The 127,405-nt window shown below is 37.8% G+C and overlaps 3 protein-coding genes and 1 long non-coding RNA gene across 6 annotated transcripts; 2 read left to right on the top strand and 2 right to left on the bottom strand.

Annotated features, from left to right (window-relative positions):
- Positions 1-5,842: 5,842 nt before the first annotated feature.
- LOC126814843 (uncharacterized) lies at positions 5,843-16,529 on the top strand. The gene is made up of 4 exons (XR_007677775.2): positions 5,843-6,031; positions 11,357-11,465; positions 13,277-13,419; positions 13,852-16,529. It is a non-coding gene; the product is annotated as an uncharacterized LOC126814843 (long non-coding RNA).
- An 8,833-nt stretch (positions 16,530-25,362) lies between these two features.
- LOC126814812 (5-oxoprolinase) lies at positions 25,363-71,021 on the bottom strand. 3 transcript variants are annotated; one of them, XM_050540188.1, is made up of 33 exons: positions 70,797-71,021; positions 66,818-67,009; positions 65,355-65,483; positions 64,234-64,340; positions 62,955-63,070; positions 61,917-61,996; positions 60,284-60,336; positions 59,690-59,802; positions 58,991-59,079; positions 57,772-57,889; positions 57,039-57,181; positions 55,048-55,167; positions 54,307-54,419; positions 53,417-53,505; positions 52,967-53,048; positions 51,554-51,691; positions 50,962-51,100; positions 49,146-49,258; positions 48,512-48,575; positions 47,076-47,213; positions 45,987-46,097; positions 44,974-45,075; positions 42,059-42,233; positions 41,746-41,855; positions 40,100-40,174; positions 38,431-38,577; positions 37,292-37,426; positions 35,643-35,792; positions 31,896-31,970; positions 29,462-29,544; positions 28,159-28,319; positions 27,285-27,382; positions 25,363-26,507 (listed from the first exon to the last, which is right to left on the bottom strand). In XM_050540188.1, the coding sequence occupies exons 1-33, from the start codon at positions 70,962-70,964 to the stop codon at positions 26,352-26,354; spliced, it is 3,882 nt and encodes a 1,293-aa protein (XP_050396145.1). In that variant the 5' UTR covers positions 70,965-71,021; the 3' UTR covers positions 25,363-26,351. The 3 variants fall into 3 exon arrangements, with proteins under 3 accessions (XP_050396145.1, XP_050396146.1, XP_050396147.1); XM_050540189.1 differs by lacking the exons at positions 49,146-49,258; positions 50,962-51,100; XM_050540190.1 differs by lacking the exons at positions 25,363-26,507; positions 27,285-27,382; positions 28,159-28,319; ... (9 more) ...; positions 45,987-46,097; positions 49,146-49,258.
- Positions 71,022-71,149: 128 nt separating this feature from the next.
- LOC126814836 (exosome complex component RRP41) lies at positions 71,150-73,814 on the top strand. The gene is made up of 3 exons (XM_050540233.1): positions 71,150-71,348; positions 72,254-72,460; positions 73,386-73,814. The coding sequence occupies exons 1-3, from the start codon at positions 71,178-71,180 to the stop codon at positions 73,749-73,751; spliced, it is 744 nt and encodes a 247-aa protein (XP_050396190.1). The 5' UTR covers positions 71,150-71,177; the 3' UTR covers positions 73,752-73,814.
- Positions 73,815-93,282: 19,468 nt separating this feature from the next.
- LOC126814828 (tripartite motif-containing protein 2) lies at positions 93,283-98,700 on the bottom strand. The gene is made up of 2 exons (XM_050540212.2): positions 98,454-98,700; positions 93,283-96,369 (listed from the first exon to the last, which is right to left on the bottom strand). The coding sequence occupies exon 2, from the start codon at positions 96,344-96,346 to the stop codon at positions 95,090-95,092; it is 1,257 nt and encodes a 418-aa protein (XP_050396169.1). The 5' UTR covers positions 96,347-96,369; positions 98,454-98,700; the 3' UTR covers positions 93,283-95,089.
- Between the last annotated feature and the right edge of the window lie 28,705 nt (positions 98,701-127,405).

The raw sequence follows: 127,405 nt of genomic DNA, 5'->3' as shown, positions 1-127,405 counted from the left end.
CCGGATGTCGTTGCTCGTATACAGACGATAATATTGTAACAGGCGTGGTTACTGTTTCCGGTCTTTTTTAGTATTTAACTTTTAAATAAATGAAATGCGGTTTAACGTCCTACTGTTCTACTCCGAGTGGGCTAATGAAGACAGGCATACGCCATACAGTGTACTATGAGGGAAATTTTGCCCGGGCAGCGGCACTACGGCACTTATATCGAATTCCAACAGTCAATGGAGTTTTTACGTGCACGCCAATGTGTACACGGGACCTCAATTTTGCCTCTCATCCGAATGACTTGACAGCTATTCTTGTTAGGCCATGTCCTGATGACCTTTCTCGGCCAACACCACAGAAGCTAAACCGCGACCTCCAGCGTCTTACCCACTTAGCCACCGCGACCCCCTATTTAACTTTTAAATGAAATGGGGTTTAACGTTCTACTGTTCTGCTGGGCTTATGGAGACGGGCATACGCCATACACTGTGCTATGAGGGAAATTTGGCCAGGATACCGGCCGTACGGCCTACTCTTATATCGAATTCCAACTGTCAATGGATCTCTTACGTGTACGCCAATGTGTACACGGGACCTCGGTTTTTCGTCTCATCCGAACGACTAGACAGCTGTCCTTGTCAGGCCATGTCTTGCTCCACGCCGGAAAATCCTGATGAACATTATCGGCCAACACCATAGGAGCTATAACCCGCGACCACCGTGGCTTCTATTTAACTTTTAAATTTCAGTAAACGATCGTTGAGAGCTATAAACACATCCTATGTTATTTTACAGAATAGAAATGGAGAGAACTAGACATCGTATTTTGCTTTCATAAATAAAATTTCTTGAAATTGATGTGATAAAATTCCAATGAAATCAAGATTGTGTTAATCTGACATATTTAGAAATTTTCCATTTGTCATATTAGGAAGGCTTTTAAACGATAATTCTATGTTTATATTCAATCTTTTCTAAATAATCAAATACATCCTTCAGATTGCATACCCAGATTACCATGACATTTTAGATTTTTATGTTTCATTTTGAAAAGTGTCGCGACAACCCGGCAGCATGTTGTATACAGAAAGAAACGGGCCTTATTAAATTACGCTTAATCAGATCAAACAGAAAAAAAACAATAAGAAAGAGAGAGAGAGAGAGAGAGAGAGAGAGAGAGAGAGAGAGATGGGGTTTAACGTCCACTCGACACAAACCAGGTCATTTCGGAACTAACATATGGTTTAATTTTATTTCAATAATTCACATGCGCGTAGGGGTCTTTAGCAAGGGGAGGAAACCGGAGGGCCCGGAGAAAACCCACGAGGTTGGACAGGCGACCCTACTCCTTGTCACGTACAACCGGGGATTCGAAACCACATCAGTTGACTTCATGACAGACCTTTTGATACAACACCCATGTTCGCCTGTCCAACCGCGTGGGTTTTCTCCGGGTCCTCCGGATTCCTCCCACTACTAAAGACCCCTACGCACAAGCGAATTATTGAAATAAAAGCGAACCATATGTTAGTCCCGATAGCTTGTGTCGAATGGACGTTAAACCCCTCCTCACTCCATGACAGACCTTATGATACAACGCCCACGTGCTAACCATTCGGTACACAGATCGCCTATCCCAATTTCTTCTTCATATGGTAACTCGGCGAATATTAAGGGCCGGTCACACAGGCTTCCGCGAGTTGATCACGAGTGTATCGCGAGGAAGAACTGTCAAACGCGAAGTAAGCGCGGTCACAAGTGAATGACACGTGAATGAAACGTGGTGGACTCGCGAATAACAAGTGCGCACACGCGCGAAAAATTTTACACGCGCACGGAGTCCGATTTTATTTTTGAGCAGCACAAAAATTAGGCGCAACGGCCACCGCGTGTCGCACACGTGGTGTAAACGCTGTACAAACGCGGGCCAAACGCGATAACACGTGGTACACTCGCGGATCACAAGTGGACGACAAGTGGTCACTCGCGGGCAAACGCAAAATTTCTTCGTGTGACTGCGTGTGTAGCACTTGTCATCCACTTGTGATCCGCGTGTCTACAGCGTTCCTACCACCTGTGATAGCGTGTGCTCCACGTGTAAAAGGCTTCCTCAGGGATTGTGTCACGAGTCATCCGCGGGCCATTCGCGTGTTTTCGCGTTGAATCGCGATTGAACCACGACTGATTCGCGTGTCGTCCACGACCCAATCTCGTTTGTACCACTAGTTATTTCTGCTATAAAAAGATCGCGTGTGGGCCATTTTTCATCAGTTGTGATCAAGAACACCGGACGCGGCGGCTTTTATACACGCGGGCGGCAAGCGGAGCACAAGTGATCGGCACGTGATTCACACGCGGAGCACATGTGGAGCACAAGTGATACACACGCGCTGCGTGTGACCCCATTTTCTGACCACAAGCGCTCACACACGGAGGACTCGTGGTGGACACGCGATGCACACGCGCGCGTGTGGTCCACTTGTCATTCGCGTGTCCAGCATGTCTGAGACAAATTGGTTGATTTTCACCGCGTGTAGAAAAAATTTGCAAAATTTATAGCAAAATTACACGTGATCAACTCGCGGAAGCCTGTGTGACCGGCCCATTAGTAGTCGTGACATTTTACCCGTTCCAATATTATTACCACCTAGCGCGTGCGCGTTGTATTATAAGGTCTGTCATTGAGTTAACAGGCGTGGTTGTTTCCATTTCCCGGTTGTACGTAACAAGGAGTAGAGTCGCCTGTCCAACCGCGTGGGTTTTCTCCGGGTCCTCCGGATTCCTCCGACTGCTAAAGACCCCTACGCGCAAGCGAATTATTGAAATAAAAATCAAACCATATGTTAGTCCCTAAATGACCTAGTTTGTGTCGAGTGGACGTTAAACCCCATCTCTCTCTCTCTCTCTCTCTCTCTCTCTCTCTCTCTCTCTCTCTCTCTCTCTCTCCCTCCTATATTTCTGCACCACCACTTTTCTGGCGCTAAAGGCTACTCATATTTTGAATTCCAAGTGTCAATGGTTCTTTTACGTGCACGCCAATATGTACACGGGACCTTGGTTTTAATTTTAATGAAGACGGGCATAAAACAGTGAACCATCAGGGACATTTCCCCCGGACAGCGGCAGTACGGCCTACTCTTCTTTCGAATTCCAAACATCTAGGATACTCTTACGTCATTTGAAGTAGATATATAAATAAATTCGTCCACTAGAGACAGTTCATTGACTCCATTTATCTCACTACCCTCTTAGAAGGATATTGACCAAGAAGTATGACGACACTACACTACTTATATCCATCTAACAAAACTAACACAGTTATATAGGACAACAATCACTGGTTTATTATACACTAGCACGACGTTTCATTTCGATAAGAGACAGAGAGAGAGAGACAGAGAGAGAAAGAGAGAGAGAGAGTTAATAATTAATGTTTTCAATCGCTAAATGCCACTAAAGGATGGATTATATATCTATTAATATCTAAATGAAATGCCAATAAAGGATTATATATCTATTAGTATCTAAATGAAATGAAATGGGGTTTAACGTCCTAATCTCTCGCTCCCACTGGGCTAATGAAGACGGGCATATACGCCATGCAGTGTGCTATGAGGAAAATTTTGCCCGACATGGGCACTACGGCCTACTCTAAGATAGAATTCCTACTGTCAAGGGATCTTTTAGGTGCACGCCAATGTATACATGGGAGCTCAGTTTTTCGTCACATCCAACACGACTGGACAGCTGTCCTTGTCAGGCCCCCCGTCATGCATCACTGACAATGGGAAACCACGTCGGAAAATCCCGATGAACCAGGGGCGGATCCAGGAATTTTTGCAGGAGGGGGTTTGCCAGGTTCCTGAGACAATGTATCTCCTCCGCTCCCGCATGGTCTCTATCGTCATTTTGGTGTATATACACACACATTGATCTTTTAAAACAGAGAAATTCAACACCTCGTTTGACGTCAATTTTTATTATGAATTAATACAATGACATTGTGATTCAATTTCATGGATGCAAAGCATTAATTGTGATATCACATAAAGTCTATATCATTATCTCGTGCTTTGAGTGCCCATCCTGTCCCACATCTGACGATAAAGGATAAAGCACACGGCCGAGAAACTTTTCTCATAAAAATTGTTGATTTACAAAATAAAATATGTAGCTGTGCAGGCCCCCCCGCCCCCCCCCCCCCCTGGATCCGCCCCCGTGAACCTATACTAGTATTTATTTTTACACGTGTTAATATTTAAATCAACAAGTTTAAAATTTCATGTGGTACCAGGAAGTATTTACATAGTCTTACAGTTGTACTAAGAAGTAGGATAGTACAATGGACCGGGAACCGAGTCTGACGTCATCGCGTCATTCTTGGAATTGTGATATAGCATATCAATGTTGAACTAATCCAATGTTAGGTCTAAATATTAAGGCCAACTGTAGATAGGTCACGGGATGTAAACAGGGCTGGCGCTAACGCTACCGTAGACCAAACACGTACCCTAACCCTAACACGGAGAACGGGCAGGGTCCCAAATATGGCTTTCCGAATCATCTGGATTACGTCTAAAGCAATATCTCGGTTTCTACGGGGCGTGCACCCAAGATTGGGGTTTTTTTGGTTTTATTTGGGGGGGGGGGGGCGCGGAGAAATGGCCTATGGGTCCGGAAACGACTCCCGTTTGAAAAATTTTCAAAAGAAAATTAAATAACTTTGGCATTGGAAAAAAAACTGATCCATATGGTAGTCCCGAAATGACCTAGTTTTTGTCGAGTGGACGTTAAACCCCATTTTCTATATATATATATATATATATATATTCCGTGTCTCACCGTGACAAAGAGAAAATATAGATAGCGTTGCTAACAAAACTCTGTCTCACTAAAGGTAACACTGAGACCGAAAACCCCAATCCACAGTCTCTTTAATAATCACGTGACCTGACCAAGACGAAATCTGCAGTTACCCTTAACATTTAGACCTGATCGTACGTCAATCGATGGTCAATGTCCGAGATCAAACATGTTAAGGTTCGTGTCGCTCGAAGATAATTCCTGGTCCGAAAATATACTCTAACTATCAGGATACCCGGCTTCGCTCGGGCGTCATAACTCCGAACCCGGAAGTGGTAGACTAACGCCACCTGGCATATGTTACTCCCCGGTCGGAGCTACCCCTATACCCCAAATTTCAGACTCGGGGCAGACCTAGTGTAGCCGCCAACCCCGCTTCGCTCGGGGGCCATAACTCCGAAACCGGAAGTGGTAGACTAACGCCACCTGGCCTATGTTACTCCCCGGTCCGAGCTACCCCTATACCCCAAATTTCAGACTCGGGCAGACCTAGTGTAGCCGCCAACCCCGAACAGACAGACAAACAGACAAACGACAGTCACAAATATTAGTATAGATAGATAGATATATAAAGATTGACACATTACGAATTTGAGATTCTACTAGTCATGTTTATTTCCTTTCATTTTGCCGTGAGCTTGCTTTCTAAATTGCATTTTAAGATTGAATTGGGTATTATGTTCGATTTAGGCCTCTTTACGCATCGCCTTTGAATCAGTAGTGAACAAGACAGCGTTTATCTGTGTATATGTATGTTTGGTCTAATGTCATTTTACTTTCATTTTTTAATTGTATGCTGCTCTCCGTGAGCGTTTTTATGCAATAAACTTACTTACTTACAAGATCGGCCTATGTCAAAATATTACATTGCGAAATTAATAGTATCTCTGAGAACAGACCAATCATTTTAATTTTCCGTCAGGAGATGACCTCATCTAATTTCGTAGCCGTATTGCTGGATGTTATTACAAGCGGTAATGAATGACGCACCCTTTAGCTACTGATTTAAAGCCCCGCATAATGTTATTGTTTACATTTAGTACAACATATAGGTCAGAGAAGTCGTTCTGTTTAATTCATGCGTATATTTACAATTTTTATCTAAATTAACGCTAGACATGGATTATTATACATCTGGATGGCCAGTTCTACTGGTTTTATTATTATTACACATTAAAGGTAAGAAATTTTGATTTTGGTTCATTTAATGATTTGTCTTGAATATTACGTATACCGACTCCATTAGTCCAGTCGGAGTAGAGCGTAGGACGTTATCCCCCATTTTATTGCGTTTCATTTCATTTTCATTATAATAAATAAAACGCAGTTGTGTAAAAAAAATGAAAGGATATTTCTCTTCTGAGTAAATTACACGAATTTGTGTGGTGGAATCAAGCCAAAATATTGAGGTCTATTTTTAGAAATAGAATAACGCAGAAATCTGTGGATATTCAAGCATTTGCCTTCAGTCTACATTAATATGAGGATGGTTGGGTGACCGAAGGTTTTAAAGTCTGTCATTGAGTCAACTGGCGTGGTTTCGATTCCCGGGTTGTACGTGACAAGGAGTAGGGTCGCCTGTCCAATCTCGTGGGTTTTCTCATGGTCCTGTACTCCCCCCCCCCATCCCACCACCGCCACTCCATGATAAAACCCTTGCGCATAAGCGAATTGTTGAAATAAAATTGAACCGTGTGTTAGTCCCGAAATAACCTAGTTTGTGTCGAGTGAACGTTAAACCCCATTTCTCTATCTCACATAATAGTATAAATACAATGTACACTAATTAATTTAAATCAAGGATAATTATACGTAATCGTAATGGGTGGAGGGGGTGACCAAATGGTTAGCGCGTGAGCGTTGTATCATAAGGTCTGTCATTGAGTCAACTGGCGTGGTTTCGATTCCCGGGTTGTACGTGACAAGGAGTAGCGTCGCCTGTCCAACCTCGAGGGTTTTCTGCAGGTTCCCCGGTTCCCCTAACTGCTAAAGTCCCCTACGCACAAGCGAATAATTGAAATAAAATCGAACCATATGTTAGTCCCGAAATGACCCCGTTTGTTTCGAGTGGACGTTAAACCCATCTCTCTCTCTCTCTCTCTCTATCTCTCTCTCTATCTCTATTTATCGTAATAAATGTGAATACTCATTATAAATGAAATGGGGTTTAACTTATTACTCGTAGTCGGTATATGAAGAGGGAAATACTCATTAATATTTATTGTACTTATGGATAAATTCTATTTCATTATCTTTAACTAAAACAGAAAGTTCGTTTATTCGCCATGGAAACCAAGCGGTTGAACTTATAAATTTATACAAATTATAGATAAATTCATAATAACGATGTTGTTTTTGTTTTGTACGAAAAGTTTAACGGTGTTATTTTTATTTTATTTTATTTTTTTTAAACCCTTTATTCCCCAGCAAAAAGTATATATATTAGAGAAAATACCAAGGTTTAGCGATGTCCTTTCTTTTGTATTTAATTGAGTATTTAATGGTAAAATTGATAATTGATTATTGCGTCATTTAGGTTGTTAGAAAACAGGATTTTGCACTCGTGCAACATCGCATGACAGCCTAGTGATTTCGTAAAGTTAAACCGAAATAGGTTCATGTACGTGTACATAATGAATTATAAATTAACAACAGATGACCAAGACTTGATAACGATAAGAAACTCAAAAATATAGATACAGGATTTTAAAGGGTGTATAGCTCTATTGAATCTTAAATTTAATAAGAATGTATAAAAAGTGATTCATATTCAATTGTTTTTAAAATATTTATTGTAATTTCTAATTAATTATGTTCGGTGAAATACCTGAACAGTCCAATTTGAACGAAAGTCGTTTACGTCTGCGTAGTCCATTCGACACGGTTTTTTATATTATTATTTTGTTTGTGAATCAGTCATTGTTAATTACATCCGCATTGTCTTCATAGGTAATGTTTTTCTTTGTTGATTACAAATGGCACCAAAACCACAAAGTTTACGACTCGTGTACTGATTTTAAAATGTTCATCGTGTCTTAAATATTGGATATTAGAATGCCATATTTTCACAGTAACATAACAACATCAATATCGTTTGAAATGGATCGATATTGAATTCTAGTTCGTATTTTTAATTTCGAATATCATGGTAACTATTGAGCTAGAGCTATAGCACCGTTAATAAGTAAAGACACATAATTGGATTTTTTTTTCTGTTTTTTTTTTGGGGGGGGGGGGTTGTTGGGGGGGGGGGGGGATTTTTTTAACAAATAAATTCATGAAAAATGCTTAAACGTAATTACAAGAAAACCAAATAAATAAAAATAAATAATGGCAGGGTTTCTTTTATCTACTACATTCCAAATATAATTTGGTATGGAGGGTTATTATTATTATTATTATTACAAACATTTGTTATAGCTTCGCTTTCACATATACGTTTTCAGAGGTGCTTTACAATGGTACAAATATATAATTATTAAACCATAAAATTAAACAACACAATACAGTCAATACTAATGAATCAATAAAAATTTCAATATATATATATACATGTTTATCTAAAAAGTCTGGAGCAATAGATGGGTTTTTAGGGGGGGGGGTTTGGATAGCCAAGTTGTCTAACGCATGCACTTGAGATCCTAAGCTTGTACGAATCAAGGAATAGGGTCGCCTGATCCTTTGATCCCCTCCCACTGCTAAAGGCCCCTTCTTGCAAAGGCTTTATTGCAATCAAAGTGTACCACATGTCAGTCCTGAAATGACTGCGGAGTTGGATGGCCAAATGTTTAGCGCTTGCGCGTTGTATCATAAGGTCTGTCATTGAGTCAACTGGCGTGGTTTCGATTCTGCGGTTGTACGTGACAGGGAATAGGGTCACCTGTCTAAACTTGTGAGTTTTCTCCTGGTCCTCCGATTTCCTCCCACTCCTAAAGATAAAATTGAAATATATGTTAATCCCGAAATGACCTGGTTTGTGTCAAGTGGACGATAAACCCCACCCCTCTCTCTCTCTCTCTCTCTCTCTCTCTCTCTCTCTCTCGCTATAGACTCCTAAGCACAAGCGAATTGTTGAAATAAAATTAAACCATATGTTAGTTCCGAAGTGACCTGGTTTGTGTCGAGTGGACGTTAAACCCAATTCCTCTCGCTCCCCCTCAAAATTGACTGTATACAAGTTTACAGCACATAGTTTGGGATTCTTATATATCATGTAAGGTTACTTGTAGTCGAAATGGTATATAATATCTGTACCTCTCCATTAATACCCGAACCTAAATAAAATCTAAGATAGTTATATATTAGTTCTACTAGACAAATCTAGAAAAAAAATTGATCCCTTTCCCTAAACCCCCCAAAAATTAAAATGTAATTTTGTCTTCCACCTTGACCCGGGTTGGTAGTCCATAGACTTCTTCGTCTCCTGACCTTAAACACTGTGTATAAATTTAAAGTCAATCAGATATTAACTAGCCTCTAAAGTGTGGGCGTATAAAAACAAACAAACGATAGTCACAAATATTATAGATAATGACACAACCTTTGACCAATATGGCTGACCCCGGATCCATACAATTGATTTATGTACGTGTATATTGTTTATTGTTGGTAATGTCCGGGTAATCTATGTATCATGTTCTTGGGTTTGTCTGTTTGTGTGTGACACGATCCTCGCGCACCTGCTATCATTATACAAGGACAAAAATTGTAACTGAATGAAAGTTAAACGATAACCTGGTACACATGTTAGAGGTCATTATCTGTTTTATGAATGAGTCACATAATGTGTCTAGAAAGCACACACCCACCACCCTCCACCCATAGAGTTCAGGGGGACAAGGTTGACATTAAGCGTATAGATATATATTATACGTTAATCTGATAAACGAGCTGTATTATACCGAGATGACGTAATTGGGTGTATCCTGGTTATCCCCTACTTAAAGTATCCAATGACAGCAGGGATGACGTGATAAACAAGAAAGCTATAATATACTGACTCGGCTGAGTAGGTCGCTTTGTTCGAAGGTCAGCCATTGAATCAAGTGGTGTGGAGAGAGAGAGAGAAATAGGGTTTAACGTCCACGCGACTCAAACTAGGTCATTTCGGGACTTACATATGGTTTAATTTTATTTCAATAATTCGCTTGCGCGTAGGGGTCTTTAGCAGTGGGAGGAAACCGAAGGACCCGGAGAAAACCCACGAGGTTGGACAGGCACCCCTACTCCTTGTCACGTACAACCGGGGATTCGAAACCACGCCAGTTGACTCAATGACAGGTCGTATGATACAGCACGCACGTGCTAACCATTCGGCCCCCCCCCCCCCCAAGTGGCATGGTTTCGATTCACCGCTTGTACTTAACAAGAAGTAGGGTCGCTTGTCCAACCTAGTGGGTTTTCGTCGAGTCGTCCGGACAAGCGAATTATTAAAAAGATTTAACCATGGACGTTAAACTCCCCTCTCTCTCATATCTGTCGACGAGTGTCGTGCACATGTACGCACAAATCAGAGGTATCCTTACGCTTTTTGGTTAGCGCGTGCGCGTTGTATTATAAGGTCTGTCATTGAGTCAACTGGGGTGGTTTCGATTCTCCGACTGTACATGACAAGTTGTAGGGTCGCCTGTCCAACCTCGTGGGTTTTCTCCAGGTCCCCCCGTTTTCTCCCACTGCTAAAGATCTTTACTTGCAAGCGAATTATTGAAATAGTATTGAACCATATGTTAGTCCCGATATGACCAGGTTTGTGTCGAATGGTCGTTACCCCCCCCCCCCCTCTCTCTCTCTCTCTCACACACTCTCTCGGGCGAACCTTAATAAAACAGCCCAACAAATCGTCCGGAAGTTCGGACGGATACAACCAGCCGACAAATCATAGGTGATAGATCTATTACGTCTGAATACCGGGGATGGGTTCTTAAAACTAATTAAACTTAATTAAAATATGACCTGGTGCCCCAAGGAATCCGCAAGTGGAAAAGGGTTGGTAGTCGCTCCTCGAAAACCATAAATTAAACATACATTATGCAACAGCTAAATCTGCCTATTGCAGGTCTTTCTTTAGGCCTGATATGTTATGCAAGCTATTTATTAACATGAAAAGACCTTAATCAACTCTGGATGCTATCTTATATGTCGGATTTTCACTGGATTTGAATCCGAGCTGCTGCTCAAAGCTCATTGATGATTAAATCCAAAAACTGATAATCGAGACTATGTTTTTTTTTATATCGTACCGACTTTAGTAATGATGATCGAGGCTAGGCCTAAAATCCAATCGCTAATATCTCTGTTCAGAGTGAAGCGATTTGACTGAAATTTTCAACATATTCCCTTTACATTATCTAGTTTGTAACTATTATAGCGAGACCTGTCACCTCTTTATATATAATCTTTCATTATACCCCTTTAACTATAATATACGTAACATATCAGGGATTTACGTATGAGGAAACCAATTGTGGTCATTATTTGTATTGTTTTATTTTGTGTTTGTTTCAGAGTCTGTTGGAGAATACTGTTACTATAACAACCGACAGTCACGTCAGTACTGTACGTATGGCTGTTGTGATTATGAAGAAGAAAGTGGTTGCTGTCCTGCGACATATCTGTACGTATACATTAAATATACATTATACAAGAGCTAAATATGTCTATTGCAGGTCTTTTTTAGGCCTGACATGTTATCTAAATTATTAATTAGACTTTAATTAACTTATCCAAACCATAATCAACTCCCGGTGGCATCGGATACTCAAGATTTTAACTAGATTTTAACGGTTCGCCATTTAAAAATTTAATTTAAAAATGGGAAAGCGAGGCTAAGTCCCGATTATACCAGTGCCCTGGTTACCACTGTGCACATACATCGTGTCAAAACTACAAACAATGATATCTTGACTGAGAATGAAGTAAATACCAAATTTCTCACGGCTTAATCCATACGCTGTATAATATGTTGTGCTCCGAACTGGGCTAATATTGACCTGGTTACGATTCGTGATACAAATCGTATCGTAGCACCTGAATCGTAATACGTATCGTGTCGTGACTGCAGTGGTAATACCCAGCACTAGTGTCAGATGGTATTCATAATAATGAAAATGGAATAAATGAAATGAAATGGGGTTTAACGTCCTACTGTTCTGCTCCGACTAGGCTAAAAAAAAAACAGGCATACGCCATACAGTGTGCTATGAAGGAAAGTTTGCCCGGGCAGCGCCTCTACGTTGTACTCTTATTTTGAATTCCAACTGACAAGGGATCTTTTACATGCACGTCAATGTGTACACGGAACCTCGGTTTTTCGTCCCATCCGAACGACTAGACAGCTGTCCTTGGCGGACCCTCCGTCCTGCGCCACTGACAAGGGGAAATCCCGATGAACTTTCCCGGCAAATGCAGGGATCGAACTCTCGACCTTTAGGCTAGCGAGCCAGCGTCTTACCTACTTAGCCACAGTGGCTCCCCTGGTATTTAATTAAGAAATCAAACTACCAACAGTAGACAATCCCCCGGCTTGGAATCAATTGGATTTAAACTAGATCCATTATGTTTCTCCGATACGGATAAAAGATTATTTGGTTTTACAAGGCATTCGCACACGGCATTCCTGTAATGACCAGGGGCTTGTTTCACGAAATTTTAACTAAGATAAAATTCAAATTTTAGTAATTTGATTGGATGATATTAGATTGATTTTAGCGCTCAACCAATCAAAATTGAAGTATCTATTAAAATTTGGAGTTTATCTTTAGTTAACATTTCGAGAAATAGGGCCCTGGACACAGGCACTTGAAGTGATTAAAATAAAAACTTCTCACTACTGCTCGACTATATTACAGTATATAGTCAGGCAGTAGTGAGAAGTTTTATTGGGTGATTGGTCAATTTGAATAGGCTAAATCTATTTGTTAAGGCTAGCTCAATTTTCGTCAAGGTCGTTGAGATGTAAATAAGGTTAGGGCACGTGATTGTTGGCGCGATTGTAGGTTAAGATTAGGATAAGCATTGGGGTTAGGTCCAGAGTTAGGGTTAGGGTTGGGATTAGCGCTAGTCCTGTTTACATCTCGTGACCTGTGACGAAAAATTGAGCTGGCCTTATCATTTAGCAATAACCCTGATTTACCCCAAATAATGGTACCAAGGAAGTTGTGAATAAATTTTCAAATTTTCTAGTGATTAATAAACTATAAACATACTTGTGGAAAACAGCTACTGATTTATTTAGGCGACATTTCGGAGAGTATTCTCTCAACGTTTTCAAGCTAATACGTTGAGAGAATACTCTTCACTCTTCGAAACGTCACCTAAATAAATCAGTATCTGTTGTCCATAAGTATATGTATAGTTTATTTATCTGCACAGTTACTAAATGCCACTTAAAGATTATTCTAGTGATTGTCATTTATTTATTTTCAGTGGTGTGAGAATTGCAGTTGGTACGGTATTTGGGTTCCTTATTTTAATGGCTCTAATAATTGTCTATTGTTGTCGACGTAAATGTAAAGATGAATCTAAACGTAATCTTAACAGACCAGCACATAACAATACCATCAGCCCAAGTAAGTTTTATTTATTAAACATACATTATACAAGAGCTTAATATGCCTATTGCAGGTCTTTTTTTAGGCCTGAACTGTTTTCTAAATTATTAATTAGACATTAATTAACTTATCCAGACCATAATTAAGTCTCGATTGATAACCCAATTGATTGATAACTGACTCAGCCAAGTGCAATAGACTGTAACGCGTATGCACGGCGTGGAAATCAAAGCTTTGTGGCAAAAAATATTTATTGCCACGGTCGAAAAAGAATCGCCATACAGGAAAAAATTATCGCCAAAAATTTCGCCAGATTGAATATTTTATCGCCAAAATTATATTTTTATCGCAATTGGCGGAAATGGCGATCGACAGCGTGAGCGCTGATAGTATCCTTGTACTTGTTTTTATTTTTTTTGTTATTTCTGTTAAATGATTTTTTACTTTCAGATACTGTTCAAGCAAACGAAGTTCCGTCTGGTGTGAATAACCCATCAGTGTTCTCACTATCACCGCCATCATTGTTTGGATCACACCCAGCAAATACTTTTGATCCACCGCCATCTTATGAATCGGTTGTAGCACAACAAAACCAGGGCCCAGATATGGTTTAATGCTCATGTAACACAAATTACGTCATTTCAGGCCTAACATGTATGGTATAATAATGTACAATAATTCGCTTGCTCACAGTGGTCTTTGGCAGTAAGAGGAAACCCGAGAAAACCCACGAGGTTAGACAGGCGACCTTACTCCTGCCCACGCACACCGACATCTGAATAGATGATATATATTATGCTCTTAAGTGCAGCGATTTCGGTCATGGCGGTAAAATGTCGGAGAAAAGAATATATCTCAAAAATCACAATATTGTGAAAGTTGAATCTCTAAAAATAAATTAAAAAATAATAAAATAAGACAATTGTTTTTAAATCCAAGATTAGAACAGTTCAACCATACTTTGATTTAAGCTTAAAAAAAAATGGAGGAGCGAGAATTAGCTTCGAACAACCAGTACGGTGGTTGAAATTATTGCACACGTGTTGTCAAACCTTCAAAGGCTAATACCTGCGCTGGCAATAGAGTAATTTGAGTGACATTTTCAAATTATTCATTTTACGTTATCTATTTTCGAACTATTATAGCAAGAATGGCTAGCTCTACTATCTAAATCTTTTTTTTAAAATCTAAGACGGAAGTTTATCTACCGTGGATATTTTGTTTTCTTAAAGTCATTGATCGCCGTTTATGTGATTCTTATCCATTAAAATGTATAACATTGTGAAAGTTGGATTTCTAAAAGGAATAACGTAACTGTTTTTTTAATACTAGCTGAATGTAACTAGTGTTTTAAGCTAGTTTAACATAACTTATGTTTCCAAGCTAGCTTAACGTAACTTATGTTTCTAAGCTAGCTTAACGTAACTAGTATTTTAAGCTAAATTAACGTAACTGGTGTTTTAAGCCAGGTGAATATAACTAGTGTTCTCAACTAGCTAGTATTTTCAGTTAAATTAGCTTAACGTAACTACATGTAGTGTCTTCAGCTAAATTAACGTAACTAGTAGTTTAAGATAGCTTAACGTAACTAGTGGTTTAAGATAGCTTAACGTAACTAGCGTTTTAAGATAGCTTAACGTAACTAGTATTTTCAGCTAAATTAACGTAACTAGTGGTTTAAGATAGGTTAACGTAATTGCTGATTTAAAATAGGTTAATTTAACTAGTGTTTTAAGCTAACTTAGGGTAACTGGTGTGTTAAGCCAGCTTAATGTAACTCGTGCTTTCAGCTAAATTAGCGTAGCCGGTGTTTTAAGATAGCTTAACGTAACTAGTGTTTTAAGCTATCTTAACGTAACTGGTGTTTTCAGCTAGCTTAACGTAACTAGTGTTTTAAAATAGCTTAACGTAACTAGTGTTTTAAGCTAACTTAAGGTAACTGGTGTGTTAAGCCAGCTAAGCGCAACGGGTGTTTTAAGCTAGTTTATCGTAACTGTCGTCTGAACGAGCTATAGCTAAACTACAATAACCAGACCATAACACATCAAACCTACATCATTTTATTATAATATGCGACCTGGGTGTATTCCGATAAAACCAAGCATATTTCATTTATACTTTGTATTTGAACATCGAATTATCATTTGTCGTTTTAAGAGACCAGCCATTTTGTATTAATGCAGTTCTGAGATATTTTCAGACTGAATGTCACCCAATCTGATTAAAACACAGATCCTATTTCTTTTCGTTTTTTTGTTTTTTTAGTTCAAAATTTCGTTTGACTTGTCTTTTAGTGTAGGCTATCGAAAGTATAAAAAACGAATCGAAGTATAGATCTGTATTTTAATTAGATGGGAATATCATCGCTCATATAATATTTTTTGTTTTGTTTTTAATGTAGCTTTGTGAGATATATAATACAAATGTTCTAATCTTTACTGTGATATTTTCTAATACCAAATATTATTTTACTTATATTTTCATTATATTTTATGTAAATAATTTTATTTAACATGGTTAGTTCTAATTATCATAATATAACAAGACTTAAACATACATTATGCAAGAGCTTATTCTGCCTATTACAGGTCTTTCTTTAGGCCTGAAATGTTATCTAATTTATTAATTAGACATTAATTAACTTATCCAGACCATAGTCAACTCTCTGTGTCATCGCTTGCCTGCGATATTTACTGGATTAAAATTCGATTAGCTGCTCAACTTTCATTCATGATTTAATCATGAAATGGATAATCGAGACTATGTTTGTTCATCGTACCGTCTTTAGTAATGATGATCGAAGCTAGGCCCAAAATTCAATCGCTAAATTATCGGTTCAGAGTGGATCAATTTGACTGAAATTTTCAGCAAATTTCCTTTACATTATCTAGTTTCTAACTATTATAGTGAGAACTGCCAGCTCTTTATCTAATCTACCATAATGTACCTTTAATATTACTGTGTACTTTTATGCGTAACATAATATTTAATAAATTTGATTTTAATGTATATTTATTAATTGAAAATGTAAACAATTGTGAATTAAAGTTTTAATAACTTTGATTTCGATGTTGGTATATTAACTGATAAAACATAGATTTACGGTAATAAAAGTTTTTAATAATAAAGATTTTAGTGTGTGTTGAATACTATGCATTCTAAACCATGATCTAAATTGGATATTTGACACCGATGCTACCATCACAAGCTATTTTTTTTGTTGTTGCCCTATAATGAAATATTGACCACAATACACATAATTATGCATTACAACATTGTATTCACTATATGATGAGACATGAGAGTCCCGTCGGGCCTGAATGGGTTATAATACGTAGTTATTAATCGTGGCTGTCATGGGGTGTCAAATATATAGGTATATGATATGATGACTCATATGATATAATAGGTATATAGAACGCTATATACGTTATTTATAACTATAAATAGATATAGGTCTATATTTAGATTTACCCGGATCAGGTATATAGGTCTATATTTAGACCTACATGTATACCCTGATCAAATATACCGTGTTTCATTTCGGTCACGGTTAAAAAATATAATGATTCATATAATGACTCATAAAATGACTCATAAAATGGATTATTGTCATTGCGTCCTTGGTTTTGAAAAGAAATGCTTAAAATCTTTCTAGATTTATTGTCACAAGAAATATACAATTTGTTGCACTATTTAGCTCCCAATACATTACATAAAATAATATTAACCCAGCATATCATTGTCTATACAAAAAACAACTTATAAAATAATAATAATAACACAACGTTATGGATTTACTACTTCTTGGTTTATTACATACAACGTTTCAATACTCTTACAGGTATCTTTATCAAGCACTGGGTCAATTCAAGTCCCGGGTTACGCTTGTGTTAAGATTGTGTTGTGGTGGTGTATAACTCGTGTTTTTTTAGTACCTTAACCTGGGCCTGTCGATTTAGCACCAGTGTTTACACCAGTGTCTAAACTAGTTTACACCAGTGTTGTAATAAATGACTTGAACTGATATTTTTTTCAACTCCCAGGGGTTAGTGTTATTTTTAACAAGATAATAACTTTTATCAAGTTATTATTATCTAACAAGTTTTTATGTAATTAGAAATAATATTGCACAAAGCTCCTTGTCTTTATATTTTTTTCATGTAAATTTTTTTCTTAAATCGGGAAATTGATATTGAGGGACTCAGGTATAAGTTTGTGTTTGGGTAACACATATATTACACTGGTGTTCATGCTGTGTAAATATATCCACATTTAACACAACCTCCGCACCACAGACCTTAACTAGGATCGATTTCAAATATAGAGTGGGCCTGAGGTTGAGTTAGCATAGCGTTACACCAGTGCTACACTGATCTAACTGGTGTTAGACACTACACCACCTTAACCCAGGACTTGAATTGACCCATTGTCAAAAATTAACTGCCCAGTAGATTACCGGACTTTATTTTGATTGGTACAATGTGGTTATGTGTTACATTGGTGCTATCCTTCCTATAATATAAAAGTCCAGCTCAAACATAATAAACGGTCTGCGATATCACCTCGGTGGAAGCGGACGTAAAATAAAGCTATTTTACACACATAATAAACGGTACGGGGGGGGGGGGCTACTGATCTAGAGTGTCACGCTTCGACCTCTAGCTGGCCGGTCACCTCTGGCTTGCGATTGTGGTTTTGATCCCTGGTGTGAGTGTATGTGGCTTGGCGATAGGGGCGCCTTCTCAACCTCGTGGGTTTACTTCGGGTACTCCGGTTTCCTCCCACAGGAAAGACACCTACGCATGCGCTAAGATAATAAAAATGAAGATAAGACAACTTTTCTGCGATATCACCGTCGGTGGAAGCGGACGTTAAACACTGAGAACAACATAATAGACGGTGTAGAGAGAGAGAGAGAGAGAGAGAGAGAGGTGGGGTTTAACGTCCACTCGACACAAACTAAGTCATTTCGGAACTAACGTATTGTTTAATTTTATTTCAATAATTCGCTTGCGCGTAGGGGTCTTTAGCAGTGGGAGGAAACCGGGGGACCCGGAGAAAACCCACGAGGTTGGACAGGCGACCCTAACATTGTCACGAACAGCCGGGGAATCGAAACCACGCCAGTTGACTGAATGACAGACTTTAGACTACAGCGCGCACGCTTACCATTCAGCCCCCCCACCCCCAATAGACGGTGTACCAAATCTTATCGGCGTGTTTTCTTTACGTGGCCCTAATCAGCCACCTTACAAAGTTTACAAGAAGAACGTTGAGTATTATTTATGACGATATTTATATTGCTTTTGCGCAATAATCATACAGTTATTTATTTATTTATCAATAAACATGTTTAAAGTTCCAGTAGAATAATATTTACATATATTCTTACAATAATTATACTGGAAATATATATTTATTAGGTTGGGTTCTTTTTTTTTTTACAAAAATTGTATAATGTAGATATTACGTTTACAAAACTAAACCAGTCTGTTAGGGTTAAGCTTATATCGTAATGGTTCCCTTCCATCAGTGTGACAAGGAGTAGGGTCGCCTGTCCATCCTCATGGGTTTTCTCCGGGTCCTTCAATTTCCTCCCACTGCTAAACCCCCTACGCGCAAGCGAATTATTGAAATAACATTTGAACAATAAGTTAGTACCGAAATGACCTTGTTTTGCTCTCATTTCGTCATTCCGAGACACCTGGAGCAGAGGAGTGGTGGGGGAAGACCAAACTTAGGGCACTTTAGAGGTGGTAAAGCTAGGAAATGTTTGGTGCTGTGACACATGTTATAGTCGATTTGACGTTTATCTGAGCCATGAAATACCACACATTGATACTTGGTTAAGGGATTATGATTAAGTCCTGAAGATCTGAACATAAACATAGTTAGCAACAACCAAGAACTTAACGTAATAAGGGCTTTTTTTCAGAAGGTGGGCACATAACCACACACTCACCCCTATGCATTGGTAAGCAATCTTATCGATTTCGAGCCTTATCAACCATTTCCGGTTTCTTCTGTTTTGCTTTTATGAGGACTGAGCCTACCCCTGTCTACCCGCCCCGCACACCAGGGAGTGTGGTACTAACTCACTTTCTCGGTAGTTGTAAGTTCGATCCAGGAGACTTTACAGTCTGGTTTCCTGGTTTCAGTGTTGCCGTCCAGACAGTCGGGCATGGAAAAGTGTGGTCAAGTCGTTGAGCGGACACCCTGATTTTCAGGTCAATAAAGAGTTCGTAAACATGTCGCTGTCTGGACACGGTTTCCCTCGTAGCACAGTGTCCGTCTTCATTAGCCCAAATGGTATCTGGGCTTACACTGTTGGTCGCCAAAGTCGCAATTTGCGATAAAAATATGAAAGTGGCGATAAAAAAAAAATTTTTTTAGCCATAATTGTGGCAATAACGTGTTGGGGTACTGGCGATTCATTTTGAGAACTGTCGAAAAAAAAACCTTAAAATTTAAAATTCTAGATTGACCATTACATCGAGTGTCGATTACAATCACATGGTGGCATACTACAAACTAATCAACTGGCTCATAATCCGGATCGTATCAATGAGTAATACTGACCAATAGCTACAGAAAAGGAGAGAGAGAGAAAGAGAGAGAGAGAGAGAGAGAAAGAGAGAGAGAGAGAGATGGATTAAACATGCACTAGACATAAATGTAGGTCATTTCGGGACTAACACATGGTTCAATTTTATTTCAATAATTCACTTGCGCGAAGCAGTGGGAGGAAAACGGAGGACCCGGAGAAAACCCACGAGGCTGGACAGGCGACCCTACTGCTTGTCACGTACAACGAGGGATTCGAAACCACGCCAGTTGACTCAATGACAGACCTTTTGATACAGCACGCCCTAATCATTCGGCCACCCAACCCCGCCAGAAAAGTAGAACGCCAAACCTTATTTTGTTTCTAGTATTTTCTAGTACCCACTTTAATAAATTTTACCCTCATTCAGATATTTAACACCGCCCATTATAACTACCGTTTATATCAAACGAGGTTAAACCAGAGGTGAAAGTAGCCATCTTGTTAATTTTAAATGTTTGTGGTAAGGTACGGGAGTTTTGTGTTTATATCAAGGTGAAAAATGAAATCTTATACCCGTAACACAGCTGTGATAATTGTACTACTATGGTTACATTTTAAAGGTAACATGTTTTTTGATTTTTGTTTTTTGTTTATATAAACAATATTCATTTACAAAAACAGGATTTGGGAATAGACAGAAACCCCCTAGACCCCCCTCTCCATTAATATTTTGTTTTATTCACGATAAATGAATTGGATTGGGAACAATGCGTAGTCTATGTAAAACAGATTTTTCTGACGCGATATAATTTTAAAATTCCGTGATTATCTGAGTAAATGAAATAAAATGGGGTTTAACGTCCTACTGTTCTACTCCTAAACTGGGCTAATGAAGACGAGCATACGCCATACAGTGTACTATGAGGGAAATTTTGCGCGGGCAGCGGCACAATGGCCTACTTTCATATCGAATTCCAACTGCCAAGAGATCTTTTACGTGCACGCCGATGTATACACGGGACCTCAGTTTTCGTACTATCCCTGTAAACCACGATTATAATAAAATCGAAATTATTGTATATAGTGATCGACAAATATGTATAATATATTTGGAAAATGATTTTCTGATTGTTGCGGAAGAATGTTTCCGTACCTAATTAATGCGTAATTGGTAATGACGGAACTCAAAGATCGATCAACCTGATTAAAACACAGATCCTATTTCGTTTCGTTTTTTATAGTTCAAAATTTCGTTTTACTTGTCTTGTAGTGGAGGCTATAGAAAGTATAAAAAAATAAAACGAAATATAGATTAAGGCTCGATTTTCTGGTTTGATAAGTATTATGTAAACTTCTACTCAGTGATGGGATTTTGCCCGTATATTCCGGACATGTCCGACGCTATTTTCCAAACGTCGTAAATTGTCCGACCAGGAATATGCCCAATCGGACATCAAGACATTGTAAATAATATTCAAAATTCCAAAATTAATATAGTGTACTGAGTGTATAACTACCACTCAACCCGATTATCGTTGATAAGAGGCTGGATTGATTAGGTAATTAAGTGATCAACGTATTTATCGTTTTATACGGTCTATACTGCTGCTCATTATTACCAAGGGGCTGTGATGACCTAGTGGTTCACCAACCAAATGGCTCGGGTTCGATTCCCGTTTTGGTCGAGAAAGTTCTCTGGTATTGTCCAGCGTAGTTTCCCCTTGTCAGTGATGCAGGACGGATGGCACTACCTGATTAACCACGGGAGAAAGAGTATCGGGTCAAACATTTCGGAAGGACATCAACGTTTTTATTTCATCAGATTCGTTAGGTCTTCAAAACACCTATAAATATACATTGATTTACATATTGAACGAAGATGGGATGCTGAGGTTCAAATTACGGTTTCCGGGGCCAGAAATAGTCTAAAATGGCATCTAAAACAGCAATCAATTTTGCCGAATGTTCTGGTTTTAAACCCCCTCCCCCACCCCACTCTTCGTGTGGTTTTCGCAACTTGGGTTTATTGTCACAGCAACACTTCAATATGGATATCTGAATTTTCTGCCCCACCCCACTCCCGTCACCTAAAAATCCTTGATATATTCCCGGAAGGTTACGTTTTGTTTTCAATTGTTTCGTCCAGATCAAAAATATCTGCCCCCCCCCCTCCCCTCGCTCACCCCACTCAACAACTCCACCACCATCCCAACCTCCTGAAAATCCTTGATCTGCCCAGGCCGTAACTAGCTCAGAGCAAGGATTCTCAGGGGTGCTGTAAAATTGACGGACAATGTATATCTTTGGTTGACAGTTTTTTTTACCGGGGTGGGTGAAACTTAACCCTAGATACAGGGCTGAATTTGCCCATGGGATGTTACGTTTTATTTTGAATTGTTTCAGAATGTATTGGTGGAGAATTTTGTTCCTATAACAATGGACAATCTGGCCAGTATTGTGAACACGGGTGCTGTATGTATACCGATACTATATGCTGCAATGAAACAAATCTGTACGTATACATTAGGCTACAGGGCAACACAGGCTCTGAATTACCTTCAGTTGTATTCCATCGGAGTAAGCTCTGAATTACAGCCATTCAAATTCAGTCTCTGCATTGCTTTAATGTTATTCAAACTGAGTAGGCTCTGAATTACTCCGAGGTACATCAAAATACCTAATAGTTAGAAAATTACAAATGGAGACAAACATTGGAATATTTTCATTATCTGTAAGGACAGCAATTTTTGTATTTTCAGAGCTGAAAGACTTGTATATGGTGTTGTGTCCGCACTAATCGTTATTTTGGTTATAGTTCTTGCCATTTGTTATTGTCGTAGACGTAGAGAAAGACGTAATCGTAACAGACCAATAGATACCAGTAATTCCCGATCTAGTAAGTTTGAGTTATCAAGTATTATAAACCTGTAACGGTAAATCTCTTTGATCTTTAGGGTATATTCTATGCCCGGAATAACTTGCGGTCTGAAAGTCGGGGGCGGCTTTGGATATATACAGGGAAATTTAGGGTTATTCTTCTGAAAGTTTTTCTTTAAACCTGTAACAGGTTATTCTTCCAGGGTAGAGCTTTTTTTCCCTATAAGAAAACATGATCTAAGGTTTTTCTTGCGGGAATTCTGGGACATTCTCATCTTGCGTACATGTAAACATAGACGGTTTATAAGCAAGATAAAGTCCTCGACTTCGGTTATGCTGAGGTTTTTCTTTTTCTCGGGTTATTTTCTTGTCTTTCTTTCCCCAGCATAACCTCAGTCTCGTGCTTTATCCTACACATAATGGTCTCAGCACAATACTTTTTTTGTCCGCACTGACAATTACAGAGTGTGATGATTAACTGGCCATCCCGCTAGAGATAACCCTGACATGGTTCTTCTTCATTCCAGTCTTCGATTCCCCGGTTGTACGTGACAAGGAGTAGGGTCGCCTGTCCAGCCTCGTGTGTGTTTTCTCCGGGTCCTCCGGTTCCCCCCCCCCACTGCTAAAGACCCCTATGCGCAAGCGAATTATTGAAATAAAATTAAACCATATGTTAGTCCCGAAATGATCTAATTTGTGTGGAGTGGACGTTAAACCCCATCGCTCTCTCTCTTGTATTTTCTGACAAGGACAGCTGTCTAGTCCTTTGGATGAGACGAAAAACCGAGGTCCCGTGTATATATTGGAATGCACGTAAAAGATCCCCTGGCAGTTGGAATTCGATATAAGAGTAGGCGATAGTGCCGCTGCCCGGGCAAAATTTCCCTCATAGCACACAGTATGGCGTATGCCCGTCTTCATTAGCCCAGTATAGGAGCAGAACAGTAGGACGTTAAACCCCATTTCATTTCATTTCATTTCTCTTGTATTTTAGTCTAAAAGGTGTTTATCAGGCGGTGCACGGGTAGAGCCCCCCGACGTGTCCTTCGATAAACCGGCAGTAGTATAACTCCAAAACCAAACGTTCGCCCCCCCCCCCCCCCCGAAGACTCGAGGGTTAGATTAGATCTATTGGTCAAAGGTCACGATATGTAAACAGGGCTAACACTAGCCCCAATGCTTACCCTAAGCTACAATCTCGCCAACAATCACGTGCCTTAACCTTATTTACATCTCAGCGACCTTGACGAAAATTGAGCTGGCCTTAACAAATAGACCTAGCCCCGGCTCGAGTTACTCGTACACTCCAAATTTCAACGTTGGGGCAGCCATAAATACGCATATTATATGCCTTCTGCTTCTCGCCACTTTGGGTTTTTTCTGCAAGATGATGTCTTTTATTTTACAGACAGGATTCAGACAGTTAGTGAGCAGTGCGGTGATACATATCCACCGTCTTACTCAACCACACGACCACCAATAACACGCCCACACCTAGGCAGACCATCACCGCCATCGTTAAGTAGTCCACTACACCCAGATAGGCCACCACCACTGTCATTAGGTAGTCCACTACACCCACCAGACAGACCATCCCCGCCATCGTTAACAAGTCCACACCCAGCCGAACCACCGCCAACTTATGAAACCGTTATGGCACAAGAGAGACAGACGTTCGCAAAATCAACATCTCGTAAACATTTAAAGTGACTCGAAAACTTTAGACGTGTTTACCATTCACGAAAACATTCAATTTTCATTTACCAACTAATTAATTAATGATTGAAGTTTCCTCACGTGTGTGAAATATTTAGTCGCGAGTCGAACTTTATAAAGCTAGTTTGGGCGATTTCAAATAATTACGAATTGTCATATGAATATTACGTATAATGCTGAACTCCCAAAGATGCTACATCATAGCTGAACTCTGAAGATGCGGTATCATTTGAATATAAGGTATAATGCTGAACTCGAAGATGCTGCATCATTGATTATTACGCACAGTACTAGCTGAACTCTAAAGATGCTGTATCATTGATTATTACATCTAATGCTGGTCTCCAAGATACTGCACCATTTGATTATTATAGATCTGGGATGCTGCATCTTACATTATAACATGTCAGTGAATACCAAAAAGCTATCTCCAATTTATTACCATGGAGACACGCAATTTCTAATTAACAAAACGATTATAACTACTAATAAGTTGATGTGTGTGAAACTTTCATGAAGAACGGAGTGCATGGCAATATCCCTCCCTTCACTTTATCTGTTGCTATAAAGTAATCCAGATCGAAACACTCTAAATATTCATGCACTCTCTATAATAACAGAGCAAATTAAGATTTTCCATAGAAAAATTGTGATTTCTGGTGAATGCACTCACACAAAATAATGAATTGTCGTAAGTTCTTTTAAAAAAATTGACACAAAAGATTATTTTTATGTATATCTATGTTTTATGATATTTTAGGAAGCTCCTTGCAACATAAATTTTAAGATAACTGGAAATCGAAAATATATAACTAAAATAACAGTTAATTAAAATGTATTTATTTCTGGATATAATTCATATTATAAAATGCAAGTGGACTATCACCATAATATAAAACTTTTATAGAAATAACAGAATCATTATAATCTATATCTGTACTTTAATCAAATTTATCATATACTTTTAGAACTGTATAAATGGACACTTGTAAACTCTTTTGACCCTGGTTGAAATTATAATGGAAAAGAAGGGCGTTCGTTATTGGCCTGCTTTCCATGTACGGTAAATGTAATGGTCAATGAAATGAAATGAAATGGGGTTTAACGTCCTACTGTTCTGAACCGACTGGGCTAATGAAGAACATCAATGTAATGGGACTATTGAAGTTCATTGTTTGTTGCGTCGTACAAGCATGGGTTCTCTTCCACTAAGTTAATCAAATGCTTGCAAATGGCAGATTTTTTGGACATGGTGTTATTATAATAACTAAATAAAAGTGGCAACAGAGAAATCCTCAGCTATGACGTCATTTACGTGGGATTCCCCAAACGTTTCAGCGATTTTCTGTGCATGTGGAAATATAAAACATCGCACGTCACAAACGCCTATTTAAGCGGACCTTTATGAAGAACAACCTGATTAAAACACAGATCCTATTTCGTTTCGTTTTTTAAAGTTCAAAATTTCGTTTTGCTTGTCTTAACGACACTAGGATCTGGAAGAGTTGTTATATTACCGGCGTTTTGGTTTAAGTGAGGGATTAGCCAATGAAACGGTCTGTTACAGAGTTTTCTTGGCCTGCAATCCACGGAACTGTGGTAAACCACTAGAAACGTCAACCCAGATTTATTAATCAATGTCTGACGTCAGGATCAAAAGCCACTTGCAAGACCCCTGATTCGACCTTCCGGTACATCCGGTAAGATCTTTATGTAGTCTAGGCCATCCCATTGAAAGTATAATAAAACGAAACGAAATACAAATGTGTATTTTAATCAGATAGGAAGACGAACTGGATATGGTTTTTTAAGCAGATTCTTGTTTTAGTTTATAAGAATAAACACTCCCTCTCTCAATCTGTTGTTTAGATGATGTTCTACGACGTTTGGCTCTGGGTTCACTCCCCTGTTCATCAACAGGTCCATAACCCCCACCACCAGGCGTCTCCAGGTGAAACACGTCCTACAATTAAAGAGACATTATGGGAGATTAGATAACAGGTTGACTGTCCTCATTATAATAGTTCAAAAATAGATAACGTAAATAGAATATGCTGAAAATGTCGGTCAAATTGCTCTACTCTGAACTGAGATATTAGGTTTTTACTCTTAAGCCTAGCCTCGATCACCATTACTAAAGTCGGTACGATAAAAACATAGTCTCGATTATCCATTTCTTAATTTAATCATCAATGGGCGTTAAACAGTAGATCGGATTCAAATCCAGTGAAAATTCGACACATAAGATGGTATCGGAAGTTGATTATAGTCTAGATAAGTTAAATAATGTCTAATGAATATTTTATATAACATTTCAGGCCTAAAGAAAAGACCTGCAATAGGCAGATTTAACTCAGTGTATGTTATGTTTACAGGACAATGAAGAAACAAATGTTTAAACTTGTCTGTGGTTACCCACCTGGTAGAAGCGGACTCGGTAGAAGCGGGTGTTAACTCCACTAATGCACATAAAAGAAAATGAAATGAACTGGGCTTCAAAGTCTAAGTTTATTGCATCAATTGGGCTATTAAATAGGGCAAACCAGTGGTGGTGAGCTAAGGGGTAGTTTTGTTCTTTTTGTGTATGACAGATGTGAAACTGGGTAGAACACCGTTACAAAATTGTATATTGATTATTAGATATGGTGACCATTCAGTGCAGAGATCTATTCTCAAAGGGGTGAGTTCTCTGTGTGCAGAATGGGTAGTAAGGGATGAATTGTTTGAATAGCATACTTACCCCAGGTTTGACATCAACTGAGTTTTTACCACCAAGATTAACAATACGGCCATCTTTATAATACATGAGATTAACACCACATTTACCTGGCTCTCCTCCTGAAAAACATAATACACAATGGATACCGAACTGACTCATGACCCAAAACTAGTTCAATTCCGTTTAGTATTTCCCTGTATTGTCCAAGAAAGTTCATCAGGATTGGTTTAACCCTGGTCAGTGGTACAGGATGGAGGGTCTGACAAGAACAGCTGTCTAGTTGTTCGGATGGGACAAAAAACGAGGTCCTGTGTATACATTGCCATGCACATAAAAGATTCCTTGACAGTTGGGATTCGATATAAGAGTAGGCCATAGTGCCGCTTCCCGGGCAACATTCCCCTCATAGCACACTGTATGGCGTATGCCCGTCTTCATTAGCCCAGTTGGAGCAGAACAGTAGGACGGTAAATCAAATGTTAAATCACCAATCTGAGTACATTTGGGAGATTTGGATGGCCCAAAGGTTAGCGTGTGTACACTGTATCATAAAGTCTGTCAACTTGTGTGGTTTAGATTCCCCGGTTGTACATGACAATGAGTAGAGTCGCCTGTCCGACCTCGTGGGTTTTCTCCGGGTTCTCTGGTTTCCTCCTGCTAAAGACCAATACGCGCAAGCGAATTATTGAAATAAAATTGAACTATATGTTAGTCCCGAAATTACCTAGTTTGTGTCGAGTGGACGTTAAACCCCATTTCTCTCTCTCTCTCTGAGTACATTTTAGCGTGGATTAAGTCGTGATCAACTTGATATTGTCAGAAATACGCAAATAACAACCAGCGGCTTCAATATATCAAAATCTCAGATTGTTAAAAAATACATTTCAATACATACCATTCATTCCATAAGGTACAAATACTCGTCTTTCTGTTAGAACTGATAGTGTGAAGGGTCTACGGAATAATAATTCTCTAACAACACCATCGCCGCCACAATATAAACCTTGACCTCCGGTACCAGGGTTGAGATGGAAACATTTCACTACCACAGGATATCTATAGACATATAGTGGAAATAAAAACAAGTTCAATAGCTACTTGACACAAACACAGAGCCTCGTTTAACATGGTGACTAGGCGGTGGCGGTGCCGAGCACTGGCCAAACTGTGCCGCCTACTGGGCCCAAAAGTTGAAGACTGGGCGGCAATATACATATCTTATGAAAATCGCTGACAAGGTTTTTCCCATGTGCCAATACTATATCATGGTGCGTAGGTTTACAAAATCTTCTTTCTGATTGTTTTATGGGTATATTTCTGTCTGCGGGTCAGCCGCCGCAGTGTTTTGATCTCGATTTTATAGGGTATTAATTAATCTATGGTTTAACAAGATGCCAAAACTAATAGGGTATCAAATCTCCGAAACTATTTTTAAGTGCTCAGAAATTGAGTCTAAGGGAGTCAATTTTCAAAATTTTCTGGGGGAGGGCCCCACAGACCCCCAGCGCGTGCTCTCACCTGTGGTGCTCGCGGATCGGGCTTCGACCGACATTGCCGCATACGACCACATCCTTAGACGAGGCTCTGCACAAACATGAACAATTCGGGACTAACATATGGTTCAATTTCATTTCAATAATTCACTTGTGCATAGGGGTCTTTAGCAGTGGGAGGAAACCAGAGAACTTGGAGAAAACCCACAAGGTTGGACAGGCGACCTTAATCCTTGTCACGTACAACCGGGGAAACCATGTTTGCGATAATCTTTAAATGACCTTAGTTTATGTCAAATGGACCTTAAGCCCCCATTTCTCTCCCTGTAATAAAAAACCATCTGGCAAGTTGAATGAAATGACAGATTGTAAAACTGAAATCGACATCTACAGATATTTGACATATTATTGATATTAACCCCATCTACATAACAAACATTTTATATATACATTATACTTATACTCAATATAACATTAACATAGCTGATAAAACATGTAGAATAACGAACAGTAGAACAATAACACTAAAAACATCCTGCACAAACATTCTTCCTAAATTAACCCTAATGCTTTCATCATTATGACATTTTCTAATGCAGTTTTCTTCACAGTGCATTACATGTTTTCTGGAATTGTTTTAGAGTTTTTCTAGTTTTTCTCGTATCGGATGACAACTATTCATACCTTCAATAAAAGCGTGTTTACCTTTTTTCGACAATTTCTGGATCTGTAATTCTAGTGTTGGTCATGTGCGTGTGTACGCCACCACGACCATCCCATGTTGGACCCTGAACAAAAGGTTTAGAGATTTGAAAAGATCAGCAATCTAATAGATCTAATATGAAACTATTTTTCACATTTTTTTTCAATCTGATTAAAACACAGATCCTATGTTTCCTTTTTGTGTAGTTCAACATTTCGTTTAACTTGTCTTTACTACACTAGGATCTAGAAGAGTTGTTTTATAACCCGCGTTCTGGTTGATGTGAGGGATTAGCCAATGAAACAGCCTGTGGGTAAACCACCTGAAACATCAACGTTGGCTGATTAATCAATGTCTAATATCATAGGGTCAAAAGCCACTTGTATGACCTTTGACGCAACCTCCCACTACAACCGGTCAGAATTTCATGTAGTATAGAAAAACGAAATGAAATATAGATCTGTATTTTAATCTGCTGATTGATTTTTTTTAGCTACATTTTTGAGGCCCCCCTCAAAAGTTGTAGTTACCAAACCCATTTTTTTTTGTCAGTAATTAAGCTTTAGCAGGAATCAAATGCCAGAGGGGTCCCAGAACTGACTTAAGTCTTGATTTCTTTAAATGTTTAGGTCTTCTCTTCAGCTGGAGCTGGGGTTACTATACTGAGCGCCATGGAAAACGCATCACTTTTTTTTCCCAAATATTTTATTACTAGGTGGTTTTGTATGTATAATATTATGCAATACTATGAACTATTGTTTCACACAATGCTCCCAAACGCAAAAAATATCGGCCCGTGTGCAAAAAAAAAAATGCACGAGATGCACATGAAAACCCCAATATTCACGTACAGAATTGTGTGTGAGCCCTTTAAAAGCATGTTTTCAACTTAATGTGCAGTACATGAACTGTGAAACGTCAATCTGTCGTAATTTTTTGTTGGACGTGTGAAGGAATCGAGCTAGAGATGCCGAGACTTATTGAAAATCAACGGAATGAAGCCATGGGAAGGTCCAGGGCTGGCATGTCTACACGTGCTATTGCCAGACACTTCAATTGTCATCAGTCCACTATTGTAAGGTTGGTGGAACGTGTTCGAGTTACTGGATCAACACGTGACCGTCAACGTCCTGGTCCACAACGCGTTACAACCCAGGCTCAAGACCGCTACATCCGGGTCACTCATCTGCGTGACAGATTCCGCCCAGCGACTCGAACAGGTGCAGCAGTTGTCAGAAGAGAAGGACCAGTAAGTGCCAACACCGTAAGACGTCGTCTAAGAGAAGTAGGACTCCATGCTAGACCACCTTATGTTGGAGCTATCCTCAGGAATCATCACCGTCAGCGGCGTTTGATATGGGCTCAAGGACACCAGACATGGAGAAGAGTAGTCTGGCAAAGTGTGCTCTTCAGTGATGAGAGTCGCTTTCATCTTTATCACGCTGATGGCCGTCAACGTGTGTGGAGACATCTTGGGGAACGTCTTGCAGACTGCTGCGTCTTTTATACGAATCAATGGGGTGGGGGAAGTGTAATGGTGTGGGGAGGCTTCACATTTCATCACCGGACCGCCCTACACATTTGCAGGGATCGCGTTAATGCTGTAGCCTATCGTGATGATGGCCCGTGGAGGACACACGCGCTTCTGACATCTGTGTCATATTTTTGGTTTTGACCCCTCTGACTTTGTACCCTTGATTACAGATTAAACATCCATAAGTGTACAAATGTGTTGTTATTGATGTGTTCCCATTTGAATATTGTTCACAATATGAAGCAAATAAATAAGATATGTTTACAGGATCATTTTGTTAATCGAAAAACTAAGTGATGCGTTTTCCATGGCGCTCAGTATATATAGGCTATAGAAAGAGGAAATTCAAGGTGCACTATAACTCTTATTATAACTGGGTGTCCGGGTAATATCCCAGTTATGATAGGACATTTTAGATTTAAATAGTCATATACTCTATTATAGCTTGGCGACAAGGTAATATCCAAGCTAGAATAGGAAATTTTAGATGTAAATAGCTATATACTGTATTATAACTGGGTGTTATATTAACTTGGTAATATCCGTAGTAGAATAGACTTTGGGGCCATGATAGGCAATTGGAGTCATTACTAGAATGTTCAGAGCTCAAATCTAGACGTAGGCCAAGATGAACCTTGGAATTTTTCGTGCTTGCTTTCAATTTTGCCTCTTTCCTCCCAGCGTTGTACACATGACAACAGAATTAAATGTACATTACCACAACACCTATATATGGTTGGTTCGGTTCCTTAGCCTTTCTACAATTTCTTTATCTGAAATACTTGCAAAACATGTTTCCGACAGTCAACTTTCATAAACTTGTCAGGCTCCTTTGGCATGATTGCTTTGGGGTTGCTCAAAAGAAGCTGTGGGAACCCCTGGCATAAAACAAGACAACTTACAGCTCCTGCCCCACCAGCAACTGTTTCATAATATCCAACATCTTTATCACCAAATGTTATATTATTCATACAACCCTGAAATAATAGAGTTTTATTATTATTCAAATCTCAAACAAACTAGGGGGGTTGGATGGCTGAATGGTTAGCGTTCACGCGCTTTATCATAAAGTCTGTCATTGAGTCGACTGGCGTGGTTTCGAAACACCGGTTGTACGTGACAAGGAGTAGGGTCGCCTGTCCAACCTCGTGGGTTTTCTCCGGGTCCTCCGGTTTCCTCCCACTGCTAAAGACCCCTGTGCGCAAGCGAATTATTGAAATAAAATTAAACCATATGTTAGCCCCGAAATGACCTAGTTTGTGTCTAGTGGATGTTAAATTCTCTCTCTCTCTCTCTCTCTCTCCATCAAAATGTAACAAGAAAACATTGAACACATGCTATAAATTATATTTCTGAAATTACAGATAATTTCAAACATTCTAATTCTATTCAAGCATTTCCTTCACTCTTTTTTTATGATCCTTTTTTATGATATCCACCTCTCTTCCAAAAGCCTTTAATGCTCTGTTCCTGTCTATTTTTTACATGCAAATTGTTGGGGTTTTCTTTTTTTAAAGACAAACTCAGCCTTTATACAGGAGATCGAAAAACATGTATGGTTACCAGATGTTTCCTTCATTTTTTCTTTCTACTGATTTTTTTTTTTCTCGAACAATTAAGGTATTGTAAAATCGTTTAACACGACACTAAACATTATATAATAGGTTACAGAAATTAGTTTCTAACAAATTTGCCTTTCACAAAAGACATTCCAATGACTTAGATCGTGTAGTATTCTGTGGTATTTACGGCTGGCTAACGCGTAGTTAATTGTTTAACTTGATTGTCGTCTATTGTAAATCATTGCAACGTTCTTTTAAAAAGCCGATTTGCACCCAGAACAACAGAGAAAATAAACATCCACCAATATGGAGATCTGTAATACAGATGAGATATAGTAAAAACACACAATACTTGTAGATCAGGTCTAGCACAGCATATCTAACAAACTCTTATCTTGTTTTTAGGAATTGTTTTTGCGACCAACTGCTTGAAGTGTTTTTACTAAAACAATTTATGCTAGCGTTACCAAGTAGGCAATGAATTCATTCTTCGCATGTAGCCTAACAACCGTTAACTAACAATTGCAAATTAATTTCTCTATAAAATACGTTTTTTAGGGTTTTAAATGTTTCTGCAACTGGGATCTGACTGTAAATCAACAAGTAATTCTTCTGTTATATCGTGTTTTCTTGGGGGTTTTTTGTGGGCAATAAAAGCTGTCTGGGATATAAATGTAGTATTTGGTTATAGTGCATAGGCTAACAACCGCTGCAAGGTCTGTTTTTTTGTAATCAATATTACTAAATACAAACAGCTGAATCCTAAATAATGGTAGTAGTAGTGTAATGACTGGTCTTCCTGGAATGTGTTTTTTCCTCACTAAGAGAGAGAGAGAGAGAGAGAGATGGAGAAAGAGAGAGAGAGAGAGAGAGGGTTTAATGTCCACTCGACACAAACTAAGTAATTTTGGGACTAACATATGGTTCAATTTTATTTCTATAATTTGAATGCGCGCAGGGCTCTCTAGCTGTGGAAGGAAACCGCAGGAACCAGAGAAAACCCACGAGATTGGACAACCAACCCTACTCCTTGTCACATCCAAGTGGGGAATCGAAACCACGCAACTTGACTCAGTGAGAGACCTTATGATCAAACACGGACTTGTTGATCATTAAGCTACCCAACCCCCTTTTTCGTCAATGAACACTAAGCAATGATGCAGGGGCCTTTTTTTGCGACTTAATGAACAATCACTAATAATTTTAAAAAAAAATCTGTAAGAGTCTGAATTTGAATTTTAGAAGCACAAGTTTCCTGGAGAAAGACAGACTTGGGTCAAAGGTTATCACCAATCCACAATAAAGTATAAATCTATTTTTTTTAGCTACAGTGATGGGGAAGGGGAGAAAATGGTTGCCCCCCACCCCCACCCTACAATTGGATCTTTCTAGTCACAAGCTTGAGGGCTATCATATGTTTCAGAATGGATTCAGCATATCCTGCCCACACAATATCCTTACTAGTACAGCAGAAAAGTATTAAAGTTATCAAACATAGGTTAACAACCATCGGGTACCAATAAACAGACAAGTATTGAAGCTATCAGGCATATATTAACAATGCTTATGTACCAATACCGCTGATAAGTATTGAAGTTACTAGGCATAGGTAAATAACGGTTGAGTACCAATACAGGAGACAAGTATTGAAGTTATCGGGCATAGATTAACAACCATCGAACACCAATATAGCAGACAAGTATCAAAGTTATCAGACATAGGTTAACAACCGTTAAGTGCCAATAAAATATAAAATTCGTTATAAAGATTTTAGTGCTATAAATCTTACTATAACAGGCAATCTGGTTAAAACACAGATCCTATTTCGTTTTTTTTTTTATAGTTCAAAATTTTGTTTTACTTGTCTTTACTACACTAGGACCTGGAAGAGTTGTTATGTAATCCGTGCTCTAGTTGATGTGAAGATTAGCCAATGAAATGGTCTGTTAAAGCAAAGTTTTGGCGTGAGGTGCATGGAACTGTGGGTAACCCTCTAGATACGTCAACGCTGATAGGTTAATCAAATGCCGAACGTCACGGCGTCAAAAGACGCTCGTATGACCTCTGAGGCGATCTTCCACTACAACCGGTCAGATCTTCATGTAGTAAAGGCCCTTGAAAGTGTAAAAAAACGGAATGAAATATAGAATTACAACCTTTAAGTGACGATAAAATATCAAATTCTTTATAGAGATTTTTAGTGCTATAAGTATTACTATAGCAGGGAGCAAGAGTATAAAACAATACCATTGGTGCTATATGACATTTCTTAATGTCTGTTTTAGTAAGAGTGTTTTTTCATCAATGAAAACTGTTTTATGGTGTGATTTACTGGTGAGGAACACGTTTATTTGATTGTTTTAACAGATGTATTACGAACTCGGTATAAGAAGTGTTTTTTTTATATAAATAGATTATTTATGTTTTATGCCACCAGTTGAGATCTAGAGATAAAGATGTAACTCTCTTCATGATCTGTGTCAACATTAAAATCAGTGATCATCATTTGCATTTTTCCTGAAAATATATCGAAATTTTCACTGATTGATCCCAGCTACAACGTACTCAGATTGATTATTTAAAGATGCATTATGGGAGATTAGATAAAGAGTTGACAGTTTGCGCTATAACAGTTACAAAAAAGATAATGTAAAGAGAATATGCTAAAAATTTCAGTCAAATTGCTCCACTCTGAACCAAGTTATTAGCTTTTGAATTTTAGACCAGTCTGGATCATCACTACTAAAGTTGGTACGATAAAAAAACAAAGTCTTGATTGTCCATTTTGATGTTAAATCATCCATCACAAAATGTATTCAAATTCAGTAAATATCACCCGCTAGCGATGCCATCTAGAGTTGATTATGGTCTGGATAAGTTAATTAATGTCTAATTAATAATTTAGATAACATTTCAGGCCTAAAGAAAGACCTGAAATAGGCAGATTTAGCTCTTGAATAATGTATTTTTAATGTTAAAAAAAAAAAAAAAAAAAATATTGATGGTAAATAATCTTCCGGTTTGGATTCAATCAGATTTGAAATGCATGTACAATCTTCCTAGAACATAATATAATTTACTAATTACCTGTGAGGCAGCACACACACCAAATGCTTTAAAAACAACATCTACAATACGCTGTGATGTTGTCACGTTGCCTCCAACCACAGCAGCATCTTCAGAAGGATCTAGTAAACAACCTTTAGGTATAACAGTTTTTACTGGTTTCAGACAACCCTGTTATTAATAAAAACACATTTCAATATTTAGTAGTTTTATGGTTGTTGATATCTATTTATGGTTGTTGATATCTATTTATGGTTGTTGATATCGATCTATGGTTGTTGATATCATCAATTTAAAGTACAGCGTATATTACCTAAAAATTATGTTAAGGTTCTGCTCTGCTTCCCGATCCAGAAAATTGTACGTGACAAGAGAGAGAGAGAGAGAAATGGGGTTTAATGTCCATTCGCTACAAACTAGGTCACTTCGGGACTAACACATGGTTCTATTTTATTTTAACAGAAATTTCGGAACTAACTTATGGATCAATTATCAACAATTCGCTTGCACGTAGGTTTCTTTATCAGTTGGAGGGAACCGGAGGACACAGAGTTGACTCAATGACAGACCTTATGATACAGCGTGCACACGCTATCCATTCGGCCATCCCCCCACCCCCGACCCCAAGTTGTAGAAAGAGTGAGTATATGTTGTCTTGGCATCCATTGCTACTTACTGCTAAATGACACTGTATATTTGACTAAAAATTCCAGATAAATTAATGGTTGTACAAAGTAGTAGAGATCAGCCCCTGAATCTCCAGTACCGGTGGGAATTATATCACCAAAAAATTATATGCATAAATAAAAACAATATCACAGTAAGTAAAATTAAAAATAAAATAAATCTTTTACGAATATAAATATTTAAATATAAAAATGAAATGATATATACAATTAAACTTTATGCTAAAATCCTGTCTCTTTTAAAAAATGGGGGGTTGGATGGCTGAATGGTTAGCACATGTGCGCTGTATCATAAGGCCTGTCATTGAGTCAACTGGCGTGCTTTCGAATCCCCAGTTGTACATTACAAGGAGTAGGGTCGTCTGTCCAACCTTGTGGGTTTTCTCTGGGTCCTCTGGTTTCCTCCCACTGCTAAAGACCCCTACGTGCAAGTGAATTATTGAAATAAAACTGAACTATATGTTAGTCTCAAAATGACCTAGTTTGTGTTGAGTGGACGTTAAATCTAATTTCTCTATCTCTCTCTCTTTTAAAAAGTCCATACTTGATTAAACATACATTACGTAAGATTTAGATAAAGAACTAGCCATTCTTGCTATAATAGCTCGAAAGTCGATGATGTAAAATGAATAATTTTAAAATTTCATTCAAATTACTCTATTGCAAGCGAAGATATTAGCCTTTGAAGGTTTGACAGACGTATGCAATAATTTCAACCACCGTACTGGTTGATCGAAGCTAAGTCTCGATCCTCCATATTTGATTAAATCAAAGTATCGCTGAACCATTCTAATCTATTTAATATCGGAGAAATCTGATGGCATCGAGAGTTGATTAAGGCCTGGATCAGTTAATTAATGTCTAATTAATACTTTAGAAAACATTTCAGGTCTAAAGAAAGACCTGCAATAGACAGATTTAGCTCTTGCATAATGTATATTTAAAGAACCATGTAGATTGAGTTTATCATTTGTTATAAGATACCTGATTAAGAGGAACATTATGTCCAACCATACATCTTAAACAATAAATCAAACCAGACAGAGTTACAGCCCTTGGTGCATTAGCATTACCATGAACTTCATAACCAGTGGATGAAAAATCAAATATGGCTGTCCCCTGCAGAAAGTGATTTAATACACATTTTATTACAGGTCACCGGAAAATCTTCAATTTTTTAAAAAATAACGTAAGTAATTAAGTCAACATAATTATTTGCATTATTTAAAAAATTTCTGAAGCTTTTCTTCGGTGATAAAATAAAATGAAATGAAATGGGTTTGACGTCCTACTGTTCTGCTCCGATTGTGCCAATGAAGATGGACATACGTCATACAGTAATCTATGAGGGAAATTTTGCCCGGATAGTGGCACTACGGCCTACTCTTATATCGAATTCCAACTGTCAAGAGATCTTTTATGTGCACGCCTATGTGTACATGGGACCTCGTGTTTTTGTATCATTCCCTGCCAGGCCCTCTGTCCCACACCACGGGCAAGGGAGAACCACGCCGGAAAATCCTGATGAACTTTCTTGGCCAATGTAGTGATTAAACCGACAACCTCCAGGGTAGGGTGCCAACTTCCTACTCGCCGAGTCACAGTGGCTCCTTTGAGTTGGTAATAAGTCTGCGCCTTAAGCACTGAGCCACCATGGCTCCTTTGGGTTGGTAATAAGTCAGCGCCTTACGCTCTGAGCCACCGTGGTCCTTTGGGTTGGTAATAAGTCAGCGCCTTATGCACTGAACCACCGTGACTCCTATCCAAGTGCAACATCAAAGAATCGTCATTACAAATCTATTAATGATTTTTGTGGAAAAAACGGCAGGATATTAGAAAGTGATATTATTATAAGAAATTCACATATGCAAACTATTTACTGACTCTAATTTGATTTGCACAAGTAACCCAAAAAACATAACACAACTCCTTACAGATGAATCTGACATTTTCTTGTGATGTTAAAAAAAACAAAAAAATGTATTCTCAATTTTCCCGAATACAATCTATTTAAGATCTTGTTAAGAATTTTAAGTTTTGTAACAGTCTTTAAACACATTTAAACATCTTTAAAACACCGGTGTCGAAATACCATAAATTCATCTCGTAAATTTAATACATACCTTCTGTTCGTCAATTTCAACATCCAGTCCTATTTTACTACCATTATCCATAAAATCTTCTGCATGTAGCTTTGTGTGTCCAGTCCTTTCTTTTGTTTTCTTGGCTATTTCTTTTAGCATATCTCTGACAGCAATCTCTGCATTGCTCTATAAAAATGTAATTACTGATCTAAATTTAAACAATGTATAAATATATAAAACTCGACTGACAGAGATCCATTTTCACAGACCTGACCCGTCGATTTTGAAAACCATTTCAAGTAGTTTAGTCTAACTTATTGTAAATGGTTGGAATGGTGGAAATTACTTCCCAATTGTTGAATATTTGAAGCAGTTTCACATACATGCCGTTTTTTTTTAGGAAATTCCTTGCATTTTTTTTTGACGTTCAATTAAGTAGGAAATACCAAAGAGATCTTAAGTTTAGTAGGATTGTATCTATTTAAATTAAAGGGTCTTGAACAGATCTGGCACACTCAAATCATTTAAAGATACACTATCACTTTTGGCAGAAAAATATATATGTGATTAATTTTAATATTCAAAATTATCTAAGATAGAGAGAGAGAGAGAGAGAGAGAGAGAAATGAAATGGGGTTTAACGTCTTACTGTTCTGCTCCTATGCTGGGCTAATGAAGACGGGCATATGCCATACAGTGTGCTATGAGGGAAATTTTGCCTGGGCAGCGGCACTATCGCCTACTCTTATATCGAATTCCAACTGCCAGGGGATCTTTTACGTGCATTCCAATATATACATGGGACCTCGGTGTTTCATATCATCCGAAGGACTAGACAGCTGTCCTTGTCAGGCCTTCCGTTCTGCACCACTGACAAGGGGAAACCACGTCGGAAAATCTGGATGAACTTTCTCGGACAATGCTGGGATCGAACACCCGACCTCCAGGCTAGCGAGCCAGCAAGAGAGAGAGAGAGTCATTTTGGGACTAACATATGGGTTTAATTTTATTTCAATAATTCGCTTACGTGTGGGGGTCTTTAGCCGTGGGAAACCGGAGGACCCAGAGAAAACCCACGAGTTTGGACAGGCGACCCTACTCCTCGTCACGTAGAACCGGGAAATCGAAAAGACGCCAACTGACTCAACAACAGAACTTACGATACAGCGCACACGCGCAAACCATTCGGCCATCAATGGTCTGGAGATTTGATTATGGAATTGGTATGTGAATTACGTGAATAATGCCTCGGTGAATCGAAACCATGCCATTGACTCCTCCACGCTCCAATTTGCCGCACCCCCCCCCCCCCCCGATCGATAAAAGGAATATCCGTTCAAAATTGGTTCAATTTAGCTCAAGTCAAATTGTTTCATTGGCATTTAGTAACTGAACTGGAATATACAAGTGACAATTTTTATGTCATATTGCATGTTGTTATTAGTTTGGATGGGACGTAAAACTGAGTCCCTGTGTATACATTGGCGTGCTCGTAAAAGATCCCTTGACAGTTGGGATGCGATATAAGTGCACCAGGCTTGTAAATTTTTACACTCGTTATCAAACTTAAACAGTCAGCTTTAAACTGGACACAAATTGGATGATTTGGGGTGATTTTAAAATTTTTACAAATTTTTAAATAAAGATTTGATATTAAATTAAACAAATGGTAGATAGACAATGATACCAGGGTTACAGTGATACTTACTTGTATATAGGCCATGTAAGCATTAACAACCTTTAAACTATATTCATTAATTAATTCCGATACCAACTGAATTCCCTGTAATAAACAGTATGTAATATATTGGATACCAACTGAATTCCCTGTAAAATAGTACATATCGTATTTGACATGAAAGGAATGTAGTTGTGATAAAACTCTCATCCACAAAATACTTCACTCATATGTAGGGTGACCCACCATAAATAAATATCTCCATATATCTCGACAATTACGCCACAATATTTATATATATGCCAAGCCTCAAATCAGTTTCACACAATTATAGTCACTAAATAAACGATCATGTTGTACTTAATAAGCTATGACCATTAATCATGTATAAATAATAGACTGAAAACTGGTTCCAAGAGTCGTCCATAACATCCAGACACTTTTGAGTAAAAGATAGGTTACGTGCCCTTGTTTTGAAATTAGTCTTGCTTAACCAGTCTATCGACCATTCTACGTCTGATTGACAGGTCGGGATAATCAAGACTACTTTTTTACGAAACCTAACAGAAAGCTAGAACAAGAAATTGAATTTAGAAATAAGCACGTTAGGTAGCTCAACAATCGTTTTAAGAAGATTGTAAAAGTAAAATGAAACTACTCTTAGTATCATGTTCCTGTCTAACCCGAGTGATTCAGAGATATTATTTGTACTAAACCAAAAGATGTCGCTCTTAACGGTACAGTTAATGATAAAGCGATTTAAAAAATGAAACGAACATAATTTCTAAATCTGCTGTAATAACAAAGAATCTTAATTTTACTGCTAATCAAAATCGTCAACAATAATTTTTTTACGGCTGTAATAGTTGATAGATTTGTACAGAATTGCACGTGCCATGGCTATTTATAGTATTATACTGTCAGAAAGTTGGTCTCGGCACGGCGAATGTGTACGCTTCAGTGGTAGTCTCGAACTATCAGCGGTGGACTGTATTGCTGTGAGTACATGGGTCACCCTATCATATGGTAAATTTCATTTTATGGATTGTATCTGCAATGCTAGGGGGAGTATTTTGCCCGGACAGCGGCATTACCAACTACTCCTTGAATTCCAACTGCCAAGGGCTCTAATGATGCATACCCGTGTGAGGGCTCTTCTCTGCTCCTGCCTGGATTCGAACACAAGACATTCTAGACAAGTCTTGAGCCTTTGTCACTCAACTGTCACGGCCCCATATTGAAGTGTGAAAAAATATGAAATAATGTCAATCCGATTAGAATACAGATCTATATTTCGTTTCGTGTTTTATACTTTCGATGGCTTACACTAAATGAAGATCTGACCAGTTGTACTGGAAGGTTGTGTCAGGGGTCGTACGAGTGGCTTTTGACATTATGACATCAGCGTTGACATTTCTAGTGGTTTACCTACAGTTCCATGCATCAAATGCCAAGAACTCGCTGTAACAGATCATTTCATTGGCTAATCCCTCACCTCATCCAGAACCCTGGTAATATAACAACTCTTCCAGATTCTAGTGTAGTAAAGACAAGTAAAACAAAATTTTGAACAAAAAACAAAACGAAATAGGATCTGTGTTCTAATCAGATTGAAAATAATGTTGAATAGTGTCTAAGGAGATATAATGTTTAGGTTTGGCATTATTCATATTTACCTTTTGATTAGCTGCTATTTGAGCACGTAAATCACTGAGATTATCATTAATATCTCTGGCACCACTACTTCCTGGATATTTACTAGGTTCATTAAAGGCATCAATTACTTCTAAAATACAGAACCAAAAATAAAACATGACATGCTGTTTGATATTTGATATTGTATCTGACAAGGAGTAGGGGCATCAATTTGCCAAACCAGGTGGATTATCAATGATTTCCAAATCATTGCTAAAAAAACCGATGTGCAAGTGGTTTATTCAAATAAAAATGTACATATCAAAATAAATATATTGTTTATATTCAACCTACCCTTTTCCATAAATACACCTTTGTTTACCAATTTAAATGTTTTAAATACAGCTCCTTCTTCTTGGATCATCTTAGAATGGGGTGGCATAGAACCAGGTGTGATACCACCAATATCAGCATGATGACCTCGACTAGCTACAAAAAATACAGGTTTCTTTTCACCTGCATGAAATACCTAAAAATACACAAATTATCCCCATCCAACATTAAAAATAGTCCTTCATGTTTATAAAATTGTGCGGCAGGCCTGTAACTGGGGGAGGGGGACGAAGGTTGGGCCCCCTGTAAAAAGTTTGAGCAAAACAAAATGTGCGAAGGATCGTTGAATTGGAAGAATAGTAGGAGGTATATGGTACGTAGTATAAAATCATTAAGGAATAACATAATACAGAAGAGCAGGGCCGTAGCAAGGGGGCACCCACCCTGCAAAAATTTTCGCCCCCCCCCCCAGTGAAAAAATTTTCAACCATAAAAACAATAGAAATACATTGTCCATCAATTTTACAGCACCCCCCCCCCCCCCCCCCCGAGAACACTCCCCACCCCCTTTGTTGCCATAAAAAGCTTCTGCCAATTTTAAAAATGAGAAAAAATCTCCTGTAAAAATACTTTTCTTAATTATATTGCAAATTGTATTTATGCTTGAGTCTTGTTTAGAGGGGTTGGATGGCCGAATGGTTAGCACGTGCGTGCTGTATCATAAAGCCTGTCATTGAGTCAACTGGCGTGGTTTTGAATCCACGGTTGTACGTGACAAGGAGTAGGGTCGCCTGTCCAACCTCGTGGGTTTTCCCCAGGTCCTCCGGTTTCCTCCCACTGCCAAAGACCCCTACGCGCAAGTGAATTATTGAAATAAAATCAAACCATATGTTAGTCCCGAAATGACCTAGTTTGTGTCGAGTGGACGTTAAACCCCATTTTTCTCTCTCTCTCTAGTCTTGTTTAATATTTGGTGAATATGTTTGGTGAATATGGTAGCATCAGAGTTATTGTCATGGAAAATAAACTGAAAGTAGTTTATTAATCTCAATATTTAGGAGAGCGATTTAGCTAATTTGCAAGAGGCTTTAATGTGTCACGTGAAGGAAAGTCGAGGTGGATCGAAAGCTCAGCTTTAATGTCAAGGACTGTAAAAGAATAACCTTGCACATATATGGGCCGATTGATATGCATATCAATTTATATGTCTCTCTAAGCATAAACTATAGAATGTTATTGTGGCTTTTTTTGCATTCAGTCCTTTGTCTTGATAATGGTGAGAAGTCGAGATTACTGTTATTCTTCTCGCTCGGTTATAAACAGCTTTATCAAGGAACATGATGAATAGTAGCCAAGAAGCTCATATCCACCCATGGCTGAGGGGTAAGACACCGGTTGGCTTGCCTGGAGGTCGCGTGTTCGATCCCTGCATTGGCCGATGCGGTTTCCCCTTGTCAGTTGTGCAGAACAGAGGGTATGACAAGGACAGCTGTCTAGTCGTTCAGATGGGACGAAAAAACAAGGTCCTTGTATATATTGTTGTGCACATAACAGATCCCTTGCCAGTTGGAATTCGTTATAAGAGTAGGGCATAGTGTCGCTGCCCGGGCAAAATTTCCCTCATAGAACACTTTATGACCTATGCCCATCTTCATTAATTCAGTCGGAGCAGAACAGTAGAATGTTAAACCACATTTCATCTCCTTCCGACAACTGGATGTTTGTTTTTTTTTTAAAAAAGTACCATGGTGGTTCATAGGTCCTTTGAACCTTACACACACAGAATTAACCAGTTTTATTCACAGAAATATATTTGGGATTTAAGTCCACATACAGTAATTTTGGTTTTCTCCAAAGATTTGAATAGCTTTGTGTGCAGTACGGATATGGAAATATACATATTCACTAACTTGATTATAAAGGAATTAAATTTCAGTTTAAAACAGCATACATGAGACAAACAGGGCCTGTTAACATTGAGAAGTTTACACTGTAACCCAGGTATCGTTTATTCTTCTGTATCTAGCATTATTTTCTTTCACATTAGTTTAATATCAAATCTTTGTATTTAATTTCCTGATCACTGTTCAAAAATTAATCATTATACATCATTAATCAATTGGGTTGTTTATTTTTTAACACTGATTGAGAAATTAAACACTTGTAAATTAGACACTCATTATCAAAATTGAATGGTCAGCTTTATACTGGACAGAAGTACAAATTATATGATTTATGGTGATTTTAAACAGTTTTTACAAATTTTTAAACAAAGATTGGATATTAAACGAATGTGAAAGAAATTAGTGCGAGATACACAAGATTAAACTATACCTGGGTTACAGTTTAAACTTGTAATGTATATCAACATAATAACAACATGTTATTACAAATAAATGTGATTTTAGTGCATGGTTTAATATGCTCGCTTCACATTGCAAGGGAGGTAACTGCAAATATCCCCCCACTATTTCACCAAATAATTACATAGAAACAATTTGAGAACTTTACTTCACCTAAACAAAGTAAAGACACAATGACACTTCCTACAGCTATATGATGATGATACACATGGCAGTTATTACCCTGCAAGACCATATCTAATTAAAATGGTGTTGTTCTTTGTGTTTAACGTCTTCTTCCACAGAAGGTGATATAGCATACAAGTCTTATTTTTTTTATTTTTATTATCTTAGCGCACGCACAGGGGTCTTTCCTGAGGGAGGAAACTGGAGTACCCGGAGTAAACCCAACAGGTTGAGAAGCACCCCTATCTCCAAGCCACATACGCTCACACCAGGGATCGAAAACATAGCCACAAGCCAGAGGTGACCAGTTAGGTAGAGGTCGAAGCGCGGCAATCTAGACCACTAGGCCATCCCAACCCCCCTAATTAAAACATGACAGTTCCTCTGTATTAATGTGTTAAAACTTACTGGAGTAATGACTGTTAGATCAGGAAGATGGCTGCCACCAGCTTGAGGATGGTTGCTAAGTATGACATCACCATCATGTAAATCATCCCCCAGAGCTTTTATCTGAAATAATACAACAGTGATCAGGGGAGATAATTAATGTATCATAAAGTCTGTCATTGAGTAGACTGGTGTGGTTTCGTATCCCCGGTTGTACCTGACAAGGAGTAGGGTCACCTGTCAAAGAGAGAAATGGAGTTTAACGTCCACTCAACACAACTAGGGGTCATTTCGGGACTAAAACATGGTTCAATTTTATTTCAATAATTCACTTGTGCATAGGGGTCTTTAGCAGTGGGAGGAAACAAGAGGACCCGGAGGAAACCCGGAAACCCACGAGGTTTGACAGGCGAACCTACTCCTTGTCACATAGAACCGGAGAATCTGAACCACGCCAATTGATTCAACAACAGATCTTACGATACAGCGCACACTCACAAACCATTCAGCCATGCAATCCCCCCCAATGATCTGGAGATTTGATTATGGAATTGGTATGTGAATTATGTGAATAATGCCTCTGTAACATGATGGTTTTTTTAAAAAGGTTGGCTGAGAATTGTATACGTATAGTTAACAATTAAAGGGACAATAACACTCTTGCTGGCTTGACAGCTCCAGAAAGTAAATAATAGTCTTATTCTAAGTATTAGATGTTTAAGTATCCTACCTGTTGTGTAAATTATCCATTAAATCCTATTTTACTTGTCCAGAGGGTTCAAAAATATTTTTAAATCCAAGTCACATTTGAAAAGGTTTACGTTGGGCTTTTCAAATCATTTAGTTGAATTTTTCCCATTTTTTAAATTAGGTGTGTTAAGATGAAATTTGTATCATCAATTAATTGCAATATTGTAAAATAATACAATTTGTTGACCAGAATAAAGATTGGGACATATTATTCAGTTACAACAAGAGTGGTATTGAGCCTTTAAACAGAATACAGAGTGATCAATAAAACAATAGATTATTACCTGATATTGAACTGTTTCTTGCATGGCACCTAGATGAACAGGGATATGAGGTGCATTAGCTACCAGACCACCATCATCACCAAATAAAGCACAGGAAAAATCCAATCGTTCCTATTTATCAATAACAAACACTGATTAGTATTATACATGGTTTTCCCCTTGTCAGTGGTGCAGGACGCAGGGCCTGTACGTGGCATGTACGTAAAAGATCCCTTGGCAGTTGGAATTCGCTATAAGAGTAGACCATAGTGCTGCTGCCCAGGCAAAATTTTTCTCATAGCACACTGAATAGCGTAGGCTCTTCTTCATTAGCCCAGTCGGTGTAGAACAGTAGGACGTTAAACCCCATTTCATTTCACTAAATTAAAGTCTAATCAGTGGTATAGTGCACATCCACTGGAACAAAATTCATATGGGATATTAGTGGGATGGGATCGGCTGTCACCATAATAATTTAAAATGGGGTTCCAGGGGAACATATTTGCAAATTATTCCCTCCATTTTCTTATAGGCTGGTTGCCGCTGCCCACACATAGATGTTTTCCTTCATGTGATCGACCATCTTATAGTAAGTGCAGGGGGACTGCACCACACACAATTCCACAAAAACAAATTTACGGATAAGCCACAATACGTAGAAATCACAAACAAAAGTTAAGTGAATGGATCTGGGGGCTAGTTGTAAGCATCCACTGCGCTATACAGTCCCGGGCCTGTATTGATACAGACTTCACTCAAAAAATGAAAACTAACAATAAGAAAAACATTGTGTAATACTAGTACGAGTCATGATCTGCTATAAGCCACATAAAATATGAATGTAAGCATATTGAAGTAAATAAAAATACCTAAACAAGTAACCATATAGGTGAAATGTATAAAAAAGTCAGGTATGCTATTTCTGAATGCCTGAATCAGTGTAAAGCCGACAATTTAAACAAAGAAGGCAGCCATATCTTGAGAGTATATGGTTTGCTCACACCTCGCTGTTCTTGAATACAAATCAATGGGTAGCTTTAAGTTTAGCACCTTAAATACAAATCTGGGGTAGCTTTAATTTCAACAAGGTTCACCTGTGTGTATTCTTACCTTGATATTAGTAGATATAGAGGTTCTTTGTAAAACTCTACCCATTTGTTCAGCTATACTCATAAATCTATGTGAGAATATAGATAATTGTATTGTATCTAATTCTATACCAACTGTTTTTATTATACCACTTCCTATCTGTAATACAAATATTTACCATATTTCATTGAGAGAGAAAGAGAGAGAGAGAGAGAGAGAGAGAGAGAGTGAGAGAGAGAGAGAGAGAGAAATGGGGTTTAACGACCACTCGATACAAACTAGCTCATTTCGGGACTAACATATGGTTTAATTTTTTTTACATAATTTGCTTGCGCGTAGGGGTCTTTAGCAGTGGGAGGAAACCGGAGGACCCGGAGAAAACCCACGAGGTTCGACAGGCGACCCTACTCCTTGCCACGTACAACCGGGGATTCAAAACCACGCCAGTCGACTCAATGACAGACTTTATGATACAGCGCGCGCACGCTAATCATTCAGCCATCCAAGCCCCCAGAGAGAGAGAGAGAGAGAGAGAGGGCTCAAACATGGTTTCCCCGGTTGTATGTGACAAGGATTAAGGTCTGACAAGGATTAAGGTCGCCTGTCTAAACTTGTGGGTTTTCTCCAGGTTCTCTGGTTTCCTCCCATTGCTAAAGACCCTTATGCACAAGTGAATTATTGAAATGAAATTGAACCATATGTTAGTCCAGAAATTTTCAAGTTTGTGTCGAGTGAACGTTTAGAATCCCCAGTTGTACATGACAAGGAGTAGAGTGGCCTGTCCAACCTCGTGGGTTTTTCTCCGGGTCCTTCAGTTTCCTCCCACTGCTAAAGCCCCCATCGCGCAAGCGAATTATTAAAATTTTCTAACCATATCTTAATCCCTAAATGACCTAGTTTGTGTCGAGTGGAGGTTAAAATCTCTCTCTCTCTCATTCAAGAGATGGGGTTGAAGTACACGCAACACAAACCAAGTCATTTCGGGACTAACATATGGTTCAATTTTTTTCAGATTGAAGTATTGAATTGGTTGGATGTGACATTTTATATTAAAATGTTATGGGTCCAATTTTGATATGATTGAAGTTTTGTTTCGAAAGATTAAAGTGGCATTAGGTCAGATTAGAGAAAGAGTTGACGGTTCTCACTATAATAGTTCAAAAATAGATAATGAAAAAAGAATATACTGAAAACATTATCAATTTCTATAAAGAGTATATTTGTGACATTCATTCTCTCAAAGGCTTCCGGATGGGACGAAAAACCAAGGACCTGTGTATACATTGGTGTGCACGTAAAATTCGATATAAGAGTAGGCCATAGTGTCACTGTCTGGGTAAAATTTCCCTCATAGCACACTGTATGGCGTATGCCCGTCTTCATTAGCCCAGTAGGTCGTTAAACCCCATTTCATATCATTTTTCTAAATGGTTTCAAAAGAGTTATTATTAACTTACGACTATATGTATATCACCCGTTGTTGTTATAGTACCCGTACAAGATGGTTCTATCAAAACAGTGCTAAAATAAAAAAAAAGATATAAATATGTAGGTTCTAAGATCATTTTACACAATCTGAACATTATATATGTTCAGGGGGTTGGATGGACTGTATCATATAAGGTCTGTCATTGAGTCCACTGCCGTGGTTTCGATTCCCCTGTTGCACGTGACCAGGAGTAGGGTCGCCTGTCCAACCTCGTGGGTTTTCTCCGGGTCCTCCGGTTTCCTCCCACTGCTAAAGAATCCTACAAGCAAGCAAATTATTGAAATAAAATTGAACCATATGTTAGTCCCGAAATGACCTAGTTTGTGTCAAATGGACTTTAAACCCAATCAATCTCTCTTTCTCTCTCTCTCTTATTTCAAATATTTTATGTTCATTAATTATTTGGTTTATTTTAAAACAACTGTAATATATATACCTGGGCCCTGTTTCACGAAATCTTAACTAAAGATAAAATCCAAATTTTAGTAGATACTTCAATTTTGATTGGCTAAGCACCAAAATCAATCTTATATTATCCAATCAAATTACTAAAATTTGGATTTTATCTTAGTTACCTGTAAGATACATATATGTAACCTCACCTGTTTTTATCAATGATTATAGCTGGTCCTTGTATTGCATGACCACTGTGTAATTTATCAAGTAGAAAGACACTAGTATCAAGATTACCACTATCAAAATAACATTTCACAACCTGATAAAAACAAAATAACATTTCACAACCTCACAAAAACAAAATAACATTTCACAAACTAGTAAAAAAAAACCAAAGTAACATTTCACAACTTGGTAAAAACAAAACAACTATGTCACAACCTGGTAAAACAAAACATTTCACAACCTGGTAAAATAAAATAACTTTTCACAACCTGGTAAATACAAAACAACCATGTCACAACCTGGTAAAAAAAAAATAACATTTGTGACCAGTGACAGCCAAATGAGTCACTTGGGGTAAAATATAATATTTGGGTTATGCATATATTCAGAAAGTGTATGTTATAAGCTTTTCAATGAAATATAAAATGTTAAGATTGGGTGATAATTAAAAAAGTTATGCACCAACAAAAATGGCTAATTTTTACGAAAATTCTTTTGTTTTTAGCATTGATTTTAATGACACTACTTACAAAACACCCAATTTAAACACTAAATTAATTAAATATTTAAATATGTCTGGATTACTCCAATAATAGACAAGTAAAGCATCCGATTTCGCAAAAAAAAATTTTTTTTAAATTAAGCTCAAGTAGCTATTTTACATCGTAGCGTTAAATGAGCATGGCCGACTTCTGACTCATTTGGCTGTCACCGATCACATTTCACAACCTGGTAAAAACAAAATATTTCACAACCTGGTAAAAACAAAACAGCCATGTCACAACCTGGTAAAAATAAGATAACATTTCACAACCTAATTACAGCTAATTATAACTGGAAAAACAAAGATTTATACAATACAGTGGAATATGGGAATTACCAATTTATATGATGACCACAGTGATTAGTTAACGTTTGGTTGCTATCTCTGTGGGCCATTAGCGGCATTATCTATCTTGACAGACCGTTTTTTTAGTTGTATTTTGTAAAAGTGTCCCTTTAATAACAGGGGCCTGTTTCACAAAATTTTAACTACGATAAAATTCAAATTTTAGTAATTTTATTGGATAATATTAGATTGATTTGAGTCCTTAGCCAATCAAAATTGAAGTATCCACTAAAATTGGATTTTATCGTTAGTTAAGATTTCGAGAAACAGGGCCCTGGCCACACTCAATATCTCATTAACAAGAACCTAATTGTTAGTCACGAATTGCGAATGTGCCAGAAAAGAACAAATGGTGCTTTTGTGTGGGATGTTTCACTGTAACCCAGGTATCATTTAATCTTGTATATCTAGCACTAATTTCCTCACATTCGTTTAATATCCAATCTTTGTTTAAAAATTCATAAAAAATCAGTTAAAATCACCCCAAATCATCCAATTTGTACTTGTGTCCAGTTTAAATCAGACTGATTAATTTTACTAATAAGTGATAACAGTGATCGAGAAATTAAACACTTGTATATTAGACACTGATTATCATTATCACCTTTTCAACAGGGTGATTTTAAATGATTTTTATGAATCTTTAAACAAAGGTAGCAGATTCAAAAGATTAAATGATACCCGGTTTACAGTGTTAGGTGCTGAAATATATAGTGCCGATGTCTGGCGCTGTTGTGTGAGATGTTTGGTGCCGATGTGTGGGATTTTTAGTGCTGATGCATGGGATTTTTAGTGCTGATGCATAGGATGTTTGGTGCCAATGTGTGGGATGTTTAGTGCTGTCAGGTGGGATGTTTGGTGCCGATGCATGGGATATTTCGTGCTAATACGTTGGACGTTTCTGATACCTTTTCAACAGTAGGTGGAGCTGTATAAGATGGAATATTTTGGTTGGATGCTGCTGTTGATTTACCTACACCTCGAACACGTACGTCATCAACCATGATACATCTATTCACTAATACAAACCCAAACTCTGTCTGATATCTTCCAGAAAAACATGAAGTAAAAATTAAGATTTTTATTAATAATGTATAACAGAGAGAGAGAGAAATGGTAATTAAAGTCCACTTGACACAAAGTAGGTCATTTCGGGACTAACCAGGGCTTCTACTTCAAAATTTTCTGCAGCCGGTCATTTTTCACACGGTGAAAGTGGTGCCACAAAACAAGATGCTATGAATTTGATTCCCTGTTTGTATGTGACAAAGAAGAAGGATCGTCTGTCCAACCTCGTGGGTTTCCTCCAGATCCTCCGTTTCCTCCCACTGCTAAAGACCCCTACGAGCAAGCAAATTATTGAAATAAAAAATGAAATAAAATTGAACCATATGTTAGTCCCAAAATGACAAACTTGTGTCAAGTGGACATTAAACCCTCTCTCTCTCTCCCTCTTTAGATATTTTTTCATAATCCATGGTATATAAAATAAACACCAACCTCTGAATGAATGCAGATCTAAAATCGCCATATTTACTGGAATCTGAGGTTGCTGGATAACTATCGGCATTGACCATCAGTGCACAATCAGTTCTATCGTATCGTAGATGTAGGAAGACTTGAGTTTCTATATTAACCCTTTTAACAGTAATAAAATATAAATTAGTAGTGCTAGTAGTGATCAATGACACTTCACAATAATAAAATATAAATTAGTTGTACTAGTCGTAATCCGTTACCCTTAACAGTAATAAAATATAAATTATTAGTGCTAGTCACGATCAATGACACTTCACAGTAACATAATATAGATTAGTAGTATTTGTCAAGATCAATGACACTTCACAATAATAAAATATAAATTAGTTGTACTAGTCATAATCAATAACACTTTACAGTAATAAAATATAAATTAGTAGTACTAGTCATAATATAATCCATAACACTTAACAGTAATAAAATAAAAATTAGTTGTACTAGTAGTGATTGATAACACTTAACAGTAATAAAATAAAAATTAGTTGTACTAGTAGTGATTGATAACACTTAACAGTAATAAAATAAAAATTAGTTGTACAAGTAGTGATTGATAACACTTAACAGTAATAAAATAAAAATTAGTTGTACTAGTAGTGATTGATAACACTTAACAGTAATAAAATAAAAATTAGTTGTACTAGTAGTGATTGATAACACTTAACAGTAATAAAATAAAAATAAGTTGTACTAGTAGTGATTGATAACACTTAACAGTAATAAAATAAAAATTAGTTGTACTAGTAGTGATTGATAACACTTTACAGAAATAAAATATAACTTAGTAGTACTAGTTGTAATCATTGACACTTTACGGTAATAAAATATACATTAGTAGTACTAGTTGTGATCGAACGATCCTTTCATTGTCCGAGAAAGCTCATCCAGATTTTCCGGCGTGGTTTCCCCTTGTCAGTGATGCAGGACGGAGGGCCTGACAAGGACAGCAGTCTAGTCACTCTGATGAGACAAAAAACGAGGTCCCGTGTACGAATTGGTGTGCACGTAAAAGATCCCTTGACAGTTGGAATTCGATATAAGAGTATAGGCCGTAGTGCCGCAAAATTTCCCTCATAGCACACTGTATGGCGTATGCCTGTCTTCATTAGCCCAGTTTAGGAGCAAAACAGTAGGACGTTAAAGTCCATTTCATTTCATTTATGATCAAACGTCTGACTTGGGCCGATCAAAAAAAGATAGCATGACCAAATTCAACTGCTCAATCCACTCTAGCAGGCTGTTAAACCCCATTTCATTTCAATCCAGCCTAAAATATTCATTTTATTAGCTATAGGCCTAAATTATAAATATAAGCTATATGAATTTTGTACTCAATTCTGTTCTACTTTTTTAAATAATATATAAAAATAAGCTTACAAATCAAATCCTTGTCTTTGTAATTCAGTAATACATGTTTCTTTCAACGCCTCTATTCTTTCATCCAAATAACTAAACGATACTGAAAAATAGAGAGAGATGGGGTTTAATGTCCACTCGACACAAACTAGGAAATTTCGGGACTAACATATGGTTCAATTTTAATTCAATAGCTGGTTTGTGCGTAGGGGTCTTTAGCAGTGGCAGGAAACTGGAGGATCCAGAGAAAACCCACGAGGATGGACAGGCGACACTACTCCTTGTCACGTACGTCCGGGGAATTGAAACCCCATCAGTTGACTCAATGGCAGACCTTGTGATACAACGCGCACACGCTAACCATTCGGCGATCTAAGCCTGCTTCTGGAGAAATAAATGTAAATGAACTAAATTCAACAAACTGGAAAGAAAAAATATAAAATGTTTCATTGTCGTCCTCGAACTCGCTACCTTTTACATATTCTTTCGAACAGGGTTCTTGAGTTTCATGAACGACGTCTGCTAGTGCCATACCGTAAGCTGACAGAATACCAGCGTATCTGAAATATAAATAACTTTAATTTAAATCTAAGCTTGAAATTTGTGTCTGATTCGATGTTAATTAAATTTTGGGGATAAGTTCAATATCGGAGCTTTTCTGAGCCCCCCCTCCCCCCTCATCACTCACATAAACATGATCTTCATACACTTGAAACTTTGGGATGGAGGGGGGATCAAATTCCTGAAGCAATGGTCCGAGAAATTCCTCTCTGGCCATTGCCGGATTGGCTTCTGATACTTGAGCTTTTGAGGGAGTGTGTATATTCTTCCCGTTCAATCAAATCTATCCCAAGTACAGCAACAAGATAGCCCTTCGTTTAATCTGGGATCTTCCCTAAAACTTTGGACAGTGATTTAAGGTATTAAAAACGGTGAAAGTATTCTTCGTCTCCATATAGTATTGTTTACATTGTATCCGTGTTGATAGCCTCGTTTGTCACACAATTAGTTCTTCTGCAATATTCTGCTAGGCACTGGTTAATTGGGCATAATAAAATTGTGAGTCATGACTAAACTTTATGTAAACATATTTGGTCCAATTTGGAGCATTGTTTAAATGTAACGACATTGTTACGCAGTTAGCTATTGGTTGTTTATCAGACTATTGACCAGTCATAATTTGGAACAGAAATTTTCTTACATTACAGCAGTGTTAAAAGGGATTAGGTATAATCAAACGAAACACTGCAAGGAGTATGGGAGGGTGATTTTAAAATGTCTGAAATATTTCCGACTATCAAGTCAAATTAAACCCTGATGACGGCATGATATTTAATGTGTGGTTGAAAATCGAAACCTACCTGTGAACAAATACCTGAGACATTCCAAGCGATCTGGCTATTGCACATGCATGTTGACCCCCAGCACCACCAAAACATGCTAAAGTATGCCTCGATGTGTCATGTCCTTTAGCCTGTAAAATACATATCTTCGTAACCATAGCAAAGAACTACATCAATAAATAGTCTAAACCTTAATCTAAGGGCAGAGTTAGACAACTTGTTGGATTTATCTTGTTCAATGAACCAAGAATTATATCCTGCAGCACTTAACTTTTAAGGATTTTACTTGCATTTGTCTTAAATGACCCGTCTTAATAGTCGCTGATCATGGAGAAAACCCATGAGGTTAAACAAGCGACCCAACTCCTTGTCACGTACAACCAGAGATTTGGAACCACACTAGTTGACTCAATGACAGGCCTTATGATACAGCGAACAATTGCATCGTGTAAACGCATTGACGAAATGTTGCATTTGACGGTTGTACGAATTGGTTGTATCGTGTAAACACCAGTTAATGCTAGGTTCACACTATCACCATGCCCGCTACGATTCAAATCGTGGCTTTAATCGTTGAGTAATCGTGGTGATCCTATCAGGTTTTATCATATATTGAGAGCAGTCAAAGCAATTGTGTTAGTCGCATCAAAACGTATCCGCAAGTTCCAGATCGTGGACTCCCATCGTAAGCATAGTGTGACAGTAAGGATTGGCATAAGCAGTAATAATTTCAGCTTCTGCTGTATAACACTGACTCACCTGTGTTAGGGCTCTGATAGGTCTACACATCGATTCGTTAGCTACATTTATAAAACCCATGGCAATTTCTTCTAGTGACATAGTCTTACTACCTGATTGAGATGACAGGAATGTATTCACCTGGAAAAAAAACAACAACATTTGAAAAACAAAATTAACATCATTTGAAAAACAAAATTAACAACATTTTAAAAACAAAATTAATAATATTTTTAAAAAACAAAATTAAAAACAATTTAAAAACAAAATTAACAACATTTTAAAAAAAAAATTAACACTTTAAAAACAAAATTAACATTTTAAAAACAAAATTAAAAACATTTAAAAACAAAATTAACATTTTAAAAACAAAATTAAAAACATTTTAAAAACAAAATTAACAACATTTATTATGGACAGGTTGATTTAATTAAGTTATTTACACATGAAGGCGGAATATTAAAAAAAGAATGGGTAAAAACATAAATTTACCATTGGAATACGACAGGATGAAAATCTGTTCCTGTTTCTATTTTCCATTTTCTTGAATGATGTAGAAGAATTTATGATCTCTGAATGAAGGTTGTGATTTAAACTCGATGATATATTATTTGGGATGTGATGAGAACATTTAAATAGTTCATAAATTACACCTTTGATATTTCTAATCATTATTAAATAGCCTACAGTATTAGCGCACTAGTATCAAGTATATGCAGACAAAATAGGTGAACATATTGACATCTTTTGTCATGGTTGATTGATCAGGGTCCTTGAAAACGTTGACCTATATAGGTGTTAAGTAACAACTGCGGTTTGGAAATGAAATGAAATGAAATGGGGTTTAACGTCCTACTGTTTTGCTCCGAACTGGGCTAATGAAGACGGACTGCGGTTTGGTGATACCTGATTGAACCCATAAACTAATTAACAGTGCTGAGTGTGGAATAGCTTTACCTGACGTCTGCTTCCACCTAACCATGATATCGCGGAGAAGAAATTCGTGTTTATTTAATCTACCACATGCCAGCAGAAGAACCAACAAACGTCACGTTTAATATACACAATAGAACCAACAAACGTCACGTTTAATATACACAATAGAACCAACAAATGTCACGTTTAATATACACAATAGAACCAACAAACGTCACGTTTAATATACACAATAGAACCAACAAACGTCATGTTTAATATACACAATAGAACCAACAAACGTCATGTTTAATATACACAATAGAACCAACAAACGTCATGTTTAATATACACAATAGAACCAACAAACGTCATGTTTAATATACACAATAGAACCAACAAACGTCACGTTTAATATACACAATAGAACCAACAAACGTCATGTTTAATATACATAATAGAACCAACAAACGTCACGTTTAATATACACAATAGAACCAACAAACGTCATGTTTAATATACACAATAGAACCAACAAACGTCATGTTTAATATACACAATAGAACCAACAAACGTCACGTTTAATATACACAATAGAACCAACAAACGTCATGTTTAATATACACAATAGAACCAACAAACGTCATGTTTAATATACATAATAGAACCAACAAACGTCACGTTTAATATACACAATAGAACCAACAAACGTCACGTTTAATATACACAATAGAACCAATAGAATTCCAGTGAAGTAAACAATCATAATTAACCACATGATATCCAGATAAATAATCTAATTTGTAGATCTGCAATTATTCACGTGATGGTCTGAACATTATTTGTGTGGTTCTATTTGTTGATAGCAAGTACCGGTAATAATTATCTTGAAGAAAACCACGTTTTGAAAACGTGGCAATTTTTACCCAGCCTCGATCTGGACAAAATACCTCGTTTCAAAAACATGGCAATCTAAAAAGCTATGTTTCAGCACTCCAGACAAACGTGGCATTTTGTGGCAAAATTATTAACAGGTTTTTGCCACGTTTGGACAAAAATGCCAAACGTGGCATTCTGAGGATATAGTGTTATTTCACCTGATCTGTGAGAGTTTTAAATGCTGCTAAAGTTGCTGATTTATCTAATGGTTGATCTTCAGTTTCACCAAATATAGCAGGAAAGTATTCTGGTAATATTCTACCAAGGCACAAATTGGCATCAGTAATCGTTAGTGGTCCACCTGTAAATCAAAACCACACATTATCAGGTACTTGAGCTTCCATATATCTGAGGAGTAGCATATGGTCTTCCATGGGTATGTTTTTAAATAAAGAAATAAGCAGATTAAGAAATGACTGCAAATAAGGCCTTCTCGTATATCGGATTCCAACTGCCAAGGGATCTTTAATATGTACACGGGACCTAAATTTTTTGTTCCATCCAAACGACTAGTCAGCTATCCTTGTCAGGCCATCCATTCTGCAGTGTGTGTAATAGCCTTATTCAACATTTGCTTCCATTGAAGTCAAATCGCAGACAAGTATCTGATAGAGAGAGAGAGAGAAAAAAAATGGGGTTTTACCTTCATTCGACACAAACTAGGTCATTTTGGGACTAACATATAGTTCAATTTTATTTCAATAATTTGCTTGCGCGTAGGGGTCTTTAGCAGTGGGAGGAAACCGGAGAAAACCAACAAGGTTTGACAGGTGACCCCACTCCTTGTCACATACAACTGGGGATGACAGACCTTATGATATAACATGCACGCACTAACCATTCAGCCATCAGTATCCCCCCCCCACCCACAAGTACTTGATAATGACTTACCCTTTTTATAACATACAGGACCTGGATGTGCACCAGCTGATTCAGGACCAACAACAAACAGACCTGATCTAAAAAACAACTTGGATCCTCCACCAGCAGCCACTGTATTAATATCTAACTAAATCAAAAATATAAAATGTGTGTTTCGATTCCCCAGTTCTACAGGGCCACCGTCAAACTTCATAAGGTTGGACAGGTGACCCTACTCCTTGTCATGTACAACCCAGTAATCGAAACCAAGCCAGTTGACTTAATGAATGATCTTATGATACAACGCGCACACGCTAACTATTCGACCATCCAACCCCCCACACACGTGAAATAACTTGTCCCGTAGATATATAAAACCTCCACATAAACCACTATAAGACTGCCATGTCACAAATTACTAATAAAAATGGCAATGTGATTGATTTAAATATAGTTTATCGATTCCTCTATGGAAAATGTCGAGATGTGAAACATCCCAGATTGACACAGTATCACTTGATCTATAGACTAAATCAATCAAGTATCTATTGATCTGTAGACTAAATTAATCATATTTCTGTAGACTAAATCAATATTGTATCTATTGATCTGTAGACTAAATTAAAGATACATTATGTAAGATTTAGACAAAGAGCTGATCATTATTGCTATAATAGTTCAACATTATGTAAGATTTAGATAAAGAGCTGATCATTATTGCTATAATAGATCAACATTATGTAAGATTTAGATAAAGAGCTGATCATTATTGCTATAATAGATCAACATTATGTAAGATTTAGATAAAGAGCTGATCATTATTGCTATAATAGATCAACATTATGTAAGATTTAGATAAAGAGCTGATCATTATTGCTATAATAGATCAACATTATGTAAGATTTAGATAAAGAGCTGACCGTTATTGCTATAATAGCTCAAAAAAAGATAATGTAAAATGAAAATATTGAAAATTTCATTTAAATTATTTCATTCTGAGCCAAGTTATCACAGTAGTTTTGACAAGATGTGTGTATTGTGGTAACCAGGGCACTGGTATATTTGATATCAGTTTCGCATTCCCATTTTAAATTAAATTTTTAAATGCCAAACCGTTCAAATCTAGTTAAAATCTTAAGTATCTGATGCCTAATTATTAATGTCTAATTAATAATTTAGATAACAATTCGGACCTAAAGAAAGACCAGCAATAGACAGATTTTAATCATGTGATAATGTTTATACTAACCTGTGGTGCCTGTATAGTAATACCAGCCGTACTTGTTTCAAATACATGTTCATATTGACCAGCATAACGACTCACATCAGTTGATGTTCCTTAAATAGAAATAATACAAATGTAAATTAAAAACAAGACCAACAGTCGATCAATTCAGTAAAGAATGCTGGGTGTTTCTCAAGGCCCATGTAGTCTAATGCTAAGGGCAGATAAGCGTGTTTTTTCGCCTGATCGAGTCGATTAAAATTTGCCAGCGATTTTTTATGGCTGATCACGAATGGGCATATCCAGCGACCGTCTCGAGAGTGTATGTAACTTGTTCTAAATGGCGAATCACCGTAATCGTAGGATTGCTGTCATAGCTTGCTATTTATTTGATAAAAATAAAAAGCAAAACACACAGAAGGGCACATTGGACAAATCGAAACTTGTGGTACAGGAGTTAGATTCCATGCTTCGGTCGAATAGTTAGCACATGCACGTTGTATCATAAGGTCTGTCATTGCGTCAACTGACGTGGTTTCGATTCCCAGGTTGTACGTGAAAATGAGTAAGGTCTCTCCCACTGCTAAAGACCACTATGCGCAAGCGAATTATTGAAATAAAATTAAACTATGTATTAGTCCTGAAATGACCTAGTTTGTGTCGAGTGGACGTTAACCCCCTCCCTCTCTCTCTGTCTTTCTCAGATAATGATTTGAGAGTTACCTCCCATGTCAAAGCCTATGACAGGTTGTTTAGTTTGTTGATTGTATGTTGTTAAAGCGTATCCAACAACACCACCAGCAGGTCCTGATAATATAGCTCTAGAACCATTAAATCTGAAATAATATAAACATAATTAAAGGGAAATTATGTGAGATTAGATAAAGAGTTGACAGTTCTCGCTATAATACTTAAAAAAATAGATAACATAAATAGAATATGCTGTAAATTTCAGTAAAATTGCTCCACTCTGAACCAAGATATTGGATTTTGAATTTTAGGCTAGCCTCAATCAGCTAAATATCGCAGGCTAGCGATGGTATAGAGAGTTGATTATGGTCTGGATAAATGTCTAATTAATGGTTTATATAACATTTCAGGCCTTACTCCCCCGTCAGACCGGGGTGGCGTTCTTACTGCGATGCTGTGTTATCTTGTTTTAAGACTAGTTACCTCCCTTAGAATTTTTTTATGATATTGTAAAAGACTGGTTAATCTAGCCAATGACCTATTATTCTCAAATGTTGACAACGCATCAAGACTAATATTCGTAGAATATTTATCTGGATGATAGAAACTAATGGTAAAGTTACTTACTTGTCTACAGGAGTAAGACCACCATCAGATTGCATAAATAATACCCGTGTATTCTAAAAACAGATAAATGAAATAACATTAAATGAGATGAAATGAAATGGAGTTTAACATCCCACTGTTCTGCTCCTACTGGGCTAATGATGACAGGCGTACGCCATACAGTGTGCTATAAGGAAACTTTTGCCCAGACAACGCCACTATGACCTACTCTTATATCGAATTCCAAATGTTAAGGGATATTTTATGTGCACGCAAATGTATACACGGGACCTCGTTTCGTACCCACTTAGCCACCGTGATTGTATGAAATTCAATGTCTTACTTTTCTGCAACAAACAACCTACCGAAGGTGCGCATACACAGTGTGCTTTGATGAAAAATTTGCATGAACAGCGTTGTCTCGTATCTACTTTCCCTCAAATTCTGACTGCCAAGAGAATCATTACATTCGCGCCAATGTATACATAATCTTTAACCCGTTAACTGCGTAGGGCGTTATATAACGTCCTGGACAACTGCCACTCATCGTGTGTAGGACATAATATAACGCCCTGGAGGTATTTTCCCCAACCTATTCTTCGAACACGATCGCAGCATTGTAGGACGTTATATTACGCCTGGTCGAGGAAATCTAATTGAAGGAAGACAACTCTATTTACCGTTAGATTTAATATGGTTTGAGACTACTAAAATTTGTATTCAGGAATAAAAAGGTCCAAAAATGACGTTTTTCGTCAAATTAATTACACAATAGGGGGTAGTTAACGTTTTAAAAACTACGCAGTTAAGGGGTTAAATCCCATCCGAATGACTAGATGGGCTTTTCCTATTCAGAGAGAGAGAGATAAATGGGGTTTAACGTCCACTCGACACAAACTAGGTCATTTCGGGACTAACATATGGTTTAATTTTATTTCAATAATTCGCTTGCGCCTAGGGGTCTTTAGCAGTGGGAGGAAACCGGAGGACCCAGAGAAAACCCACGAAGTTAAGGGCAACCCTACTCCTTGTCACGTACAACCGGGGATTCGAAACCATGCCAGTTGACTCAATGACACACCTTATGATACAGCACGCACGTGCTAACCATTCGGCCACCCCCCCCCCCTTTCCTATTCAAACCCTCGATAAGCAACTGATGATGGGAAAACCTAACTGGACAATCCAAAGGTTCTTTATCAATGAGGAGGGTTGGATGGCTAAATGGTAAGCGCTTGCACGTTGTATCATAAACTCTGTCATTGAGTCATTTGCCGTAGTTTCGATTCCCTGGTTGTACATGACAAGGAGTAGGATCCAATGTCCAACATCATAGGTTTTCTCTGCGTCCTCCGTTTTCCTCCCAATGCTAAAGACCCCTACGCACAAGCGAATTATTTAAATAATATTGAACCATACATTGTATGTAAGTCCCGAAATGACCTAGTTTGTGTTAAGTGGATGTTAAACCCCATTTCTCTTTCTCTATTTATCTGCGTCACAGGGATCGATCATCGAACCCAGGACCTACGAGTTAGTGAGCCAGCACCAAACTCACAGGGATCGATCATCGAACCCAGGACCTACGAGTTAGTGAGCCAGCACCAAACTCACTGAGCCACTGAGCAATACAAAAATAATATAAAATACTCACAGCTAACCCTCCTAAAAATCCAGAAGCAAAACCTTCTACATATTTGTGTATACATGGTGTTAGATAGGCATCAGCACATGCTGTAACATCAAACAGAATCACATTTATAGTAGCTAAGTCTCTATCTCAATATCATCAAAAGTCTTTAGCTATGTCTCTAACTCAGTATCGTCAAAAGTCTTTAGCTATGTCTCTAACTCAGTATCGTCAAAAGTCTTTAGCTAAGTCTCTATAATGTAATATCATCCAATATCATCCAAAGTCCTTGTCAGTTTAAATCAATATCGATGTTGTGTTCTTACCGGGAAAAGACAGGCTTCTGATATCCAATATTTAAGACAAAATTAACATTTTACCATTCGTGTACCATAATGGGTTTCAGTGCCATTTGTAACTCAAAGAACGAGGCTAGACGTATATAATAATGATGATGCCATATTCTTATCTGGAGAGCATGCGCAATAATTACTATCGGTGTGGACGGGAATAACCAGATGCTAGAGATTGTTATTCGATTGAGACTTCTGGCGTATTTCGCCGAACATAAGTGATTTGAAATTAGAACAAAAACAGAAATGTCAAATCATCAATTCAGTCAAGTCTTCAATCAATTCACGCCATCAATCCAGTCCAGTCATGAATCCAGTCCAGTCATGAATCCATTTGAGTCATAAATCCAATCAAGTAATGAATCCAGTCAAGTGATCAATCTAGTCAAAACATCAATCCATGCAAGTCATGAATCCAGTCAAAACATCAATCCATGCAAGTCAAGAATCCAGTCAGAACATCAATCCATGCAAGTCAAGAATCCAGTCCAGTCATGAATTCATTTGAGTCATTAATCCAGTGAAGTCATCAATCTAGTGTCATATATACAACATATATAATTACCACATTTTACAAAAAGCTTTAAATTATGATATATTCCTGTAACCGTTTTTGTGGAATTGGTCTGGTCTCTATAACGACATTACAGCGTTAAAATTTTGTCTTCGAGTCAGATACTGATTCTGGTTTGACACTATGGGTACTCACCTGTGAAACCACGAGGTACTATTCTTATCATTGGCATTATTTCTGATGACAAGGACACGTGTTTAAAACCCATTTCTCTGGATAGTTGACCAACCTGTCTCTCATGTTCACCACATCTAGTATAAATAACAGATCTAAATATTCTTTATGTATCTGTATTTTATAAATGATATTGAATAACACAGAGAGAGAGAGAGAGAGAGAGAGAGAGAGAGAGAGAGAGGGAGAGAGCACACACTAGATCATTTCGGGGCTAACACATGGTTCAATTTTATTTCAATAATTCACTTTAGCATAGGGGTCTTTAGCAGTGGAAGAAATCAGAGGACACAGAGAAAACCCACGAGGTTGGACAGGCGACCCTACTCCTTGTCACTTACAACCACGAATTCGAAATCACACAAGTGGACTCAATGACAGACCATATGATACAATGCGCACATTCTAACCATTCGGCCATCCAACTGCCCAGGTCTAAATAAATAGAAGATATTCGTCGTTTTAGAGTGAATAACATATTTTATTTCATCGAAAAGCAAGAAAAATTATATTTTCACGAATGCGTAGCATGATTGAAAATATAAACGTTTTCTTGCTTAGAGTGAAAATATAAACGTTTTCTTGCTTAGAGATGAAATAAAATATGTTATTCACGACAAAACAACAAATGTTCTATTTATTTTAGGATTTTACAATCATTTTAGGTAAAAACAACTAGCCAGTGGAATAACACTTTTATTTCACTGATAAAACGCGGTATTCCATGAGAGAGAGAGAGAGAGAGAGAGAGGGGGGCGGGCGGGTGTAACACATTTTGTGCTTCCGTGTGAAACAATATTTTAATAATTTCAATTTGAGTAGAATATATGCATCTTTCATTAAAATGATAATTTGGAGTATTGGTAGTTGAAATAGTGGGGGGGGGGATGGGAATCGGTGGCTAAGTGGGTAAGATGCTGGCACGCTAGCCTGGAGGTTGGGTGTTCGATCCCTGCATTGGCTGAGAAAATTCATTCAAAATTTCCAGGCATGGTTCCCCCTGACAAGGACAGCTGCCTAGTTGTTCGGATGGGAGGAAAAACCGAGGTCCTGTGTACACATTGGCATGCACGTAAAAGATCCCTTGACAGTAGGTCGTAGTGCCGCTGTCAGGGCAAAATTTCCCTCATAGCACACTGTATGGTGTATGCCCGTCTTCATTAGCCCAGTCGGAGCAGAACAGTAGAACGTTAAACCCCATTTCATTTCATTTCAGTTGAAATAGGCAGTGGTTACTTACGTGTAGGAATGCATCAAGGCTACAGCTAAACTGGTTATACCTTCATCCAGGACAACTTGTAAATCTTCTTTCAATTTCTTTACATCAATGGGTTTCCATACTTCCAACTAAAAGTAATAGAACACTAACTAGATCATTTTGGGACTAACCTATGGTAATTTTGTATGTAGGAGTATTAGCAGTGGGAGGAAACCGAAAAACCCTGAAAAAACCCACATGGTTGGCAGATGAATCTATATGTACAAACACCCACTTAACTGAATACAAAAGAGAGAGAGAGATGGGGTTTAACATCCACTCGACACAAACTAGGTCATTTCGGGACTAACACATGGTGTTATTTTATTTCAATAATTCGCTTGCGCGTAGGGGTGTTTAGCTGTGGGAGGAAACCGGAGGACCCAGAGAAAATCCATGAGGTTGGACAAGCGACCCTACTCCTTGTCACGTACAACCCCGCCAGTTGACTCAATGACAGACCGTCTGATACAGCGCATGCGTGCTAACCATTCGGCCATCCAATCCCCCTAACTGAATACAAACCCTTTGATCTAAAGTGCTAGGTCTCAGCCACTCAAGATTAAAGATACATTATGTAAGATTTAAATAAAGAGCTGACCATTCTTGCTATAATAGTTTGAAAATAGATAATGTAAAATAAATAATTTGAAAATTTTATTCAAATTAATCTATTGCGAGCGAGGATATTAGCCTTTGACAAATTTTAAGGTTTGACGAGACGTGTGCAATTATTTCAACTGGTTGTTTGAAGCTAAGTCTCGCTCCTCCATTTTTAGCTTAAATCAAAATATGACTGAACTGTTCTAATCTATTTGATATCAGAGAAATCCGATGCCATCGAGAGTTGATAATGAATGACATGGATAAGTTAATTAATCTCTAATTAATAATTTAGATAACATTTCAGGCCTTAAGAAAGAGCTGCAGTAGGCAGATTTATCTCTTGCATAATGTATGTTTAATTGGTCGTAGAGTCACTTTCTGGGCAATGCCAGACGTGACAACTTAAAGAAAAATACCATCAAATTTGAACATTTAGCTGGTGTTTATTTAGAACCAATAGAACTTGCTAATTTTGTATTAGGATCAGAAGGACTCACCTGTTCTCCTGTGGTTCCTTTAAACACACCTGTATATGGATAGTTGACCTCACACCTGTCTTGTTTTAATACAAGTCGTTCATCAACTTCAATAACACATTCATACAGATTCTCAGGTGTTACTATTTCCTAAAAATAGAACAAACAAGCCAACAGTGAGGGTGATATGCCCCGCCAAAATCACAAAATAAATAGATGACACATTTATTTAATAGCACATTTATTTTCTTCAAAAGTATCAAGCAATCAAACTGATTATCAACCATACACTAAGTTTCATAACTCTCTATCAGATAGAATCAAAGTTATCTGCTCATCTTCGAGCTCCATCAAGGCACTGTCATAATAAACACCTACAACTAGAGTTATTGTGTCCCAAAATGTGTTACGGAGACAGACAGACGAACGGTAGGCCTACAGTAGCAATCCTACCTTTATGAGGCCTTGATATGTCTAGAGATTCAGCAGACGTGCAACAGTTGGGCAATGCTACTGGTACTAAAGATTCAGGGCTGATCTTTACTTTGTACAACCATTAATTTATCTGGAATTTTTAGTCAAATATAATGTGTCACTTAGCAATAAGTAGCGATGGATACCATACACTGAACAACATATATACTCACTTTTTCTATAACATGGAGGGAGAGGGGTTGGATGGCCAAATGGTTAGCATGTGCGCTGTATCATAAGGTCTGTCATTGAGTCAACTGGGGTGGTTTTGATTCCCCGGTTGTACGTGACAAGGAGTAGGGTCGCCTGTCCAACCTTGTGAGTTTTCTCTGCATCACCCGGGTCCTCCAGTTTCCTCCCACTGCTAAAGACCCCTATGCGCAAGCGAATTATTGAAATAAAATTGAACCATATGTTAGTCCCGAAATGACTTAGTTTGTGTCGAGTGGATGTTAAACCCTATTTCTTTCTCTCTTACCCTAAGGATTTTCCAGACTTTTTTGTCATTGTCAGTGGTGCAGAATACAGAATAGCTTCCAGCTGTTATGAAAAACCTGAGATTCACCAGTGAACTCCTCAATGGCGTGCACATGAAAGGTGCATTAGGTAAGATTAGATAAAGAGCTTAAGTTCTCGTTAAAAAATAGATAATGAAAACAGAATATGCTGAAAAATTCAGACAAATTACCTCACTCTGAACCAAGATAATAGCAATTCAAATTTAGGCTAGCCTTGATCGTCGTAACTACATGTATATCGTTGGTACGATAATAAACAACGTCTCGATTATCTTTTTTTACCTTAAATTATCCACCACAATATGTATTACAATCCGCTATATATCACACGCTAACAATGGAAATGAGAGTTGATTATGGTCTAGGTAAGTTAATTAATGTCTAATCAATAATTTAGATAATATTATACTTCAGGCCTAAAATAAGACCTGCAATAGGCAGATTTAGCTCTTGCACGATGTATGTTTAGTTTAGGAGCTATTAAATATTTACCAAATCAAATATATCTGGTCTGGCTTGATTTCCAATATGTAGAAGATCTTTGAAACCTTTCGTTATAACTAATGCCATCTTCTCTCCCTTTCTTTCTAATAAAGCGTTGGTTGCTACGGTCGTACCCATTCTAATCCATTCTATATTCGACGTATTTATTGGTTGATTTGCTGGCATCACCTTCCCTGTTTTCTGAGAATGAAAATATGATACTTACATTTAATATGGACAATAAAAGAAAAAGCATCAGTTATTTAAAAGTGCACTAAGACAAATAGAACAAACAAGAGCATTGCTAACGCTACAATATACGTCCACATTCCTGCTTTGATTCATATATGGTACTTTTTATAATGAGAGAAAGAGAGAGATGGGGTTTATCGTCCACTCGACACAAACTAGGTCATTTTGGGACTGACATATCGTTAAAAATTTTTTTCAAATATTCGCCTGCGCATAGGGGTCTTTAGCAATGGGAGGACCCAGACGTCCCAGAGAAAAGAGAAAACCAACAAGCCTGGACAGACGACCCTACTCCTTGTCACCTACAATCGGGGGAATCAAAACCACGCCAGTTGACTCAATGACAGGCCTTATGATACCACGCGCACACCATTAAAATGAAGAGAATAAAATGTGAAATAGCTGCAATGACTGTAATATGATAAGAGGCAAAGACGGCTAGGCGTAGGGATTGTTTTGCCAAATTTACAGACCATATACATGTATTAACAAAAAAGTGGGTGTGGCACCACCCCTGGGGATTCTTAGGCTATAAGGAATACATATGCCAAGTTCCAAGACGATCCATTAAAATTGTGGCCTGTAGGCAATACACCAACACACAAAGAAAAAATGGGTGTGGCTCTGCCACTGGGGGTCGGGTATTCACCAAAAACAATAGAGAGAAGAGAGAGAGAGAAATGGGGTTCAACGTCCACTCGACACAAACTAGGTCATTTCGGGACTAACATATGATTTAATTTCAATAATACGCTTGCGCATAGGGGTCTTTAGCAGTGGGAGGAAACCGGAGGACCCAGAGAAAACCCACAAGGTTTTCTCCAGGTCCTCCGGTTTCCTGCCACTGCTAAAGATCCATATGCGCAAGCGAATTATTGAAATAAAATTGGGGATCATGTGGCTAAGTGGTTAAGATGCTGGCTTGCTAGCCTGGAGGGTCGGGTGTTCGATCCCTGCATTGGCCGAGAAAGTTTATCCAGATTTTCTGGCGTGGTTTTCCCTTGTCAGTGATGCAGGACGGAGGGCCAGACAAGGACAGCTGTCTAGTCGTTCGGATGGGACGAAAAACCGAGGTCTCGTGTACATACATGTATTAGCGTGCACATAAAATATCCCTTGGCAGTTGGAATTTTAATATAAGAGTAGGCCGTAGCGCCGCTGCCCGGTAAAATTTCACTCATCGCCCACTGTATGGCGTATGCCCATCTTCATTAGCCCAGTTTAGGAGCAGAACAGTAGGATGTTAAACCCCATTTCATTTCATTTCATTTTTTGAAATAAAATTAAAAACCATGTTAGTCCCGAAATGACATAGTTGTGCTGAGTGGACATTAAACCCCATTTCTCTCTCTCTCTCTCTCTCTCTCTCTCAAAGAGATCTAGAGATATTAGTAACATTATAAATTATGCTGAGTCATACCCTGAAGTCAAGGACCTGAACTATTAAGTTACATTTAGCTAGGTTGTATATCATGTTTATCTTTATAGTAAGAAATATGTATATCACGTTCTGAATACATGTACATATACTAAAAAAATATAAACATATCTATATTACAATCTATACTGAAAAATGGTGGGTCGGGAGGGGGAAAAAGTCAGCTACAAGGTTATGTAGGTCAGAGAGAGAGAAATGGGGTTTAACGTCCACTCGACACAAAATAGCTCATTTCAGGACTAACTTGTGGTTCAATTTTATTTCAATAATTTGCTTGTGCGTAGGGGGTTTAGCAGTGGGAAGAAATCATAGGACCCGGAGAAAACCCACGAGGTTAGACAGACGACCCTACTCCATGTCATGTACAACCGGGGAAACAAAAACAAGCGACTAAACATTCAGTCATCCAACCCCCCTATGCAAGTCATACCATTAGCCTAAAACCAACATAAGAAACAAGACCATCCCATTTTATTTGCTTTTCATGCTTCTTTTACTTTTAAACAAATATTTAATTAACAGTCAACGGTAGATATTCATCAATTATACGATTTCGCAGAAGTATAAAAATGGCTGTGGGCTTGTTATCAGTGACAGATCAAGATTGGGGCCCTAGCAGTCTGCACCCATCCCCTAAATGACAGTTTAAAAAATACTCAATTTCTATTTTACCTGAATGTTGGAGTTGGTAGAGAGATTCAGTAATGCATAGCCAATGTTATAAAATTGGTAAAACATTTCAGCATTTGTGTTAACAGGTGATTGATATCTTAATGAGCATGAAATATCGTAAATTATAGCAATATTGTGACAAAATGAGATTTTCAAATAGATAACACAAACTATGGCCACAGCTTGTAGTCTATACATGTAGAATAAAATATATACATACACTGCCCAATGCTATATACATTTAATCCAAATGTGTATGTTGAAAAGAATAGGGTTTGGTTTACATGAAGTCTCTGTGAGTGATTTGAGGGGTAGGATTGTAGGGGCAGGGGCAAGGGGAGCTTTTTAATCCCTTGCAAACTACAATATTGTAAAAGTTGAATCTCTACTGGTAATAGGAATATCAGTTCAATCAGGGATAAACCGAGAAGGTGTCTGTGATTATGATAGGCTCTGGGGTCCCTAAAATAAGTTTTCACATAATTTGAGGGTCTGTTTTAGTTTGCATACCCTTTAGAAAAGCCTTCAATTTACATTGTTTTGGATGAATCGTGAAGATTGCCATATCTTTAATTTGCGCATCAGTCTAATCATAAGGATACCATTGACAGTCTGTTTTTCAAAGCTTTTCTTGAGCCGGGAAGGAGAGAATCCCCGGCTTCATCCATGAGTGGAGGGGGGGGGAAGGGGTCCCAACTTATAAAAAAATAGGTTGGGATGTACCAGCCCAGGGTGAAACAGTCATTGGATGAACTGACCCACACCTATGTATGACAAAATGAAATGAAATGAAATGGGGTGAAACTTTCTACTATTCTGCTGCGACTGGGCTAATGAAGGCGGGCATGCACCATCAAGGGAGTGTATTTATCATAATTTTTTTTTGGGGGGGGGGGGGGGATGGACGAACCCTGGAACCTGGAACATTTCATTACCAAACAGTTTACTGTACCAGTGTTATTTCAATGAAAGCTGTAACTAACTAAGGGTAATATGATGACTATATGGAAAAATTGACTACCTACAATTAAGAGGGAAGATTTCGTGAAAATAAGTAACTGTGCCGAGACCCAAGGCAGTGGTTAGTATAGCCTTCAGAACGGGACATTCATGTGGATATAACCTGAAAATCTGTCCTAGCGATCAAAATCATGGGGGGGGGGGGGAACAGAGACCTATTCTCCCCCCCTTCCGATTCTAAGGGGGGAACGCATCCCCCCACACCCCCCTAAATCCACGCCCATGTACGCCATACAGTTTGCTGAGGGAAATTTTGCCAGGGCAGCAGCACATATGGACTACTCTTATATCGCATTCGAACTGCCATGGGATCTTTTACGTGCATGCCAATGTATACATATAGAACCTTGGTTTTTCGTCCCATCCGAACGACTAGACAGCTGTCCTTGTCTGAACCTGTCCTGCACCACTGACATGGGGAAACCGCGTCGGAAAATCACGATGAACTTTCTCGGCCAATGCAGGGATCCCGTGACAATCAAAATGTTTCTAATTGGGCTTCCAAAAATAAAGCGTCTTTAATATCAATAAGCAAGCAAACAACTCAACAAGCGACAATTTCTCAAGTTCAATATAATTGAATATAATATCGCTCCCAAACCTTACCTTCTCGATAATCCTTCTGATTCCTTCTCTCGGGGCATCTTGGTAATTCGAAGGATCCACAGAAAGCAACTTAGTCACAACTACCTCACCATCAGGACATTTCGCCCAGATATCGGTGAAGGTTCCACCACGATCGATTGCAAATCTGAATTTCCCAGCCTCAGGCATTTCAACTGACGCAACATAAGGTTCAGCCGATGTATATCAACGTTGAAAAAAATACTAAACTGTAAGTAGTGGAAGGGAGGTCACTCTGTTTAAGTAAACAAAAATAGTGGAGGAGGGGAGGTCACTCTGTTTTAGTAAACAAAAATTCGCCCTTCAATGTTCTTTTATTTGATAATCAAGGCTATTCCCACATGTTCATTGTGAACAAAAATCATGGCTGGTTTAGAATTGCTTTCTGATCAAGGTTTCAGAATAGACGGTCGTAGATCTCACGAATTAAGAAAAATACAATGTAGACTTGGTGTATTCAAACAAGCAGATGGTTCTGCTTACATAGAACAAGGAAATACTAAAGTTTTGGCCGCAGTATACGGCCCACATGAGGTTGGCATTTCTCATAATTGTATTTTAATAATAATGATTTAATAGCCTTTCTACTAAACATGTTATCTGCGTTTTGTTTTTGATTGCCGTACATTCACATTGATAAAAAACATTACGCAAATGCTCTGATGAAGTTCTATATTTGTTAATTGTTTGTTTCTTTTTTCTTTTATTAAAATTTTATGTAATATTGCGCATCAAAGTTGGGAGTCGGCTAGCTGGTGACTCAGTAATCACAGGCACACAAACCAGGAGATTCGAGCTTGGCTGCTGGTGTTGGCCTAGAAAGTTGCCCGAGAATGTTAATGCATCGAGGACAGCGAATACTATATACAAAGTATAAAATGCAATTACAAGTACCAAATGTATGGCTGGGCACAAATTCAGAGCACTCACATACTCAGACAAGGTGTTCGAGCGGTTTCACGTCATTTGGGACTCACGTCATTTGAGACTCAACATAAACGACATTTAGGACTCAGTTGACGACGTTTGGGACTTGATTGGCGTCGATTGGGACTGAACACAAACGACATTTGGGAATAAAAATGTCATGTTGATGTTGTTTGCCCCTAGGAGTTCGGGGTTGGATAGCCGAATGGTCAGCACGTGCGGGCTGTATCTTAAGGTCTGTCATTGAGTCAACTGGCGTGGTTTCGATTCCCTTGTTGTACGTGACAAAGAGAAGGGTCGCCTGTCCAACGGTGTGGGTTTTCTCCGGGTCCTCCGGTTTTCTCCCACTGTTAAGCTAAAGACCCCAATGCGCAAACGAATGATTGAAATAAAATTGAACCATATGTTAGTCCAGAAATGACCTAGTTTGTGTTGAGTGGATCTTAAACCCCATCTCTCTCTCTCTCTCTTATTGCATTATTTCATTTTTTCTCAATGTTTTTTAATTTTAGGTGAAAGGAAGTCGAGCAAAGATGTTACAGGATAAAGTATTGGTTAATTGTCAGTACAGTATGGCTACATTTAGCACAGGAGAAAGAAAACGTAGACCAAGGGGAGACAGGAAATCTACAGAGATGACGATGCATTTAAAACAAACGTTTGATGCTGCTATTATTACAAATTTATATCCTAGATCACAGATTGACATCTATGTTGAGGTAAGAATAAAGCAAATCAAAAAACTAATTTCAAAAGCAACATCCCAGACAGTAATTCTTGCCTACTTGTATAATAATCACTTCATTTTGAAAAAGGTATAAAATTAGGCCTGGTGCCTTCTTGCATTTTTCACTTTGAAAACATCAAGCATGCATAAACCAAGAACAAAGTTATTAAATTAACAATAATAAATGCATTAAAATGAGACTATAGCAGAATCTGGACGAGCAGCCACTCTTATTCAGTGACATCTCCTTGTAAGTGGTTTATTGTTTCATCGCCTTAATCAACAGCCATTGTTGAATGATACCATCTTGTCATACTTCGTAGCACCTCCGCTAATCACATGATTGATAGTTAATTATCTGGTCCCTCACCTATCAGGTAAAAAGAACTGTGAAAGTAACAATAAACCCGGGATTATCTGTTAATTAATCTTTTGTTTTTCCTGAATGTCTTTACCACTGAATCTAAAAATTTCAGTATTACTCTCGGACATGTATAAGTTTTGTCATACACTTGTTGAGAATGTGGCTCCGTGGGTAAGACGCTGGCTTACTAGCCTGGAGGTCGGGTGTTCGATCCCTGCATTGACCGAGAAAGTTCATTAGGATTTTCCCTTGTCAGTGATGGAGGGCCTGACAAAGACAACTGTTTAAACAAAAAAACAAGGTTCCATGTGTACATTGGCATGCCCATAAGAGATCCCTTGGCAGTTGGAATTCAATAGAAGAGTAGTCGATAGTGCTGCTGCTGGGGCAAAATTTCCCTCATTGCACACTGTATGACGTATGCCCATCTTCATTCGCACAGTCGGAATAAAACAGTAGGATGTTAAACCCCATTTCATTTTATTTCATTCTTGTCAATTGAGCTAGTAATTGATAATTTCTCGATTGTTTATCAGTATTTCTGTTTTTCCAGGTATTGCAGTCTGATGGCGGTAATTATTGTGCCAGTGTAAACGCTGCTACTCTAGCTTTAATAGATGCTGGTATTCCATTAAAAGACTATGTTTGTGCTTGTTCAGCTGGTTTTGTTAACGACACACCTATTGTTGACATCAGTTACCTAGAGGAGTCAGGTGGGGGACCAGAACTTATTGTCACAATCTTACCTAAATCAGAACAAATTGTTTTTCTCGAGCAGAACTCGAGGTTACATGAAGACAATTTAAGTAAAGTGTTGGATGTAGCATCTAAAGGTTGTAAAGATATTTATGCTGTTTTAGACCGAGCTGTTAGAGATCATGTTAGCAAAGTTTCTAATGTAGCTAACACAACTGAATAGACTTTTGTTGTTATATGCATGTATGGATACTGCACAAAGAAATACAGAAAATTTTGAAAAACATTTGGCTAGTTTTGACCATATTTCATCTATACATCTAATCCGTCTGATGTGGGGGAGGGGGGGAGGGAAGGGGGTTGGATGGTCGAATGGTTAACGCGTGCGCGGTGTATCATAAGGTATGTCTTTGAGTCAATGGCATGGCTTCGATTCCCTGGTTGTACGTGACAAGGAGTAGAGTTGCCTGTCCAATCTCATGGGTTTTTTCCGGGTCCACCGGTTACCTCCCACGGCTAATGACCCCTACGTGCAAGCGAGTTATTGAAATAAAATTGAACCATATGTTAGTCCCGAAATGACCTGGTTTGTGTCTGGACGTTACACCCCATTTCTCTCTCTCTCGTCTGACAAAGGTACCAATCGTTCACAAATTTTCAATAAATTACATCTTTGTTAATAGTTGATGGAATTAAATCATATTTTGACTGATATCTGATATTTCTTATGCTAGGTTTCCACTGTCATACGATTCGGGTGGGATTGTCTCGATTGAGTCCACAATCTGGTATGTGCAGTGTTCTGATACATTTCGATACGGTCAACACGATTGCTATGACTGACCTCAGTATATGACGCCACATTATAGGACGCCACAATTTCAATTGTAGCTTGAATCGTGTTGGTGGAAACCTAGCATTACAGATTCAATTTTTATACGCCCACATTTTCATGTGGACGTATTATGCCGTTGCCCCTGTCCGTCCGTCCGTCCACAATTGTTTGTGGACTCTCTACAGGTCACAATTCTTATCTGATTTCGACGAAACTTGAAATATAGGTTTATCCCCAAAAGATCTCGGCTGCTTTCGATATTGGCATATATCGGATCAAAACTTCATGGATTATGACCCCTGTTTGTACGAAAAATCACGTTTTTAGCTTGTGGACCCTATATAGGTCACAATTTTTATCCAATTTTGTGGAAACTTGAAATGTAAGTTTATAACCCAAAGATCTCAGTTCCTTTCGATATTCGCGCATATCGGACGGTAACTTCCTGAATTATGGCCCCTGATTGTACGAAAAATCGCGTTTTTCGCTTGTGGACCCTATAGAAGTCATAATTTTTATCCGATTTAAAAAACCGTTCAATTATATCACCGTTACACCCTAAGGATGGCTGAGTTCGAATTTCGTGAAAATCAGCCCGAAATTGACAGACAAAATGGCCGCCGTTCGTTCTCAAATAGCATAAAAATATGGTATATCAAGGTTGTGGACACTCGAAGGTCACAATTTTTATCCGATTTTGTTGAAACTTGAAATCTAAGTTGATAATCCAAAGATTTTGGTTCCTTTCGATATTCGCGCATACCGGACCGTAACTTCCTGAATTATGGCCCCTGATTGTACGAAAAACCGCGTTTTTAGCTTGTGGACCCTATAGAGGTCATAATTTTTATCCGATTTAAGAAACCGTTTTAATATATCTTCGTTACACCCTAAGGAAGGCTGAGTTCGAATTTCGTGAAAATCGGCCCGAAATTGACAGACAAAATGGCCGCCGTTCGTTCTCAAATAGCATAAAAATATGGTATATCAAGGTTGTGGACACTATAGAGGTCACAATTTTTATCCGATTTTGTTGAAACTTGAAATGTAAGTTTATAACCCTAAGATTTTGGTTCCTTTCGATATTCGCGCATACCGGACCATAACTTCCTGAATTATGGCCCCTGATTGTACGAAAAATCGCGTTTTTAGCTTGTGGACCCTATAGAGGTTATAATTTTTATCAGATTTAAAAAAACGTATTATTATATCACCGTTACACCCTAATTAAGACTGAGTTGGAATTTCGTGAAAATCGGCCCAAAATTGACAGACAAAATGTCTGCCGTTTTTTCTCAAATAGCGTAAAAATATGGTATATCAAGGTTGTGGACCCTATTGAGGTCACAATTTTTATCGGATTTTGTTGAAACTTGAAATTTAAGTTTATAACACAAAGATCTCAGTTCCTTTCGATATTTGCGCATATCGAATTGTAATTTCCTGAATTATGGCCCTTGATTGTAGGAAAAATCACTTTCTTGTTAGCTTGTTCTCTATCCATCTCTCGAAAATGTGGGCGTATCCTGCCTGGCAGCCGCTGGTTACTATACCGTATCGAGGCGGGGTGGGACGGCCGAATGGTTAGCACGTCCGCGCTGTATCATAAGGTCTGTCATTGAGTCAACTGGCATGGTTTCGATTCCCTGGTTGTATGTGACAAGGAGTAGGGTCACCTGTCCAACCTAGTGGGTTTCTCCGGGTTTTCCAGTTTCTTCCCACTGCTAAAGACACTTACGCGCAAACAAATTATTGAAATAAAATTGAACCATATGTTGGTCCCGAAATACCTGGTTTGAGTCATGGACATTAGACTCTCTGTCACTCTCTCTCTCTCTCTGTCACTCTCTCTCTCACTATACCCTATTGAGTTTGCAAGGGGCAAGGGATTAAAAATTCTTCAGAGGACTATCAGAAGCTTCAAGAAACATTGTCCTACATGTAAAACCCCTGGAAGAGTTTGCCGTAGTGCCGCGGTCTGGGCCAAATTACCCTCACAGTCGGTGCAGAAACACCATTTCATTTCTCAACAGGAATAAAGTAGAATAGAATATGATTTTATTGCATCGAAACGCCCTTGGGGGCAGCACACAGTATACAACGGTGAAATATAAAAGTACATATATATATTATACACTGGCATAAATTCACAAATAGAAAATAGAAAGCATAAGATATATACGTGAAAAGTACAAAGCATATATATAAAGCATGAACAAGATATAAACATGACAAATTTAAAAAAAACAACATATGTGCTACTAAAATATTAAGCTGTAATAGAATATTTAGTACACCCTAGAGGTCAGGATATAAAACCTATTGCCAGTGATTGAATGAATAGAATTGTCTGTATTAAGCTGTAATAGAATATTTTATACACCCTAGGGGGGTCACGATATAAAACCTATTGCCAGTGATTGAATGAATAGAATTGTCTGTATTAAGCTGTAATAGAATATTTTATACACCCTAGAGGGGTCACGATATAAAACCTATTGACAGTGATTGAATGAATAGAATTGTCTGTATTAAGCTGTAATAGAATATTCAGTACACCCTAAAGGTGATATAATACCTATTGCCAGTGATTGAACGAATAGAATTGTGTGTAAACATGATAAAAATCAGTTTATGAAAATATAAAATATGTATGAAAGCAAAAAGCTCGATTTAACAGACCATTTCATTGTGTGATTACAGGTGAAGCAACGAGTTTGCTATAGCCCCAAAAATCATGTACATATATAAGTAATCGTAATTTAAATATACATAGATAATAATAAAATGTTTATAACCCCACCCCTTTATTACAAACTCCTATCAGTGAAAGACCCCCCCCCCCCCCAAAAAAAAAATAGACATTTTACTATATTACACACTATGAACGATACTTCAATCACAAAAGACAAAATAAAAATCAGAAGGCACACAATACACATCTTCCTAATATAGCTATTACACGTGATTAAACATACATTATGTAGGAGCTAAATCTGCCTATTGCAGGTCTTTCTTTAGGTCCGAATTGTTATCTCAATTATTATTTAGACATTTATTAACTTATCCAGACCATAATCAACTCTCGGTGGCATCGGTAGCCTGTTTATTGGGTTAGGTTCCTATTTGCTGTTCGACTTCCATTCATAATTAAATCAGGAAATGGATAATCGAGACTATGTTTTTTTATCCTCCCGACCTTAGTAATGGTGATCGAGGCAAGGCCGAAAATTCAATCGCTAAAATCTCGGTTCATAGTAGATCAATTTGACTGAAATTTTCAGCACATTCCCTTTACATTATCTAGTTTTTAAGTATTATAGTGATAACTACCAGCTTTTTATCTAATCTCCCATAATGTATCTTTAATCTTGCGAAAAAACAAATACACCCTCCAGCTCCCAAGACAGTCACACATAAATTAAAATATATACACACGCCAAAAAATCATCACATTTATGTATATAATAGAATTTGGAGAATTTATATTCGACTGAAATTTAAAAATGTATATTCAGCTTAGAAGGTCAAAGACTGATAATTAAGAAAAAATTATATTCGATTGATAATTAAAAAGTCTATTTAGTTAAAACATTCACAATTCCCATAGCTAACAAATAAAATTTATATTCGATTGATAATTAAAAAGTCTATTTAGTTAAAACGTTTACAATTCCCATAGCTAACAAATAAAATTTATATTCGATTGATAATTAAAAAGTCTATTTAGTTAAAACGTTTACAATTCCCATAGCTAACAAAGAAAACTTACATGTATATTCGATTGATATTTTAAAAGTATATTCAGTAAAACATTTACGATTCCCATAACTAACAAATGTATGTATTTGCCCAAAGTTCACAAAGCATTCTGAGACTTAAGTTAAAAATTTAGTCAGCTTTCAATCACCGTTTATGAGAATTATCTTGGATCCAAAAACACAAAACTTTGCACATAGTTTCTTATTGATGTATTAGAGTAAATTCTTAACTTAAATCTCAGAATGCTTTGTGAGCTCGGAACCTGGTTGACCCGGATGTAAATAAACTCTTGTTCTGGCAAAATTTCCCTCATTGCACACTGCATGGCCTGCCTTCATTAGCCTGATGAGTCAGAAAAGTAGGACTCTATTTCATTTCATTTATCTGATTACCCCAGTGTCCTCAACAATTCGGTTTATTTAAAGGTACATTCAGTGTTGGGGTGGGAAGGGGGGGGGGATGGTCAAATGGTTTCGATTCCCCGGTTGTACGTGACAATGAGTAAGGTCGCCTGTCCAACCTAGAAGATTTTTTCCTGGTCCCCCAGTTTCCTCCCACTGCTAAAGACACCTACGCGCAAGCGAATTATTGAAATAAAATTGAACATTATGTTAGTCCCGAAATGATCTAGTTTGTGTCTAGTGGACGTTGTTGAAATAAGATTGAGCCATGTGTTTGTCGCGGAATAACCTAATTGTGTCGAGTGGACATTAAGCCCCATTTTCTGTCTCTCACATTCAGTGTTTAAGATATCGATAAAAGTATAACAAAACAGAAAATATATCTGGTAGAACTAATCCACCAAGAGAGATAACAATAATCGCAATTCCGAAATATCCACAAAAGACCGCGGCAGGTCGGGCATCCTCGACACTGGTTTTCTTTCTTCTGGTACTGGATAGCTTGTCAACAGCAACAGTCAGATTCGCCTTAATCTCCGATTGAAACTGCTCAATAACATCCGAATCCGTTTCCTCTGTCCCTGGATACAGTGGATGACAGTAACATACGCAAGGAGAAACGGTGTTAGACATGCTCGAATTGTGTGGCATAATTTCAGTTGAACCATCTATCGGCCATTTTGTTGCCGATTCTAGGACTGGAGTTCGCCAGGAATTTGGTGTTCTGTTGTTTTCTATTTGATCTAGGGTATCTGATGATGCAGTGCTGAGGCTTATGATTGTTAGAGGTGAGCTTGGAGTTACGATATCGTCTAGTGGTTCATTGTTGAGACTTGACATTAGTAAACTTTCTTCTCGGAATGTGCTTTGATCTAGGGTATCCGGTGATGCAGTGATTGCTAGATTATTTTCTAGAGGTGCGATATCGTCCAGTGGGTCATTGTTGAGACTTGGCATTAATAAACTTTCTTTTCGGAGTGTGCTTTGATCTACGGTATCTGATGTATATTCATCAGAAACTGTAAAATAATAATAAAAAAAAACAACTAAAGACCGTGACTATGGGAATCCGCTTCCACAGCTGCATGTTAAAGTTTTAAATTTGATATCAAAGGTTGCAAACAAACTGATAAAACTTGTTCCGACGTGGTTTCCCCTTGTCAGTGGTGCAGGAAGGAGGGCCTGACAAGAACAGCTGTCTAGTCGTTCGAATGGGACAAAAAACCGAGGTCCAGTGTAAACATTAGCGTGCACGTAAACGATCTCTTGGCAGTCGGTATTTGATATGAGAGTAGGACATAGTGCCTCATAGCACATTGTATGGTGTATGCCCTTTTTCATTAGCCCAGTTACAATAGAAAAGTAGGGCGCTAAACCCCATTTGATTTCATTTTTATAAAATTTGTCTTGAATTTTGATTTACAAGTAATGGGAAATTATAAATCCAAGAGTCACATTAATTATAATACGACACTTTCTGTTAAAATGGATTCGACAGGAACTAAATCTTCCCATTGCTGGTCTCCAATCTCGTGGGTGTTCCCCGGGCCCTCCGGTTTCCTCCCACTGCTAAAGACCCCTACGCGCAAGCGAATTATTGAAATAAAATTAAACCATATATTTGTTCCGAATGACCTGGTTTGTGTCGAGTAGACGTTACCCCCCCCCCCTCTCTCTCTCTCTCTCTCTCTCTCTCCCCATTGCTGGTCTATTTTCTGGCTTCAATTGTTATATAAATTATTATCAAGGCATTTATTCAAATGACAAGTCAGTAATCATCTCTCTAGACCATTGGATGGCTAAACTATTGAGTAGATTAACGCATTAATCTCATGTATACGTTAAAACCAGTTAATAAGTCCTGCGTGCGCTTTCACAGGAAGGCGAGGCAGGACGGAGGGCCTGACAAGGATAGCTGTCTAGTCGTTCGGATGGGACGAAAAACCGAGGTCCAGTGTACACATTGGCGTACACGTAAAAGATCCCTTGACAGTTGGAATTCGATATAAGTGTATGCGGTAGTGCCGCTGTCCGGGCAAAATTTCCCTCCTAGTACACTGTTTGGCGTATGCCCGTCTTCATTAGCCCAGTTCGGAGCAGAACAGTAGGACGTTAAACCCCATTTCATTTCAGGAAGGCGAGGGTAAAAAGTCAACCTCGCGTATACTAAATGTCTGTTATACTGCATGTCTAATGTACTCAGACACTAGTGTTGGATTCACTTCACTTGAGTACTTAAAAGAGAATGTTACAAATTTGGTTGAGGTCAAAACAGTGAGTTCGATGAAGTTTTGAGGTAAATAAGTATAAAGACACATTAGTTAAGAGTTTAAAAAAGAGCTGACCATTCTTGCTATGATAATTCAAAAATAGATGATAAAAAAAAGTATTTATTGAAAATTTCAGTCAAATGACTTTATTCTGAATGGAGTTGTCATTGTTGGAAGTTTAGACTAGAAATAGGCATCAACTGTTTCCGCACTATCTACGAGAATTGCCGATCGTTTGATTGGCAAACGATAACTCCACCCACATATTCCCGATGATCAAGTAACATTCTCAATGGCTACGAAACCTTCGCTTGGCAGGCTTTTCATCGACAGTCTCCGGTGGTGACGTCAGTGACTAACGGTAATCGTTAGCTTGTTCAGCCATTTGTTTATTTAATGTCTTAATCCCCCAGCCACCGCGGCTCCAATAGTATTCACAAATTCAAAGAATTAGCCTACTTACTCAGTTCACCGAATATCTGAATCTCACATATGGTCAATGGTTTGTCTAGTTGTGAAGCTATTCTGATATACCTAGCGGTACAGTTGTCTAGTTTTAGAACTTGTATAAAATCTGCTGTTTGATGATGGTAACATTCTTTATAACACTTGCTGGTATTAGAATCGACGCAATCAAGTCCTCCCAACATAAGATAGTTACTTAGTCTATGTTCTGTAATTTTAACAAATAATAAACTAGAATGAATGTTAATAAATTCTAATATACTTTGCGATAATGTTTTTTTTTTTAGAAAATCTATTCCACATATGCCATTAATGCTAAGAAATAAATCTAGCCGGGAGATCGCGTCAGGGATCATTCGAGCTGCTTTTGAACCTATGATGTCAGACATCTGATAAACCAATCAGCGTTAATGTTTACAGTGGGATACCCACAGTAAACGTGCACCGCAAGCCAAGAACTAACCGCAAAAGACCGTTTCATTGGCTAATCCCTCACATCAACCAGAACGCTGGTTATATAACAACTCTTCCAGATCCCAGTGTAGTAAAGACAAGTAAAACGAAATGTTGAACTATAACAAAAAACGAAAGGAAATAGGATCTTGGTTGAAGCAGACGTTTAGCTTTTGTCTGTTCCAGGTGATAACCCGAGAAGAAAATTGTTTGCCATTTCTTAAATTGTTAATTAAAATGGTCAAAACTTAGGACATTGTCACTCCTTTGCTTTCTTCGATGTGATAGCCTCGTCAAGTGTACGTGGCAAGGAGTAGGGTCGCCTGTCCAACCTCGTGGGTTTTCTCCGGGTCCTCCGGTTTCCTCCCACTGCTAAAGACCCCTACGCGCAAGCGAATTATTGAAATAAAATTAAAACCATATGTTAGTCCCGAAATGACCTAGTTTGTGTCGAGTGGACCTTAAACCCCATCTCTCTCCCTCTCTCTCTCTCTCTCGCCTCGTCAAGCTGATCGTTATCGGTAGAAATATTTACAACTACCCTTTACAAAATAAATGTATCGAGCCAAGCTTTTGCGATGGAAGATGGTTATTAATAACTTACGACAGCAGTCTACCCTGTTGTAGACTATGGCCTCTTTTACATCATATGTTGATCCTAAGTCAACTTCCCACCAAGGTATATGACTAAAATCAGTGTGTGTACACGAACCAGTATGAAATATCCCTTCGGTGTTTCCATCAACAGCCAAAGCAGGGTGTCCGTTTTGGGGAATAACACTACTTTGATACGTTGTCTTTTTCAATGCAATGTTTTTCCTTTCTGCTCCCACAAGTACCATAAACCCTAAATAAAATAGCACATTATGTGATAGCTTGCATACAAGGTAATATGACGCATTGGTCGGGTAAAAGAGAGAGAGAGAGAGAGAGGGAGAGAGTAGGGTCATTTCGGGAATTACATATGATTCAATTTTATTTCAGTAATTTGCTTGTGCGTACTGCGTAGGGGTCTTCGGCGAACCCGGCGAAAACCCACGAGATTGGACAGGCGACCCTACTCCTTGTCACGTACGACCGGTGAATCGAAACCACGTCAGCTGACTCAATGGCCGACCTTATGATACAACGGGCACGCGCTAAACCATCGGCCATTCACCCCCACCCAATTCGCAAAAACGCGTTAGGTGAAATCAGTCGGCTTTCTTTGACGAACGCATGTGGTTCAATCAATACCAATGTCTATCTCCCTCCGGCTTCGAAAAGCTTTGAAACAAACTTGTCCCTAGCGTCATTTCGGCGTATATCTGGGTTATAACACCCTACGACCCGTGTATGTCAACGTACGGCGTGTCGTGAGCTAGGCTTAAGGTAATATGACATGAAATGGGGTTTAACGTCCTATTGTTTTGCTTCGACTGGGCTAATGAAGACGGACATACGTCATACAGTGTGCTATGAGGGAAATTTTGCCCGGTCAGCGGCACTATGACCTACTCTTATATCGAATTCCAACTGCCAAGGGATCTTTCACGTACACGCTAATGTATACACGGGACCGTGGTTTTTCGTCCCATTTGAATGACTAGACAGCTGTCCTTGTCAGACCCTCCATCCTGTACCAATGACAAGGGGAATGTTCAAAATGGTGTAACATAATGTCATCGACGATTACACGAGGCAAAAGGCTGTAGCAATAGGCGTGCCCCCCCCCCCCAATAAAAAAAACCCTAAAAAACAACAAAATGCTCCTAAATCAATAAGGACCGACATAAGGGTAGAATTAATATGTTTGCAGTCAGTGTACAAATACCTGATAGCAGGACTAGCACGTAGAAAGCCCTGTATCCCTTGAACATCATGGTTACAGCACCATCTAATTTCTCTAGTTTATAATTTTTATATCTGAAAATAAACAAAGTTTGCATGAAATGAAATGAAAGGAAATGGAGTTTAACGTCCTACTTTTCTGCTCCTAACCTGGGCTAATGAAGAAGGGCATACCCCATACAGTGTGCTATGAGGGAAATTTTGCCCGGACAGCGGCACTACGGCCTACTCTTATATCGAATTCCAACTGCCAAGGGATCTTTTACGTGCACGTCAATGTGTACACGGGACCTCGGTTTTTCGTCCCATCCGAACGACTAGACAGCTTTCCTTGTCAGCCCCTCCGTCCTGCATCACTGACAAGGGAGAACCACGCCGGAAAATCTGGATGAACTTTCTCGGCCAATGCAGGGATCTAACATCCGACCTCCAGGCTAGCGAGCTAGCTAGCTAGCGTGATCCCCAACAAAGTTTGCGTAGTACCAGATAAGTATATGAGGTTAGCGTGTGCATCAGACAGAAGGTCTGTCATTGAGTCAACTGTCGTGGTTCGATTCCTCGGTTGTACGTGACAAGGAGTAGGGTCGCCTGTCCAACCTCGTGGGTTTTCTCCGAAATAAAAGTGGAACTTATGTTCGTCCCGAAATAACCTAGTTTGTGTCGAGTGCTCTCTCTCTCTCTCTCTCTCTCTCTCTCTCTCTCTTTCTCGTATAGCCGTTTCGGCCTTTATTTATTCATGTAACATAATCAGCGAAGCTAGACAATACAGGTCACAATTCTATGGAATACAATTACTGCTTTTTACTGAGCGACGTTTCGACTAGGCTTCTCTAGTCATTATCAAGCTATGATAAAAAATGAAAATATGACAGGACAATATATACATGTACGTCACAATGCTAAGTTAATGATGACAAACCAGGGATGTAACTTAATTACGTGTACCTAATGGTAATCTGATTTAATTGTACGCTAATACAGTATGAAGCTAAACAAATGAATAATATTTAATTTCAGAACAATCATTAGATTTCGATCTATAATGTTCTTCATATAATACTTATACCAAATGTACTCTGATTCCAAATAGAAAAAACAGCAACATTGGATCTGAAACAATTATTTTCATATATAGCATTGTTTGTATCCATTGTGTTTTTTGGGGTTTGTTTCATACCGTTAATTTAATGATGTAATTATCCCGGTGTCGGTAGGTGCTATCATGTGTTGGGATGGGCTCGGTTAGTTTCCTCTTTTAATGTCGACAATTTGTCAGACCGAATTCTTTGGGGTTTGTTTCAAACATTAGAACTGGCACACTTAAAGATACATTATGGGGGATTGGATAAAGAGCTGGCAGCTCTCACTGTAATAGTTAAAGGAACTATCCCGATTTGAACAGAGCCTCAAAAATAAACGTCCGAGTACTTATGAAATTTAAGCGCCACAATATAGAGGAATGGTGTATTTACCCTGTCTCAAATTTTCAGCTCAAAATATTCAGTTGTTTGGACGTGAACGTAACCCTTTTAAGATTTCGGGTCAATTTTTTTCCGTTGGGTGACCTGATAGTCGATTTCCGTTCCTTTAGATGGTCTATACAGTGAATGACCCACGTGCTGTACTTAATATCGAAAGGTAAATTTCACGTACACATTATTTTTATAAAATAAAAGTATAGTTTTATCCAGACACCACATAATACAGCTTGGGATACCGGTCTCCATTTCCAGATTAAGACTAACGGGTTTAAAGTTGTTTGAAAACGTATCACATATATTGAGTTAGTTGCTCGGCCCTAAGGTGGAGGATTTAAGGGATTTTAACACCAAATTAAGCAGTTTTATTCTCCAAAATATTACTGGGATTGGCCTTTAAAAACTAGATAATGTAAAGGTAATTTGCTGAAAATTTCAGTCAAATTGATCCACTCTGAACCCAGATTATAGCGAGTGAATTTGGGGTCTAGCCTCAATCATCATTACTAAAGTGGGTACGATAAGAAAAACATAGTCTCCATTATCCATTTTTTGATTTAATTATCAATGAGCGTTAAGCAGCAGATACTATTCTAATCCAGAAAAATTGCGCAGGCTAGCGATGACATCGAGAGTTCATTATGGTCTGGATAAGTTAATTAATGTCTAATTACTAATTTAGATAACATTTCAGGCCTAAAGACAGACGCGCAATTGGCAGATTTAGCTCTTGCATAATGTATGTTTAAACCAACCCATGTTTTTAAAATTCCATTGTCATGTATCGCGTTCACGGGCATTAAACATCTAAACCTTATCGTCTTCCATTTGCAGAATTTCAAGATTAAAAAATTACCGCATCACAAACTTTGGTAGGCCATATTATAAATAGGGTTACTTGATTTAAAGAGGCAATGATATGAAATGAAATCCGGTGTAACCCGTGTAACGTCCTACTGGTCTGCTTTGAGGGAACTTTTGCCCGGGAAGTGGCACAATGGCCTACTATTATATCGAATTCCAACTGCCAAGGGATCATTTACGTACACGCCAATATATACACGGGATCACGTTTTTTCGTGCAATCCAAATGACTAGACAGCTTTTCTTGTCAGGCCCTCCATCCTGCACCACTGACAAGGGTAAATCCTGGTGAACTTTCTCGGCCAACAACGGGATCGAACATGCGACCTCTAGGCTAGCGAGCCAGCGTCTTACCCACCGTGGCTCCTGATTAAAAGGGGCATCATCATTCTTAATTGGCATTTAGTAATTGAACAGTAACACACTACCACTATTTATGGAATAACAATTACTGGTTTATTAACATGCAACGTTTCGACGATCATACTCTCTTTTTTATCAAGCTTTATAAAGACGAGAGTATCACCGTTACACCCTTTGGTTTAAACAGAGTATAACACTGGTAGTGGTGTATCTTATCCAAAACACGTCACAATTACACCTATTAAGGTGTTCAGTAGTCATAAATATTGGTTACGCTTGTTAGGGAGAGAGAGAAATGGGGTTTAACGTCCACTCGACACAAACTAGGTCATTTCGGGACTAACATATGGTTTAATTTTATTTACATAATTCGCTTGCGCGTAGGGGTCTTTAGCAGTGGGAGGAAACCGGACGCTTGTTAGGTGTAGTTCTTTTAGTTGGTTACCATTGGGAAGGTATAACATTTAAAAAACGCTAGATGTGGTATAAAGTTTACATTTAATTAACACTGCTCACAGTTTTTAATTACACCCAGTGTATTTATTTATTACATTTCTGCCACATCTAACTGCAATTAAGCATATAATCCCACCTGACACGTACAAATGTTCTGTAAACTCTCACAAAACAGGTGGTATTGACAGGCAGGCCTCGAGATTCTGGCCCATTTCTTACCCTTTCGTTCACAAGAATTTGTCCCCATTAATGAACTCAAATGCCGAGAAATTGACTAAAATTTGACTAAAAGTACCACAAAATTAAAAGCTAAGTTACATATTATACATTGCTGTCTGAAATTTAGTTCGCAGCTTTGGTGCTCGTTTCTATTTTGGTATCATTATTCCACTCCTTTGTGGCGTTATACTATCTTGAAGATACATTCCCGGATATAAACTTTGTTTGATGAAATATTTGGACTAAAACATATTCAAAGTAACCAATCTATCAAACATTTGCTTCAATTCCCTCTCAAAACTTTGTATTCGCCGGAGATACCTATAGATAAGTAAGCTGTTGTTAGACGCAATGTGGGAGGGTCCATTTTTTAGACTGTATTTATCATTACTTATTGTACATTTATCATACATATTGAGGCCTAAGTAAATTCTTTATAATTTCTGTCAACCTGTGTATCCGCCGTTTAATTGCAGAGTTTTTTGTATGTTGACATCCCTCAATGTTCCCAAAACCGCCTAACCATTTGATCAAGAAATAACAACCATGACAATTTTGCCTAGTGCTTGTACCATGGGCCTTTTTCGGGTAATCCAGTATTTTTCTAGTAAGTTAGGTGTCTATACGTTTCATATATACCAAATTTTACATACTTTTGTATGAAATTACCACACGATAAATACTTTTCTGTGAACGTATCTTTAACACTATCATATTTGTGGTTATAGTGAACCACCCAGTTAGTACCATTAGTTCGTGGGTCGTGAGGCGACAGTGTACAAATGTTCTGTAAACTCTCAGAAAACAGGCGAAATTGACAGGCAGATCGCGAGATTCTGTCCCATTGACTCCCATTTCCGACGGAGGGCCTGACAAGGACAGCTGTCTAGTCCTTCGGATGATACGGAAAACCGTGGTCCCGTGTATACATTAGAATGCATGTAAAAGATCCCTTGGCAGTTGCAATTCGATCAAGAGTACGCGATAGTGCTGCTGCCTGGGCAAAATTTCCCTCATAGCATACTGTATGGCATATGCCCGTCTTCATTAGCCCAGCATAGGAGCAGAACAGTAGGACGTTAAACCCCATTTCATTTCATTTTATATATTATTATTATTATTATATATAGATTGCATAGTGTAATATTACCTGCTAGTAAAACCTCAATACCACCATGTTATCAGTTAGCGTCTTAATATCCGATTGTAAAGAACACAGATTCTACGCACTATTAAAGTTCGAGATTCATATACTATGGATTTTAAGTCGTCATGCAAGGAATGTTTATTTGAAAGAACTATTGATACTGGATTGCTGTAATATTAATTTTTACTGGTAATTAAGGAATACTGTAACACACATCTGAAGCTTATATATAAACAATTACTGTTTGAAATATGCTAAAAAAAAAATTAAATATAAAATGTTTTCGTCCCGTGGCGGTTAAAGTTTTAATTACAAAATGGATAAACCAGACTTTGTTTACTGTCGTAACACCGGTAGCCATGACAACTGAGATTCCACTATTCTCCAAACAGTCCTAATGTCGCTCATAATGAAAAAAAAATGACTGTCGTCCAGAAAAGAGAAAGTTGACATTTCTAAGAGCGCGCCCTCTTTAGCCTATATGGGGAGAGGGCGCTATGGCTCAGTGAGTAATCCGCAGATCTGGAGGTCCCTTGTCTGTGCAGGGCGGATGTCTTGCAAGGAACGTCATTTAGTTGTTAGGATGTAATGTGCATATAAAATACCCAAGTTGGATTCCAATTGCTGCCCGTGTAAATGGTGAAACCGCCAGTTATCTTTGATCTGCGTCAGTAACTGGAATCGAGGTCAGTAGAGCGTGAATTCATTAAACATGCATTATGCAAGAGCTAAATGTGCCTATTTCAGGTCTTTCTTTAGGCCTGAAATGTTATCTAAATTATTAATTAGACATTAATTAACCTATCCAGGCCATAATCAACTCTAGATGGCTGCGCTAGCCTGCGATCTTTAGTGGATTGTAAGCCGATTTACTGCATAACTTTCCTTCTCATTAAACGATTAAATGGATAATCGAGACTATGCTGTTTATCGTACTGACTTTAGTAATGATGACCGAGGCTTATGGGAATTTCAGTCGCTTAGTTCTCGGTTCATAGTGGATCAATTTGAATGAAATTTTCACCAAATTGCCTTCTACCTTATATAGTTTTTAACTATTATAGTGAGAACTGCCAACTCGTTACCGAATCTCCCATAATGTATCTTTAAATATATAAATTTCTGGTAAGTTTGTTTTAAAAAAGTCATTAGTATCCGTTAAATCATCACTACATCCTGAATAAATGATTAATTATTTATTAATATTCTCGAATTGGGGAACTATTTGTTCTCGTAGTTTGCAAAAGACGCCGAAGATGGGCTAGACAGATCGATACATAAATACCTTCATATGTAAATATACATTTAAATGCTCAATGGCAAGGTTTGATTCGTCAAACTATTTGTACCCATTTAAATGCTCTGGGGCAAGGTTTGATTCGTCAAACTATTTGTACCCATTCCCAGTGGAAGTAAAACTCCAGGAACCATTTTACAACGGTTGTCTCAAGTAGAATACGGCACGATGTGTATTATTATTTAATTTACAGTTTAATAGTTATTCTCGTTACATTCGAATTGGCACATGTGTTGAATTTGGGATCACTACTAATGGTTAAAAAAGATCAACAAATCTGTTTTCACTAAATTTTTCGGGTAGCGCATTCGTGCGTAGAACGATTTGCATTGTATATTATACCTGATAATATGTTATTACTATATTCATTGTTATAAATAATTGTTTAAACATTGTAGTTATAAAAGCTTATTTCTCAAAGGTATAAAGATATCCACACAACTCTTCTGCGCTAATAATTTCAGCTTACATATTTGTTTCAATAAATGAATGTGTATTGTATAAATGTACATTGTATAATGTTGAACATTTTACGCGTAGGGGTCTTTAGGAGTTGGAGGAAACCGGAGGACCCAGAGAAAACCCACAAGGTTGGACAGGCGACCCTACTACTTGTCACGTACAAGTGGAAAATTGAAACCACTCTACTTGACTCAACGACAGACACCATGACTGAAGCGCACACGTTAACCCACCCCACCAGTATGCATGACTTGTTAGGTTAATTAGTATAATCATTACATAATATATATTTACTCAGACACTAACGACCAATTAAATGATATAACCAGTGTGATCAATTTGGCATGTTCTTTCATTACCTACGCCATTGATTACATAAATACCTAAAATAGTAAGCTATAAAGCACGACTTGTAATAGATTTACTCTGCGTTTCAACACAATGTTTCAGGATAATAGAAACAATAGAAAATCAATATACAAAATATTCAAACCATCCAACCGATTCTTTATCTATAAGCCTGAAGCAGTAAGCATGACTTGGTGCAAAAAATATATATATATATTCCGCGTTTCAACAGCATGTTTCAGGATGAGCATCAATGTTTCTGATTTTACAAGCCCGGTCGTCATATGTTATACAAGAGTTGGGTGCTCATTAGTTCCCGTGTACATTTGTACATTCAAATAAACACATTAAAGTTCCGATCCAAACTGAAAAGACCATTTATTACTTGCGGAAAATGATTTTAACTTTCGCCTGAAGAACAATAATTATGAAAACATAGGTTTTAAATGGATTTCGTCGTTTTCGTTGCTCTCAAAAATATAGATATAGTCTTCGACCCCTGGGACTGAGTGGGTGTTCTATACTGTAAGAGGAAAGGGGATACGCCATTATAAAATAAGATACACTGAAAAAAAAACGTGTTGAAACAACAACAATAAAAGTAAAATACTGAGTCTAGGGAAGGTAATAAAAAAAGCACAATTTAACACAAGATACCATTTTGAGACTAACATCTATGGCTACATGTGAATGCAAAGGAAAGTATTTCAGCCGGGCAGCGTTACTCCTGTTTTAAATTCTAATTGCTATAGAATCTTTTACATGCATCACCTATTTGCATACAGAGGCGAATGACGACTTTGATGTCAGTCTCACAAGCATTATATGAGTCTAGAGTAAAATAACCTAATAGCACGTGTATCCAGTCTATAGGTGTTCTAGAGTAAAATAACCTAATAGCAAGTGTATCCAGTCTACATGGCCTATAGGTGTTCTAGAGTAAAATAACCTAATAGCAAGTGTATCCAGTCTATAGGGCCTATAGGTGTTCTAGAGTAAAATAACCTAATAGCAAGTGTATCCAGTCTACATGGTCTATAGGTGTTCTAGAGTAAAATAACCTAATAGCAAGTGTATCCAGTCTACTATAGGGTCTATAGGTGTTCTAGAGTAAAATAACCTAATAGCACGTGTATGCGGTCTATAGGGCCTATGTGTTATGTACAGTCTTTACACAGTAACATATTTGAGAACCACATGGGGCAAGTTGTTAACATATTAAATTTAATATGGATATTATAAAAGTCTTCTATAACATATTTTATTATTGTTTCTGCTCCAGACACTCTGTACCTTCTCATAATTGGTAGTTTAAGATGGCATTTACCAATTATCTACGTTTTATGGCCTGAAGGAGCCACGGTGGCTAGGTGGTTAAGACGCTGGCTCGCTAGCCTTGAGGTCGGGTGTTCGACCCCTGCATTGACCGAGAAAGTTCATCTGGAATTTCCCCTTGTCAGTGGTGCAGAACGGAGGGCCTGACAAGGACAGCTGTCTGGTCCTTCGGATGAGAAGAAAAACCGAGGTCCAGTGTATACATTGGAATGCACGTAAAAAAAACCCATGGCAGTTGGAATTCGATATAAGAGTAGGCGATAGTGCCGCTGCCCGGGCAAAATTTTCCTCATAGGACACTGTATGGCGTATGCCTGTCTTCATTAGCCCAGTTTAGGAGCAGAACAGTAGGACATTAAACCCCATTTCATTTCATTTCATTTCTTGGTCTGAAATTTGAGATTAAGTGCGAGTTTCTATTATTATGCAACTGGGTAAATTAAATTCTCGGTGGGATGATTTGAATTTGAATAAGTTTGAATTATTAATGCTATTGCACGATATTTTAAATTGTTAAGCACCAGAGGATCAACACATTGGGGGTTGTTTGGATGGCCGAATGGTTAGCGCGTGCGCGTTGTATCATAAAGTCTGTCATGGAGTCAACTGGCGTGGTTTCAATTCCCCGGTTGTACGTGACAAGGAGTGGGTTTTCTTTGGGTCCTCCGGTTTCCTCCCAAAGCTAAAGACCACTACGCGCAAGCGAATTATTGAAATAAAATTGAATCATATGTTAGTCACGTAATGACCTGGTTTGTGTCGCGTGGCCGTTGAACCCCAGTTTAGAATTAATTGTAGGCCAGTTTAGGAGTTTAGAATTATTTATAGACGAATACAGGGTATAAACGTATCATTTCATTCATCAAGACTAGACATTATTAAACAAAAGTCATAATACCTGGAAGGTCATTTTCAAAATATTGCATCGTGCATGTTTTATTTCCTAGCTCATCAAGAGAGCGAGGATGTGAATGATCTGTTCGTTAATTGACTCGCTGACCTCTCAATGTAAAAAGGGGGTTGGATGGCTGAATGGTTAGCGTGCGCGCGCTGTATCATAAAGTCTGTCATTGAGTCGTCTGGCGTGGTTTCGAATCTCCGGTTGTACGTGACAAGGAGTAGGGTCGCCTGTCCAACCTCGTGGGTTTTCTCCGGGTCCTCCGGTTTCCCCCCACTGCTAAAGACCCCTACGCACAAGCGAATTATTGAAATAAAATTAAACAATATGTTAGTCCCGAAATGACCTAATTTGTGTCGAGTGGACGTTAAACCCCATTTCTCTCTCTCTCTCTCTCTGTCTCCCAATGCAAAAAATGGAATGCATGTTTGACTTGCAAACCATACAGCTGTATGGCCTAGTGGTCCAGAGTATCTCGCTTCTTGCTTTATCTGGCCTGTCACCTCTGGCTTGCAGTCGTTGTTTTGATCCCTGGTGTCAGCCTACGTGGCTTGTAGATAGGGGCGACTTTTCAACCTTGTGTGTTTACTCGGGTACCCCGGTTTCTTCCCACAGGCAAGAGCGAGGATGTGAATGAGTTGGATTTATTTTTTAGCAACGGAGCCAAGTTGTCTACTTTTTATAGTCTAGAAAATGACAAACATTGTTTTTTTTAGGAATGCTTTGAGGGCAGCACCGAAGACACAAATTATGATTTTTACATGGGCAATATAATTTAAGCAATATTTAAAGCAAATTACGCCCCAAATTTGCTTCGCTCCCTCCCCCAGAAGAATATTTCGACTTGTAACAGTAAAACAGGTTTAAAATGGCAAGCAGTTTCAGGGGCATATTGACTATAGAATAAGTAATATCCGGTTCCTTACATGGAGCTTGGTACGGGGTGTCGAAGGTGTAATATAAACAGGTTATCAATATAAACAGGTTATCAATAAAAACAAGTTATCAATATAAACAGGTTATTAATACAAGCAGGTTATTAATACAAGCAGGTTATCAATATAAACAGGTTATCAATATAAATATTTTATCAATAAAAATAAGGTTATCAATATAAACAGGTTATCAATATAAACAGGTTATCAATACAAACAGGTTATCAATATAAACAGGTTATCAATATTATCAGGTTATCAATATAAACAGGTTATCAATATAAACAAGTTAACAATATAAACAGGTTATCAATAGTAAGAGTTTATCAATATTAACAGGTTATCAATGCTTGCGACTTACGATGAACTATAGAGGGACCTCCTAGTTGGTAAGCCATCGAAAATATTTCTGTGATTCCAGGTGTGTATCGCGCATGAAATTATTTATTCGTCTTGTTTGATAATTATACTAAACTATATGAACACATAAAGAAAAAATAAAGTACAATAATTGTAATAAAATATTAGAGGGTATAAAATTCCCTTAAATTAAAAAGTGCAAAATATACATATTTAATCTTGTATATTTACAGGGTGTGGGATGGGGGGTATATAAATTTGTAATATTAGTACGTAGGGGTTTTCCCAGTACTATACAAATATTCCTAAAGAAATCGTAAGTTGTTCCGGGGATAAGAACGTCAAAGGAAGAAAATGTGCCCTGTTACTGCTTTTAACAATTTTTGTAGTATATATTAGATGTAGTATTTGGATTACTTGGAATCGGTTATACGTGCTTTTCCAGTAGAGCTATACTAAGGGAAGCAACTCTAGTTAGAAAAAGCACTTAACTGGAGGCAGACCACCATTAATTTCCCCATTGACTTCAATGTTAATTCTGGCCTCTTTGCCCACATCCAACTTTTCCCCAAATTTTGGTTGGGCTGAATGCCTTTCACTACAGACAGAGGAACAAATGGTTATACTAAAACATGTAACTAGTTGCGTGCATATCACTGTAGCCAACCTGATAACCCCGTTATCCTTCTGCCAAAAAATCATAAATATTTACCACAACCAGGCATAAAATGTTAATTGAAACCCTTGTCGTCCATTCTAGACCAACAAATCAACAAAAATGGGCACGTAAAAGGGCAGAAAGGAGACAGAAAGAGAAATGCTATAAATAGACGAACTACAATTTGTGGATACCGAGATGGTGAAATTTAATGGTGGTCTGTCTGCAACTTGAAAATAAACATCAATGACAGGACCATAATAATAAAGATAATTTTAGCGTAAAAACATTTAATCAACTTGTTAACAATTGCCTAATGTGTGCACTTTAGATCATAAGGTCTGTCATGGAGTCGGTAGGACGTTAAACCCCATTTCATTTCATTTCAGATCTGTCATGGAGTCATGTGGCCTGGTTTCAATCCCACACATGTACGTAACAAGAAGGATCGCCTGTCCAACCTCGTGGATTTTCTCCGGACCCCCATCTAAAGACCCCTACGCACAAGCGGATTGTTGAAATACTATTAAACCATATGTTAGTCTCGAAATAAAATAAGTCGACGATAAAAAAGAGGGTATGTTGGTACCTAAATAAAAAGGCACCATGTTAATACCTAAATACGGTAGTTGGTCTCGTGTGAACGTAAAGCCGGCTCTTCTAAATTTGTCAATATAATGGAAGAATAAAATAGAGCGTTACGGCAAGTCAGCTCCAACCGGGCTTTATAAATCTTTTAACAATACAATATGAGAAATATGAAGATCAGCATGAATAATAAAGTTACCCTCATCATCTATAAAACCTATGTCGGGGTCAGAAATCTCATCCATGTCAATAACAGACTCCCATTCATAATAACTCATATCGTAATGAGATGTAAATGTTTTATCTCCGCGCTCAATGAGAGAACGTTCATCATCGTCTCTGTTGATGAGTTTCAATGTGAATTGACAATTGCAGGATTTTATTTCTTTATTGACCATATCCAAGCTTATGCTCAATCTTTCCGATCTAGCAACGACACCCACGGACCAAGATAATTTGCCCAAGTTATAGCCCGGGTTGTTTGTCCATATTTCCCCGATCTCGTGAATATTAAAATTGTTTTGAAATGCAACATTTAAAAGACCAATCAATCGGGATAAACTTTCAGTGCTAAAGTCGCCAGGATGGAACTCGGGAACTGGTAAAATGGGTACCTCTGACGTCTTCACATCTCTCGGACATACGTCTTCCTTTTCCATTCGAATGATATCCATGCTGTTGATCATTTCCACTGTTGAGGCTTCTTTCAAAATCTGTGATGTCATAGTGTGTAATGATTTAATAGAAAACAAATTTCTTTTAGCTTCAACAAGCATGGCATCCAGGGTCATCAGTTCTTCAGCTAGGGTTTTCTTCAGAATGTCTTTCATTTCGTCACCTTGTTTGTGGGTTGTTTGGCAAATTCTATTCACTTGTTTGTCAACTTCGGTGCAGAGTCGTTCAGTAGATTTCTTTTTCTGCGATATTCTTGTTCTGAAAAAATCTGAGTAGGACTGAAATTGAGGAATCTTATCTGCCAGTTCCTGTTTCAGTGTTTTTAATTCGAGAACGAAAGTTTGTCGGATACCTTGTAGACTCTGACAATCGTGGGTTTGGTGATCTGTCTCCTTACACTTACGACAAACAACAAGTTGACAATCCGAGCAGTAACCATCCAGTATTTGGTTGCCATGTTCAACACAAAATTCTTCCTTTTTATTTGCTATTTCCTGGTCTTCAACATAAAAATTAACCGGAAAATCCTTGGCACCGTTTCGAGGTACTGCGATGGTTCGCCTACACAGTGCACAATCAAAATTATCGTCCACGGCAAATTTGTTTATATAATCATCCAGGCATGTCTCACAATAGGTATGGTGACAGTCGATGATTTTGGGTTTTCTGAAATTGGACAAACAGATGCTGCAGGTGATCCCACGGTCGAAGTCTTCCATTATAAACTTGTACGGCTTGCGTTCTGTAATTAGAAAAATAGAAACTTTTGGCATAGGGAATTTTCCCCATCAGTATCATGTATCCGTATCGTCGCGTGATACGTTGCGTCAATGTATACTTTTAGAGTTCTGGCAGATTTTCGCACCACGTACGTATGTGTAGCTCAGCTGAGCTGAGCTTAGTTCTATTACAGCATGATGGCAGTTATCTACCAAGACCACCATCAGTACTAGTCAAGTGCCTCGCCTACAAAATATTGGAGGGAGTCAAGTCGCTCGACAGTCGCTGAGTTATTAAAAACAAATTAATGTCGAATCTTATTAAAAATCTTCGACTTCGACTCGACAACAATGTTTGGTTTCACTATATGTTTCATTTCAGAAAGACTATACCCCTTTACCATAGAATCATCTCATTTACAGATTTGCAAGGTCCCACCTTCCTAAATTTAGCGCGTAGATCATCAAGCATGTAGACAGACAGACAGGAAAACATTAAAATTCCGAAAAAAAACCAACTAATAATTAAAGTCCAGTCTTTATCATGGTTAAAAGCACATCAAATATAGACCTCCGTGTTCTACAATACACATAGATTCATAAAAATACTATGGCACAAGATTTCAGCGTGTAGAAGTAGCAAAAAAGACAGTTAAAAGACGACGATGTAATGCGGACCTTTTCCGTATGAAAGCTGTTCGATACGTGCTGCCGTATCACGTATGAGAAATACACACACATTGATGACGTCACACGCAAAGTGTAGTACTATCGGACTTCCTTGTGTTTGTTTTCTTCATGATCGTCATATATAACACTACAGGTTAAATGGTTCCTACAACTTTATTGTTAAGCTGGATTGGCTTCGAAGGTTCCCCGTGCTCAATAAATAATAATAGCTGCTCGGAATACCTGGGTGAGCTCTGACCGCTCTCGCTCAACATCCTCCTTTAAAACCCCCTAATTTCTGCACTTCTTAGATTGACCTTGACGTTAATTTCCATCTGCATGTCTTAGATTGCCCAAATATGGAATAAACCTCTTTATTTCGCAAGACTAAGGGAGAAGACATTATGTTATTTGGTCTACCAACCATAGGTCAATAAACAGATCGAATTTGATGGATATTTTGACAATGGTTAGGATTTTACTCACATATCAATGGTTTTATTTACATATAAACATGTGATCCGTTTTTATTAGTGCGTGGGATTTGCCTCTATAGAAAGAGTGAAGCAACAATTTTTCAAAGACCCAATGCTGTCGTAAGGACCAAAGTGTTACGAAAGTCGATACGGATACGCGATACGGACCAGGAATTTACGCTTGCCAAAAGTCTATAATAAAATAGGCTTTCACTCCTACTGTTCTGCTCCTACTGGGCTAAAGAAGACAGGCATACGCCATGCAGTGTGCTATGAGGTAAATTTTGCCTTCTCCTATAAATGAATCCGACCTTGGGGGTTTTCTCCGGGTTCTCCAGTTTCCTCCCAGTGCTAAAGAACCCTACTCACAAGCAAATTATTGAAATAACATTGAACCGTTTGTTAGTCCCGAAATGACCTAATTTGTGTCGAGGGGACGTTAAACCCCATTTCTCTTTCTCTTTCCTATAACTGAATCCCAACTGTCAATGGTTCTTTTACGTGTACAGCAATGTGTACCACACCCTCTTTCCTGCACCACTGATTTGGATAATCACGTGGAACTGTCTCGGCTAAAACCGGGAGCAAATATGAGAATGTCAGGTTAGCGAGTCAGAGAGAGAGAGAGATAGAGAGAGAAATGGGGTTTACGTCCACTCAACACAAACTAGGTCATTTCGGGACTAACACATGGTTCAATTTTATTTCAATAATTCGCTTGCGAGTAGGGGTCTTTAACTGCGGGAGGAAGCCGGAGGACCCGGAGAAATCCCACGAATGTTGGACAGGCGACCCTACTCCTTGTCACGTCCAACCGGGGATTCGAAACCACACAAGTTGACTCAATGACAGGCCTTATGATACAGCACGGACGTGCTAACCATTCGGCCATCCAACCTCCCTTAGCGACTCAGCGTCTTACTCACTGAGCCTCCGCGACTCCAAGAACGTCTACCGCTTACCTGTTCTAAAACATTAACCACTAGCTACCATTAATCTTCAATGCAAGGAACGAACGTGAAAACAGCTGGTGCTAAAAGCTAAACCTTAAAATCGCCATACAAGAAAACGAAAGTGAAAATAGAAAATACAGGGTTTTCCCCACGGTTAGATCTATTTGATAAGGCCAAACGCATATTTTCCCATGATAAGGTCACGAGATGTAAACAGGGCTAGGGCACGTGATTATTGCCGAGGATTGTGAGTTAGGGTTAGTGTAAGGCGTAGATCTAGGTATTGGGTTAGGGATAACGTTAACCCTGTTTACATCTCGTGTCCTCGAGGAAATTATGCGTTTGGTCTTGTCAAATAGACCTAACCGGTTTTCACCGAACACAAACTAACAGACCAGACACCCGGCAGCCAATAAGACTGTATCAAGCCAGCATACATTAACCCAGCAGACAAAAGGCAGCATACAATCATTTATTTTGATCAGCAGTGAATATTCGCTATATCGCTACAGGTACTGAGAGGGAAAACATCGGTACGGGTTAATTAACTTTTTTCCTTCTGCAAATATATTTTTTTGTAGTAATAGAAAAATAAATAAAGTTGTTTGAAGTATATCTGGATAAAGATTATTTCCTATTTTGACCAAAGTTATGTCTCATTAGTTTTTAGGTCATGAACCGGAATATTGAAACCATATTAACTAGCCCCTTGGATTGATCATGGAAAAATAGATCCGAGGAACGCTTCATCCATTACCTCAACATGATGCAGCGACCATTACAAATTAGAAGTTACCAATCCAAGCTGGAAACGTTTCTTCCCAATTAAGAGTTTAGAATTATTTATAGGCCAGTTTAGTAGTTTAGAATTATTTATAGACGAATACAGAGTAGAAAAGTATCATTTCATTCACCAATAATAGAGATTATTAAAGGGGTGTCATTATACTTGGAAGGTCATTTTCAAATATGGCATCGTGCATGTTTTATTTCCTATCATTTCATTCACCAATAATAGAGATTATTAAAGGGGTGTCATTATACTTGGAAGGTCATTTTCAAATATGGCATCGTGCATGTTTTATTTCCTAGCTCATCACGAGCGCGAGGGTGTTCGTTAATTTGCCCGCTGACCACTCAATATAAAAAATGAATGGAATGTATGTTTGACTTGCAAACCATACAGCTGTATGGCCTAGTGGTCCAGAGTATCTCGCTTCTTGCTTTATCTGGCCTGTCACCTATGGTTTGCGGTCGTGGTTTTGATCCCTGGTGTCAGCGTACGTGGCTTGTAGATAGGGGCGCCTTTTCAACCTTGTCTGTTTACTCGGGTACCCCGGTTTTCTTCCACGAGCAAGAGTGAGGATGTGAATGATCTATTCGTTAATTAGCCCGATGACCTCTCAATGTAAAAAAATGGATGTCTGTCTCGCAAACTATACAGGTTGTATCTATCAATGCAAAATATTGGATTGGATGTTTGACGTGCAACCTATCGTTCAACAGCAGTACCAAATTCATAAACATTGTATTGATAAATAGTTTGGTTCCTCGGGAAACTAAGCAATGGGCAAGGGCGTGGATTTTTCATAAAAAAAAGTGTTGGGGGGGGGGGGGGGGACGAACCCTGGAAACTTGAACATTACATTACCGGCAATACTATATACCGGAAACAACCGGAAAACACCATTTTATACTGAATACCGGAAAACACCGGAAAAACACTAAATACCGGAAAACATCCTAAATACCGGAAAACACCCTAAATAGGTAACCCGGAGCCTGGTCCTCTGTGTGAGGTTTTGGACCAAGTGAGCGCCGATGAAGGAAGGTCAAGGTCATGTTCGTTTTACAAATAGCCCCCCCCCCAAAAAAAAAAAAAATCCGATTTTTTTTTCTCCCAAATTTTTTGGGAAAAAAATTTTCCGCCCCCCCACCCCCCCAAAAAAAATAGAATTTTTCCGAAAAATTGGTTTTACAAAAAAAAACATTCCGTAGGAAATAATTTTACAGAGAAAAATACTGGAAACAAAATTTGAATTTTTTGAGAGAAATTTGGGAGAAGAAATTCTTAAAAAAAATCTGAAAAGAAATTTTTCTTTGACCGTAGGCGATCGCTCGCTTGTATGTTAATGAATTTATTTCATCAGCGCTCAACTGGTCCTAAACCACACATGAGGACCAAACTCCGCATTACTAAATACCTACCGGAAAACTTAGAAGAGTAAACTGTGCCCGAGATTTTTTTTTGAGAGCGCGCCGCGCCGCGCCGCTCCGGGAGGGATCATCGTCAGGGTGGGACGGGGGTGGAATTGTCCAGTCACGTGACGAACATAGATCTTCCATTCCTCAACCCATATTATTTCCACAGTCATTGTCATTAATCACAAATTACGGGATGATATACGATAATGCAGGTTTACTTTGAAATAGTGCAAATGATACTTTTCCATCTACAATCTTCAGATCAAAGGATGAAAGTTCTTACACAGTGTAGCATAATTTGTGCAACAGAAGACATCTCGAATATCGATTGTCGGAAAAAACATTTTCTCGGGGACATTTTTTTCCGATTACGCATTCGGTGTAAGTCTTCAGCCACCAGGAAGTGGTTAATATAGTAATGTTTTATTACGATAGTAGTACATAAAACAAATTGGTTGCCTGAGGTTCTCGGGGGGAAAGTAGCCTCATCGGCTAGAGTCCTCTATTTCACAAACAAAAACAACAATTGCTTCCTTGAAAATTTATGGATCAACCCTTTTCACAGACGTCCAGCTTACCACTTCCCGTCAATGCAGTAAGATAGAATATGTAGTTTCCTCATGGACAATTGGGCGAAAGTTGGGGTTTTCTCAAGGAAAACTGGTCAACGAGTTGGGGAATAAAGCTCGAAAAGTAATCCAGAAAAAAAAATCCTGTGTGCGGCCCTCGGATTATGGTGGAATATGTTGAATATTATTATGGTTCAAGTGATTATATTTGACCCTGGAATGAAAGTAAGCTCAGAAACAAGTAGATTTTTAGCCCTTCCAACGAGATGGATAGCTCTTGGAAAGGATAGAAACTTTTCAGATTACAGCCTGTCCGATAATTGCGTGGCATCCATTTCGTTTGGTGATTAGGACACATAGCGGTTAAACCTGGAACTTCAACTCGAACTATTCAGAGATTTATTAACTCGCTTTTGATGATACTTGCTGTTTTATGATGCGATTTTTTGTTACCTAGGGAGGACTTGGCCTGATCGTGCCTTCCACTAATTCGTACCACCCTGATGCCAGCGTTACTGGTAAGAATCAGGAGACCGGCGCAACCGGCATATAACGGGGCCCTCAGAGGGCTGTGTTTAATCTACTGAAATACTGAAACACTGAAATCTACTAAAATTTACTGAAAACTAAAATTAAAATACAAAATAAAATATGGTCAATGATGGAGGTAGACTGATTGCGTCTTTTAAAACATTCAAAACATAATAGGCATCAACAAAATTTTGGAGAAAAAAAAATCGGAAATTTTTTTTTTTTTTTTGGGGGGGGGGGGGCGGTATTTGTAAAACGAACATCGTAATGACCTTGACCTTCCTTCATCGGCGCTCACTTGGTCCAAAACCGCACACAGAGGACCAGGCTCCGGGTTACCTATTTAGGGTGTTTTCCGGTATTTAGGATGTTTTCCGGTATTCAGTATAAAATGGTGTTTTCCGGTTGTTTTCCTGTGTTTTCCGGTATATAGTATGGCCCATTACCAAGCAAAAATAATAATTACGAACAGTTTGCTGTGCCAGTGTTATTTCGATGACTACCTACATCAAAGCTGCACAAATATTAATTGTTCATGAAGTTAAGTGAATCGTCCAAAGATGTTCATTCTACGATCAGGGCTGTTCACTATGAATAACTTGGCGACATGCTTTGTGTTTTGATCATGAAGATGGTCATTATGCACCGCACACACCATCAGATGGTTCAGTCGTTTTTTGCGCCTGGAATGGAATTACGCAGCCAAGTTTTGATACGGCGCAAATTACTGAAGGATGTCCCAGGTACTTTTGTGTAGAAGTTAACAAATTTACCTGCTTTTATTCGTGTATCATGAAATATAGCCGGCTCGCGCAGAAGGGAAGGCGTTTTCTGATTGGTTGATTTATTATTTTGATTGACAGCTGCGATTGGTCAATTAAGGAGGAAGATATCATCAAGATCAGTAACTGGGTCGAGAACCAGGGCAGTGGTTAGATAGCCTTCAGAACGGGGCATTCGATATAAACCTGAAATTCTGTCCTGGCGGTCAAAATCCTTCCGCCTCAAAATCATGAATTTTTACCCAAACCTGGCAGAAAATGTTAATTCAAACCCTCTGTGTCCCTTTTACACCAACAAAATCAACAAAAATGGGCACGCAAACGGGCAGAAAAGAGGCACAGAGAGAATTGCTATAAATAGACTAACTACAATTTGTGGGTACCGAGATGGTGAAATTTAATTGTGGTCTGCCTCCATATGCGCGAATTTTGGAAGGAACCACGATCTTTTGGTTATTTACATGCATTTCTGTAACACTATCTTAGTGATAACAGTAGACCAGTTTAGTAAATATATGATTTATTTACATCGGATCAAAATATCAAACAGTTACATAGATACAACATGAACTAAACTACATCGTGGACTAGACTACAACAGGAACACATTTAACAATATTAAATCCACCATTCCGCCACTTCTGCCAATGCAGCGGCTGAACTCGGGTGATTCCATGCACTCGTCCAAGCCTCGCTTCTCCTACCCGCTCATCTATCTACCTGTCGTTCGTTCCTAGAGTTTTACCTCAGTCTTCCACCTCAGGTGAGATCGTAGACAAATCTACCTTTCAACCAACGCCTGGGTATATAGCCCCATTACCGATACAGTGCGCCGACGTGTCACCAGAGGGAACATCCATTGCCGTAGACCTTACCGTGGACCGATACTCACCCATCGCCATCGACGTGGTGAACGTCTACAGTTTGCCCAACAGCACCAGACCTGGCAACACAGGCAACGGAAAACTGTTCTGTTCACAGAGAGAGTCGGTATTGCGTATCAACTGCAGATGGCTGGACCAGAATATAGCGTCGACGTGGCCAGCGTTATTCCGACCAATGTGTCATGGAACTAGACTAATTGGGAGTTCCAAGCATAATGGTTTGGGGTGGAATCGCCTGAACCAGTGGGTGGGCCCTGTGGTGTGACAAAATCTTGGTCCAGGGAGAGGTAGCGGCATCACAGCAGTGCGCTAAATCGATCAAGCTCTCAGACCCCACGTCATACCACATTTCGCACGTCACACAAACAACATAAACTTGTGTTAAATGTTGAAACACAACATTTATCAAAGAACACCAACTTTTGTTGAAATTTGTGTGAAAATCTACACATTACTGGTGTTAAAATTTCTGAAACTTGTGTTGAAATTTCTGAAACTTGTGTTGGAATTTCTGAAACTTGTGTTGAGATTTCTGAAACTCGTATTGTTTCATACAAACTTGTGTATAACCACCAACAAAAACTTATGTTGTATTGTACCAATTTATATCCAGTATAGCAACCTTTCCCACGCAACCCCTCCATTTGTTCTATTAAAACTGCAATGTTTGATAAATGACATAACAATAATTCTGTTTGTTAAATTATTATTTATTCAATAAATGATATGAAAAATAAAATTAATGCCAAATTAATACTAAACAGACATTCGAAGATATTTGTTAATTCCAATACTAATAAAATTGTGTTATACAATGATAAAATACCCCCCACCCCTAATTATTAAATAAAAAAATAGCTATTTAAATTGAAAAAAAACCAAGCACTAAGACATTTGGAATATTAAAGTAGCTAAGTCTCTAACTCAATATCATCCAATATCTTCAACATTGAAAACACGATTTATTTGTCAAATTAAATCAACAAATTGATATCCAATATTTAAGACAAAATAAACATTTTACTATTGGTACACGAATCGTGTACCATAGTGCGCTTCAACCCCAGTTGTATCAAGAGACTCGAGGGACGAGGCTAGACACATTGCACCAAATCAAACGGCGTATGTATACTGGAATAACCAGACGCTAGAAATTTACACTCGCTATTGAGACTGCTGGCTTATTTCGCCGAACATAACCGATTTGAAATTGGAGTAAAAACGGAAACCATTGAATGTAAATCAGTTTATATACATTCATATTATAGTATTATATGCGTTGCGACCCACTTTTGTCAATTTCTAGGTCCCAAATGTTAGCGATTTAGCCCCTTTAATTATAAACAAAGTTAATTCCAATACTGATAAACCTGTGTTCAATAATAACAAAATTCCCCATCCCCAATCACAAAATAAAATAAAAGCTATTTAATTTTTTTTTACAATTGACCTTAAAAAGAACTGAGAATATAATAAATATGTACACAATATCCCTGTCCCGTGCTCCGAAAACATCCTTTTTAAATATATCTAAATTTAATAACAACCAAACCAAGCACTAAAGACATTAAAAATGCTCTAAATTGAAATACTTTTAAGAAGAAATATTCCCTTTAACAGATTAGGAATTCAAAATTTTCTACAGTACATAAAAGGGAACTAATAGATAAGATACATGACAAATAATTATAGATAGATAAAAACAAAAAAATGGAGAATTTTAAACATTTGTAAAACAAAAATTGATGAATAAAACCATCTCATATAAAAGAGACATAAACATTCGAAATGTTCACGAAATGTTTAAAAATAAAGGTTGATTTCATCCTACAATAATACATTTTTATAATTATCGACTGCTACTATTAATTATTGATAATCCCTCTTTAATATTTTAAGTTTTCATGCCAAATTCTTGGTGTTTAGGATTACACTGCAATCTATAAAATGAAATGATATTTAGAGATGTTTTGGTATTTTGACGCTTAAAATGTCAATGGTGACTGACAAATAACTTTTGTGTTTCCACAATAAAATTTATAAAAGGATTTGATGCCTTTATATTCAGAATTTAGAGTTGTCTTCTTTCTTTGGTATTAATATTTACTAAATACATGTACTTCGTCAAGGATGTTCAAGTCACTGAAAAATATAAAGAGATGATTATAAACAAACTTATAGACAAATTGGGTTTTGATTTGGTTTTTACTTGACATACCAGTCATGGTTACAGAGTTATTTAGATGGCAGAATCATAGTAAAATAACTTACTGATTCGTCGGTCGGGGGACATGTGAATAGAGCATAATCTAACAATATATATTATTTTGAGACTCATATGTATGGCTACATGGGAATGCAAGAGGGGAAAGTATTTTTAGTCAGGCAGCATTATTGCTTACTCCTCTTTCCAACTGAAATTAGATGCATCACCAAGTTTCACACTGAATCAAATGGACAGTTTGATGGCATTATATGAGTTAGAACCACACCAAGCAATTATCCAAATACCTATGATCATTTGAAGTTTACATCCGTGTTTTGTACAGTCTGTACACAGTAACACATCTGAGAACCATATTAAATAGGTATTTAAAAAAGTCTTGCCGTTTATTATCATTTCTGCTCAAGTCCCCTGTGCCTTTTAGTTTGCAGTGATATAAGGCAATTCCCAGTTTTCCATGTTCTTGGCCTGAAGAAATAAAATAATAAAAGTCAAGTTTTTATTATTATGCAATTGGATAAATACAATTCTCGTTGGTATGATTTTAATAAATACAACATATCAAGAATATAACTGATTTTTTGTCTAAGACAACTGGGCATTTGCAAATTGAAATAGCTTCTCTTCATAAAGAAAATACATGAATATTTTTTCCAATTCACCTTGATTTTATTGTAGGTCTTTGTACGAATTCAGATTGAATTTTAAAGGAATTAGACTGCACTATCGCTGGATTATTTGTATTTCTAAACTAAATTTACTGCAATCTGAAAATCTACCTGTCTGTTTTTCAAAATGGCGCTCAGAACACAAAACAAACATTGCAATTCAGGGCTGACTGGTGTCGAGGCTGTATCCTAAGAATGATTTTTTGAATATTTAATCACACAGAAACACAATTATGCACATGCAGTTATGATATAATATTAAATTAGCTTACCTCAAATACCTCGAAATATACTGTTTGGTCAGTTTGTCCGCCCGCCATATTACTATTAGTCATACGTCCTGCGGCCAATTAAAATGGGCGTATATTTTGTTTTAACCGAAACGAAACATTTGCGTTATAAAAATAAGTAAGTAAGGAAGTAATTTGTTTATTATAGTGTCACACACTGCATACAAGATATACATTACATAAAATATACATAAAATAATAGCAGTGCCCAGCCCATATCGACTTACGAGACACTTTGTTCTAAAATCAAATCAATAAAAGTACTAAATAATTAAATAATAATTAATAAAGTAATAAAATACATTCAGATTAACCTTCTCCTTCGTTTTAACGAAGACAATTAGCGAGAGTAATTATTATAAATAAATTGTACTAAAAACACAAAAATCACAAACCTAATATTCTTATTTTTTGCGAACAAACTTTTTTCACAACACTATCACTTTTTGAGTTACTTCTAACACCGGACCCTGTAATTAATCGATACTAACTCAGAAAGGAATTACCACACTGCTTAATAATACAGTCAACTTTTGCAGTACCATATGTCGACGTAATTAATTATATGAAAAAAATAAAATCACACAAGATTTTATAAATCTACACAAGTTTGTGTTAAGACATTGAAAAGAATACAAACTTGTGTTATTGCAACGTAAAACAACACAAGCTTGTGTAGAATATTTTTAACACAAGTCCTTGTGTTAAGATCCAACTCAAGAGATTTGTCAGTGCACTCCATGTACAGACGCTGCGCTGCTGTTATTGACACTCGCGATGGAAACAACAGATAATAAGACTCTAAACCCTCTCGTAATGTCTCTGAATTGTGATGAATTAATCACTCAACGAAAATATGCTTTGATCCATTTAGTTACCCGTTTTCTAGAATGATTTGATTAAAGTGCCTCTCTGATTTTAAAATCGTACTGACTGTTTTTTTTTTGCTGTTTAGTATATAAGGATCTACTTGAACAAATATTATGATAGCACCAAATATCTTGAGGTAAATAATTAAACCATTGTAACCTTTGTTCAACTTGATGTGAAACTACTAGTAATTTAAAATGAAATGAAACGTAGTATTAAGGCACGCCAGCCCCAACCGTTCTATATTACGCCAAACATAAGGCGATTCTTTCGAGACAAGCTAAATTATATCACAAAATTTGATATGCATAAATAAAAAAATATTACATTTAATCAAATTTAAAAAACCCCAACAATCCTTTATGTATATAAGCAAATAAAATAGACAATATTAATATATACAATTTAAAATTTAAAATAAGAACCTGTCTCTTTTTTAAAGTTTAGCATTGGGCAAACTTAAAGTGGTTGATTTAATTATTCAGTATTTCATTAAACCGTATGTATCTTCTGATAAACATTGTTCATCTTGCTGAAAATGATAATGTCTCTCTTAGTGGGTTTATCAATTCCTTTGTAATTGTAAATATATTTGATTTAATGCAGAATCTGACAGGGTTTCATTCCAAAAATTTTCTGTTCTGGGGCCATTCATTGATCCGGTTAAAAGGCTACTGGTGCAGTCGACATGACTAGCATACCACCATCCACCCCCGAATCTCTTGGCACATTCCCAGTTTCCAGTATAATCAGCATCATATGTAGAGAAAGGATTCTTGTTCAGGTTGACAGTACCAGTCAAACTGTCCCCACATGATGTTCCAACCCCAGTGTAGCCACTAATATATAATTTGTAGGACGTCGATTTATTACCAACAACAAAGTTGCTGTACTGACTGACGCAAATTGACGCATCTGGTTTAACCAGGACTACCCGTAATTTGTAGGCATTGTCCCGATTATCAAGTAGCGATAGTACTTGTTTCAAACCTAGCCATTTGTTAGACGCAACATTGCCAAGAACCTCTTCATATTCTTCAAGAGTTCTATTAAAGTTCTCATGTAAACAGTCCTTATTACGGCCGAGTATTCCAGTCCATCCACCATCGTCAAAAGTACACAGTACTTCAACAGAATCAGGAGATGCAAGCGGTTTAATGGTTGTCAATACATCATTAGTGGATCTGAAACCTTTCTGTGAACCTTCGATGTAGTCTGAAACACAATAAATAAATAACATTGCTCAATATTCAGAAACACTGAATAACACGTTAAAACATTTAAATAACAAAACCCATATAATGTCTACTGACTTGTTCAGGGGCAATAACTTTACGGGGAATACTACTGCGTCACATAAATGAAATGAACGGGGGCTTAATGTCCTACTGTTCTGCTTCGACTGGGCTAATGAAGGCGGGCATACACCATACAGTGTGCTATGAGGGAAGTTTGCCCGAATTGCGGCACAATGACCTACTCTTATATCAAAATCCAACTGCCAGTGGATCTCGGTTTTTCGTACCATCTGACTGACTATACGTCGTCCCTTGCCAGTCTCTTCTCTTTGTCCTGCACCACTGAATAGGAAAGACCACGCCTGGAAAACCTGACTAACTTTCTCAACCAAGGCAGGGATCGAACACGGTACTTCTAGGTTGGCGAGCCAACGGTGTATCCACTGATTCACCGTAACTCCACTCACATGCAAATTTCATTGTTGACGTATCTTTAATACCATAATGTCCGTTTGGTATAATATTACTACTTTTTCGCAGGGGCAGACTGGGTATCTTGGGTTTTCATGGGTTGCCATCACGGGCCCAATACATGACACGACGAGAAGTAGAAACAGCTTGATCGCCTTCCCCTCATCCTACACACAGATCATGTTTGAGCCATTACATCTTCCGGTACACGTTACTAGTATCTGGGGGGGGGGGGGCGAATAGTTAGCACGTGCGCGCTGTATCATAAGGCCTGTCATTGAGTCAACTGGTGTGGTTTCAAATTCCCCAGTTGTACGTGACAAGGAGTAGGGTCGCCTGTACAACCTCGTGGGTTTTCTCCGGGTCCTCCGCACCCCCCCCCCCCCCACTGCTAAAGACCCCTACGCACAAGCGAATTATTGAAATAAAATTAAACCATAATATGTTAGTCCCGAAATGACCCAGTTTGTGTAGAGTGGACGTTAAAGTATTGTCTTCTTTCTGTATGGCTAATGGTTTAACGATTGAGCGTGAAATCACAAGCTCTGTCATTGAGTCAAGTGACGTGGTTTCGATTCCCCGCCGCTTGAACGTGACCAGGAATAGGACCGCTTGTCCAATATCATGGGTTTTCTCTAAGGGCCCCTGGGCCCTAGTCAATTATTGAAATAAAACTGAACCATGTGTGTCGAGTGGACAATAAAATCCATTTCTTTCTCCCTGTATTAAGAATTTGTAATATTTACATAGCATCTGTAACTCATATATTTGAAAATATACAAATGCATTAAATCTGTTAAACATGAAAAAAGTAGTGGATGTTAATTTTACCTGATATTATATCGTGACAGCCTTGTCCATATTTACCTAAAGGACAGGTACAGTCGGTATCTTCACAACGAATGTTCTGTGAAATAAAAAATACAACTAGAGAATCCTAGTTTAAACGTCGCTCAGTAATAATCAGTAATTATATTACAGAGAATTGTGACAGACAGACGAACCCATTTTAATAGAGAATCAGTAATAATCAGTAATTACACTGCAGATGATTGTGACTACTGGGTAATAATAATAATAATGTACATTTGTAGAGCGCCAAATCCATCCAAAAGCATGCTCAAAGCGCAATGAGACAATAGTTATATACACTCTGAATAGAAAGTCTAATTCTCGTAGCATTCTCGAAATAAGTAAGTCTTCAGCTGTGATTTGAAAGTAGTCAGAGTTTCATTGTTTCGGTTTTTCGGTGGTAAATCATTCCGCAATTTAGGAGCAACTACACTAAAACTTTTGTCACCAAAATGTTTCAGTTTTGAGTGTGGAACGACAAGAGTGTTCTGGTAATAAGATCTCAAGAACCGATTTGGTTGATATACTGTTAGTAGTTCTGATAAATAGCTGGGTGCAAGATTTCGTAGACATTGATATGTGAGGCACAGAACCTTAAAGTTGATGCGAGTTGGAATTGGGAGCCAATGTAAGGATTTTAGAATAGGTGTTATGTGAGATGATGTTTTGGTTCGTGATATGATTCTGGCTGCTGTATTCTGTATTTTCTGTAGTTTGTGTAGTATGTTTTCTCACAGAAGTAAAATACAAATTCTGATTTTTGTCTCCTACATAATAGACTTACTTGACGCATGTGAGAAATAATCAGTCAACTGGGTGATATTGATAGGACTTATTTATGCCCCTACATCTGAGACGAACGCAGGTAACTTGACGTTTACAATTTATGAGCCAAAACAGCTAAATAGAGGAGCAGGAGGGTGGGGTGGTGTCTAATTGAGAGTTGTGGAATCGGTATCGGAGAAACTACCGAATCAAAAACTATGTCAACTTTTCTTATCAATTACTACTATCAATTAATGACGTGGCTGGTATAGCTTTCTCACACAAGTAAATGATGATTAGGGTTTGATTCTCCTAGACTAAAGCTGGAACGGAAATAGATGGTAACTTGTCATGTTGGCATAACCTGGGTATGTTTACCACCAACAGCCATTTAACTCAGTTAGTTGGCTTACTAAAGATGCAGTGTGTAAGATTTAGATAAAGAGACGGTCAAAAATAGATAATGATAAATCTATATATTGAGAATTTAATTCAAATGACTTTATTCTGGGCGAATAAACGAGTGCTGGAAGATGTAGTTTTGATTGTTTATTATCGTAGCAGCGGTACCGGACAACGGCACATGTAAGTCTCGATTATCTATTTTGTCGTTAAGAAGTGCAATACACAGATTTAGAGCTTACATAATGCATTTTTAATTTATTTTAATATAAACTACTAACCTGTGTGTAACAGGAACAACCAGTTGTATCACCAGACATAACACAATCTCTACCATCTTGATATAGTTTACACAAAGCATCTCGGGAACAATACAAATATCGTCTACAGTCTGCTTTACGCGTACAGGCTCGGGTGCAATCCATTTCCCGAGACGTATAAATTGATTCCAGAAATCTGCTTGGGTCACATGTGTTAATCACAATACTAGATTTACTAAATGAAGCATTTAGATGATCGAAACTTTGAGCTGAAAACAAAAAAAATTTTTTAAAGGCACTGTCCCGGCTATATGTTAGTAACAGAAGCCTCTACAGCGTTTAAAAGGATTTCGGAAAATTGGACTTTATTCTGATACTACGTAATGTAGCGGAATATTGAATATCAGTTTCTAAAATGCCATTGCATTCATTGTTGGAAAAGGTATAAACCCAAATATTTTTGAGTGATGTCATATAAAATAGTACAAAGGGTGTCGTAAGAAATGTTTGAAAACAAAAAAGAGTCCATTATTTTGTGCTATTCTAGTGGTGATGAACACCACAGACCAAAAACACTGATCAAAGTCGAATATCTTGTGGAATATAGTACCATACATCGAAAGATAAGAGTTGCGAGAGGAATCCACAATCTTGTGGAATATAATACGACATAAATAAAGATAAGGAGCCACGGTGGCTAGGTGGTTAAGACGCTGGCTCGCTAGCCTGGAGGTCGGGTGTTCGATCCCTGCATTGGCCAAGAAAGTTCATCTGGATTTTCCGACGTGGTTTCGCCTTGTCAGTGGTGCAGAACGGTGGACCTGACAAGGACAGCTGTCTAGTCCTTCGGATGAGACGAAAAACCGAGGTCCTGTGTATACATTGGAATGCACGTAAAAGATCCTTTGGCAGTTGGAATTCGATATAAAAGTAGGCGATAGTGTCGCTACCTGGGCAAAATTGCCCTCATAGCACACTGTATGGCATATGCCCGTCTTTATTAGCCCAGTTTAGGAGCAGAACAGTAGGACGTTAAACCCCATTTCATTTCAAAGAAAGATAATGGGTGCGAGGGGAATCCACAATCTTGTGGTAATCTTGTTGTGAAAAACACCACATAGACTTTTAGTAAGATTTACTTGTGTGTGTTGGCTATTGGAAACCAAACGGTTCAACTTATTTTAAACAACTTTCAAGTTGCTTACAGAAAATTGATGGTGCTATTTAGTTTGTATTTGCTACAGTATTTATTGATGAAATTCACAATCAATAATTTCTTGGGTTATTGTGGATGTTAGAGAAATGAACATCAGAGTCTACCCGTGTAAAATGTATATCATATTTATGAACGAGATATACAGATTTTAAACCCATATAAATCACATTTATGAACTAGATATATAGACATAAAACACATGTATATCACATCTATGAACTAGATATATAGATATAAAACCCATGTATATCACATCTATGAACCAGATGTATAGATATAAAACACATATATATCATATTTATGAACTAGATATAAAACAGGTGTATATATCATATTTATCTAATTTAGAATTGGACGGGACATTTCAAGAGATCTCACAGGTACCATTGGTGGTTGGTGTAAATAACTCTGCTACTGTGGTGGTTGCAGTACTTAGCTCTACTAGTACTACTGTGGTGGTTGGGGAACTTGGTCGCGCTACTGAGGTGGTTTCAGTACTTGTTTCAAATACTGTAATGATAAGAAATAATATGTCCATTTCTAAGGCGCTAAGTCCATAAAACGTGTTCAAGATTCACAATACTGGTGTCTAATTAAATAATAAAACAAAATCAGTTTTCAAGAAAGATTAATAGGGACTTAGTGATGGATTTCTGTGGCGGTTTAACGGTGGTTTATTCCACTTTGTAGATGCAGCGACCTGAAAAGCGCGGCATCGAAACGACTTTAACTTCCACTTAGAAATACAAAGTTTTTGTCTAATTTAGAATATGGGACGGGAAAATTCAAGAGATCACACAGGTACCTCGGAGCACTTCCAACCACGCATTGGAAGGCAAAAGACGATGTTTGGAAATAGATCCTAACTTGAACAGACAACCAGGTCCTCTCTTACTCAGCCTATTCTCCAGATCTACTGCCTTCCACTGACTCCGCAGATGTGTGTGGTGCATATGATGATCACGAGGTCATCAATGTCGTGGAGGACTTGCTATGGTCACGTGACAAACTGGTTTTCTGACGAGTTAAATTTGCTGGGGAAACGGTAAAACAAGTGGATTATAAATATAACAATATCCATATAGATCGCATATTACTTAGGTGGTGGAGGGCCACCTCTAGTATACTTACAAATTGACTTTCTACGGTAGATGGTGCCTACCAAATCTGATAGAGACGTTGCAGGCGCATTCGTCCAAATGTAATCAACATATGAATTCTGTAGAAGTTTTGCGTTATTCCATGCCCTGTCGTTAAATCTGCAATAATGTTACTGAGATTAGAAAACTGTTCAATATAAGGAACAAGAGTTCCTTTGACAGTTAAGCACATTCGGATTGAGTGCAGGCATCTCAATGATGTTACACCCAAAAACGTCCGTTGTCAGTCATTACATAATTTATTTACCGAACCGTGTCTATATAGTAAAGCGTTAGATTTTTTGAAGGAGACACATTTTTATAGGAAGTTTTAATTTGCATATATACTTGTTTTTCCATATTTTATTTTTAAATAATTGATATACATACAATAATATTATTTAATTATAAAAATGTTAACTGTGAGTGATACTTGTTTTTATTTATGTATATTAATATTTTGTGATTTCATTTAATGTGTCTTGTAAATATGACCATATGTTTGGCGCAATATATCCCAGCTGGAGCTGGCGTGTCATTAAACAATATTTAATTCATTATAAAGTAAAAGACGACTTTTTCTCTGGCATATTAATACAAGAGTTCTTGCCCATTCGTAAACGGGAGTTGTTTTTTTATATGGTTCATTATCTAGTATTTGTGGCCAATGAAGACAGAAATTTTAAAATAAAAACAATTAAGGGTGTTGGATATTAAACTGTCAATGCTATCAAGTGAATTTTCTGGAATCGGATTCTTAAATTAATTTCACGGGCGTCGACATCTGGAATTAGACTAGTAATTATTTCCGATTAGACAATTTTTCCCTGATTTTTTTGCTCCCTCTTCCTACATTTTTTGGTCTAGAATTGGAAAAAGGGATCAAATTTGCAATTTCATAGCAGTTTTGGGTAATACTGATGATATTACAGCGGAGGGATAGGGCGTGTAAAGTCTCTTTCTGCAGGGCAAAAATTGTGTCGGAAGTGAGCTTTTCACCCCAGTTAACATCAAAATCTCGTAGCAAAAAATCTGAACGGTCAACCTCCTACACCATTATGATGAGGGTATTGCCAGATGTGGTCCCACTTGTGCCTATAAAGATTGGTACCAACGGAATGTTGAGCAAAAAGCTACGCCTGTGATGTTACAGCTATTTTAATTTGTAGTCAATGGGCAAATAATTGCTAGTCCAGCCCATCTTGGTTTCGGACTATTTACCTCCCTTAATGTGAATGGCTGAAAAATCTAGCCAATGACCTACAATATTATTCTCAAATGTTGACAACGCACCTAGGCTAATATTCGTAGAATATTTTTCTGGATGATAGAGACTACCATGGCCCCTTTCATCGTGAGCATAGACAGGCTAAGTCTAACGACATTACTATTACATGCATATAGAACTTTTATCGAATTTTCAACTTACCCAATATTGTTCCAACCGTCTTCCTCTTCTTCTGAACATTTCCAGGTTGTATCAGTTCTAACACCGTTACTGAAACCAACGTTGAGACCACGCTCTCCCCATTCATTAAGACACTTAATTGCTACCAGTTTTGTACTGCTTGATATGTTGATGGATGACAGACCATCCCATATGTCATCATTTTCATGTTTATATTGAACACCATCGGCGTAGAATTCCATTTGCTCATAGCAGTGTACCTCCGCGGTTATATTTAGACTGGCTGCAAAAATAAAAATATACACTTTATACAAAAGACCAGAAAGGATTATTTGATTTTCAAACACCGTTATTAAGTTTAACTTTAAAAAGAACCAACAATCGAATGAAACCAATAAGGGAGAGAGAGATAGAGAGAGAGGGGGGGGGGTTAACGTCCACTCGACACAAACTAGGTCATTTTAGGACTAACACACGGTTCAATTTTATTTCAATAATTCGCTCGCGCGTAGGGGTCTTGAGCAGTTGGAGGAAACCGGAGGACCCATTTTGAATATGGCACCCAAGCGGAATTAAGTATCAATTTTAGGAGGATTACCCAAATTCTGATAGAAACCACCTTCATACCGGGGTCAGAGAGAATCTGTCCCGAATTTTACCCCACTCAATTTAAATTTCCCCAAGGGTGGCATCATCCAGATATGTAATCCACCCCAAAACACTAGGTGGAACATATTTCCATGTCAAGGCCTTAAATGGGGCTTGGCAACGGGACTTTCTACTGATAGAAGTTGATGCATATAAAATCTTAAACGCCGCCGATGGGTGGTATGTCAGTGGTCACTGAGTTGAACCAACATTGATTATTCTTCATAGTACTTAATATTTAATAGATATTACATACCAATCAATATATGTAATACCCATAATTCACAGACCCAGCTGGCAAAGCCAAATTGTTGGGAAGGAGGCGCGATTGGTGGGAACACCTCACCACACAAACTCCCTTGCAATCGGCAGTGTGATCCCAGGGGTGCAGAACAATTTCCAAGCCGTTTTAGGTGGTACATATTTCAGCTAATCTAGGTGCGGGGCGTAGCATTTTGGACGTGTCTGTCAGTGTCAGGAGTACACCACCGCATAAACTGTGTCATTCGTGATTCTGCTGAACAACTTCCAAACAGTTTCAGGTGATACAGACTTAAGCTAATCTAGTGTAGTTGTGGGGCGGGGCATTTTGGGCGTGTCTGTCAAGGGTAGCCACCGCACAATCTGTCTGACCGTGGTGCTGAAGAATTTCCAAGCCCTTTTAGGTGCCATGGACTCAAGCTAATATAGCCTAGATAAGGATGTTGTTTTTTTGAGGCATATCTGTCGGGGTAACTCACCACAAAAACTGTCTGGCAGTGATCATTCTTGATTCCTGATGTGGTGCTGAACAACTTCCAAGCAGTTTTAGATTGCACGGATTTCAGCTAATCTAGCCTAAATGCGGTCTGGTAATTACACTACTCTATCAGGGGTACCCCACCACAAGAAATGTCTGTCGGAGTATTTTTGTAATACTTGAAGATGTATGGTACACTGCTGTACCATTCTCATGTGGTACACTTTTGAGCCACACCCACTACAAGATAACCCGACAGAATTACATTCTGATGATACCAGATATGCATGAATTAATACCTTATAGGAGAAACTTGGTACACGTTTTAGCTAGTTTGACCCTCCTGGTCTAATATACCATACATTTACAAACGAGGCAGGGTCGTTGTAATAGGTAACAAGGGCGTGATAGGAGCGCCGTGTCAGCGTGGAGGTGGCATGCAAAAGCGTAGCTGGGACAAATGGGGCGTGGTGTACGCATGGTTAGAACGTGACAAAGGGTGAACAATTCGGAGATTTTCCGCATTTCACCACAACCTTAAAATATATCTGCCTGTCAAAAGCATGTAGCGAGTAATTCGTTATTTGTGAAGGGAGCCTTACCACAAGCTGTTAAGACAATGACCGTGTAGGCGAACTAAACACACATGAACAAATGAACATGAAACTATCCAATTAAGAAACCAACTTCATTTGAATGGTGATTTTCAGGCATTACAAAAGGTATAAACATCTAATATAAACCTAGATTTGTCCAGATAGGATGGGCAGATCAAATTTCTGGTGACATAAAGGTGTTCCAGAACAATTCAGCACATTGACTGAGTGTATCTGGGTCATAAACATACCATATATCAAGTTACTGTACTCTTTAGCTTATACTATATTAAAATGACGTGCTTCATCTTTGTGGAACACCTTGTGTCACGTCTTATCTACTTTTATATACATACTTAGCGTGCTATTGAGAGACTTTCTACAATAGATGGCGCCTACACCGTACTGGTCTTCAGTCGTCCAAGTCCAAAACGGTAGCAACTTAGCATTTCCCCAGGCTGTGTCGTCAAAACTGTAAAAACGTTATGGGTATAAGACAAATAGTCAAAAAGGGAGTGAAAGAGATGGGGATCTAACGCACATTGGTTAAATCATTCGTCCACCGAACTGTCCTGTTCATAAAGACAATAAGGCCCGCCTTTCATGTGTACACGTTTCCGCCGGAGAAAAAGTCGGTTTATATATAATGTAAACGTAATGAAACCGTTTCCATGTAAGCGATGAGCGACTCATTTGCAGCTTTTTCCCTCGCGTGAAATGTGCGTACTGTGGACATGAACATTGTTGGGTTCCATGCTGCAAAGACAATCCCCAAATGACGTCATTTGCAATGGATTCCCCAAACTTTTCAGCGATTTTTCCGTACATCCATTGTTTTGAGAGGAGATATTTTCTCTAATAGCAATGTTGTATTAAACAAATCTGGAACAACCTTTACGTGGATAAAAACATGATATATCTAATATATACTTCGTCCCACGAACTGAAATTCTTAAAACTGTCGAAACCATGTCGCCGTGTAGTTACAGTAAGATATATGTGTTACCAGCGATAAACAGGAGATATTATCCGATTTCGTTGCATGTAACTTGAATAAACCGTTGAAATTTTTAGATTAATAGGGCGTGCAAGTAGAAACGCCATGTCAAACTGCTTCTGATATAAAATTCTAGTCGCGTTCAATTTTATCCAAAAATTCGGGTTTTTGACTTATTATTTTCTGTAGCTCTCTAATGATTGACTAGTCCCCCAGTGTTTCTTATTATTGACTAATCCCCCAGTGTTTTTTTTAATGGATTTTCAGTATATATATTATGGAGAATTTGACAATGGGGTACATTTTGGCGGGCAACTACTACAGTTCCCTAAAAAGGTGTGTAATTAATATTTTGAAATATACTTCGGATATAAAAATAAAAAAAAAACATGTTCCGACCGAAAGGTTGAGCTCAATATTTGATAAGACATAACTAGAGCTTTTCGTGTTCGCCGAGTTCATTTGATAATGACTGGCACCAATTTTGTCCTTTCATATCTAACTGGCGAAATGTACCATGACCGAACGAAACACCAATATATACGCTCAATTCGACGAAATAGCTAGTTTTGGGAAACCGCGGAAGAAAATAGTAAGAGTACTGCAGAATAAGCGTGAAATTACATCGAAAACACGCTACTCGTTGTATCAATATAAGAACACAAAAGCCTCACAGCCAAACAACATCAACCATTGGACCAAAGTTGAAAGCAAAATTTAATGTTGCTAAAAATTAACTAGTGCTTACTTCTGATATAATAGTGCAGTTACACGTTCATTCTCGGGCGGGCGAGTGTTTCTTTCTGGCTATTTTGGTTATAGACTCAACATTAAAATCATAATGTATAAATAGTGCCATTTGACCACGGACATGGGGATACAATGATGCAATTTCCTGAACTTCTAAATGGAGTTCTATGTTTGACTAAGAGGTTTTGCTGTTTACCACAAATTACAGGGCCATACGAACAAAAGCTACGAAGAGCGAAGTGTCAAGCATACGTTATACTCCACTATGACACATGCCCGTGTCACCTTCTCTACTAGAAAACGGAGGTGAATAAGATATAGACAAGCCAACAGTGAGGCTGAAGTCCCCCGCCGAAACCCCAAAATAAATAGATGACACATATTAATTAATCGCACATTTTTTTTCTCAAAAGTATCAAGCAATCAAACTGATTATCAACTATACACTAAGTGTCATCACTCTCTATCAGATAGAATCAAAGTTATCTTGTTCCAAAGCATCGCCCAATGAAATTGCTTACCTCTGTTTAGCTTTAGCTCGAAATGTTAATCAATGAACTCAGTCAAGACATTCACCTAATGAACATCTACATCGAAGTTCAAACATTCTACCTCAATTAAAAGCAGAGTTTATATGTTCCAAAGTCTTGACCAATCAAATTGCTTATCGATCCTTAGTCTAAACAAAAAATTCTTATCATCAAACTTAGTCAAGGTAACGATATAATGAATCTATACTCGGAGCTTCATCACCCTCACTTAATTAAAACCAAGTTTATTGGCCCCAAAGCATCAACCAACCAGATTGCTTATCTCTGCTTACCTTAAGCAGAAAGTTCTCATCTTCTAACTCCCAAATCCATCATGGCGTTTACCTAATAAACACTTACGTCAAGTGTGAACATTCTAGCTAAATTAGAATGAGAGTTATTGTGTTCCAAAGACTCGACCAATCAATTTGCTTATCGATCTGCTTACCCTGAGCAGAAAATGCTCATAATCGAACTTAGTCAATATATTGAAGTAATAGAACTATACGCAAAATTTTATCACTCGCATTTAATTAGAACTAAAGTTATCGTGTCCCAAAGCATCAACCAATCACATTGCTTATCTCTGTTCACCTAATGAACACCTACACCAAGTTTGAATGTTCTAGCTCAATTAGAAGGAGAGTTATTGTGTTACAAAGGCTCGGCCATTCAAATTGCTTATCGCTCTGCTTACCCGGAGCAGAAAATGTTTATTATTGAACTTACTCAAGGCAATGATGTAATGAAACAATACACCAAGTTTCATCACTCTGAACTAATGTTATCGTGTCCCAAAGCATCAACCAATCAAATTGCTTATCTCTGCTTACCCTAAGCAGAAAATGCTCATTTTCGAACTCCATAAAGGCATTGACCTAGTAAACACCTAAACCAAGTTTGATTTATTGTGTCCCAAAAAGTGTGACGGACGGACGGACAGACGGACGAACCCATTTTAATAGTCCCCTGCTTTCTTCGAAAGGCGGGAGACAAAAATGTTTGCCAGCGTCATACGAAACTCCAGCTTTACCCAGGGGTATGAGTTATCTAATAACTGTCGGTGAAGGTTCATACCGATTGCAAGTATTCCAGTGATTTTAACGATAAATATGTGAGTTTGAGTTCTTTTAGTAATACAAGGGGAAGAATATCCCTGGGTTGGTTGTTCTTGATACGAATCTTTTTACATTACCATATTTGTCCAGGGTCTCCTAAACTTAGCTATAATGTCGAGTTTGAGAACCATGTTGTCGTTTATTTCGATCATAGGACGTTCAGCTGTTTAGATATAAATTCAGATACCCCCAATAGCTTATATAGTTTGACGTATTACACTATCATATTAATAAAATTGAAATGTCCCGCTAAATATAGTTGCCGTTTTGAATATGAGCTCAGTCTCGAATAACTTTTGGTCGGAACATGTTTTTGTATTTATATCTGAAGTAATTGACACCGCAAACCTATATTTCAATATATTGCGAACCGTTTTAGAGAACTTTATGGGCTTCCCGCGAAAATGAGCCTCCGTTTTGAATTTGGCCCCCTAGCGGAATTAGCCGTCACCTTTGGAGGAATACCTAAGCTCACTGGATTCATCGGTTCGAATTCTTATAGAAACAACCTATAAACCGAGGTCTGTGAGAATCTGTTTCACTTTTTATCCCACTAAATAAACAGAAAATGCCTCATGGGGGCCATCTTGAATATTTGTATTTATTCAAGGGTGTCAGGGTGGCATCATCCGGTTTCTTTACACATATTAGAGATACATAATCCACCCAAAACCTACATTTCAATATATTACACATCCTGTTTAGGGAACTCCTGCAACTTTGTGAGTTTCCCGCCAAAGTAAGTCGCCATTTTGAATTTGGCACTCTAGCGGGATTAGGCATCATTTGTTGGAGGAATATCTAAGCTCATTGGATTCAGCGGGTCGAATTCCTACCGAAACCACCTTCAAACCATTGACCTAGAAAATCTGTCATGAATTTCACTAAATAACTTGAAAAGGTTTCATAGTGGCCATCTTGAATATTTAAATTTCCCCAAGGGTGCCAGGCTGGCATCATCTGGATTCTACACATATTGAAGATATATAACCCATCAAAAAACGTAAGGTGGACTATATTTCCATGTCAAGGCTTAAAATGGGGTTTGGTTGCCGGACTATTTTGTTCATGATGTAAGATAACCGATGAAGATAATTGTCTATGTGTTTGTAAAAAATTAAGTCATATTGGATGTAAATATATACCTGTGAAATTTGTTAATAATGTAAAAAATAATAGATATATATTCCATGAGTTATATACAACTAGGAATAAATCTCTTAATTTCACATTTTATTAATATTGCTACAGATCAAACTGTATTTATATGTCTTTTATTAGATCAAACTGTATTTATATATCTTGTCGGTTTTCTTTTCATCATAAAAGCGGCATTAATAAAACGTGAAATGATTTATTTATTATTATTTAGAATCGCCATATAAGTGAAGTCAAATGAAAATTTCTAAACAATTTGTATTTTCAGTAACTACAGTATTTTAACAATAATTAGTATAAATACAGTAGAATTGATAAACGACTAATGGTTGGCATCTTTCAACTTACCCGACAGTATTCCAGTCGTTTTCCTCTTCATCTGAACATTTCCAGCTCGAATCTGTTTTAATCCCGTTACTCAAGACAGCGCTGATACCATACCAATAAAAATAATTATTCGAACATTTGACTGCTATCTGTTGTGTACTGCCAGGTATGTTGATGGGTGACACATCATCCCGATCGTTATCATTATCATGTATATATCGAACACCGTCAGCGTAGAAGTCCAGTTTTCCGAAACGTGATATTGTTCCAGTTATTTGTGGAAGGGCTACATAAAATAACAACAAGGAGAGGAGTGAGATTTAACGTCCACTCGAAACAAACTAAGAAACCGGGGAAAGCCGACGAGGATGGAAGGCGACCGTACTCCATGGCACCTACGAGCTGGGAATCGAAACCAGGTCACCTGACTCAATATTAGACCCTATGACCTAAAGCACCCCACCCCTATATATAGATAAATGAAATGAAATGGGTCTAACGTGTCTCCTCCGGTTGAGTTAGTAAGACGGGCATACCCCACAAGAAGTCAGGATAAGCTTGCATAACATAGGGTTGGTAAGTAGAGATAGTAGAACATCGTTAAGGACTTGACATGAAATAAATAAAGGTTTAACGTTCTATATTGCTACACCGAAAGTACAAATAAAGACGGACTTATTCCACAAGACGTCAGAGTAAGCATGAATAACATAATAAAGGGAATACCAGACAGGAGAGCAAGGTAAGCTTGAATAACATAACATAAAATGGACATTAACTCGACCCGTGCCACATAACATCGATGGGCGATTCAATCCGAACTATAAAACTCCTGTACATAATGTTTAAAACAGGGAATATAAACTACATATATAGATATATTTAAACTTACATTCAGTACAAACATAGCTCTGTACTACAAAAAATATGACGACAATGGCAACCATGTGTCTAATCCAAAACGTCATCTCTGTTATCAACTAAATATGAAAATAAATAAAACACATTGGTAATAAGATTAAATTCATTTTAATAGTGGAGGTAACATTTTTGAATTAGAGACAGAGAGAAATGACGTTTAACGTCCACTTGACACAAACTAGGTCATTTCGGGACTAACATATGGTTTAAATTTATTTCAATAATTCGCTTGCGCGTAGGGGTCTTTAGCAGTGGGAGGAAACCGGAGGACCCGGAGAAAACCCACGAGGCTGGACAGGCGACCCTACTCCTTGTCACGTATAACCGGGGATTATTTTTGAATTAACATAATATGGTATTTAGCCAAAATTTCTAATTCCGAGCAGGTTTTTTTAGTGGTGTTTAGAAGCTGGAAAATCAATAGAAGAGCCTTTAGAGTACCGGTAGCATCTACGACATGTCTTAGATCAGATAAAGGGGGGGGGCTGCTGTAGTGGTTTATCGTTTGCGCATGAAATCACAAGGTCTCTGATTGAGTAAAATGGTGTGGTTTCAACTCCCCGCCTGTATGTGACAATGATTGAAGATGTCTGTCAAACCTCGTGGGTTTTCTCAGGGTCCTCCGGCGAATCCCCCCCCCTCAACGCGCACGTGAATTATTGAAATACAATTGTACCATATGTTAGAACCAAAATGACCTAGTTTGTGTTGAGTGGCCGTTAAACCCCATCTCTCTCTCCCGAACATGTGTTAGATTTACGCGTCTAAATATATATTCATAGCATAAATGTGCATCAATTATGCCCATTCTTCATCGTCGTAGAGTTACGTAGGGGCTAACGTCCACTTCATCCTAGGAGCCAGTCGCACGCAAGAGGCTAGTCCTTCCTGGTTAGGGGATGAAAACGCGAATAAGAAATCTAATCCCATCCATATCATTAGTTTTTTTTCGGCAGTACATAACTTCCTCGACATCTCCCAAAGATTTTGAAAATTCGGTATGTAAATTTATGAAATATAAACATTCTGATTGTGGTTTGTACATATCCTGTATATAGTGTATATAGCCATCTTATATTTTAATCGTTTACTTTACTTTACTTTACTTTTCATTATATATTTATGTTTGTACTTTTATGGAGAGGGGGTATATAGGCTTTTGCCTGTTCTCCAATCCAGTTTCTGTGAATAAATATTGTTTAGAAAAAAAAAAAAATTAGTTTGAGTTAAAGTGCTGTAAATCATCGTATATTGTTTTGACTCGGGTGGGAGGGTCCATCCGAAGGTGCTGTAGTTGGGTACAAATACTGTAGGGTACTGCCTTCCAGGGTTGGGGTAATGGTAATTGTAATGGAATGTAATCTTTACATTTTTTAAGTAATATTCATGTAATAAGTAATAAAGTAATGAGTAATGGAAATGTAATTAATTACATTCCAAAAATCATGCAATGGTCAAGTATATTTCAATTACTTTTCCAAATTTATGGCACATATAAATATTTCCAATATAACTAGCCTCAAATTGTATAGCATCAAAGAAGTAAATTAAGTGTAACTGACACCAATCCATTTCATTATAACTTTTTAAAAAGATTTAGATCAGTTTTAACAAATTATAATAAGAATAAGAGGGCATTAAACATTTATTTTTTTATAAATTGTTTATGTACACGTAAGACCCTTTTTTAGACATGCTACTTAAAGAGTGGATTTCTGAATAGATGTATATCGTAATCAAAGATTAGTGCTAATTTCCAGGCAATCACTGAGTCAATCAATCAATCAGTTAGATTAAAAGACAATAGTCTTACTACACTTTAATCTTAATCTCAAGGTAACAAGTGACATACCAAACAATGGCCTTCAAGTGGTTACATCTCACTGTGCCCACTTTTGATTAATCCAATTAAGGTCTAATTAGGATTAGTGTATTAAGCGGATTAGGATTAGGTGTTATAGGTAATTAGATGGAAAAAAACAATTATTGAAAGTGACTAAATATTCAGTCTTATAATTGGTGAGATGAACTCACTGTAATCGTTAAAGTGATGAATTTTATTCAAAAAATGACACTTGAATATAATATGAATTATGTTCAGTAAGCCTACACATTACACGGTCTTTATAAGGACACACAGAAGTCAGTCTGTCATATTTCATCATGGCAAACGTTCAAGTAAACATCCAGTACATCCCCAATGCTCAAGGTGGAGAAAACTTAGTCCATGAAGAATACAAATTCCGAGTGAAGAATAGGAAGGCAGAACGAGTATACTGGAGATGTTGTATAAAAGGTTGTCCAGCAACCCTGAACACCCACCAAGGCTTTATTACCAAATGATATATCCATGTATGTTATATATATTTTTATTAAATATTTTATATATAAAACATCGAAAATTGTTATATTTTCATTAAATTATAAAGTGCTAATGTGATGTATGATATATCCATGTATGTTATATTTTTATTAAATATATATAAAACATCGAAAAATAAAAAAAAAATTACATAAAATATTTGGGTTTTTTTTCCATCTAATTACCTATAACACCTAATCCTAATCCGCTTAATCCACTAATCCTAATTAGACCTTAATTGGATTAATCAAAAGTGGGCACAGTGAGCACACACCCTTCAAGTATCTCATCATTTTATGGTTACTTAATATAAAACAAATATATATTTTGTTTAAGAGTCATGCTGAATAATTTACCAGGTATTATATAATATATAGAACAACTATTTGGATTGATTAAAAAAAATTTATAAAATCATTTTTAAAAAAATTAAGTTAATTAACTATACTATCAATTCATTTTGTCAAGTCATACTACAGTGAAGACATCACTGCCCGCACTTAAAAATTTGCTTTGATGTTATAATATATAGAAATAACAATTCATACACATATATCTATTATTTTGAATCAAGAATTATTATCGAGTTTGATTTTGTAGGCGCTTCATTGCAGAAAAATAGGGTTGTCTTTTTAATTTTTATGATTTTTTTTTTAATTTATATACTCATAAAGTAATGGGTAATGGTAATTAATTGCTTTCAATGTAATGGGTAATGGTAAATTAATGGCATTGCTTAAAATGAATAAGTAATTGTAATGATTACATTAAAAAAGTAATGGTAATTTAATTACATTGGCAATGTAAAACGTGTCTTCTTGGTCAAATTTATTTATATCGAGACCTACAACCTGTGTTATACATGTATTTTTTATTCATTATTATTTTTTATGCCAATGTGCCCAAAAACTAAGGGGATCCGCGATGATTCAGTGAGTAAGACGTTGGAACGCTAATCTGGAGGCCCCGTGTTCGATCCGTAGTGACTTAGTGAATACGAAGTTGGACCGTTAACCTGTTCGATTCTGGTGTTGACCCGGGCAAAATTCACTCATAGTACACCGCATTGCGTATGCCCGTCTTCATTATCCCGGTCGGTGCAGAACAGTAAGACGTTAAACCCCATTTCATTTCAGTTCCAAACTAATAATATAAATATTACCTACCTGTGTATACTACAGGTAATTCAACTTTATTCACCAATACGTCTTATTCAATAAAGTATCCAAAGTTAACTTATTGACTTCTGTTAACTTGTTGAGAGACCCAACAGTTTATATCCGGTAGTATAATTCTGATCTGATATAGCCAGTTAAAGTAATTCATATTCATAAGTTAGCCAATCATATCGCTATGATCTGTTAAAATATCAGTGACGCCAACGGATATAATCAATATACTAATTAATATTCATAAGTCAGCCAATCATTTAACTTTGATCTGCTCCAATCAATAGAATTCTGATCTTTTATAGCCTGTTAATATATAATTGACGCCCACGGAGATATCAATACACCTGTACCTACATATAGGCGTCTTATCTGACGGCCCGATTTCACTCGCAAAGAGGTACACCGTCAAAAGTGAAAATGGATGTTTTTTATTTTTGTCTTAATAATGAGTAATTGCTCCACCAATAGTCAGACATTCAGCAATTCGTCGTGGCATGCTCCTAATCAACCGTCCAATCACGATTCGGGGCAATCTGACCCATTCCTCTTGCAGTGTCACAGCCAATTCTTGCAGTATTGTCGGTTGACGTTGACGTCGACGAACATGTCTCCCGACCAATTTATTGTAACATACTAAAGCAAAGATACGCTAAACAGTAAATCTTATGGAAGAACAGATAGGAAAGCAAACATGGATAGATAAACCAGCACGCGGCAGTTTTCACCAACCCTTCCTTGAAGTGTCAAATTTGACAATTAATCCCTCTAACGTGTATTGTGCTCTTGCGTGTCGCATGTGCAGCTCAGTGGTTCTGTTTGGGCAATAAGTTCTTCATCTATGAACATACTCTCAAAGCATGTCAAGTGTC

The sequence above is a fragment of the Patella vulgata genome, chromosome 3, assembly GCF_932274485.2.
Source record: "Patella vulgata chromosome 3, xgPatVulg1.2, whole genome shotgun sequence".
In the NCBI taxonomy this organism is placed as follows: domain Eukaryota; kingdom Metazoa; phylum Mollusca; class Gastropoda; family Patellidae; genus Patella; species Patella vulgata.
The sequence above is the reverse complement of the archived record's forward strand: the minus strand, read 5'-3'. Positions and strand labels throughout refer to the sequence as shown.

Excerpts from the sequence above, each read along its gene's own strand:
- LOC126814812 (XM_050540188.1), bottom strand. The coding sequence starts at position 70,964 with ATGCCTGAGGCTGGGAAATTCAGATTTGCAATCGATCGTGGTGGAACC. Across the intron at positions 55,168-57,038 it reads TTAAAACTCTCACAGATCAG|GTGAATACATTCCTGTCATC; the intron begins GTGAAATAACAC and ends TTTTTTTTCCAG. Across the intron at positions 53,049-53,416 it reads TTCGAAAGAATATGTAAAAG|TATCGTTTAGTTATTTGGAT; the intron begins GTAGCGAGTTCG and ends TCTATTTTTCAG.
- LOC126814836 (XM_050540233.1), top strand. The coding sequence starts at position 71,178 with ATGGCTGGTTTAGAATTGCTTTCTGATCAAGGTTTCAGAATAGACGGT. Across the intron at positions 71,349-72,253 it reads CAGTATACGGCCCACATGAG|GTGAAAGGAAGTCGAGCAAA; the intron begins GTTGGCATTTCT and ends TTTTAATTTTAG. Across the intron at positions 72,461-73,385 it reads AGATTGACATCTATGTTGAG|GTATTGCAGTCTGATGGCGG; the intron begins GTAAGAATAAAG and ends CTGTTTTTCCAG.
- LOC126814828 (XM_050540212.2), bottom strand. The coding sequence starts at position 96,346 with ATGGAAGACTTCGACCGTGGGATCACCTGCAGCATCTGTTTGTCCAAT.